The sequence below is a fragment of the Lagenorhynchus albirostris genome, chromosome 11 (assembly GCF_949774975.1).
Source record: "Lagenorhynchus albirostris chromosome 11, mLagAlb1.1, whole genome shotgun sequence".
Classification (NCBI taxonomy): domain Eukaryota; kingdom Metazoa; phylum Chordata; class Mammalia; order Artiodactyla; family Delphinidae; genus Lagenorhynchus; species Lagenorhynchus albirostris.
This window is the reverse complement of record NC_083105.1, coordinates 49,462,002-49,606,180: the sequence shown is the minus strand read 5'-3', so window position 1 is coordinate 49,606,180 and position 144,179 is coordinate 49,462,002. Positions and strand designations below refer to the sequence as shown.

The 144,179-nt window shown below is 37.7% G+C and overlaps 1 protein-coding gene across 3 annotated transcripts; it reads left to right on the top strand.

Moving 5' to 3' along the window:
* Positions 1–68,012: 68,012 nt before the first annotated feature.
* On the top strand, positions 68,013–120,329 carry CAND1 (cullin associated and neddylation dissociated 1). 3 transcript variants are annotated; one of them, XM_060165483.1, is made up of 16 exons: positions 68,013–68,376; positions 68,579–68,663; positions 90,843–90,986; positions 101,360–101,514; positions 103,326–103,449; positions 104,969–105,225; positions 105,306–105,411; positions 106,636–106,781; positions 110,001–110,293; positions 111,848–111,989; positions 112,342–113,835; positions 114,870–114,965; positions 117,348–117,517; positions 117,596–117,760; positions 118,887–118,994; positions 119,781–120,329. In XM_060165483.1, the coding sequence occupies exons 3-16, from the start codon at positions 90,847–90,849 to the stop codon at positions 120,003–120,005; spliced, it is 3,621 nt and encodes a 1,206-aa protein (XP_060021466.1). In that variant the 5' UTR covers positions 68,013–68,376; positions 68,579–68,663; positions 90,843–90,846; the 3' UTR covers positions 120,006–120,329. The 3 variants fall into 3 exon arrangements, with proteins under 3 accessions (XP_060021466.1, XP_060021465.1, XP_060021467.1); XM_060165482.1 differs by lacking the exon at positions 68,579–68,663; XM_060165484.1 differs by lacking the exons at positions 68,579–68,663; positions 101,360–101,514; positions 103,326–103,449 and having other exon boundaries at positions 68,014–68,376.
* Positions 120,330–144,179: the final 23,850 nt, after the last annotated feature.

The window sequence follows — 144,179 nt, the reverse complement described above, 5'->3', positions numbered from 1 at the left end:
GTGCCTTGATCTCATTTGGACATTCCTTGAAGAATGTGGTTCTTCTCTCAAGGAAGTAACAGTTTACTGCAGAACATAAGTCCACATCTTAAACAATTACAAGGCAAGGTAAGAAGGACATTATTCAGTGCTGAATAGTCTGGTGTAGTTAATCGATAGAGGAGTTCAGGTATGGAAGGATCTGTGAGCAGCATTGATGGAGTATGGTTACCATAGACTGGAAACCAGATGAATTTGAAGAATGAACAGGAACTGGGAAGGCAGTTGGGCAGGGACTTTCTGTGTGTGGAAAGCAACAGGGGAAAATGGACAGCGTAAAGAGTGAGCCCACAGCCTGATCAGAACAGAGAGGGCAGTAAATGGAATTAAGTACAGTGACTCTACGTACCGAACCATAAATGCCAAAAAAAAAAAAAAAAACAGGAGCAGTTTAAAAGTAGAAGTGAAGAGCTTGCAATTATTCATGTATGTATATGTGAAGTAATAATATTTTAAGATTTGGGCCTCACATGCAGGCCCCAAAAGCCCCTAAAATGACTGTTTTAATCAAAATTGAGGTCCTAAACATTATTAACTCCAAAATTAAGTCTTTTAGGAATTGTATAAAGAAAAAACTATATATCTTTATATATATAGTGCCATTTAATTTATATATCAATTCTGTGAAGTAGGAATTGCATTTGGTTACTGGGAAAAGAGACAAGAAAAATAGCAACCGAAACAAGAAAGAGGGTTATTTCTCTCTCACATTAAAAACCTCTAATCGTCCTGGTCCACCTCCGTGGCCATCAGAGACCTAGGCTTCTTTCATCTCCCTCTTCATCAGATTTAGTGAATGGCTTCTAGTCTCACAATTGCCTCGTGATTGCAAAGATGGGCAATATTGCTCCCACCATCACATCCATGTTCCAGGTGGGAGGAGGAAGAAAGGAAGCCGAAATGCAGATAGACATACCTCCCAGCTCTCTTTAAAGAAGATTCCAAGTTTTCTTTAAAGGAATTTCCAAAAAACCCAGTTCAGTGATTTCTGAACCAAGATATCACCCCTATCTGCAAAGATGGATGGGAAATGTACTTTTTTAGCTGAGCATATTCTGGCCCCAATAATATAGATTTCCTACTAGTAAGAAGAGGGAGGAGCATGTCTATTAGCTAAGTTGATAGCAGTCTCTGTCACAGTAATGTTACATTTTACAGCTGAGGGAACTGAACCTCCAAAGTGTTAAGTTTGTGACCTCAGTCACACAACCAGGTCCTAAGCTCTTTCCACCCTCTGTGCAGTGCATGTGCTTGAAAGTCTAGGCTTGGTTTCCCTAACACTGGTCTCACACTTTCTCATGTACATATTGAACTATTATTCTCGGGATTTATCACTTTCCAGCTGCAAAGAGATGCTTCAGCATCGTTAGGAGGATGGGGAAATTGGACTGAACAATTTCCTATGTGTATATATCAGGGTCAATCTTGTTAGACTTGAAGTTTGTGGGTCTTTGTACGACACTTCTACACGGACACCATGTCTGCTGTCTTATGTATTTCATTTCAGCTGACCCAGTCTCTCCCTTCAACCCCTCGCATTTAACATTTGTCATTCCTTCCCAAACATCCGCAATTCTACCTCTTCCAAAGTTGACACCCAGTTACCAACTCCCTTGTCAAGAGAGATTGTGAGTAAAAACACTCACAGGGAAGCATTTTACTCAGCCTCGATCCTCAATCTACCAATTATTATTATTACTAACTATTATTATTTTTAATGTTAAGCACTAAGGCATCTTCTCTAAAGGAATAGGCAGGGATTGTAAAGTTATTTACTTTTTAGTATTGTTGTTTTTTCCACAAGTCAGAAAAACAAAAGACGCTACCTGTTCAGATGACCTCTTGAGCTTCTCTAAATTACAAATAGCCTAGAAATAGTCCTAATTTGTATTACAATCCTAATGATCAGTTGAAGCTTAATTCTATTTATAAGATTCCCTACTTTCCCCTTAATGATTTTATATCTTCTTACTTCTTCAAAATTTCTAGTCCATGGCATATTAACTTAATTTGCTTGAGTATTTTGGAAGAGACTACTAGATGCTCCCTAGTATCTATCATTCCCCCTCTCTCTCTCTTTCTCTCTCTCTCTCTTTTAAGAAACAGAACTTCATGAATTTCACATGGGCTAATGGCCTGTATTAGCAAAGGACTGTATTCCCAAGCTCCCTTGCAGCAAGGTACGGTTATGTGACTATTTTTAGGCCATTGGGAAATGGGTAACAATGATGATTACAACTTCCAGATCACATTCTTATTAGGAATTCCCACTTCTCTGTTTCCCACTCCTATAGCCTTAAATGCAGCTACGGTGCTGATAAGATAGCTTTGTCCATAAAGACAAGGGGAACATCCTGAAAAATGGTGGAATAATAAAACAAAAGGAGAAAAATCCGTGAACACCCTCTTGGATCATAACCATGTAATGCCTTGGATGGTTTCTTGGCTGTTATATGAGAGAGAAATAAGTTTCTACCTTGTTTGAGTCACTCTTCTGGCTTTCTTAGATATAGCAACTCAGCTTATGCCCTATTATTGCAATTGTTTTTTTTTCTAAAATGCTTGTGTTTTACTATTCTTTTTCTTAATTGAAGTGTAGCTGACTTGCAATATTATATTAGTTTTGAGGGTACAACATAGTAATTTGATATTTTTATAGATTATACTCCATACAAAGTTATTATGAAATATTGACTGTATTCCCTGTAACATATTATTTTTTTGAACACTTACTGTGTACAATCAGTATGCCAGGTACTACTGGGCTTACTATGAAACATAAGATACAATCATGATTGACCTCAAGGAGTGAACAACCTAGTTGGGGAAATGAAATGCATACACATTAAATGACAACTCATAGAGCCTGGCAGTATATAAGTGAAGGTCAGATGAGAGAAGATGAAAGCTCTAACTGTTGAGAGGAAAGAAAAATCTCTTTTGGCTGAAGAGGTCAGGGAAAGCTTCATGAGACAAGAGGACATTGATTTGATCCCTATGGAAATTAGGACAGTTAAAAGGAGATGAGAGGTTTCTTTAGGTGGAGAGATAAAAGTCACAGCAATAGGAGACCACTGACATATTTAAGAGATGGGAATGTTTGGGTCTGGCTAAGATAGTTGGTTAGTATGGAAAAGGAGGGAGAAGAGAGGCTAGAGAACCAGTCTGGGGGCAGAATAGAGAGTCTTAAATGCTGGATAAGGAATGTGGATTAGATATACCTTTGGATTTTATCTAAATTACATATAGGATTTAGAGCAGCACTTAATGAAAGTCCTGATTTAAAAGGAGTAACTCTGGGAATGTCAACTGGGGTAGCCACTGTGGAAAACAGTATGGAGTTTCCTTTAAAAACTAAAAATAGAGTTATCATATGATCCAGCAATCCCACTCCTGGGTATGTAACCAGAAAAGATGAAAACTCTAATTAGAAAAGATACATGCACCCCAATGTTCCTAGCAACACTATTTACAACAGCCAAGACATGGAAGCAGCCCAAGTGCCCATCAACAGAGGATTAGTTTAAGAAGATGTGATATATATATATACAATGTAATATTACTCAGCCATAAAAAAAATGAGTCAAATATTGCCATTTGCAGCAACGTGGGTGGACTTAGAGAATATAATACTTAGAGAAGTAAGTCAGACAGAGAACAACAAATATTATATGATATCACTTATATGTGGAATCTAAAAAATTATACAAATGAATCTATGTATAAAACAGAAACAGACTCACAGACATAGAAAACAAACTTATGGTTACCAAAGGGGAAAGGGGGAAGGAGGGACAAATTAAGAGTATGGGATTATTAGTTACAAACTACTATACATAAAATGGATAAGCAACAAGGATTTACTGTATAACACGGGGAACTATATTCAATATCTTGTAATAACCTAAAATGGAAAATAATCTGAAAAAAATATATAAAACTGAATCACTTTGCTGTATGCCTGAAACTAACACAATATTGTAAATCAACTAAACTTCAATTTAAAAATTTAAAAAATAAAAGGAGTAACTCCAAGTCTATGTGAACTGTACTCTGTGTGAACCATTTCTCCCACACCTGTGTTCTTTTTCTCATTTGTACTGAGCTGGTGCAGGCCCTGTGGCTTCTCCTTCTCCTGCAGGCTGCTTTCATCTGCACTGGCCCCTTCATCAGTGCTTTTACCAAGATGAGAGAAAGTGGAACTGACGCCAATCCATTTTATGAGTTGAGTTTTACCAGTTTTACTAAAAGGTTTAGAGAAAAAAGAACTGAAAGAAATATGGCCTTTGATTATGAAATGGCCTTTGATTATGAAATGATCATGTCTAGGAAGACAAAGGAGTGATGACTCTAGGAGTGATGTAGTACAGGTTTTCCACACATTGGAACCAGGGGAGGTGCTGTGGCTTTTCTCTTCTGTGGCTCTTCAGAACCCCACCTGACTTCCTGACATTGATACTTGCAAATGAATCTTGCAAAATGATAGTGGTAGTCCTGGTTCTGTCCAGTCATAGGAAGAGAATTAGGTGAGAAAATTAGTAGTACTTTCTCTTCCCAGTAGGCAAATTGCTTCAAGCAGTCTATTAACTATTTTATTTGGAGTTATTGAGGATATTTTTGGGTCTCAGGTAACAGACAACCTAGCCTAAATAAGCTTAAGCAAGAAAGGACCTTATTAGTTCACAGGGGTTACAATGGACTGAATGTTTGTGTCCCTCCCAAAATTCATATGTTGAAATCCTAACCCCCAAAGTGATGGTATTAGGAGGTGGGACCTTTGGGAGGGAAGTAATTAGGTCATAAGGATGGAGCCCCCATGATGGGATTAGTGCCCTCATAAAAGAGACCCCAGAGAGCTCTCTCACCCTCTTTCTGCCATGTGAGGATACAATGAGAAGTCTGTTATAAGCAAGAATCCTTGTCAGAACCTTACCATGCTGGCACTCTGATCTCAAACTTCTAGCCTACAGTACTGTAAGAAACAAATTTATGTTGTTTATAAGCTACTCAGTCTGTGGTACTTTGTTCTAGCAGCCTGAATTAAGACAGGGGTCATACATAGCTTCAGAGTGGCTGGATCCATGGACTAAAGTGATGCCATCAAGGCACTGTGTGTCTCCATCTCTCAGCTCTGTCCTCAACTGCATTGTGTTATTTCTTACACTACCATGCTAGCAGCTTCAAGTTTCAAGGTTCAAGTCCAGTGGAAAAGAGCACATGCTTTCTCTCAATAGTTGTGGAAAAATTTTCCAGATCATATCTCTTCAGATCTGATAAGACATTTGATTTTCCAAGCCTGAGTCTCATGCTTCTCCATGGATTTAGGAGTTCAGTCAACTCCATTCATAGCACATGGATTGGGGGACTTCCCTGGTGGTCCAGTGGTTAAGACTCCACGCTCCCAATGCAGGAGGCCCGGCTTGGGTTTGATCCCTGGTCAGGGGACTAGATCCCGCATGCTACAACTGAAAGATCCACATGCCACAACTAAAGTTCCTGAATGCCAAAACTAAGACCCAGCACAGCCAAAATAGATAAATAAATATATATTTTTAAAAAGCACATGGATTGAGAATGGAAAAGAGAGTTGTTCCCATGGCATTATCACCAGAAGAAGGGGAAACAGATACTCTGGGTGGGATAGAATAACAAATGTCTACAACTGTTATTTTTCAAAATATCTGTCTTCTAGTAATACACTACACAGTTTCCTCCATACTTTTCAACTTTCCAGTACCATTGTCCTATGACATTTGTAAGAAGAGAATACATATAGCCCCAAAATAGCCTGTGACAGAGCCTAGACTATACTTTTATTTTAGACAACTTTTTTGAGAGTATTGGGAACTAAACTTTTTGGAGTAAATGTCCCATGTCAAGGGATTAACTTTCACTATAATAGTTCATCTTCACAACAGCCCTTTGAAGCAGGCATATTCTTATATTTTAGATGAAGAAACTTCAGTTCAGAGAGGTTAAGCATCTCGCCCTGTGTCACGTAGCTAAAGGAGAACTTGCATTGGTACTAGAAGTCAGGTCTTCCTGGTACAAAAGCCGTTGCTGCTTCCACTATGCTATGCTGCCCCAAAGTCTGATTTCTTTCCAAGGACATATTCTCATTTCCATGGTCATGAAATTATGCTGTGCATGGTCATTTTTTTCTCTCATTAAATTCCAAACCACTGCTTGTTTGTAAAGATAAAGATCCAGGATGTGAGAGCTGAACAGGATCTTAGAAATAATCTAGTTCAAAACTAAAAATCTTGCTTCAAAGGAGGCTGTTTGATCAGAAGAGGTGTTGATCATTCAAGATCACATAAATAGTGGTCCTGCTCGAGGCACCTGACGTCCAGATTCATACCCTGGCTCCTCCACTTTCTTTCCTTGCTTGAATATGACCTTGGGAAACTTACCTTAACTTCTCTGGCTTTAGTTTGTTCTTTTGTAAAACAAAGACCAGAGTATTGAATTTCATTGATTCTCAAGTGCACATTATTTCGCATTTTTAAATCTAAATGTGGCTTAAATGGAAAGCAAATCATAGTTTGTTTTCACTCTCTTAACAGTGCGCATATAAAACAATGGCATGTCTCACAGTCAATGATGTCTTAGATTCTATGAATGTGGAAATACAACCTTCATGGTGTTGTTGCAGAGATGTAATAAAATAATAAAGATGTGTCATTTAGAATAGTGCCTGATGCATAGTACATAAATGCTGAGAATATGTTAGTTGGTATGGTGGTGGTAGTGATGGTTACACTGCATATAAATAAGAATGTGTCTATGCCTTAGCTCATGTACTGTTATTGGGAGATAAGATTGTCCCTGGACTTTGTCACCATTTATAGTTTTGTCTCTTTGGTTTGTGGGCCACATACTGGTTTTCCTTTCTTATTCCTCATTCCTGAGTGTTGTACCCAAATCCATTTGGATTGAATTATCCAGATTAATTTTTTCCTTTGTTCAAATCATGTAGCAAGGTGACAAATTGTCACTCATGTTTGTGTTATATTGATACAGGGTATAGCTTGTACTATATTTCCTTGTTTTTTACAGTCAACTGATTAAAGCGGTTTTTACAAATAGTTTCACTTAACACTCTCAGCCTCATCTTTTTATGACACAAAAATGCATCACAGCAGGTAAATTGGCATGAGATTTTTTGAGGTAGAGATTTATCTTTGCTTAGACTAGTAACCATGGCTTTCTCTACTAAGAAGGGAAGTCTGATAGAATTCAGATGTAAGTTTAAATTGGTGCAATATCAAACCAAGTCAACTTTTATTGATTTCCTAGACAAATTTCTGTGTATTTTGTTCATTGTATTTCAAGGCATAACTTTGAAAGGCAGGCTATTCTTTAAAAGATAGGGCATACACAAAAATACATTGTATTTCTTTCCTCTAGTTCCCAAAATTTTACTGCCTATAGATTTGAGGTCAAATAGGTGATATCTTTACTGATCTTGTTATTTAAAATTCACAGCCCTTCATCTTATTCTTCTATTCATCATTTTCCCTGTTGTTTTTCAGAATGTCTATAAAATGATGGGTTATCATTTCTGCTACTTCAGTTAGTGTTTATGCCAGCAGGGGAAACATTATTTTATTATTTTTAGAGAATAAGAGTTATTTTTTGAACCAGGAAATTGAGCTTGCTATTTTAAAGAAATAAAGCAAAGACATCTTTCTCATCAATCTCTACTTGATTTTCTCTCAGGAGCCTTCCCCATTCCCTAACACTACCCCCCACATGAGTGAGAAGCCTTTCCCATCATATAAAGTGCAAACCTCTATTTATTGACATGCTACACTATAGTATCTATTTCTGTTACTATCTTCTCTCTAGACAGGGCACCCCTCAAGGACAGGGACTGTGGCCATTTCCTTGCTGTATGCACATATCCTAGAGCACTAAATTAAAAAGTATGTTAGGACTTCCCTGGCGGTCCAGTGGTTGAGATTTCTTGCTCCCAATGCAGGGGCACGGGTTCCATCTCTGGTCGGGGAACTAGGATCCCACATGCCGTGTGGTGTGGCCCAAAAAAAAAAAAAGTATGTTAAATGAAGAAATGTCTAACTTGGAATCATTCTTAGAGCTCTGAGGGTAACTGTGTATTGTTTCAATATTAACGTTTATCCATTGGGTAGTACGACTCATCACCAAAGTAGATTTTAGTTTCTCAGAGCTGCACCTGCAAAGTTGCATGCACCACTTTAGGTAATAATCTGCTAGAGACACTTAGAGACATATATTTACTTAATATTAGGCTGGGCTAGAAAAGAAACCAGTTTGAAATTGCTTCCTCAACTGAAAGCCCTGTGCTAACAATAAAGTTTAATTTCAGCAGCTGTAGTTCTCAAATCAATAGTCTGCAAAGAGGGTGGCAGAATTTCAGTTTTTGGTTTTGAATACTAAGCAGGTCAGAAGTTGCATTATTTAAGAATAAATTTACTGGATTTTAAAAGCAGCTTTAGGAAAATTAGCCATGTGGATTTATATTATTTTCAGTAATGATCTAAATCTCCAGAGTAAAAGAAAATAGTGTCCAACCATAAACTACATATTAATTACATGAATATGAGGGGTTTTAAACATTTATGACTTCAAGAGAAAGACTTATAAATTTGTAAATGATAAATATTAAATCACATTAAACAATTGGATATTCTTAACTGACAAAGTTTCAGGACATTTTCTTTGGTCTCTCCTATCCTTTCTTTAGGCAGAAAATACTGCAGTAATACCTTCTGGTAACTAGACTGTGTTATGCTAATATCTGACTTTTTCCCCTTAGCAGTATTTGCTCTAGCATGGGAACATATGTGTGATGAATAGTGACCATGGTTATATTGGCCTTTTAATCTTGACCTTGTTTACATGAGTGTGTTGTCTTACTTTATCTCTTAATAACTAATTATGCTGGTAGCCCCTGGGACCCAAGAATATCAAATCATGGATATTTTCATAACTAAGAAGTCCAACATGGGAAATAACTTTTAAATATAAATAAATTACTTTGTCCTTAGAAATAAATGAATGGTCTTAAGTCTCTCCAGGGTCATCAAAGCATGCACTTAATCCAGAGGGTTCCATGCTCCCTATCCTAGATGTCCACAGGTTGAGGGGAAGAGAAAGCCACATCTACTAAGATTTTCTACAGTCAGGTTGTACAGAAAGGTACCGAAGTGTTCTGGAGTAGTAGGTAAGAGCTGTCAGCATTTCTGAAGGAACATTGAAGGTCAAGATGATTAGTGTTTAAAACACAGAGACAGGGAAGGAGACAAAGGGCCACAGATGGTGCTGAATGGGGGTCAGGACCCTGGACAGCTCTACTAATCTGGATTTACTGCTGGATTTTTCTTGTCAGCTTTTGGAAACATGGAGGCATATCCTTCATAGGCTTTTCTTGGACTGAGCTGTGGAATTTTAATGTCTTGGTCTTAATATTTTAGGGTATTCCCTTATTTGAGGTGGGGGAATAGAAAATGAATTTCATCTACCTTTCATATCCACTGTGGGTTTCTGGCTTGAGGCTTCAGCAACAAGGAGTCATATTGGGTTAACTATGGTATGGAATGGTGATGGGGTTGTAGGCTGTCCTTATACACTATTGTATTTTCCCACCATGCATTTTCTCTCCTCAAAGGTAGAGACTGATATGAGTAGAGCCCAAGACTATAAAAGAAAAGATGTTCCCAATTCAGTTTGTGAAAGAGCCTGAAGGTATCCAGTTAAGCACTTAACTGTTTTGCTCTCTCACTGAAAGAAAGAGAAACACAAGTTTTCTCTTTTTAATAATTTTGTATAATTAAACTTCAGTCTTTTAGATGTGATGCATACTAATAAATTGTCCATGAAATCTTTTAGAAGTAAAGCACAGCTGTTCAATTCATGAATTTATTTTGCAGTGTCTTAATAGAAAGTTTTCCTCAAAAAGAATTTTATTCTTTAGATGACCTTCTGTAGTTTATCTTCTCTCTCATCTCTCTTAGTTTTGGCCTTATTCTTGATTGAAAATACTTGTTCGCCTTAATACGTTATACTTCTGGTGCCAGGTCAGTTTGTATTCCTGTGAGCTGCATGCCCATGTTCAAGAGTCACCATTTCATTTCACCCTCCTCTCTGCCAGATGTTGTACCTGCTGCATGAGATTTTAAATTCAATTGGGATTTTATTAAAGTATGATCTCTGATTCCTTTCTTAACTTAGATGTTTAATGGGTTAAGTTATAATCTGGGTTCATAAAGTATTCAACACAATGATTTCTGATTTAAAAATATGGCTGAAAACAGAGAAAGAAAAAAATCAGGTATTATATTTACTCTGAATCCACAAGGAGAAATTTTCACACCCTCATTCAATATTTGACTGACTTAAACTAGGTCATATTGACAATAAGTTGGCCATTGAAAAATTGTTAGAGACTCCCTCCTCCTCTAGGATGTACCAAACAACATTGGGTTGAGTTGAAATCCTTAAGGGTTTGAAGACTTTCTCTCACATCTCACTTACACAGCCTTAAACTGTTCACTCATCTTATTCTCCATCAAGTGTTCCTCCTGACCACTTTCAATACTGGATTTCCTGTACCAACTTGAGAGAGGACATAGGAAAGGAAAATGGGAGGAGTGAAAGGATGGTGAGGAATGGAAATGGAAAAGGGAGACTGCCAGTATGCTTTAAAACAGGACCACCATGTGGTCTTCATTATACTCTATGTATTCTGTGTGAAATTCCTTTGGCAGTCCTATTTGGGATCATTACCAAAAAATGTGCTTGGGCAAATTTAGAGCATAAAAAAAAATTACTAACAAGACAGCATCTTGCTTTATTGCTCTTTCAAATAAATCTCTTCTTTCCTATGGCTGATCAACAGTGGTAGTTGAGTTCATCTGACCAAGACACATAGAGATAGATCCAATACTTTGTCGGAAACCTAAGAATGTTCTATCAAGGTGTTCCTAGGCTTTAAAAAATATAAAAGAAAATAGTGTCCAACCATAAACCTTTTATATTTTTCTTTTGATATGTTCTGATCAAAAATCCTTCCTTGCAATATTCAGGTGACTTTCATTCAGGGGTATTTCAAATGAAATTTTTGAGTTAATCGCTAAGAAAGGGAATGTCCAAAGGATAAATAAAAGTGTTCATTATTCAGAAGGTACTATGCAAAAGTGTGAACATCAAAGATTCAAGAAATTAAAAAATATTTAAATAGACAAAGTCTACACCTTTGTCAATTCGAGAGATTAAAATTAAAAAAAAATTGTATCACCTTCTTAGGAACAATTTGGGTCACAACAGCACTTGTCTCAACCATCTGGGCTCTTCCCTGACCTATTCACTCTTTTGTTCGTTTCACTTTTCCTTAGGTTTAGATGGTGCCCTTTGCAGAAGCCTAAAATGGTACAATACATTCCCCACCTATGAAGCATCTAATCAAAGGACAAATACTCCTAATTTTCACATACCAAACCTAGTGATATTTGCTATTTGTTTAGCAGACATGTACCAATAGTATTCTGCTATGGTAAACAAGGTAGTTAGATCCTGGCCCCAAGGCATTTATAATTTAAAACTATCAATAAGGATAAACATACCTAAGCACATGTCAACAAGCCAAGAACTGCATAATAAATCTAGAGGTAGAAAGCAGAGACAAGATTCTAAAGAAAGCCGTATCTATAGTTCAGAACTTAAAAGAAACATTTTGCAACTTTTTTACAAAATGTGGGGAGAAGGAATTAAAGGCATGTTAGCCTTCTAGGGATGCTTTTAAGCAAAAACATCATGCTGCACATTTTGGTCATCTCAGCCTGTCATTCCTCCCTCCCCCCTTTGTGGCACCCTCTAACTTCTGACACTTCGGTCATAAAGTGACTTCTGTACGCCACCTATTCTCTACCATTCAGATCTAATTAGAACAGTAATTTACATCTTGGAGTCCATTCTATTCATCCAGTTTCCGTCTTTCAAAAGGTATGTTTCTTTAAGTCTCATTTCCCTTGTGCAATGAAAGTCTTTACTCCCTGTTCATAGAGTTTTAAACATTAAAGTTAATAGAAATTTAAACATCAGCAAATATACATGTGGGTGAGGGGGTGATATTTGAGAAATAAACATGCCTTCTTGGACCACTGAGATTACAACACATTAACTGTAAGCCTCTTAAATCCTTTGTGATTTTTAAGCCACCTTGTAAGGTCTTTTTAAAAGTTTTATTGGTGTCTGAGTAAACGGCCAGTGCAATAGTAACAATGACGATGGTGGAGGTAACAATTATAATTCTCCTAATTGCTTAGAGTGTTATCAGGTAAAGAGCTCTGAAGTTCATTTTCTTTCAGAGCAGTATTTACCTGCAAAGATTTCTAATCTAGGCATATAAGACAGCATTTGAATGAAGAAATATTGTCAGAAACCTATTAGGAGGAGAGGATGGGAATCTTGCCATTATTTTAGTGACAGCTTTTCAAAATATGAAGAATGACAAGGGAAGAGGGAGCATAATAACATTGGTTAGAAAGAATTCTGCTTCACTGTAAGCAAGTTACTGAACCCCTCTAAGGCTCAACTTCTTCACCTGTAAAATGGGAATAATGAAGCCTACCATGCTGGGACTTAGCCTTCTAGTCAGTAAATCTTATTTCTTTATTCTTCCTTGTGAAAAAAAAAAAAGGGAAAAACCTTAAGCCTGAAAACAATATATGAAATGAAACCCGACAGTGACCATAGGGAGAAAACTCTTACACTATATGTCAGTGAATCCAAGTGTCACAAATATGATATATTGCTGCTGTAAAACAGTCACAGTTTTGAAATTTACCTTGAACACATGAAATATGAGAAGAGAATTCAGAGCAATCCCATGAAACTTTATAGAAATGGAATCAATTTTCCATTTCTCCTATGGGAGGTCCTCTATCAAACCAAATTTCTCCCTCTTATAGAACTTCATTTAAATTCTATTTTTAAGCCTTTCTATAATAATTGTATGGAATGTGACTCAGACCATTTAAATTCTTATGTTTATACATGCTTACAACATAATTTACATGTTCTTATGATCCCATTGTGTTTTCCCATGTATTTGTTATGCCAGTTCCCTGCCAATCCCATGTAAATTGTAAGAAACTTGAGGGCCAGGTCATTGCTGTATTTTAATGGTTGCTAGAGACAATGTACTACTTTTAGCCCTTATCTTACTTGACCGCTCAGACGTGTCTATCATCGGTTCCCACATCTTCCTTCTTGAACATCGTCCTTGGTTTCTATGATCCTGTACTCATCTAGTTCTCCTATCTCAGGCTGCACCTTCTCATACTCCTTCATGGGTTCCTTTTTCTAACAATCTCTTAGAAGCTGATGTTCCTCAGGGATCAATCCTCTTACTTTCTTCTCTCTTCATTCTATAGATGCTTCCAATATGATTCCATCTGCTCCGCTGGCTCCAACTAACATTCATATATACCGATAACTCCCATATCTGGAGCTCCAGCATGTTCTCCCCTCAGACCTCCAGATTCATGCATTCAAGTGCTACTAGACATTTCCACTTACCTGTCTCATAGGCACTTCAAACTCAGCATCTCCAAAATGAAACATAATATCTTTGTCTTTCCCTCCCGAGGCTTGCCCTCCCTTCCTGTGTTCTCCTCTCCCTGAAGGCACCTCCATCTGCATCACAAGACAGACCTCTCCTCTCCCTGAAGGCACCTCCATCTGCATCACAAGACAGACCCCAGGGAGTCATCCTTAACCTGTCTTAACCCCCAAATCAAACTAGACTAATTCCTGTGAGTTCTGCCTCCCAAAGATCTCCTTGATTCTCTTTACTTCTTTGTGTCCTCACTACTACCAACTTGGTCAGCATCCACCAAATTCTTGTTGAATTATTGGAACAACTTTCTATTCTTTCCTGGTCTCCTTACAAGATGCTGGGTTTGCCTAGTACTGCCCCATATTGTAGTGAAAGTGGTCTTTCTAAATTGTATATATGATTCAAGACACTTACACCTGCTTAAACCACACAAATAGTCTTCATAACCCTCAGGATAAAAAATCACTTTCTTTAGTGACGCCAACAAGCTCTTCATGGCAGCCCCTTTCCTGCCCAGCCTCATCTCTTGTCACTTACTTTCTCATCACTCCCATTCTGAACTATCTGAAATTCTCCAAATGTGACATTTACTCTTATATCTTCAGCCTCTGTGACTCCATTTTCTCTGCTTAAACCTCCCTCTTGAGATTGGAATTGACATATATACACTACTACATATAAAATGGATAACTAACGAGAACCTACTGTATAGCACAGTAGGTTCTCAATGATCTGTGGTGACCTAAATGGGAAGGAAATCCAAAAAAGAAGGGATATATGTGCATGTATAGCTGATTCACTTTACTGTACAGCAGAAACTAACACAACATTGTAAAGCAACTATACTCCAAAAAAAAAAAAAGTATTCCTATATTCAGCAAGCATTTCTTTACTTCTGAAACTCCCAAAGAAATGATTCTGCTTTCTATTAACAATTTTGGCTGCTTCAGCCTTTCAAAAGCAGTTGGAAATCTCTCAGTAAATATGTAAATTAATATTGTCCAATAATATTGTCTGGATTTGGAGTAATGACAATCACTCATAACGGGGGATTTTTTTTTTTTTTTTTAGATGTTGCCAGTAGGAGTTTATTAATTAATTAATTTATTTTTGGCTGTGTTGGGTCTTCATTTCTGTGCGAGGGCTTTCTCTAGTTGTGGCAAGCGGGGACCACTCTTCATTGCGGTGCGCGGGCCTCTCACTATCGCGGCCTCTCTTGTTGCGGAGCACAAGCTCCAGACGCGCAGGCTCAGTAGTTGTGGCTCACGGGCCTAGTTGCTCCGCGGCATGTGGGATCCTCCCAGACCAGGGCTCGAGCCCGTGTCCCCTGCATTAGCAGGCAGATTCTCAACCACTGCGCCACCAGGGAAGCCCAACGGGGGATATTTTGAAATATATTTAATATATTGTTTCCTTGTGATCTAATCATGTTACTCTGGTAGAAGTTAACTCTGTAGAAGGCTATTAACTGAGTTTATTTAGATCACTGGCTCTGGATACAGATACCATCTATTTATTTATTTCCTTTTCAGCTTAATTGAGGTAATGTGATAATTTGATATATGTATACATTGGGAAAGGATTGCCTGCAGCAAGTTAATCAACACAACCGCTATCTCACATATATTACCCCTCTTTCTGGGTGAGAACATTTAAATTCTACTCTCTCAGCAATTTAAGTTGTACAATAACTGTGGTATCAACTATAGCCACCATATTACACATTAGATCCTCAGGCCTTATTCGTCTTATACCTGAGTTTGTACCTTTAACCAATCTCTCTATTTCCTCCACCCCAAACCCTGTTCCTGGCAACCACTTTTCTACTATCTGTTTCTTTGAGTTCCACTTTTTTTTTTTGATTCTACATAGAAATGATACCATGCAGTATTTGTCTTTCTCTGTCTGGTTCATTTCACTTAGCATAATGCCCTCCTGGTTCCTCCACATTTCCCAGGTCTCCAGGGAGAATGGCAGGCAGCTTCCAGATGTGTGTTAGAGTACAAGCCTGACCCTCAGGCAGCAGCTTTCAAAATGTGCAGATGGACCCCTTTCCAGGAAAGATTGGGAGACTGGTGATTTCACTTGCCTCCTTTGTGCTGAGCCCTGGGGGGATAATCGTGCACCATTAACAACTGCTCCTTTGTTTGCTATGGTCTGTGGGAGTTGTACTGCTACTGGTAGTGGCCAAGTCGGCTTGTCCTTCTACACCTACTCAAAAGATGGTGATGTAACCCTGAATCCCTTTCCTGACGCTGCCAAGTCACCTTAACTTATTCTCAGTTTTCTTCCTGGAGGACCTCGATCATACAAAGCAAGCAACAGGCACACATGAGGCAAATAACTCTTAACCACTGCCGTGGGATGACTTAACCTCTCTCCCAAGCTAAATGTTCAGGTCTAGCAATGATTAATCAAGCTTATCACCTTTTAATAGAACAAATGCGGTGGTTTTGACAAACATTTGGATATAACAATTCATTTAGCACAATACAAACGTGGTCGGAATTCCCACAAACACAGAAAGAAATCAGTTTTCTAGTCAATAGGTTCTGCATCTGTGATACATTGCTTTGATACTCCCATTGGGTTCCCATCATAATAAGCAAATGAATATTGCTTATTTTGCATCCATGAGATCTGAAGTTCTAAGCAGAACACTGAAGGATAACTTCATCCCCATCAGAATCTTACTTAATGTTACTTGAAGAAGGTATTTGACTGTGAGGCAATAGTCCCTGTGTAATTCGCAACTGGGTATTCATAGGCCCACTCTCTGTCACTAGATTCTTCTTCGTATGTTATTTGACATTTTTCCCATGAGTGTTTAGTACTACTAATTCTCAGTAGATGGGTTCAAGACACAGACACACATGATGAAAATTAAATGTGACATGGAAGTGACCAAAAACACCAGGCAGAAACATGAAAATCTGGCTACCGGAACTATAGGTGATGATCCAGGTGTCATAGGATTATTGCAAGGTGGAATTAAATCTTTTGCACACATCTCTTGGACACTATACTTCTCATAAAGCAGCAAAAGTTTGCAACACTGCTTCTCTGTCTCCTACCGTACTTTCAGTCAATAAAATCTCACAGCCTTTCTTTCATGATGGTTGTTAAATCAGTTCCACATCCTGCACTTTTACCATTGATTTTTTTAAACATATACCTTACAGTTTTTCCCAAATACGTTATGTCTTACTAGTTTTAAGCACTTTTTCTGGCCCACTTGTCTTTGACGGCTTCACTAAGAAAAAGAATCACCACTCATGGATTCAGCTGTCCTGAATATTTCACCTCAGGATGTTTACATCAGGCTAAATTAGGGCATCCTAAACTGATGTTATACTAAATGCTTTTAACTACTTTGCAATCAATTCCTGGAATGGAGTGGGCATGGGGGAAAGGGAAGAGGTGGAGGGTAGGAGGTAAGAATAAAATTTGGAAGATGAGTGAATTTTTTTTAAGATTGGAATCAAGAAATTCATTATAAATATGAAAAACACAGCTGTAACTGGCATAGGGAGTGATTCAGCTTTCCATCCTGACAATCTTTTAACTCTGGCAGCATGAATTGGACCTGAAAGACTTCTACTGCTTTGGGTTCTGATTTTCGTTTAGTCTTACCAGCGAGAAAAATCACCCTGGAGTCATGTGCCTGCTGATTTTGTTAATTTCCTCAAATATGTCCCTTGTTTAAATCACTGCTGGTTAAACATTCTTGACATCTTTCCTTCCTCAACGTGCCATGACTCATCAGGTGATCCCAGTGGAAGGTAAAAGTTAAATCTGTTTCTTTAAAAGGTTTACTGCAAGTGAGCAGCGGAAAAAGCAATAGTAGCTGAGATGATAAATGCCTCTGATGGGCTATGTGTCTTTTAACTGTTGATAGTCTTCAAAAAATTGCGTATTAGCCGTCAGGAAACATCACCAGGAGCTGAGTTAGAGCAAAGGCTTGAACTGCAGCAAGGCTGAGCTGCTGCTGCCAACAAGCATTTCCCAAGCGGGGCCGATTGCCCTACTGCTATGGAAGGTCACTTAGAGGCAGCAATTTTGGCAGTGATCATGGATTTTCTCTTTGCCTTATCAGAAACGGTGTTCAAATTTACTCTAATATTTGATCCTCTATCTCCCGAACAGTTTGAATTTTAAGGTAGTAAAATTGTTTGCCACAAAGAAACCAGGCATGTGTAGCATGTTAACTGAAAGTTCGTTTATACTGTGCAATGCTACTTGTAGCACAACAAAAGTTAGACTTTCTGTTCCACCTGTGACAGTAACAGGAAAAGGATGACTACCACAGCAAATTACTCACTCCCACCTGCCTAATCGTCCGTCAGACTCTGTCAGTTGTGTGAAGGGAGGAACTCATCATACTCAGTATAATACAATAGAAAAAGCACCACTCTGGAAGTTAAGAAAACAAGTTTTCTCTTCTTGGTTCTGCCCACAAACTGTGCAATCTCCGATAAGCTGTTTACACTCTCAGATCTTTAATTTCTCATCTGTGTAGGCATTAGGATAGAATAGGATCTTGCATTTTATATTTCATTCCATGACTCCCCCAACCCTAACAAGAATTATCTTTCTGGAATGTTCCTAGGATTTTATATGTGTACCTCACCCAGTGCAGTCTGGGATGTTAATTTAATTTAATTATCACTTGGAAGATAATCTGAAGAAAAGATCAGATAAAAAATCATATATTTTTCTTCTGCCAAGAAAGATCCTATTTTAGGGATTTGGTTTTACTGACTTCAGTAAAAATAAATAAATATATATATATATAAAAAAAATATTTATATATATATAAATAAGTGTATATGTATTTTTTAAGGTAGAGGATACATTAGTGTCATGTATCAGAACTGCTATCTTGGGATCTGGGGATGGGGAAGACTTGAGTGCTATGAGCCATAGAGTCAATACATTCATGCATCTGAGGTCTGTCACTGACTCTTCTCTGGGAATCAGGCCAGTCATCTCTGATCTTTGTTTCTGAACATCTTTGTTTCTATCTGGGAATTGTTCATTTATTTAAGTTTGCTTCAGGAAACTGTGGAGCATAATCATTTGGGAGTATGTGCTTATGGGACAATGTCAGAAGAATGTTAAAAATTTAAAAGTAAGTAAAAAAACTAAAAGTTGCTTCCTTTAGGCTTTGTTGTTGACAATATAAGTGCCTCGTGAATTGGAGAACTCTAACATCATCTGTAGGTTGTCATGGTAACAGCTACTGCTATTACCAGCCTACCTGGAAGGATCCAAATGTAATAATTCAAAAGTCTGTCTCCTGACTCTTACTTATAAAGTGGCAAATGTTTTCCTCCTCTGGTCTATGTATCTTTCCCATTTCTCACTTTCTGCTGCATCAGAGGCCATTTCTTGCTCTGGGTTTCTTTTCTGCAGAGCTACATGGCTCCATCGGCCAATTGTTTAGGATAACGGTCTTTCTCTTCCTTGGAGATCTAGAAGGGATATGAACTGCAGTGGAAATAGGCTTTGAGTCATGGCAACTATTTGCTTGCGGAGAATTAGAAAGTTATCTTTTTCTTCAATTAGGAGTAGATAACAGAGGCCTATGGAATTACGTTCATGTAACTCAATCATAACTGCTAGAGTGACTCAGCTAAAACTTAGTCTTATTTTATGGCAGAGAAAGAAATATCGATTGGGGTTAAGTAAGTGGTTACATAAGTTTAGCATCCTGCATTTACATGTATCCACAGTATACTGTTTATTTGCTTTTCTCTTTTTAACAAGTTCTGGTGATTTCCATCTTCAGCTAAAAATAGAATAGCTTGGTAAACTAGATCTTGCAAACTGAAAAGCACATGGCCAGACTTAAAAGCAAGAAGGGGAAATATGTGATCCAGAAACCAAGATATTACCATCAGAAATGGCAAAACAAAACAAAATCAGACAGAAGCATATAGCTGCAGGCAGTTGAAGCTGAGGGCCTGACGTAATCTAACAGGAGCTGCAAAAGGAAGAACAGAAAATGGGCTCAAAGCAATATGACAAGAGAGAATGCTCAGAATTTCTCAGAGTGAAAGAAACACAAGGGTCATCGGACTGATGAATTCCACCATGTGTCAAACGGGTAAATATGCTTTGAAAATTAACATCTAGAGGTCCCAGAGGCTGGGCTACGCCAAGCCCTGAGCATGAACAGCTGCGGCAGTGGCAGCATCCAGTGGCAGTTCCAGCCCGTTGCTTTACTTTTTAGCTGCACATAGTCATTATGCCGAGGAGAAAGTCTCCAGAGAATCCAGAGGGCAAGGATGGATCCAAAGTAAGTAGACAGGAGCCCACCAGAAGGTCTGCCAGGTTGTCAGCGGGACCAGCAATATAATACCTTTCACTGACATCATTGCCCGTGGTGCTGACGCAGAGCCTCCTTGGAAGCCAGTGGGATTACAGACTCCAAAACCTCATCGATTTTTTATCAAGCCTCCTGTGATTGCTCATCACAAGTTTTTATGCATTTTAACCACTATAATCGAAGCTGTGACCCAGAATTGCATCTTTCATTTGCGCCGTGGGCGTGTTCCTAAAGAGAGTGCTTGAGGTCAGGATGCAACTTCTTCATCCTTGTATCCCCTAGGGCAGGATATGCTGTCTCTCCAGGTGAGAGGACTGGAGAATCTGTAGAGAAAGGAGACTTTGCAGGACTAGTGCTGAAGAACCATTCACCAGCCGTGTGGCTGACAGGGTCTTAGTGCTCCGGCCGGCTGTCAGGCCTGAGACTCGGAGGTGGGGGAGCTGAGTTCAGGACACTGGTCCACCAGTGACCTCCCGGCCCCACGTAATATCAGTGAGAGCTCTCCCAGAGATCTCTGTCTCAACGCTAAGACCCAGCTCCACTCAACAACCAGCAAGCTCCAGTACTTGACACCCCATGCCAGACAACTAGCAAGACAGGGACACAACCCCACCCATTCGCAGAGAGGCTGCCTAAAATCATACTTAGGTCACAGACACCCCAAAACACACCACTGGACGCATTCCTCCCACCAGAAAGACAAGATCCAGCCTCATCCACCAGAACACAGGCACTAGTCCCCTCCACCAGGAAGCCTGCACAACCCACTGAACCAACTTACCCACTGGGGGCAGACACCAAAAACAACGGGAACTACGAACCTGCAGCCTGCAAAAAGGAGACCCCAAACACAGTAAGATAAGCAAAATGAGAGGACAGACAAATATGCAGCAGATGAAGGAACAAAGTAAAAACACACCAGGCCAAACAAATGAAGAGGAAATAGGCAGTCTACCTGAAAAAGAATTCAGAATGATAGTAAAGATGATCCAAAATCTTGGAAACAGAATAGAGAAAACACAAGAAACGTTTAACAAGGACATAGAATAACTAAAGAGCAAACAAACAATGATGAACAACACAATAAATGAAAATATAAGTTCTTTAGAAGGAATCAGGAGGAGAATAACTGAGGCAGAAGAACAGATAAGTGACCTGGAAGATAAAATAGTGAAAATAACTATCGCAGAGCAGAATAAAGAAAAAAGAAAGAAAAGAATTGAAGACAGTCTCAGAGACCTCTGGGACAACATTAAACACACTGACATTCGAATTATAGGGGTCCCAGAAGAAGAAGAGAAAAAGAAAGGGACAGAGAAAATATTTGAAGAGATTATAGTTGAAAACTTCCCTAATATGGGAAAGAAAATAGTCAATCAAGTCCAGGAAGCACAGAGAGTCCCATACAGGATAAATCCAAGGAGAAATACGCCAAGACACATATTAATCAAACTGTCAAAAATTAAATACAAAGAAAACATATTAAAAGCAGCAAGGGAAAAACAACAAATAACACACCAGGGAATCCCCATAAGGTTAACAGCTGATCTTTTAGCAGAAACTCTGCAAGTCAGAGGGAGTGGCCAGACATAATTAAAGTGATGAAAGGGAAAAACCTACAACCAAAATTACTCTACCCAGCAAGGATCTCATTCAGATTCGATCGAGAAGTTAAAACCCTTACAGAGAAGCAAAAGCTAAGAGAATTCAGCACCACCAAACCAGCTTTACAACAAATGCTAAAGGAACTTCTCTAGGCAGGAAGCACAAGAGAAGGAAAAGACCTACAATAACAAACCCAAAACAATTAAGAAAATGGTAATAGGAACATACATATCGATAATTACCTTAAGTGTAAATGGATTAAATGCTCGAACCAAAAGACATAGACTGGCTGAATGGATACAAGACCAAGACTCATACATATGCTGTCTACAAGAGACCAACTTCAGACCTAGGGACACATACAGACTGAAAGTGAGGGGATAGAAAAAGATATTCCATGCAAACGGAAATCAAAAGAAACCTGGAGTAGCAGTTCTCATATCAGACAAATAGATTTTAAAATAAAGACTATTACAAGAGAAAAAGGAAGACACTACATAATGATCAAGGGATCGATCCAGGAAGAAGATATAACAATTATAAATATTTATACACCCAACATAGGAGCACCTCAAAACATAAGGCAAATGCTAACAGCCATAAAAGGGGAAAACAACAGTAACACAACCGTAGTAGGGGACTTTAATACCTCACCTTCACCAATGGACAGATCATCCAAAACGAAAACAAATAAGGAAACACAAGCTTTAAATGACACATTGAACAAGATGGACTTAATTGATATTTATAGGGCATTCCATCCAAAAACAACAGAATACACTTTCTTCTCAGGTGCTCAGGGAACATTCTCCAGGATAGATCATATCTTGGGTCACAAATCAAGCCTTGGTAAATTTAAGAAAATTGAAATCATATCAAGTATCTTTTCCAACCACAATGCTGTGAGACTAGATATAATTACAGGAAAAAATCTGTAAAAAATACAAACACATGGAGGCTAAACAATACACTACTAAATAACAAAGAGATCATTGAAGAAATCAAAGTGGAAATCAGAAAATACCTAGCAACAAATGACAATGAAAACACAACGACCCAAAACCAACGGGATGCAGCAAAAACAGTTCTAAAAGGGAAGTTTATAGCAATACACTCCTACCACAAGAAACAAGAAACATCTCAAATAAACAACCTAACCTTACACCTAAAGCAATAAGAGAAAGAAGAACAAAATTAACCCAAAGTTAGCAGAAGGAAAGAAATCATAAAAATCAGATGAGAAATGATGGAAACAATAGCAAAGCTCAATAAAACTAAAAGCTAGTTCTTTGAGAAGATAAACCATTAGCCAGACTCATTAAGAAAAAAAGGGAAAAGACTCAAATCAACAGAATTAGAAATGAAAAAGGAGAAGTAACAACTGACACTGCAGAAATACAAAGGATCATGAGAGATTACTACAAGCAACTCTATGCCAATAAAATGGACAACCTGGAGGAAATGGACAAATTCTTAGAAAAACACAAACTTCTGAGACAGAACCAGGAAGAAATAGAAAATATAAACAGACCAATCACAAGCACTGAAATTGAAACTCTGATTAAAAATCTTCCAACAAACAAAAGCCCAGGACCAGGCAGCTTCACAGGTGAATTCTACCAAACATTTAGAGAAGAGCTAACACATATCCTTCTCAAACTCTTCCAAAATATCTATAGAGAAGAACTCTCCCAAACACATTCTACGAGGCCACCATCACCCTGATACCAAAACCAGACAAAGATGTCACAAAAAAAGAAAACTACAGGCCAATATCACTGATGAACATAGATGCAAAAATCCTCAACAAAATACTAGCAAACAGAATCCAACAGCATGTTAAAAGGATCATACACGTTGATCAAGTGGGATTTATCCCAGGAATGCAAAGATTCTTCAATATACGCAAATCAATCAATGTAATACACCATATTAACAAATTGAACGATAAAAGCCATCTGATCATCTCAATAGATGCAGCAAAAGCTTTCAACAAAATTCAACACCCATTTATGATAGAAAGTCTCCAGAAAGTAGGCATAGAGGGAACCTAATTCAACATAATAAAGACCATATATGACAAACCCACAGCCAACATCATTCTCAATGGTGAAAAACTGAAGCCATTCCCTCTAAGATCAGGAACAAGACAAGGTTGCCCACTCTCACCACTCTTATTCAACATAGTTTGGGAAGTTTTAGCCACAGCAATCAGAGAAGAGAAAGAAATAAAGGAATCCAAACAGGAAAAGAAGAAGTAAAATTGTCACTGTTTGCAGATGACATGATACTATACATAGAGAATCCTAAAGATGCTACCAGAAAACTACTAGAGCTAATCAATGACTTTGGTAGAGTAGCAGAATACAAAATTAATGCACAGAAATCTCTAGCATTCCTATACACTAATGATGAAAAATCTCAAAGAGAAATTAAGGAAATACTCCCATTTACCACTGCAACAGAAAGAATAAAATACCTAGGAATAAACCTACCTAAGGAGGAAAAAGACCTGTATGCAGAAAACTGTAAGACACTGATGAAAGAAATTAAAGATGATACAAACAGATGGAGAGATATACCATGTTCTTGAATTGGAAGAATCGATATTGTGAAAATGACTATACTACCCAAAGCCATCTACAGATTCAATGCAATCCCTATCAAACTACCAGTGGCATTTTTCACAGAACTAGAACAAAAACTTTCACAATTTGAATGGAAACACAAAAGATCCCAAATAGCCAAAGCAATCTTGAGAAAGAAAAATGGAGCTGGAGGAATCAGGCTCCCTGACTTCAGGCTGTACTACAAAGCTACAGTAATCAAGACAGTATGGTACTTGCACAGAGACAGAAATGTAGGTCAATGGAACAGGATAGAAAGCCCAAAGATAAACCCACACACATATGGTCACCTTATCTTTCATAAGGCAGGCAAGAATATACAATGGAGAAAGGACAGCCTCTTCAATAAGTGGTGCTGGGAAAACTGGACAGCTACATGTAAAAGAATGAAATTAGAACACTCCCTAATACCATACACAAAAATAAACTCAAAATGGATTAAAGACCGAAATGTAAGGCCAGACACTATAAAACTCTTAGAGGAAAACTTAGGCAGAACACTCTATGACATAAATCACAGCAAGATCCTTTTTGACCCACCACCTAGAGAAATGGAAATAAAAATAAACAAATGGGACCTAATGAAACTTAAAATCTTTTGCACAGCAAAGGAAACCATAAACAAGACGAAAAGACAACACTCAGAATGGGAGAAAATATTTGCAAATGAAGCAACTGACAAAGGATTCATCTTCAAAATATACAAGAAGCTCATGCAGCTCAATATCAAAAAACAAACAACCCAATCCCAAAATGGGCAAAGGCCTAAATAGACATTTCTCCAAGGAAGATATACAGGCTGCCAACAAACACATGAAAGGATGCTGAACATCACTAATCATTAGAGAAATGCAAATCAAAACTACCATGAAGTATCACCTCACACCAGTCAGAATGGCCATCAACCAAAAATCTACAGATAATAAATGCTGGAGAGGGTGTGGAGCAAACGGAACCCTCTTGCACTATTGATGGGAATGTAAATTGATACAGCCACTCTGGAGAACAGTATGGAGGTTCCTTAAAAAACTACAAATAGAACTCCCATATAACCCAGCAATCCCACTACAGGGCATATACCCAGAGAAAACCATAATTCAAAAAGAGTCATGTGCCACAATGTTCGTTGCAGCTCTATTTACAATAGCCAGGACATGGAAGCAACCTAAGTGTCCATCGACAGATGAGTGGATAAAGAAGATGTGGCACATATATACAGTGGAATGTTACTCAGCCATAAAAAGAAACGAAATTGAGTTATTTGTCGTGAGGTGGATGGACCTAGAGTCTGTCATACATAGTGGAGTAAGTCAGAAAGAGAAAAATAAATACCGTATGCTAACACATATATATGGAATCTTTAAAAAAAAAACTGGTCTGAAGAACCTAGGGGCAGGACAGGAGTAAAGGTGTAGACATAGAGAATGGACTTGAGGACACGGGGAGGGGGAAGGGTAAGCTGGGATGAAGTGAGAGGGTGGCACGGACATATATACACTACCAAATGTAAAGTAGATAGCTAGTGGGAAGCAGCCGCATAGCACAGCAAGATCAGCTCAGTGCTTTGTGACCACCTAGAGGAGTGGGATAGGTGGGGTGGGAGGGAGATGCAAGAGGGAGGGGATATGGGGATATATGTATACATATAGCTGATTCACTTTTTTTTTTTTTTTGGGGGGGGGGGGTTTTGGCTGCGTTGGGTCTTTGTTGCTGCACACGGGCTTTCTCTAGTTGCGGCAAGCTGGGGCTACTCTTCGTTGCAGTGCACGGGCTTCTCCTTGCGGTGGCTTCTGTTGTTGTGGAGCACAAGGTCCAGGCACATTGGCTTCAGTAGTTGTGGCTCATGGGCTCTATAGTGCACGCTCAGTAGTTGTGGCTCATAGGCTCTAGAGAGCAGGCTCAGTAGTTCTGGTGCACAGGTTTAGTTTCTCTGCAGCATGTGGTATCTTCCCAGACCAGGGCTTGAACCCGTTTCCCCTGCATTGGCAGGCGTATTCTTAACCACTGCGCCACCAGGGAAGCCCTATTCATTTTGTTATACAGCAGAAAGTAACACAACATTGTAAATCACTTATACTCCAATAAAGATGTTAAAAAAAAATTAATGTCTATTGTTTTCCTTTTTTTCATAGCTGAGCATTTTGGGCTTCCGGTTCTTGAAAATTACTTATATTGCAAGTGAAAGTTCTAATTGATGTACTTATTAAAGAGGCACACCAACTGAGTGTTACCTAGAAATATATCAATTTTAACACATTAAAAAAAAAAAGTAACCTAATGGCGTTTCTTTTGCCTTCAAGTTCCTAAAGGTTTTAAATATGCAAATTTTTAAATACTAAAAACATGAGCAAAATATTCTATTAAAATATACATTCCCAATCAAAAACAGAAAAAAATTAACACCTAGACACGATTGTAGAATATTAAGAGAAAACCCTACGAAAGAAGAATAAAAATCAGATTAACTCTATAGACTTTTCTTAGTAAAAATAGTTGCCTAAGGAAATAGATTATCTGTAAGCTTTCTGAAGAAAAAATAACTGTACTATAATTCTACAGCCAATCAAGCTATAGTTTATGAACATATTGTAAAGCATACGTATACCTCTTAGACAAAGACCATCATTAGAAAAACTTTGAAGGTCTGTTTTTCAGGTAACTAAATTTTAGGGATATACAAGAATCAGAAATGGGCAAAGAATCAGGAAAGCATAATGACAAAAGAAAATGAATGTTGTTTGTAAACAAAAACATATTTTCATTTTTAGTAAAAATATGTATCTGATATTTTAGGTAAAAATCATATGGTAGTTGGAGAAAAGTGAAGTGTGCTAAGATTATTGTCTTCTTCAGAAGGAGGAGAAAGATGCTGATTAACTTTGGATTTTAAGAAAATGTAAACATATGTATGAATGTTAAAAAAAATTTTTGTTTTTTCTTTTGGCCACGCCACTCAGCATGTGGGATCTTAGTTCCCTGACCAGGGATTGAACCCATGCCCCCTGCAGTGGAAGTGTGGCGTCTTAACCACTGGACTGCCAGGGAAGTTCCTGAATGTTAAAAAAGTTTAATGGTCAACAGTAAAAAAGAAAGGAAGGAAGACAAAAAGGAAAGAAGGGAGGAAGAGAGGAAGGGAAAGAATATGTAATATGCGAATAAGTAGATGGGAAAGTGGAGCAAAATCTTAATCAGTTGAAGAGACAGAAAAAAATAAGAAAAAGCAAGCAAAGGAAAAGTATCATAGATAAAAACACAAAATAGTATGGCAGACACAAGAACAAATATATCAGGAATCATACAATATGTAAGGCATCCAACTTCTAAAAGATACTCACAGAGTTAATAAATCCACCTGTGTGCTGTTCCCAGAATTACTCAGAAATAGATAAAATGGATAAAAATGGATAAGAGTGGGCTTCCCTTGTGGTGCAGTGGTTGAGAGTCCGCCTGCCGATGCAGGGGACACGGGTTCGTGCCCCGGTCCGGGAAGATCTCGCATGCCGCGGAGCGGCTGGGCCCGTGAGCCATGGCCGCTGAGCCTGCGCATCCGGAGCCTGTGCTCTGCAATGGGAGAGGCCACAACAGTGAGAGGCCTGCGGACCACAAAAAAAAAAAAAAAAAAAGGATAAGAAAAAGTATATTTTGATAAATATCAACATCAAGAAGCTGACATACCAATAGCCAAATCATAAAAATAGAATAGCTTGGTGAACAACTTTGAAAGGGCCAAGGAAAAAATAGTAATACTAGTAAAAGGAATAATTCCCCCAGACAACAAAAAAATATTGGGTTGGCCAAAAAGTTTTTCCGTAAGAAATAATACGAAAACCTGAACGAATTTTTTGGCCAACCCAATATGTTCCAGAATGTATTCTCCAAACTCTCTACCCTGTAATCTCAAACTTAATTGTATGATTTAATTTGTTAGATCTTTGGTGTTCCATTTTTAAAACCATTTTAAGAATGATATAGTTTTTTTTAATGGTGACAATGAAAATATATAACTCATTTCTTAACACAATGCCAATACTTTTCAATGAAATCAAACAGAAACAGTATTACCTGAGAAACCCTTCACACTTTGATCACATTCTCTTGAGTTCATATTCCTGATTCTCTATTATCCCATTGAGTTATATGTGTTGTAAATAAATTTTAAGAATATTCTTGCCTGCATAATTCTGAAATATAAGTATTTAAATAATATTTCAGTGCATTTGTTCAAAAGTACTCTATAGGTAGATTTCTCCTGCCCTTTCATCTGTTTCCTCCCCACAGTAGGACGACATTAGAGTCAGCTTTAATTATGATTTTGTTGAAATTTTATATTTTGTTTATTAATGCTTACATGTAATTAACAAATTATTTCTCAATTCTTATGTTTAAAAACTAGATAAAACATTCAAGGTAGTTCTCCCAGTACTTATCTGTAATTAAAATACAGAGGGACTTCCCTGGCAGTCCAGTGGATAAGACTCTGCGCTTCCAACGCAGGGGGTGTGGGTTCGATCCTTGGTCAGGGAATTAAGATCCCACATACTTTGTGGCATGGCCAAAAAAAAAAAAAAAAAAGAGTGAACATTTAAAAAAATAAAATACAGAAAAAAAAATCAAGATGATATATAATTACATATAGAAGGAAATCCAAAAATGAAGACAAATTAAACTGTTTACATAATTTGAATAATTTAAAAAGGACACCTGATGTAAGAGGAATTATTGATTGAAATGTTAATTTTTGTGTTATTTGTCTTTTTTGACTAAAATGACATAGGAATCCTAGCTGGGATTGGAAAGAAAAATATATATGTATCTTCCGAGGAACATATCTGTAATAACAGGTCTGTAATTGCTTGGAGTCAGCATATGGTTTTGGATCAAATATTGTTTTTTGACTATTATGGTTCTAGGTAGTTTACTGGGCTAAGAGAATGATTTTCTCTTGATCTTATGTCCTCCGGTATTTTTAAAAATTTATTTTATTGAAGTATATTTGATTTACAATGTTATGTTATTTTCTGCTTACGGCAAAGTGATTCAGTTATACATATACATACATTTTTCATATTCTCTTCCATTATGGTTTCTCACAAGGTATTGAATATAGTTCCCTGTGCTATACAGTAGGACCCTGTTGTTTATCCATTCTCTATATAATAGTTGGCATCTAATCCCAAATTCCCAGTCTATCCCTCCCCCATCTTCCCTCCCCCTTGGCAACCATGAGTTTGTTCTCTGTGTCTGTGAGTCTTTCTGTTTTGTAGATAGGTTCATTTGTGTCATATTTTAGATTCCACATATAAGTCACATCATATGGTATTTGTCTTCTCTGACTTCCTTCACTTAGTATGATAATCTGTAGGTCCATTCATGTTGCTGCCAACGGTTATGCCCTCCTGTATTAATCAAGGCAACCTGTCTCCTGAGATTAATGTTGTACAGCAAAACATTTACTCTATAGCGTAATACAAAGCAGGAGAATGCTGATTTATTGTCATTCCCTTAACATCTCATGTAAAGAAAACATGCCTTTTTAACAACAAATATGTTTCCCCAATGGCTATTTCTTGTTAACAGCTACAATTTAATCTTTGAGAGGCAGATGGACACATCTTTTGACTGAAGATACAGAGAGCAATTTTACACCAAACACATGAAGAGGGAAATTGGGAATGGTTGCAAAGACTCTAGCACTTAATTTCAGAAACGCTTTTATAGCACTGGATAAAAACTGGCCTCATGCCGGCTCCCAAAATGCCTCCTTTGCAGTGTAATCTCTTGAGAGATTTTTCATTATCGTCTTTACTGCTTAGATCAACACCAGGCAGATTGAGTGAAAACAGCCCATTTTTAATCTTTCAAACAAGCAAATAAGTTGTGAAATATTTATCAAGAACATCCAGGTGGGGACTAATACACTGAAACCAGCTTTCTGCATTCCTTTAACCTAGAGGTTTGTTGTTTTTTTTGTTTTTTTTTTTGCGGTACGCGGGCCTCTCACTGTTGTGGCCTCTCCCGTTGCAGAGCACAGGCTCCGGACGCGCAGGCTCAGCGGCCATGGCTCACGGGCCCAGTCGCTCCGCGGCATGTGGGATCTTCCCCGACCAGGGCACGAACCCGTGTCCCCTGCATCGGCAGGCGGACTCTCAACCACTGTGCCACCAGGGAAGTCCCAACAAAGACAACTTTTAAAAGATAGACATACACTTCAAGTTTTTAAAATGAGTTCCATGAGTTTTAAAGAGTGGCAAATGTTAACTTATTTTCCGTTTAAAAAAAATTATTTTATTGAAGTATAGTTGATTTACAATGTTGTGTTAATTTCTGGCATACAGCAAAGTGATTCAGTTATATATTCTTTTTCATATTCTTTTCCATTATGGTTTATCACAGGATATTGAATATAGTTCCCTGCGCGACACAGTAGGACCGTGTTGTTTATCCATTCTATACATAATAGTTTGCATCTGCTAACCCCAAACTCCCAATCCATCCCTCCCCTACCCCTCCTCCCTGTTGGCAACCACAAGTCTTTATGTCTGTGAGTCTGTTTCTGTTTCATAGGTAAGGTCATTTGTGTCATATTTTAGATTCCACATATAAGTGATATCATATGGTATTTGTTATTCTCTTTCTGACTTACTCCACTTAGTATGATAATCTCTAGGTCCATTCATGTTGCTGCAAATGGCAATATTTCTTTCCTTGTATAGCTGAGTAGTATTCCATTGTATATATGTACCACATCTTCTTTATCCATTCATCTGTTGATGGACATTTACATTGTTTCCTTGTCTTGGCTATTGTAAATAGTGCTGTTATGAACATAGGGGTGCATGTATCTCTTTGAATTACAGTTTTGTCTGGGTATATGCCCAGGAGTTTGATGGATCATATGGCAACTCTATTTTTATTTTATTTTTAAAATTTTTATGTATTTATTTATTTTTTGGTTGTGTTGGGTCTTCGTTGCTGTGCCTTCCTCTAGTTGAGGCAAGCAGGGGCTACTCTTCGTTGCCATGCGCAGTCTTCTCATTGCGGTGGCTTCTCTTGTGGAGCACGGGCTCCAGGCATGCAACTTCAGTAGTTGCAGCACGTGGGCTCAGTAGTTGCGGCACAGGGGCTTAGTTGCTCCATGGCATGTGGGATCTTCCCGGACTAGGGATCGAACCTGTGTCCCCTGCATTGGCAGGCGGATCCTTAACCACTGTGCCACCAGGGAAGTCTGGCAACTCTATTTTTAGTTTTTTGAAGAATCCCCATACTGTTCTCCATAGTGGCTGCACCAATTTACATTCCCAACAACAGTGTAGGAGGGTTCCCTTTTCTCCACGCCCTCTCTAGCATTTATTATTTGTAGACTTTTTGATGATGGCCATTCTGACCAGTGTGAGGTGATACCTCGTTGTGGTTTTGACTTGCATTTCTCTAATAATTAGTGATGTTGTGCATCTTTTCATGTGCCTATTGGCCATCTTCTTGTATGGCCATCTTCTTGTATATCTTCTTTGGAGAAATGTCTATTTAGGTTGCAAAAACTAATTGTTAATGAGCACTTATTATATACTACAATTAATTCTCTTAAAAATCAAAAGGGTTAAGAGCTAGTAATATCTCTACTAATTGAGGAGGAAACCAAAATACAGAGAGACTGAGTAGCTTGTTCAAAGTTCCATAGCTAACAAGAAGGGCCAGGGAAGGACTTGACCACAGACCTTCTGCTTTCAGAACCCACCCTTTTAACTACCAGACATTTGGCCTCTCTTCCCTTCACTATAACTAATATCACTAAAGCTATTATTATAAAGCATTGGGATGACCCTTTATCAAAATAACAAAAATGTCTTTATAATGTCTTGTATAAAATTGACACAAAACACCTGAACTATTGGCAACTCCGATGGAAATAGCAAAACTGATGACTGTGTTCTTCTTATAGTATTCCTTTTTGCCATGTGCACTGTCTGCTCAAGTTGGTGTTAAGTAATATTATTTTGGGGTAGGGAGGATGCCAAAAAGTAGAAGAGAATAAGTCAAGGATACACATCAAAACTATAGTACATTTTTTAGTCTATTAGAGAAAAACAACCTTAAACTTAAAATAGATAAAAGAGTTTAAAAAAAAAGTTTAGCACTAATGATGTGTTGCATAATTTCTTATGTAAAATTCAGTTCTCCTAATAACTCTGTGATATAAGTATTTTTACCCTTTTTAAATGTGAGGGACCTGAAGTGGACTAATGCAGAAATAGAATTCAAACCCAAGTCTCCTCTTGCCAAGGCCTTTGCTCTATCTTCTACTCTTCAGCTGCTCTATGGCTATGAAATGCAGAGGTAAATACCAGTTCTGGAGTCAATCCAAATCCTTGATTTCCAAATTTTGAAATTTTGAAATTTCACCCCTGCTTATTCGCTGTGTAATCTTGAGCAAATGAGTGAACCTCTCTGCAGCCTGATTTCTTTATTTGTAAGATGGGAATGATCATGACACATAAGGAGTTGTCGTGAGAACTAATTACAAAAGTGCACAGAAGAATGTCTGCTGGGCACATTGTAAAGGCTCAATAAAATGTTAAAAAAATATCATTGCACGTGTTTTTATTATTATGAGCCTTTGCGATAGTAGTGCCTTTGGAACTAGGCAAGTATGTTCACTTTCCACATTTGTATTCAACATTGCACTGGAGGTCTTAGTCAGAGCCAAAAAGCAAGAGGAAGAAAAAAGCAAGTTGTGCAGTTTGGAAAGGAAGAAGTATAGTGATGTTTACTCACAGATGATATGATAGTGAATGTTTAAGATCCTAGGGAATTGACAGAAACATAACTAGAGGTAATAAATGAATATAGCATAATCACAGATGCAAGGTCAATATGTAAAACTCCATTGTATTTTTTTATACTAGCAGCAAAACTAGAAAATATCAGTTATAAGAGCTTCAAAAAACATGAAATAGTTGAATAAACTGAGCGGTATCTGGGAAGACCTTGTGCACTGAAAACTACAAAACGTTGGAAGGAAAAATTGAATAGAACAAAATAAATGGAGAGGTAGACTATATACTTGAATAAGAAGACTCAATATTGTTAAGAAATCAATTCCCCTCAATTGATCAATGCAATCTCAATAAAAATCCAAGGAGACTTTGATATAGAAGTTGACAAGCTGATGTTAAAATTTATATGGAAATGCAAAGAACCTGAGAGAGCCAAAACAATTTTGAAAAAAGAAAAAGAAGGAAAGAATGGCTTACATTACATGATCTCAAGACTTGTAAAGCTATATTATTCAAGACAGTGTGATACAGGCATGAGAATAGATTCATAGATCTATACAAAAGGATTAAGAATGCAGAAATAGGCTGACACATATATGGTCAATTGATTTTCAGCTATTATGTTCAGGTAACTCGCTGAGGAAAAGGGTAGTTTTTTCCCAAGAAATGTTGGTAGAATAATTAGATATCCTTGCAAAAAAAATAAACTTTGATCCTTACTTCACACCATACTGAAAAGTTAACTCAAAATGAACCATATGAGAAAACTTTTGTGATTTTAGGGCAGAAAAGATTTCTTAGAAAAAGTCATAACCATTTAAAAATTGATAAATTGGACTTTCTAAAAATGTAAAACTTGTGTGTTTCAAAGCCAGCATTTAAAAAATGAAAAGATAAGCTATATACTGGGAGAAACTATTCACAATCAATGTATCTGATAAAGAACTTGTATAGAGAACATATAAAGAACTCTGAAAACACAGTAATAAGAAGACAAAGAACTTAGTGAAAATAAGGTAAAAAATTTTTTTGAGCACTTCACCAAAGAATATATAGAAAAGGCTATGAAACACATGACAAGATTTTCAGCATAATTAGTTATCAAAGAACTGAAAATTAAGATGACAATAAGATACTCCTACAAATTAAAAATGACAATTTGATGACTATAATTAAAAAGACTGACTACTTCAAGTGTTGGCAAGGAGGTAGAACAACTAGGACTCTCACATATTCATGGTGGAAATGGAAAATGGTACGACCATCTGGAAAAATGCTTTGCAGTTTGTTATAGAGTTAAACATACACTTATCATATGACTCAGCAATTCTACTCTTAGATATTTTCCCAAGATAAATGAATACATATGTTCAAAAAAATGTGTTCACAAGTGTTCATAGCAACTATTCACAATAGTTCCATATTGGAAGCAATACAAATGTGCATCAATTGATGAATGGATTAACAAGATCATGTATTATACAATATAGTCTTTCTCAACAATTAAAAGGAATTAATTACTGTTATTCTCAATGACATGGAAGAATCTCTTAGATGAAGCTAGGCATGAAAGTATGCATAATTTATTATTTCATTTATATGAAATTCTAGAAAAAGTAAATCTAGTCTATAGTGATAGAAAGCAGTTCAGGAATTGTCTAGGATCAGGGGTGCAGGCTGGAAATTGACTGGGAAGGGGCACAAGAGTCTTTTAGGATGATAGAATGTTATATATCTTGATTGTGGTAGTGGGTACATGAGTGTATACATGTGTCAAAATTCTTTGATCTGTACATTCCAAATGGTTACATTTTGTTGTATGTAAATTATACCACAATACAGTTAATTTAGAAATAAAACATATAAAGCTTCATTGATTCTCATCAAAGTACTGTTTCTCATTTGTAATATTAGTTACAAGTGTGTGTACAAACTTATTCTATTACAAAACAAGGCAACACAAATTAGTAGGGAGGAAAGATGATGCAACAAAAATGCCATGGACAATTGGCGGGCTATCTGGAAGAATATCAAAATTTATCCTGATCTTATACAATACACCAAAATTCCAGAAGTATCAGAGTGAGATGTATATATAACATAATTTTTAAAAACAGAAGAAGATACAGATAAATACCTATCTGATCCTCTAGATGCAGAGGAATTTTAAGCTTAAAATAAATGGAAAAATCATAAACAAGAAGATCAAAATACTTAAGTATCTTAAAATTGAAAATTGTCTTTCAAAAATATCATAAACCAAATTAAGTGTTATGTAACAAATTTTTAAAAACCAGCAGTATATGACAGAATGTTTAACATATAACATAGAAAGAATTTAACACATAAAGTACTCTTTGAAATAGCTGAGGAAAACACAAGATTCCTTTATACCCATAGACAAAGGACATTAATATGCAAAGCAAGTGAATTAACAAAAATGTGAAAGTGAACAAAAATGAGACACTTTTTGTCTATCAAATTGGCAAACATTTTAAAGATTATAATAATAATATTTAGAGAGGTTGCAGCAAAATCTGTAATTTTATACACCACAGTTAATATAGCAAGTTGTTATAAACTCTTGCAATAGAGCAAGAATTGAAAACACCTAAATATCTAATATTAATGGACTAGTTATATCAATTATTTTATAATCACAGTATGGAATATTATATAGTTATAATGTACGTTATGTGTTATTAAATATATATTATATATAAAAATATAGTTATTAAAATAATTTACATGAAGATTTTTTTAAATTACAGAAGAAGAATGTTAGGCCAAAATTATATTACACGATATTGGATATATGTGATCTCATCTATGGAAAGGGAAAATTACAGAGCTAAATGAAGTGAAAGAAATGTGTCAATCTGTTAAAATGATGGTTAGCCCGAGAGTTAACCAGGTAGGATTACAGATTTTTATTTTATTATTATTATTTTTCTGCTTCTGTACCTTTCAAATTTTCTATTACGGGCAGACAAACAAGAAAACACACTTCCTTCAAATATTTACCATATGGATTGAGTTGGGTCAGGGGTTGTCAATTTAGGGCAATATTGCTCCCAGGGGACATTTGGCAATATCTGGAGAGATTTTTAGTTGCTACAACTCAGGGGAGGGGTGCTATAGGCATCTAGTGTGTAGAAGCCATGAATGCCGCCAAACATCTAACAATGCACAGGGCAGCCCCCTGTAACAAAGAGTTATCTGGTCCAAAGTGTCAGTGGGACTAAGGTTGAGAAACCTTGAGTTAGGTGATCCATCTATATGCTCTCAAAACATCCTGAATGTACCCCAAACTTATCATATTGTTGATATTTACTATTTACAAGCCTGTTTTACCTATAAGACTGTGTAAATCAAGGGCATTTGGCTAGGTGAAGCTTGGCACATAGTAGGAAGCTCACTCTATGTTTCATTCCTACAACTTATCGAACTATATTTTACTGAGACCATCCCAGTTTCCAGACTCTATGCTATACTACAGATTAAGAGATGAACAAGATTTTAAAAAATTTCCTATCCTCATAAAGCTCAATTGTTCTCAGGAAGACAGACATTAAATAAGTAAAAATGTAAATAAATAAGATCATTATAGAGTGTGATACATTTTAGTTGGAAATAAAACAAATAAGGAGATAAAGAGTAACCAGGGGAGGCAACTTGAGATAGGATGGCAACTTTCTAAGTAGGTGGACTGCAAGCTGACAACTGAAGGATGAGAATGAATTAGGCATACAAAGAGCTTGGAGAAGAGTATTCTGGGCAGAAAGAAGAGCAAGTGCCCTTGACAAATGCATGAGTTATAGATGAGTTAATAGTATACATTGGTTAACAGTATTTCAATGATAATTTGCTTTGCAATCTATATTACAATTACAATTTTTGGGGTATTTCCCTTTCAGATGCTTTTCCCCACTTACCAAGCAAATAAAAATATAAAATTCAAAGTGCATTTTCCTTCTTCAAAAAACTATGTCATGCACCTATCATTTGTACATATAAATTCATAACCAGGCAAGCAGTCCTTGGCAGTCCTATTAAATTGTATACATATGTTATGAATGAGTTTGTGTACTAGGTCCAAGAATTACACGTATCCCCAGGGCTAAGAAATTCTCAGGGTGTCTGCCAAGTCCACAAAATTATAGTCTTATATAAATCCCACAAGGAGGGGAAAGGGATTATCTTATCATCCCTCTACTTTCCCCCTAGCATATAGTAAGCAATTGCTGCTAGAGCAGAGAAGAAAATTGATCAAAATAATATCCACACCTCACAGATCTTTTTTTTCTCCCTCAAAAGCTCAGAGGCTATATTCAAAATGAAAATGTTTAGCTCATATTGAGAATTTGAATAAATTAAAAAATTGAGTGACTTGTAAATGTGAGACATACTAGGTAACACCAGGCTCTATCTCTACCTGCTGTGATTGGTCACATGTAAATTGTTCAACTGGACGTGGATGTCAACTGAGTCTAGAGTCTATTCTGTATAACATAGCAGCTTCCCAGAGCAGACTAGAGAGAAAGAGAAACACTATGGTCACGATATATGCCAAAATTATATAGTATAGTTTCAAAGAAAAGCTTGAAGGAAAAATTGGAGTCATAGGATCTCCCCTAGACATTACCCTCTGGTTTGGAATTCAAGCTGCAGGCAGGTTTATGAGTTATATATTTGCATATTGACTATCTAAAGCATATCTTTAAAAATCTACTCATTAAGTGAATCCATCTTTCCCACTTGAGTGCAGGATCCTATACAGACAATTTCAGGAGGGTCTCCCACCCCCACCCCCAAAAATCTAGTAATTTTTAAAGTTACCCTGCTTATTGTAAAATCTACTATTAGAATGTAATTTCTTTAGATGAAAGCACTGATCCTTGTTAACGTGAAAATAACCTTAGTAAATGAGTTTTGGATCTTGAAAGCAATTTTTGATGACAGGGAGATAGTATGAAAGCACTGAGCATATAAGATAGTAGAAAAGTGGAGACAAACACCAAATGATGAATTTTAATCACCACAAATAAATTTACCTCAAAATTTTCTTTGTGGCAAGTTTTGTCTCAAGGTGTTTGTTAGGTTTTGGGCAATTTGGCAAACTCGATGTATGGGATACAATGATTCAGAGCAAACACAGAAAACTTCCAAGTGATAGTGGCTTAAAAAAGAAAGAAGGTAACTGTCTCTTACACAAAAAGAGTTTCAAACTCAAGCTACAATCATGAAGAAGCAACCATTTATAGTTTTCTGATCAGTCATTAAAGGCATACACATTTTCTTTATGAACCAAGATGGTTACAAGAGCTCCAGTCATTCCATTTGCCTCCTAAGCAGAAGGATGGGGGAAAGGAATCCCAGAAGTCCAACACATCACTGTTGACAACTTTATGAGCAGCACTTGGCCCACTGTGCACACCTAGAATCCAGGGAGAATGAGAGCTGTGTGTTTTAGCTAGGTGCATCTTTAATCAGTGTTGTGTTACTGGGAAGAAAAGGGAATTTGGATATTGGAAAAGGCTACTGGCAGATGTCGTCACTTTAGAGAACAAGAAAATCCTTAAGCTACAAAATACCTATGAATTTCAGATAAAACATAATACATTTACTCAGAGTTTACTTCTGAGACTTCCATTTCCATCGAAGATGGAGGAATAGAAACCAGATTTATCCTCCCACCCAAATCAACCAAAAATATAATACAGACAAAATATATGAACCGATGTTTTTTTTGTGGGGTTTTTTTTTTTTTTTTTTTTGCGGTACGCGGGCCTCTCACTGTTGTGGCCTCTCCCGTTGCGGAGCACAGGCTCCGGACGCGCAGGCCCAGCGGCCATGGCTCACGGGCCCAGCCGCTCTGCAGCATGTGGGATCTTCCCGGACTGGGGCACGAACCCATGTACCCTGCATTGGCAGGCGGACTCTCAACCACTGCACCACCAGGGAAGCCCAGAACCGATGTTTTTTGAGGACATTAAACGGTGGGAGACAGCAAAGCCTGAGACAGAAAACAACTGACAAGAGCCCTATTGTTGCCCCAACTTAGCACCCTGAGTTTCCAGGCCACAGCACTGGGGCGGGGGGAACCCAGGAAAATCCTGGTGGACAGCCTGAGTTGAGAAGATACAGCTGAGAGTCTGAGGAGACCAAGACCAGAAATATTAGAAACTAGAAACGAGAGAGCTTCACAGAGAGAGAACTCTGAACATCTGCTGAAGCATTCAGCAGAGTACTCATTAGTTCATCAATGTGAAGAAGTCATCCCAGGTTAGTATAAAAATCAAATCAAAGCGTTAGAAAACTGTGCCTGATGCTCAAAAAGGCTGGCAGTTGTGCCTGTTCCCACCAGACAGACTAGACCAAAAAAACCATAATTCACAGGGCAATGGGTAATAAGCTCAGGAAGTTGCCTCAGTCATTGAGAATAATTCCGTGGAGAACTACTCTGGACCTGGGAAATAAATCATAAAAGGATCAAATTGTTTGTATCCTTGTATCTAAATTCACTGGATCCCGGAACAAATCTCAAAACTATTTACAGGAATAAAAAAACATATACCTAACAAGGTAAAGTTTCAATATCTGGCGTCCAGTCAGCTAATGAGTGAGTTTAGCAAGGTTGCAGAGCATAATATAATATGTGAAAATAAATTATATTTTTATGCACCATCAGTGTACAACCAGAAATTGAAATAAAAACATTTTAAATAGCATCAGAAATATGAAATATTTAGGGATAAATCTATAAAGAGTTGTGAAAGACTTGCACACTGAAAACTGTAAATGACTGGATTGCCTGGCCTGAGTGGCAGAGAAGCTTCTGGCATCTTATCCTGGACCTATTGCAGAGCCCCTCTTGCTCTGGGTGTCTTAGGAAATGGAAACTTTCTGTGTCATCCAATAAATAGTTCAAAGCAGTATTCTGTATTACAGTATGTCCTTCCTCCAGACTCCAGGGGCCCACAAAGCACAGTGCTTATTTTCTTGTGGCACGAGGTGTGAGGTGCAAATATATATTCATCTTGGAAAGAGATATCCCGGTAAGGCCCAGTCCATTGGTATATAGAAAACTATACCAACATGGCAAGGTTTGGAATCCCCATAGGGCTTTTCTTCCACTTTCTAGTACTAGGCCATCATCCAGGGTACTTGCCACTTCTTGTTCACCAGATTCAATCCGCATGTCATCAGTATAGTGGACCAGTGATGTTCCGTGAAATATCAAGATGACTAATAGCATGCAGACACATTATGACAGAGAGCAAGAAACTTAACATAGGTCTGGGTCAAGACAATAAGCATACTATACAAAAGCAAACTGCTCTTGATCCTTTCTACTGATTGAAATTGAGCAAATCAATAGCTGGATATTGAATACCATTGGCTATGTTGATGTGCTCCAATAAAGTTACCATATTTGACATGGCTTTTGCAGTAGGGGCTACCACCTGTTTATATTTATGATATTCCAATAATATCTCCCATTATCCATGTGGTTTTTTTTTTTTTTTTTTTTTTTTTTTTTGCGGTACATGGGCCTCTCACTGCTGTGGCCTCTCGCGTTGCGGAGCACAGGCTCCGGACGTGCAGGCTCAGCGGCCATGGCTCACGGGCCCAGCCGCTCCGCGGCATGTGGGATCTTCCCGGACCGGGGCACGAACCTGTGTCCCCTGCATCGGCAGGCGGACTCTCAACCATTGCACCACCAGGGAAGCCCTATCCATGTGTTTTTCACAGGAGCAAGAATTAAACCTTGAGATGATAGGGAGCACCATTCCTGCATCCTTTCAGTCTTGTAGTGGTACTCATCTCTGCAATTCCTCTTGGATGGTATTGCTTCTGACTTACTATCTTTGCCAAGGAGGTCAGGGTGACAGTTTCAGGAACTCTCACTTGGCTCTTACTAGCATTATGGGCCTTACTTTGCAAGTCTATGGTCAAATGTAAAAGTTTCATTTGTGCCAAGGATATTTATTCCAATTATACATTCAGTACAGGGAAAATTACCACAAGATGGATCTGTGGACTCACGAGATAAACTATAAGATGCACTTGGGCCAGTTGGCTCTGGGTCTGTGAACTGTCTTAGCTCTGGAAAGTGAATGAGAAATTGCAATTTCCTATTATAATAGCTGACATTAACTCACTAGTCACCAACTCTCACTTTCAAAAATTGTTTTGTTGTTGTTTTACAAATCAGGTGGATTTTTAGTCCACTGTCCTTGTATTTTGACCCTAGAAACATCATGGTCTAATAGCCGTCACCCTAGATTGCTGTGGATCAAGGCATCCTGATTGCCATTCCATTCTTTCTGTCCATTACTAGGATGACCAAAGACTTATTGTCTAAACCAAGGTGTCGAGGGTGAAAGCTGGCACTCAATAATTATACTGGGACAACACGCAGAAACTGTCCTGAGCAAACCATGACGTGTGTTGTTCTTATTCATTTTTGTAATTGGATCCATCTTGCCTCTGATGATTCAATGCTGCCACCTGGCTTATGACATTTCTTAATGCCTTCATTCTCCTGAATTTCAAGGATTACAATTCCCACGCAGCATCTCACACTGTCAGCTACAGTCTATATAAGACAGAAGCCATCAAACTTCTCAAAGATATTGGTAACTCCTGCACAGGTACATTTTTTTACCTTTAGAAAAGGAGCATCCTTTAGGACCTCTCATGAACTGTTAGATGGTGGGTCCTTCAAACATTCCCATATTCTTGAGCCCTCTGAATGCTTCCTGAATCTCATGCCAAGGAAATTCTGGCATCTCCTCTTCACTTATTAGAAGATATTGCTGTATCCAAACTTCAGAGAGCCATCTCAGCAGACTGGGAGAACTAGGTCCTGGTGTCTTTGCCAAAACATTGAATCCCACGTCATATTTGAGTGTCCTCATATCAGTAAATTACCCCCATCTATCCTTATATTTCAAATTCCTCCCCAGTCCAATGCTCTAAAGATCTGTTCCCTCACATGTTCCGCTAGTTAATGCCTGTACATATGATCCACATTACTCAATTCCCTTGACATGTAAGCTATTTCTTCCTGGAGCAGACTACTTCTTCATTCAACTTGTGCTAAAATCTGACCCTACTTTTCTGCCTGGGGTACTGGGGTGCAGGTGTGTTTGCTAATAATTAGCACTATCTTATGAGATACCTGCTACAGCTGAGGTCATTGCTTGGTCTTCAGGTACAAGAAGCTGTCTCTCCCTAGCAAGTGGAAAGGTCTGCTTTTGTCAGCTTAGAGGGTTTGGAGGAATTTAGGCATCACGGACTCTCAAGCTCACCTATCTAAATGTCCCAATTCCAGATCTCAGGACCCCATCCTTTTTCTATCAAGGCCCTGTCATTTACATAGGAAATCTGTCAAGTTTGCACAGTCTCCTTTGCAGCATCTCCACCCTTAAAATCAGATCCAGGGCCTGATTTTCAGCACAGTCTACCTTGCGGCTGCAGGAGTTGAGCATTTTCTTGTAACCTATTCTCGAAGCTGAATCAGCCAAGTTCTGAGTATTTCCTCTCCCTTAGCAAACAGTCATGATAGTAATTGACTGCTGTATCTCTGAGAAAAGCTTGGAGGAAGAGTTACAGTATATACTTGTGGGTACTTTCTCAAGGGACCCACCCTCCTCTTCAATCAAAGGGCTTTGAGTTTGTGAACTGGCTTAGGTCCACAAGCTAGATGAAAGGTCTTGACTCTCCATTGTGGTGACTCAAGTCAACTTTCTGGGCACAAGACCTGGATTTTTTTTTTTTTTTTTCTGTTATAAGGATCAAGTAACACTTCAGTAGAATGTCTATCTATTTCTGTGGCTGGTGGCCAAACATTCTGGTTAGCCCTTCATCTGTGATGTTCATCACCAGACATGTGTCCCCATTATCCGTAGTAGGTGAGTGCTCTGAGGGCACCCCAACATTCTCATTGAAATCGGGGACCTCTTGCAATGGCAGCATCTCTCAACATCCTGTCTGGCTTACAGAGGACAAGGACCGTAGGGCTTTTCTACGATACTCGTGTTCCCCTCATCTTCACTAGTGCTTAGTGCCCTAGTGAAGGAAGCATCCTGTGAGTCATTCAAGATGATGTAATGAGGGTGGGTCAAGGCTGTTAGTGTACAGGTCACTGATGATAAATCCACTCCAACATCCCCATCCTCTGAAACCTTTAAATTTCATCTTCTGCATTACATGAAAGTTCTGCATCCCCATCCCAGTGAATGCAGGCCACCATTGAACCCAAGTTCTGTCAACCAACCAAGTAAACTATTAGAACCAATTTCAGATGTACCAGATAATACATTACTTCCATAATCTCTGGAAAGCTTACCCCTTTCAATTTATTTGACTTAATCCAGTTGTATAAGAAACAATGTGTCATAAAGAATTGGTTAAATGGATACTGAAAGACTGAAAAGGCAAAAGGAAAACATTGAGAAAACACAGAAATAATGGCATAGAAAGAAGCTAGCATTCCAGGGACTGGGGAACAAAGGAAACAGGTTGGATTTATTAAAGCCTAGAGGCTTGAAGAGCCTCCATGGAGCAGGAACTCAGGCCTCTGAGGAAAGGTGCTGAACCTGGTATCTCTGACGGGTGATGTTGACAGACACAGAGCACGAAACGGGAAGGGGCTGATGGTCTCTCCTCCAGGCTTTCAGTCTCCCTCTAGTGTTCCTTTGTGGAAAAACCTAACAGGGAGCTCGCTGCTAAAGCAGACATGGCAGAAATGGCTCATAGAGCATCACAAAGCACACAGCACAGTATAGAAAAGCACATCACAAAGCACAGTATAGAAAAGTGGGATTGGAGCTGAGAAACAACAGCTTTGTAATCAGCACGGTGTTCCTCAGACTATCACAGTGGCAACTGGCTCAATGTGGCCTTATTTGGGGTGCCCAGTGCTATGAACAGGATCCAATCTCCTTCATAATCCTCATGCTTATGATTGTTCCCTATACCTGAGACATGAGATGTGCTATAGCCCCAGCACATGCCAGAGCCTCACTTTCCCTTGTACCTCATCCCAATTAACCCTAGATGAAAGTCTTAGTGATTCTGATGCTATTGCAAGCGGGAGTTATTGCCACGTCCACTTACCATCAGCAATAGAGTCCCTACTGACATCACACTGGAGAGAAACAACTCCAAAATCCTATGCTGAGGGGTCTGCTTTCAAGGGTTATGCCTGGTTCCAGCAGTCTTAGCTGGAGTTCTCCAGAGCATAGAACCTGAGGCAAACACCTATGTGTTGCTACTTTACCCGAGGATGCAAGACCAGGAGTGAAGGAAAGGGGGGAAAAGGCAGGGAAGTAGGGGGAGGCAACACAAGGTATATTACTGTGCAGGCTTCCATCTGATTTCAAACAAGATCTGGGGGATCTTGTGGGATCCTAAGACCCTATGAACTACTGCATTTCAGGACAGTCGCAGGATGGAGGGAGGTAGGGTTGATCATTTTTCTGCTGGTTTCCATCTCCCTTTGTTCTAAGATTCACTCTCTCATTCTCTTTAAGGTTCCTTTTCCTGCAATTCTGGTTTGAATGCAAGGGTGCTGAGCCTGTCCTGGGACATCTCATACCTCAGGAGCAACAGGGGGACCCTAAGTTAGGACAGAAAGTCACATGTCTTGGGCATTGGACAAGGCACTGTCTGGTTGGAGTAAAGCATAGCTCGTGCTAGATGGGTCATCACAGGAGTGCGAGAGGAAAAATTAGTGAAAAAGGATTCTGATGAGGATGAAAAGATCCAAGTGATGTCTGTTACAAACATCATTTATAACAACAAAAAATGAAAAACAACCCAAAGGCTATCAATAGGAGAATGATTGAACAAAATATATATAATATTATGTAGCTATAAAAAATTAGAAAATATCATATGTAGTGTTATAGAAAATCTATAAAATATATTATTAAGTGAAACAGGAGGGTCAGGATGAGTATTTATAATATGTAACCTTTTACTAAAAAGTAGGAAAATGAGCGGGTTTCCTTGGTGGCGCAGTGGTTGAGAGTCCGCCTGCCGATGCGGGGGACACGGGTTCGTGCCCCAGTCCGGGAGGATCCCACATGCCGCGGAGTGGCTGGGCCCGTGAGCCATGGCCGCTGAGCCTGCGCGTCCGCAGCCTGTGCTCCGCAATGGGAGAGGCCACAGCAGTGAGAGGCCCGTGTATCGCAAAAAAAAAAAAAAAAAGTAGGAAAATGAGACTATATGTATTAGTATATGCATGAAGACCATCTATAATGACGCATGGGAAACTAAGAACAGTACTCGCCTGTGTGTACCATGATAAGAAATGAGCATATGGGGACAAGTATGGAAGGTTGGGTTTCCACTGCAAAATGTTTTGTACTTTCAGGCCTTTGAGCCATGAGAATGAGCTAAGCATTCAGTGAAGAAGCTGGGGTGGGGGGAATCATTAGAGAACATCTAGAAAAACAACAGGTAAGGAAATACTACTTATCTTCTCACAGGCATAACACTTTGAAACAGATAAAAATGACAATGATAGTAAAAATTAGTGAAGATTTTTTAAAACCCAGATTTTGTTCTTCGAAAAGTTTAATTAGACAGCCATGCAAGACTAATACATAAAAAGAGAAAATATGAAAATAAATAAAATACAGAATGAAAAGCAGGGATGAAAATGCAAACACAATAATACAAACAAGCGTATGCTAACCAATTTGAAAACTTTGATGAAATGGAAAAATTCAAAGAAAAATAGGATGCTGTAATTAAAAAGTGAAAATTTGAAGAAAACACTAAGAATTAAAAAAATCAAAATGGTAGTCAGTGGCCTCCACTCCACCCCATCCCACTCCCAAATTATCCCAGGCCTGAATGGCTTTACAGTGAGTTCTATCAGTATTTTATGGAAAGGTTAGTTCCTATTTGATCCAAGTTTTCCTAAAGGTGGAACAAAAGTTGCCCAGATCACTTTACGAAGCCAAGGAAATCTTGGTTCCCACAACACAAGGACAAATCAAGGATAAAGATTACACGCCACTGATTTTATAAATATAAATGCTACTTTCAAAATACAAGCAAAATCTGACCACTTATTGCCTCCTCAAAAATCTAAGCCACATTATCTCTCATCTGGACTTTCTGAAACTTGTCTCCCTGGTTCCATTCCTGGCCCACTGTCATCTATTCTCCACACTGGCAAGAGTGGTTTTTGTTTTTAAGTGTAAGACATCACTCTGTCATTTGTTTCAGATATCTGCCCAAATACCTCTTGATAAAAGAGGGTTTCATTTTCTTCCACAGCCCCATCATCCCTTAACACGTATTACTTTGTTTTACTTATTACCACCAGATATATTATGTATTGCTTTGTTTATGCTTTATGGTCTGTCTTCCCAGTCCAGAATTAAATTTCATGAGAGCAGGGGTTTTGTTCTGTCACTATGTTTGCTCTGTACTTAAAAGAGTGGTTGGCACAGAGTACATATTCAAGTATTTACTGAGGAATGTCATTTATATAACTACATGGAAATAATACTGTATATTGCACAGTATTTTTATATATATGAGAAACCTAAAGATATGCATATGAATGATAGCCACCAAATTCAGGACAATGTAATCTGTACATGGGGTAATGTTTTATTTCTTATGTAGAGTGATAGGTACATAGGTATTTATCATATTATTTTCCTTACCTTTTTAAGGTACCTGGACAGTCAGTACACTAATAGTCAAGTATAGACTCGAGAGCCTGACCAACTGGATTTGAATTCTGTCTCCGCCATTTAGAAGTTGTATGACTTGAGAAGTTCCACGTAACCTCTCTGGGTTTCAGTTCCTTTCTCTGTAACATGATGATAGTAAGACCCACCTTATCAGTGAATATATGAAAAATGGTGGCACATAATCAGTGCTATGTAAGACTCTTCCCCTATTTCCTGCTATTGAGTTCAAATTCAACAGAGGATTCTACTCTAAGCAACAAAATAACAACAGGCCCTCTTGGCAGGACCCATCTATGTATCTTAATGAGCACAGAATAGAGGAAAGAGACACACCTATGTTTAAATTTTGACCATGTCACTTCCTAGTTATGTGACCTTCAGCAGCTTATTTTCCTTTTAGGATCCTCACTTACTTCTCCTGAAAAATGGGAATAATAACTTACTCTTTTATCAACAAACATTGACCAAGTGTCCACTATATTCAAACACATGAGACAATGTCTAACATAGAATAGGTTAGCTATCATTGTTGTTGCCTAGAACAGTGATAGCACTGTAGAATATAGATAACAAACACATTGACCCTATTCCTAAGGAGCTTATACCCTAGTGGAAACAGTCTGACACCTAGACAAATTGTAATGCAATGTGAAAAGTTCAACACTAGAAATAACATAGATAAGGGACTGGTTAAAATATGACAGAGTCCAGTAAGGTTCACTGGGAAGCCTCCCTCTAAGTGCCAGAGGAAGCTGTCCATGGGGGATTCTACATACTTTTGACCTCTGCACTCTCCTTCTTTGTGCTTCCAGTGGGCTCCACTGATGAAGCTTAACACTATGCCAGCTGTCAAGGGAGAAATGCTCCAATATCACAAGCTTGGCAATGAAGGGTGAATGTGGAGCAGAGAGGCAATAGATTGATAATGGTATAAACCATTGAATCCATAATTATGTTAAATGTAAGTAAACCAAATGATTCAATGAAAAGGCAAATTTTTTGAGACAATTACAACTAGGTGCTGTATAAGAAACACATTTAGAAAATAAAAAACCTGTAAGTTTAAGGGCTTCCCTGGTGGCGCAGTGGTTGAGAGTCCACCTGCCGATGCAGGGGACACAGGTTCGTGCCCTGGTCTGGGAAGATCCCACATGCCGCGGAGTGGCTAGGCCTATGAGCCATGACTGCTGAGCCTGCGCGTCCAGAGCCTGTGCTCCACAATGGGAGAGGCCACAGCAGTGAGAGGCCCGCGTACCGCAAAACAAAAACAAAACAAAAAAAAACCCACAAAACAAAAAAACATGGAAGTTTTAAAAAAAGTTTCTATTTCAATTACCAGAAATAAAGAAGGATGATAAGAAGTTCAATTTGCAAGAAATTTATAACAAGTGAAAAATTGTATGCATCTAATAACTTAGCCTTAAAATGTCAGAAGTAAAAATTGATAGTTACAAAGTGAAATATACAAATCCACAATCATATTGAGAAATCATAACATACAGTTTTCAGTAATTGATTAAATAAGTAGATAAAAATCACTGAGGATAGAGAAGATTTGTGGGATTGTTACAATGATAGACACATAGATCAATGGAACCATAAAGAGAACCTGCAAACAGACCTATACATACATGGATGCTTGATTTATAACAGAAGTAGCGCTGGAGTGCAGTGAGGGAAAAGATCTTTTCAAAAAGCATTGTTAGGACAAAGCAAAGCCCTTAAAGGAAAAAATTGATATGGTAGACTAATATTAAAATTATGAACTTCTGTACCTCAAAAGACACTAGGAAGATATTGAAAGACAAGGTATAGAGTGGGAAAAGTCATTTGCATAACATTTATATTACATATACTAACAAAGAGATTACATACAGAGCATAATGAAAAAGACAGCTCAATTAATAAGGGGGGACAAAACCTTAAACAGGCATTTTGCATAAGAGGAAATGCAAACGTGCTCAATCTTATTAGTAATCAGGGATGTGAGATTTAATCTAAAATAAGATCTATACCCACTGGAATAGCTAAAATTAAAAGTCTGACAATACCAAGATTTCATGAGAAGGTGGTACAAAAGCAACTCTTATCCACTGCTGGTTAGAGGGTAAATTGGTGCAAATACTTTGGAAAACAGTTAGACATTATGTAGCAGGAACAAAGATACACATGTTCTATGACCCAGCAATTCTTCTCCTAAGTATATACTCTACAGAAATGCAGGCTTAGATGTACCAAAACACAACGGACAAGAGTTTTAATCACAGCACTTTGCGTAATAGTCAAACAGTGGAAACAAACAAAATGTTCATGGATGATAGAGTGAATTAAAATAGAAAATGTGGTATGTTTATTCAAATGAAAATTATACAGCAACAGAAATGAATTAACTACAACTCACATTTACAATAAGGGTAATTTTAAAAATAATGTGATTCATTCAACCTCCAGCCCCTCTCCCTCCCTGGAGGTTAAGGTGGTGGGACTGAAAGTTCCAATTCTGCAATCACACAGTAGGCTCCACTGGCAACCAACCCCCATCCTTGAGCTTTACAAGAGTCAGCTCATTAACATGACAAGAGGCACGTTGACTGCACTCAGCACTTCGGAAATACCAAGGGTTTTAGGAGCTCTGTGCCAGAAATGGGATGAAGACCACATATATGTATATTTCTTATATAAATCACAGTATCACACATGCATATGTGTGTATATACACAGTCGTATTTATCAAATATATCAAATATACTGTATATATCAAAATTTTGATCCATCGTTGGCTGATGTGAGGATGCAAAACTCTTGGATATGGGCCAACTGTATCTATAAATTTGCATGTCCTGAGTTGTGATATACAATGTTTTTCTTAATGTGTGACGTGGTAAAAAATATGTTTGAAAATCCCTGCTTTGGATGATATTTTTCTTCCATACTCCGTAAGTTTCATGTTAAAAGCCCATCGTTTTAAGTGTTCACTTTTGTGCTAATTCAGATTGTATAAAAAGAAATATTGGAGGTGAATGGTCGCTCATAGCACACGACCTAATTTATCTGAATCAGTAACTTGATAGTGGCCCAGAAGCAAAGCTAGAAAATTCTGAGATGTCATTAAACTCAAGCAAGGAACAACTATTCTTTTCTTTTTTCCACACACATACACTGTATTTTATTTTTACAAGAGATAAATAAACTGACACCAAGCATTGTAAATGGATGACCGCAACAAAAGCAACAATGATTGCAATTACCAAACACGAAACACACTCATGCTGTGTCATAATATTGACATTCAGTCCAGTAATCCTCCACTGTAACAGCTCCTTTACTTTGCAGTGAAAATTGATTTGTATATTTTTTGCCTCTGAGTCCTTGTGGGATTTTTTTTTTAATTCAAACAGAGAGTCACAAAAATTATAATCATCCAACTATTCTTAACTGTTATTTTAACGTTGTCCAAAAGCCACAAAGTGACACACAGCTGAGAGCAAGGTCTGTGCCAAGGCACACTGAAGACTAATCCTCTAACTGATCCTGACGCCACCAGACTCTAGAACCACTCAGGTCACCGACCTTCAGTTAGATGTTGACCAAAAAACCTGATGAGGAAGCAAAAACTTTTTCACCATGTCTTCTAAATATTTCTCCTTACTTAATTTAGCAACTCCTTTTATTTTAGTGTTTTCTGTTCACCGTTGTCCCTATGAATGAAGAAGGTTACCAGCCATATAAGCAAACTAAGGATGCTGCAGCCATCAAGCCATCAGCCACTACAGCTGTCCCCAACAGTGTACCCTGAGGCGACTCAGGATGGGAAAGAATGGGATACTGGCCCTAGATAGCTAAGGTGCATATGAAAGGAATGATTTCAATGAACCCTGATTCTTGCATCTTCCCATACATAGAAAAGTGCTAAATTCATTAACTTGAGATGTCTGGTTTTCTTTAATTAAACAGTAATCTTTTGAAGTTGCAACTACCTGGTCTTCACTCCTATATATCCTGGCTTCTCCCCTACCACTTTGGAGCAGTGCCTCCTAGCTGAGAGGCTGCCTCCTGGGCTTGAAGTCCTCAGAATGTGTACCAAATAAGACATAATTCTCAACTTTAAGCTTGTGCATTTTTTTTTAGTTGACATCCCTAATGGCACAGGGGTTAGTTTCATTTCATATATGAAAGAGATTTTAAAGTTACCTTGACTCTGAATATTTCTCTTTCTAGCATAATGATCTTATTTATATACTGAATTATTTGGGGTCTATGAAAAAAACCCTTTAACATTATTAAAACAAATTTAAAAAGAGATCCAGGAGTATCCAGAGGTAAATCTGCCCTTACAAACTATATGTAAATAACAGTTTTGTAAATTGATTATTTTTCCATTGCTTCATTGCTTAAGAGCACCTGACATTTTAACTTCACGCTTCTCAACCAGCCCTTTGTCTTCTTCAAGAAGCTAATGATAAAGGAATTCTGATGTGAATAACCACTCCCTAAGCAATCTATTTGACACACTTGAACTTTTTTTTGTGATTGCTAAAAATGAAGACAAAACTATATTCAGTTATTACATTTGTGGTAAGAACTGCTTGTCTATTGGCCCAAAGCTTTACACAAGTGCAGAAGCCTATGTGTATGTTATGAAGATTTGTGATTTGGTAGAGATAAATAGAAATAAAGACAAAATTCTGCTTGTGAACATAAATAGCCTAGGTATCTTTTGAATTTCTTATGAGCACAAGCAATGGTCTGGCTGAATCCTGGATGGATGTAAAAGAGGCAGACATAGATTGGAAAGCAGGGAGAGCTGAATTTTGTATCTGATTCTACACGGAATCGATTGCCCTTGATCAGCATGACTTCTTTTCCTCAGAAGTTTCCATGGGAATGACATTCATAAAACGTTTTAACTTCTGAGAATAGTTTGCTCCATTTCTGAACTATGGAGCTGAATACTGCCGATGAAAAGAGAGGAAACATTTGGAGGGGAGATTAACTGTTTTTGTTTTCCCCCAAAATACAAACACTACTGCTAATTTCTTACAAACTTTCAGTCTCCAGGAAGAGGCTATAGTCCTGTTTTAAGACTTTAACAGGTACTTCCCTGGTGGTCCAGTGGTTAATACTCCGCACTTCCACTGCAGAGGGCTCAGGTTCGATCTGTGGTCGGGGAACTGAGATCTCACATGCCAATGGGCACCGCCAAACTAAGATTAAAAAAGAGAAGAAGACCTTTGACAGGTTAGCACAGCATCACTGTCAGCTGCCTCCTCACAGAAGGCTTACCCGTGTGCCAGATGCTGAGTGAGTCTTGTATCTGTGTGTTTCCATTTTGTCTTCACAAGAAACTTCTGAACTAGAAGTTGTTATTCTTATAAGGCTAGTTAAGCTCTGGATCTTCTTTTCTAACTCATGCATTTCTATCCAACTCCAAAGCCTTACGCTGTCATTTGACAGCATTTTGCTTCTATCCCTTATGATGCTCTGTGCTACCAAAAAACAATTCAGAAACTTCAAGTAACTTAAAGGCAAGATGATATTTATATCTAAAAATCATAAACTGCCTCTATATAATTATGTATTTGTTGGAAGGCCATCCTGTACACATAGCTATTATTTATAAGCTGTACAAATTGATGTAACATTTCACATTATTATTCAAAAATTTTATTTGGCACCTCATATTCTAACAAACTGTTAGAAAAAAATTATTGAAAAAAAATTATTAGGTGATTTTTTTCATGCTGAACTTTTTGCTTACTCTTCAAGCACTAATTTTAGGAGAGACTGCTGTTCAACAATACTCAGTGTCATGACCGGTACAGAAATTATATCCTTTGAGTTCACCTTTTTTTTTTTTTTTAAAGAAGATGTTGGGGGTGGGAGTTTAGTAATTTATTTATTTATTTTTGCTGTGTTGGGTCTTCGTTTCTGTGCGAGGGCTTTCTCTAGTTGTGGCATGTGGGGGCCAGTCTTCCTTGCGTGGCGCGGGCCTCTCACTGTCGCGGCTTCTCTTGTTGCGGAGCACAGGCTCCAGACGCGCAGGCTCAGTAGTTGTGGCTCATGGGCCTTGTTGCTCCGCGGCATGTGGGATCCTCCCAGACCAGGGCTCGAACCCATGTCCCCTGCATTAGCAGGCAGATTCTCAACCACTGTGCCACCAGGGAAGCCCTGAGTTCACCTTTTAAGGTGAAAATGTTTCTTTCTGAAAAGACTAGAAGCAAGTGTAGGCTCACCACTAGAGAGGACCCAGCATAAACAAGTACTGCGTGTCTTATTTCTTGTAGGGTGGATGATAAACCCTTTCATCTCTGAGATTATGTGTACTCAGCAATGAGCTCATTATGTAAAACAAACTTGATAGCATGTGTTGGCAGAAACTGAAAACCAAGAAGAAAAGCAGTTACCTTTATACCTAAAAATTCCAAATGCACGTGGTTGTAGGATCTTTCTCTATTTTTTTATATTAGAGAATTCTTATCCTTCCTGATGAAAAAAAAATAACACGAGAAATACTCTCAAAGTATACTCTCAAGTATACTTTCAAAAGTCAAGTATTTGAAAAGTCAGAAAACAGGATCAGAAAGAGTGTTAAATGTTTCATTAGGCTACATGAGTATTCTCCTAAGATTTATTTTTTAAGGTACTGGTCACTCAAAAGAATGCTTAAAGTAAAACTAGACATAACAGATCCCCATCCCAATTGACCAGAGTCTCAATTTAACCATAACAGTCTGACAGTGACATATTTTCAGAGAAAGGGGTAGATGATAAGAACAGGATGTCAATTTAAGTATTTTGTGAAAAAAAGCCCTAAATGTCAGGTGTTTCCTTGAGGTCAGTACACACTGTTTATTCTCCTACTGCTATACTTCTAGGGATTGAAACTTGGTATCAAGAATGGTAATCCTGAATCCTTACAAAATACTTTATCAGGAATAAAGAGAGAGAGAGAGATTTAGTCATCTTTACTGTTATGTAGTATGCTATAACATCTTGAAATCATTTTTTTATTGAAGTATAGTTGATTTACAATGTTGTGTTAGTTCTGCTGTACAGCAAAGTGATTCAGTTATATGTATATATAGTCTTTTACATATTCTTTTCCATTATGGTTTATCACAGGTTATTGAATATAGTTCCCTGTAGGACCTTGTTGTTTATATATTATCTATATATAATAGCTTGCATCTGCTAACCCCAAGCTCCCAATCCATCCCTCTTCCACCCCCCTTCCGGGTTGGCAACCACGAGTCTGTTCTCTGTGTCTGTGAGTCTGTTTCTGTTTCCTAGATAGGTTCATTTAAGTCATATTTTATATTCCAAATATTAGTGATATCATATGGTATTTGTCTTTCTCTTTCTGGCTTACTTAGTATGATAATCTCCAGGTCTAATCATGTTCCTGCAAATTACATTATTTCATTCCTTTTAATGGCTGAGTAATATTCCGTGTGTGTGTGTGTGTGTGTGTGTGTGTGTGTGTGTGTGTGTGTACACACACATATCTTCTTTATCCATTCATCTGTCAATGGACATTTAGGTTGTTTCCATGTCTTGGCTATTGTAAACAGTGCTGCTATGGACATAGGGGTGCATGTAACTCTCTGAATTGTAGTTTTGTTCAGATATATGCCCAGGAGTGGGATTGCTGGATCACATGGCAACTCTGTTTTAGTTTTTTGAGGAACCTCCATACTGTTTTCCATAATGACTTCACCAACTTACATTCCCACCAACAGTGTAGGAGGGTTCCCTTTTCTCCACACCCTCTCTAGCATTTGTTATTTGTAGACTTTTTAATTCTGGCCATTCTGACCAGTGTGAGGTGGTACCTCATTGTAATTCTGACTTGCATTTCTCTAATAATTAGTGATGCTGAGCATCTTTTCATGGGCCTATTGGCCATCTGTGTATCTTCTTTGGAGAAATGTCTATTTATATCCAATGTACATTTTTTGATTGGGTTATTTTTTTGTGTTATTGAGTTGTATAAGCTGTTTGTATATTTTGGAAATTAAGCCCTTATTGGTTGCATCATTTGCAAATATTTTCTCCCAGTCCACAGGTTGTCTTTTTGGTTTGTGGTTTCTGTTGCTTTACAAAAACTTATAAGTTTGACTGGGTCCCATTTATTTTTGCTTTTATTTCTATTGCCTTGGGAGACTGACCTAAGAACACATTGGTACAATTTATGTCAGAGAATGTTTTGCCTATGTTCTCTTCTAAGAGTTTTATGGTGTCATGTCTTATATTTAAGTCTTTAAGCCATTTTGAGTTTATTTTTGTGTGTGGTGTGAGGGTGTGTTCTCACCTCATTGATTTACATGTGGCTATCCAGCTTTCCCAACACAACTTGCTGAAGAGACTTTTTCTCATTGTACATTCTTGACTCTTTTGTTGAAGTCCACAGGTGTGTGGGTTTATTTCTGGGCTCTCTATTCTATTCCATTGATCCATATGTCTGTTTTTATGCCAATAACATGCTGTTTTGATTACTGTAGCTTTGTAGTATTGTCTGAAGTCTGGGAGGGTTATGCCTCCTGCTTTGTCTTTTTTCCTCAGGATTGCTTTGGCAATTCTGGGTCTTTTAAGGTTCCATACAAATTTTAGAATTATTTGTTCTAGTTCTGTGAAAAAATGTCATGGGTAATTTGATAGGGATTGCATTAAATCTGTAGATTGCTTTGGGTAGTATGGCCATTTTAACAATATTCTTCCAATCCAAGAGCATGGGATATTTTTCCATTTCTTTAAATCATCTTCAACTTCCTTTATTAATGTTTTATAGTTCTCAGTGCATAAATCTTTCACCTCCTTGGTCAGGTTTATTGAAGTTATTTTTAATACAAGCATTGGTTAAAAAGCATTTTTTTTAGATTAACCAAAATTTATGCTGGGAAAAAAATCAACCAGAGCATCCTTCATTCCCCCAGTTGAGAGGATCTCTCATTAACAGCCTTCTTTTTTTCTTGGGGGGGGTGGGTGTCGGGGCAAGGGTGGTGGGTGGGGGAGGGGTGGTGTTGGTGGTCTGGGGCTTCCCACAGGAAGAGTTAACAAATGGTTTCTACATTCGAGATTAAAGTCCTCCTCTTCTGGAGCCAAGGCAGGTAAAAGAAGCCTATCACTGTGATCCATTATATTTTCCATGAGATCCAAAATTATTCAATAAGCAACAACAGTGTACTTTGTTTCACTATGAAGCTACTATTAATTACTTGTTATTGACAATCTCAAGCTGATAATCAAAACAGTACAAGGATATTTACTAAAACCAAGGCCATGGGATATAGAGTACTTTTGTGGTTTAAAACAAAACAAAGCAAAACAAAACAGCAAAACACCTACACCCGTGAAGCAAGTACAAAAGTCCAAATCTCACAAGTGTATCTAGTCTCTGACAGAAGATATGTTGAATGACATCGTGGGTCTGGCTTCTTCCTGCTGTGTAACCAACCCTGGCATAGTCCCCAGAGCACAAGATTCAAAAGGCACTAATTCTCCTTGTGCAGTGTTTCAGGACCGCAGCAGCTTCTGACAGGAGCACAGGGGTGGTGCCCACAGCCCACAGAATGAGGCAATCCAGGCTCTCTTGGACCTGATGCTGCATCTGCAAAATGGGAAGAAGGGGGTGTGATGTTTCTCCATTTCACCCCCCATCCAGTGTTTTTAATTGCATATCCCTAACATGTAAAAATGATTGAGCACATCCCCCCAATATAGGTAGATGTATTTATTTACAAATTGTATACATACATTACTATACTAATAAAGGATGCACATAATAAAACTTATACAAATATAATTTTTTAATAAAAATACGTAAACCAAATTTCTCCTATTTTCCGGCTGTATCTCAACGGGTTGTTTTCAGCAATCCCTGGAGTGCACACACCCACCCTCCTCCCACTGTGTGCACCGCTGACCTGGATGGGACAAGTACAGGCTGGTCTGTCCTTTCTTTCAAATCTACGAGTTCCCCGATTAGCAACTATCTTGATGGCTTTAATTGTTAAGAACAATATGAAGCAACATTTGAAAAAATTACCACACTTATTTATTCAGGAACAACATTTCTAGAGACTGTGTGCCATGGTGAAAAAGAATTTTCCTGGTATCTAAGCTATTGGTCACATTGTGAAACATTCTGCTCAAAACAGAGTTAAAGCCAGTTTGAGGGCAGCCAGTAAAACACATTCAGGGCTATACAAGATTTTAATACAAGTTTAGTAAAAAGAATCTACTGGATAGAGATGGGACTAATGTGTGGAAATCCTCAGTTTTTACTTTAAAAGTAATTTTTGGCTAATTATATATTATAGTGAGTTTAAAATGTATGTATTTTGGGTTATATCAGATCATAACTTTTTCACAGCATATTCATTCGGATATTTCACAAAATATAAACAGTAAAAAAGCAGATTTATATATATATATGTAGTCATAAAATAACATTTATATTATTTAAATGTTTAAGGCAAATAATAAGGCATAAATATTTTTAAACTTTGAGTGTTTTATTCATAAACCAAACAATATTGTTTTTCTCCTGGCCCTGCTGCAGTTCCACCTTCTGTAGTCGTAGCCATGTTTCAAAGTTCCCCTCTAATTTTATTTCTTTATCAAGTACTTTGAAATCACTCCTATAGTCAGAACTAGTCACTTCCCTCTAGTCCACATGGTGCATATTGTGGTGCTTTTCATCATCAGCCTGAATAATATCAGCTATTTTGCTCAAGATCATAGTTTGTAAATGACAGATCTAAGAAGAGCTCAAGTCTATGTAACTGCAGAGGCCAAACCCCTCTGCATACAGCATCTTATGAAGTATAGCGACTATACTGGGATCCTCAAAGGCCTGGCATGGTAGTATTGCAGCATCTGACCATCTAACCACTAATGTATCATTAACCATCTACTGTGAATTGGGAAGAGTCAAAGAAGAACAAAAATTTTAGACATAGATTGTAAAATGAGCCCATTCTCTCAAGTAATGAATTTATTTTCTTTTCAGTATCTCCCCATCTAAATTGTATTCCCTTGTTTCCTGATCTTTTCCTTTAGAATAGTACATTATTGTAATCCACTGATTTTCTCCTCATATTCCTTTCCACATTCTTTCCCTTAAAAAACTAAAAAGGGTGTCCCTGGTGGCACAGTGGTTAAGAAACTGCCTGCCAATGCAGGGGACACGGGTTTGATCTCTGGTCTGGGAACATCCCATGCTGCAGAGCAACTAAGCCCGTGCGCTGCAACTACTGAGCCTGCGCTCTAGAGCCCGTGAGCCACAACTACTGAGCCCATGTGCCGCAACTATTGAAGCCCGCGCGCCCTAGAGCCTGTGCTCTGCAACAAGAGAAACCACCGCAATGAGAAGCCGTGCACTGCAACGAAGAGTAGCCCCTGCGCACCGCAACTAGAGAAAGCCCGTGCAGAGCAACGAAGACCCAATGCAGGCAAAAGAAAAAACTAACACAAGTATATTTAAGGAACAATATGAGTTTTAAGTGCCAGTGCAACGACTTATTAAATTATACATTAATACATATAATTTGAATATATATATTCAAAGTATTTTTTTTTTTTTGCATTTATCATTTCAAATTACCAAACATTTGTGATTCCTCATTTTGTACAAGGTCCTATGCTAGAAGCTGCAATACCATGCCAGGCCTTTGGGGACCCAAATCTAGTCATTATATTTCATAAGTACTAGATATTAGTACTTGAACATATCTTTTGGGGGGATATAATTCAACCCACAAGAGTTACCAACAGAAATGTGAGTTTAAGAGATGTTGAGTTTATTTATTTACATGATTATTTTTATTATTATCATTTTTCCCTACTGACTGTAATGTGTATTATATATTTTGACCCCTCTCTGGCAGGGGCTGACAAATTACAGCCTACACGTGAATTCCACCCAACCACTTGTTTTGATAAGACTCATCAGCTGAAAATAGATTTTTAAATGATTTTAAACAAATCAAAAGAAGAATATTTTATAACATGTGAAATGAATATAAAATCCCAAGATAGGTGCCCACAAATACTGTTCTATTGGAACACAGTCACTCATTTATTTGTGTATTTTCTATGGCTGCTTTTGTTCTGCCATGACAGAATTAATGCAAGAGACTGCAGGCCCACAAAGCCTAAAATATTTACTGTGTCTTTACAGAAAAGGTTTGCCAATCTCTGATTGACAGTGATGAAGAAGAAAAGGGGAGGAATATAAAGTGATGAATATGAATGCATAGAGAATTCTCCAGTGAGTTCATGAATTCATATTTAAGACTTGGAAAAATGTGAAAAGAAATATGAGGGAAAGGTTCATAAGGAGAAGGAAACGAAGAAATAATTTGGAGAAGTAGCAGGAAGTGTATGGAAATGTCAGTGAGGCTAAAAGCTCAGAAGATTCTGAAGCTTGTGACAACTATAAACAGCAAGAAAAATGACTCTTGTTTATAAGTTAAGGAAACAAGAATGGTGTATAAGGCTACCACTTGGGGTGAATGGCACAATGCTACTGAATAGAGAAAATTAAGCTGATTACTCAACTCTCTAACTCTACTACCTCCCTAAGTATGTTTCTATCTTTTATATGAAGATTTATCATCATCTGAGAAGAACAAAATTAATAGTAATAAGAAGAAATGGAGATTAACAGAGTAAAATAGTGAAAAATACCCATCTACTCTAGTTTACCTCGGGCTTGGGTGAACAATATCTCAAGCTTCCAAAAAGATATCATCATCTCAATCTACCAAAAAGCTATTGGTAATCTTCAGGAATTTGGAGAGAACTGAAAACGTGCTTAAAATATAGAGTTAGATTAAAAGTCTCATTAAAAAAAAAAAAGAGCTGCAAACTATGGGACTGAGAGTTTGCTATGACTCCCAGTAAAACTGTACAATAAATTGTTGAGTCTTTAAGAACTGAGGAAGGAAACTTGCGATTAGGAAGAGAATAGGTTTATTAAGAAAATCATACCAGATAAAACCTCATAGCAGTTTTAGATAGCATTATAATATATATCTTGATTTTAGAAAATCCTTTGATAGGTTCTCTCAAAATATCCTTTGTAGAAGATTTAGAAGGGATGATGTTTGCAGATTAGGAAGTATCATCAGTGCAGTTATGTGGATTTGTAATTAAAGTACTTGATTAACGATATTCTCCAAAGTGCTGACTAATGAATTAATGCCAAGCTACGGAGAATTCTCCAGGAGTATGTTACTATTTCCCTCTCTCTCTCTCTCTCTCTCTCTCACACACACACACAAATGATTCGGTTAAGGATATTGCTGCACAATACCTAAAGTTGCAGAAACTCAGTAGCAGCAAGGGGTACCTAGCATGTCTCATGGTAAAATCAAGATCCAAATAAGATCTTCAGAACCTGACGCAAATCCTACAATTAGATCCCAAACAAAACTAAGCAAAACATGAACAAACAAAACCAAAAGCAAACAAGCAAAACAAAATTGTGGTTCTCAATGCCAGTTGCACATGAGAATTAGAGATTATTATTTAATTGGTCTCGGGTGCAGCCTGAGCATCAATAATTTTCAGAGGCATTCCAGTTGATTCTAAGTTCAGCCAGAGCTAAGAATCACTTGGAATACACTGACTATGAAAGATGAGGAGGGCGTGGTAAGTGGAATAACCACAGTCCAGTGCAAGTATGGAAATCTTTAGAGCATTCTGTGGACCGTAAAATCAATGAAGCAATGGCGAGATGCGGCAACTTAAAAAGCTAAAATGGGGCTTCCCTGGTGGCGCAGGGGTTGAGAGTCCGCCTGCCGATGCAGGGGACACGGGTTCGTGCCCCGGTCCGGGAGGATCCCACATGCCGCGGAGCGGCTGGGCCCGTGAGCCATGGCCGCTGGACCTGCGCGTCCGGAGCCTGTGCTGCGCAACGGGAGGGGCCACAGCAGTGAGAGGCCCGCGTACCGCAAAAAAAAAAAAAAAAAAAAGCTAAAATGACCGTAAGTTATAAATATTGAACAGAATTAGGAAATCGTAAAAGTAGCACCCACTTGTCAGGCAATTACTCTTGTATCAGGCACAGTAAAAAGAACTTTTAGTGCATTATACAGTCATCCCCAATTTACAGTGGAGAAAACTAAAGTTTAATAAGGTTAACTAACTTGCCTAAATCACCCAGCTAGCATCTAGTGTGGCTAGAGTTTACTGAATTACTATACAGTAATGAATTGACGGCCTGAAGAGACTAATTGCACTGGGCATTTATTAGAAAGGGAAAACCTAAGTGACATTTTAAGGAAGAATTGGTATTAAAGTGAATATAGATAATGAATATAGAATGTAGATAAATACAAAAGTCAAATATTTCCCAAGATTTTCAGTCTAGGAGATTTGTAGGACCTATGAAAAGAAATGTGGTGGTAGGCAAGAGGGCTCAGTATTTGTAGAAAAATAATTTTGGTTTTTAATAATAGGTATTATTTATAAAGTACGTGTGCCAAGCATTTTACATTCATCTCATTGAAACCTCGTACAATCCTAGGTTCTATTAGCATTATTCTATTTTAGAGAAGTTGTCCAGATGGAATAAGTGGTATAGCCAGGATCTGAACCTAGGTCTTTGTGAGTTAGAGCCTGCACTCTGAATCACCTGGCTATACAGTATCACACAGTGAGTGTAAGGTGACTTTGTAATATCTAAGCAGAAAAATGCCAGAACAGTTGGAAATATGGGAGTAGAACACAGGCAAAATGATTGGATTATATGTTCAGGTAGCTAATAGTTTATAAATATATCTACTAAGTCCTTTTATTTATTTATTTACTTATTTAATTGAAGTATAGCTGATTTACAATGTTGTGTTAATTTCTGCTGTACAGCAAAGTGATTCAGTTATACATATATATACATTCTTTTTTGTATTCTTTTGCATTATGGTTTATCACAGGGCAGTGAATACAGTTCCCTGTGCTATACAGTAGGACCTTGTTATTTATCCATTCCATATATAATAGCTTACATCTACTAACCCCAGCCTCCCAATCCATCCCTCCCCCACCCCCCCCTTGGCAACCACAAGCCTGTTCTCTATGTCTATGAGTCTGTTTCTGTTTCATAAAGGTTCATTTGTGTCATATTTTAGATTCCACATACAAGTGACATCATATGGTGTTTGTCTTTCTCTTTCTGACTTAATGTGGCGGTAGGCAAACTTCACTTAGTATGATAATCTCTAGGTCCATTCATTTTGCTGAAAATGGCATTATTTCAATTTTTTATGGCTGAGTAGTATTCCATTGTATATATGTACCACATCTTCTTTATTCATTCATCTGTTGATGGACATTTAAGTTGTTGCCATGTCTTGCCTATTGTGAATAGTGCTGCTATGAACACAGGGGTGCATGTATACCAACACTTGGTATGATCACCCTTTTTGATTTTAACTATTATGATGTAGTAGTGTCTCATGTAGCTTTAAATTATCTTTCCCTGATACTAATGATATTGAGTACCTTTTCATTTGTCATCCTGTAGCTTCTTCTGTGAAGTGTCTGGTCAAATCTTGCTCATTTTTAAGCAGGGATTTCTGTCTTCTTATTACGGAGTTATATAAGTTCTGAATAAAAGTCCTTTGTCAAATATATGTTCTACAAATATATTTTTCCTGTGTTAAGCCTTGGTTGTTCTGTTAAAAGAAATAGTTTGCCCCTATCAATAAACATTTTCTTCTAAACCAATTCTAGGCTGCAACATATCTTAAGTGTTAATAACTACATCCATTATAACAAAACTCTCACATTTAGAAATTGACGGAAAAATATTATTGCATTCTCCATGAAGTAAAAAGAGTTTACCTGATCATATAGAAAATTCTGTATTTTCCAAAATGATATAAATAGAGCAAGAACACATTTTACATAATTGGCAACTTTTTTCTAGAGTGTGATATTTTTACCACTTTATCTAATAGTATAAATAATAATGATGGACTTATTTCATTGTATAAATATCCATTGCTGAGGGAATCTCAGTACCACTTCATTAAATTTCTTTTCACTAAAGTTAGTATTTTTCCCCCGCCTCATTTTTTTTCAATTTTTTCCAATCCATGATCCTGTGGGCTAATAATTTCCTTTAATTAGTCTTTCACACCTTTTTTTCCCCCAAATCAAAACTTTCATCTTGGTGGTAAGCAGAATACCTTTTTAAGCAGTGCTTCAAGTCATCAGCAAACATCTGTATTTAAAGCAAAATGCAGCATTTGCTGAATTCTAGCCTTTTCTTCTGCCTCCTTCTGCCAAAACTGATAACCAGCTTTACATATGTAAAGTTATATTTTTAGTTGTTTGGAAATCCTGGACAGTGCTTTTATAAATTCATATTGGAAAATGTTACGATTTTAAAATGCCAGATGATGGTTAACACTACTATAAAAGTCAAAAGTGAGAATGAAATGGAAGATATTCTAAATGAAGCAACTTTGTGACTTAGTCTTTGTAATTTTCACTAATATGATGCAAATGTATTTCTAATTCTAAAAAAATAATTCCTTCATAGAGTAACAATTAAATTTGATTTAGAGTGCCACTAAAAATTAACCAAGAGCTTCTAGCAGTTGTTTAGAAGAGAGTAAATCATAGAAAAACTCTAGTTGCTGGGCTGTTTTCAATCAAATGGAAATCTTCTTAAGATTAGTGTTATATAGCATTTACTTCCTTTTGCATCTAAGTTGAATTCAGTGTTGACAAATGGTCTGTAACAGGAAGCATTTTGTGTCTGTTTATTTGTGTGCAAAGCTGTCTACACTGAAATGCAAATCAGAGCTGCCCTTTTCCTCTCTCGATAACATATCAGCTTTGACATTCAACAAAGAACTATGTTTCAGAAACTAATAACTAGTTGAATAAATAGCTCTATTTTCTTTATTTCCTTTAACTCAATTTATAGCAAATGTATGAAGTAAGCACAGTCCACATTTACTTGGCATAAGCTTGTGCTAAAATGAACGTCAAATAAACTTATTTTCTACCAAGACTCTCCTCCTCCACACCACCCATTCATCATTCAGTTCAGAAAAAAAAAAAATATTACCAATGGAACAGTGATTTCCAAATTATGTTTTATGGTACTCTCATCCCTTGAGATGGTAATAGGTAGGACCTTAAAAAATTCTACACTTGAATATGTCAGGTAGCTGCACACTTGTATTAGTCAGCTTGGGCTGCCATAACAAAATACCATAGAGTTCTCTTCCTGGCTTTCAGATGGTTGCCTTCTTTCTGTGTCTTCATATGGCAGAGGGAAGGGGGGGTGGGGGTGGACACTCAAACCGAACTTACTTTGGAGGGAGTTGTCTACTTTGCCCGCTGGAGACTCATGCATCCTTGCCACACTAAATGGAGGGAGTTGGTAGTATGATGGTAACAAGTCATTTCTAAATGGGGTGATTGGCACCCCCCTTGGTGTGTGTCTTTAAAAGTAGGAGGGAGTGCAGCTGCTACAATGCAGTACCCCTCTCTATCCTCCATTTCTCTTCTTCCCTCCTCAAATGGGCACAAATCAGTAGGTGGCCAGCCAAGGGATGAATAATCTGAAGTTTTGAGGGTACCAACGTGAAATATTTGTTGTTTTGTTTTCCAATTACTGCTTTCTAACACACTCTGTCAAATATTTTCCTTCACCCAGAATAACATCTTGGGCAAACCTCAAAGCTTTCCAGGTCCTTCTCTTCCTATAGGGATTCTCATTTCCTCTGAGTGGTGGGGTTTTTTGTTTGTTTTGGTTTTTTTTTTTTTTTTTTGAGTGGGAAGGGAAGGAAAGACCCAGCACCCAGCACTCTGCCAACTAATAACCATATTTCTCTTAGAATCCTCTCTTCCCATGGTGGTCCTGATATAGACAGGAGGGTGTGCTTGGCACAGTGTAGACACTCAATAAATGAGAAACAAGCTAAACTACTGGTTGATATTTGAAGAACCTCCCAACAGCTTGAAAGACTCCATTTTTATTTTTTTTACTTTTATCAAATTTCTTATCTCAGTTTTGCATTATAACCACTAAACAGAAAGAAAATTCTTAGAGGATAACCTTATCTAGACTTATTTCCTTTTGCACTTAACATTAATTTAGCATTTACAGATCCTTAAAGGAAAACATTTTCCCACTGTTTAGCAACAAGCTATATTCAGTGATATACAAATCAAATTTCTAAGTGGTCAAGAATACAAAATAAGATTAAGTACTATTGAGTGCCTATTACGAATTTGGCAAGGGCTAAGTACTTGAAAGAAGCAGAAGTGATTTCAAGTTGGTATAAGCTCTTAAGGAACTTACACTGTAGTTGGAGGCTAGCATATAAACACTATGATTGGTCAAGATCTTAGAAAGTGAGATGGGGAGGTGAGAGGCATTCCAGGTAGGGAGAGGCATTCCAGTACAGAGGTTTGGAGTATGGGCTCTGAAGCAACACTGCCTGGGTTTTCATCGTGACTGCTCTTTATTGCTGATCTTTGGCAAGTTACATAACCAGTCTGTGCCTCTCATACTTAAAAAGCAGATTAAATTAGTTAATGCAGCACCTCACCTATAAGTAAGTGCTTATTATTATGATGACGGTAATGATGTACAAAAACTTGGAGCTGGGTCTTTGAGGTACTCAAAAAAATTGACCCGAGCAATTCCTATACTGTATTAGAATAGTGGGAGAAAGATCAGAAAGGGTTAGGGACAGATGAAGAAGGTCACTGATTGCAAACATTTGGACTTTATTTAGTAGCAGAAACCTGCTGAACTTTTAAAACTGGTGAGTAGCCCTATAAAAACAATGTTTTGGGAAACTCTAAACTGGCTATGTAGGATGGTTTGGGATAGGGACAAGACTGAGAATGTAGTAATAATAACAATAGCCAACTTTTATTAGATGTGTTCCATGACCTTTGTAAGTATGCAAAAAAATTAGTTATAAATATTATTATTATGTTCTGGACAATGTGCTGAGCACTTTATATGGGATAGCTGTTATGTACTGAATTGTGTCATTCCCGCCCCCCCATTCATATATTGAAGCCCTAACCTCCAGTATGACACTATTTGGAGATAGGGCCTTTAAAGAGGTAATTAAGGTTACATGAGGACACAATAAAGGCTAAATGAGGTTAAAAAGGTGGGGTCCTAATCCAGTATGATTGGTGTCCTTATAAGAAGAGAAAGAGATACCAGGCTGTGGGTGCATAGAGAAAAGGCTTTGTGAGAACAAAGGAAAAGGTGGCTGTCTGCAAGCCAAGGCCTCAGGAGAAACCCACCTTGCTAGCTCACTGACCTTGGACCACCAGCCTCAAGTGAGGAAATAAATTTCTGTTGTTTAAGCCACCCAATCCGTGGTATTTTGTTATGGCAACCCTGGCGGACTAAGACAATAGCTAATTTGACTCTTAAAACAGCTCTATGGGGAAATACTCTGATGATCATTGTGTTACCCATGAAGAAAGAGAGGTTCAGAGAGCTTAACATGAATTGCCTACGACAGCTAATAAGTGGCAGTAAACAGGATTTATATTTAAGCTAACTACAAATATTATAGTTCAGTTGGAAATTGATAAATGAAAGATTTGTACATACAAAAGGAAAAAACATGACTTGGTTCTCATTAGATTCAGGCTAAAAAAAGGGTTATCACTAGATGATTGAGATTTTAGGCCTTGGGGTTCACACAAGATAAATGACTGGCTTGTTTGTGTGTGATGTGTCTGGGGTGGTGTGTGTATAGTTTATATTAAATACTGTGAAAAGGTTGTTCAGAACAGAATGGAATTGTGGCTGAAGCACTCATGGAACCTAATAATAGCTAACTTGGGTAAAGTACAGGATACATGTTGGGTAAACGAGTAATGAGGGGAAATTTAAATATGAATTATTAGGTCAGAAAGTGTTTCATCTATTTTGTTATTGCCTATAACTATGCCTGTCTTTTCTAAGACACTAAATAACATTTGGTGAATATAGGAAAGAACGGTAAAGAAATGTTGAGATTTAATACCTGGAAGAAAGGAGCTATTTAAATTCTTTTTTCCCCCAACTAGAGCAATAACAGATTTAGACTGAATTTTCCTCGTCTCTTAACTGGGCTTTCTCTCTCTCTCTTTTTTTAAATTTTATTTTTAGGAAGGCCAGCTCCAAGTCGAATGAAGGAGATAAAAACATGGATACTGAAACACATGATTCGGTATCTCCGATTGCTGTCTGTGTATGTTTTAGGGAACAATAAAATAGCTGCAGGATTATTAATTCCACAAATGCTGAATACAGAGAGTAATCATTTAGCTATTCCAGATAAAAGGAATAAGCCCTGAATACAATCATCGGTCATCGGCGCTTGGTCTTACTATGGTCCTTATTGCTTTAGGAGGCTGGCTCTTCAATGCACGTTGGGAGTGCCCAGAAGAGGCTCAGCTGCCTTCAGAGGATGAGGCGACCATCACTCTCATGGATTAGTGCTAGGAAGCCGCTACTAGGCCTCTGCCAATAACATCAACTCATCCGCAATGCGCCTGCCCAGACCGCAGCAGCCTAGCTCTGCAGACACCCCACAACAGCCAAAAACAACTGTAAGTGAAAATTCGAATCTGCTGCAGAAATCTAATCCACCGTACTCCGAAGGATTTACTCAACACAGCTGCCTCGCCAGACTACAAATCCCAGCATTCAGGCCTCCCATGGAGCCAATGAGGAAGCTACAAGTTCCTTCAGCCAATCATATCTTGACGCAGTGTAACATGCGGACTGAATTCTGGGATTTGTGGTTTTCACGTGGCAACTTGCACCATCGTGGTTAAGGCAATGCAGGCCACGCGTCCGATTCAGAACGAAAGCTCCTTCTAATAACTCTTCTGTTCGCCCCAAGTCTAACCTGTTAATTAACTTTACTCCTAGGCCTTATGCGCCTTAAAAATCGTAAGCTTTTTCTCTTACTGTCGTACAGGAAAAACAAGTTATTTTCGGATGAAGGTCTCCTCCTCCTACTGGCCCCCAATCCTTTAACCGCCGCTTTCAAGTCTCGCGAGAACAGCCCCTTTTGGCCGTTGTCATGCCTCCTGAAGGGCGGGTACGCGAAGATTGACACAGGCTTCAGCCAACAGGATTGTCCTTTACCTAGCGTCTCCGCAGCGTGCGTGGGGAGACTTCCTTGAACCCTGACCTCAGCTTTCTGTAGCGTCCCGCGTCTGCCGCGCCCTCCCCCGGAGCGAAGGAGGCGGGTTTTGGCCTCTTGCCTTAGGGAGCGAGTGCGGAGGGAGTGGGAGTGGGACTGCCCCGAGTGGAAGTGGCTGCCTCTCCGGAGAGAGCCTGCTGTACTCCTCGCTGCTCATGAACTCGTTTTCCGGCGAGCAGCGCCGTCGTTAGGCCGGCCCCGTAGCCTCTGCTTCCCCCGGGACAGGCCCACGCCTCGCCGGGGAGGGGGCAGCCAGTCCAGGCGCCTCCCTTGTCAGCGTCTGCGTCGCGCTGCGACCCTGGAAGCGGGAGCCGCGGCGAGCGAGAGGAGGAGCCCCAGCGGCGGCGGCGGCGGCGGGCAGCAGCACGAGCAGCGCCGGCGGGCGGGATCGAGGCCGGCAACATGGCGAGCGCCTCGTACCACATTTCCAATTTGCTGGAAAAAATGACATCCAGCGACAAGGACTTCAGGTGAGGCCGAAATCCGACCCTCAGCTCCCCTCGGGGTCCCCCATCCGCGGCCCTGGCCCTCACACAGGCCTTGCCCCACCCCTTTGGCCTTAACTGGTTGCTCGGCTTTGCGGAGGTCTCCAGGCCACCCTCCGCTCCCCGATCCCGGCAGGTCCCTTTCCTCGCCCACCTTCTAACCCCCTTCCCCCATTCTTTCCTCTAGGCCGTTGCCCGTCTCTGGTCCTAGGCCTCTTCTGCGTCCCCCACCGCATGCTCTGCCCTCCCAGGACGTGACTTTCGCGTCCCAGGTAGCGTGAAGGAGCGAGATCACGCACCATTGTGAGCAAGGGAGTCGCTCTACGCTTGGAGACCCGGAGGCCAGGCCTACCCGCCGGCCTGCCCGAGGCGCTAGGCCGCCCTGCTCCCGGGGCCAGAGCTGCTGCTGCTGCCCACTCGGGGTCCCAGCTGCCGCCTCCTTTCTCGCAGATGTGAGCGGGCCTAGGTGCATTCAGCTCGAACGATTTGCTTTCTTTTCCAGCCCTTCGGGGATTGGGCTATAAACTTTTTTTGGATTATCCCTTTCGTCAAGGTGGGAAGAAGGTGGAGGGGGAGCCAGGAGGGTGGAAACTTGACTCGTAGGGTTTTCCCGCCAGCATTTCTTGTCATTTTCCCTCGTCAGGCAAAAACCCAAGCAGGATCTCGGGATTTCAGTCTCATTTCCTTAGATCCAAAATTACTGCCAGAAAGGTGAATTACTGAACCTGAAACAAAAAGGTGCAACAAGCAGATGGGTCTTATTGAAAGGAGTTTTTTAATATGGGGATGGTGAATGTGAAGGTTTGTTATAAAGTTCTGTTCCAGGAGACTTGTACGGTTGGTTCCAAACCTTGGTCACATGCATATTGAAGAATTGTTATATTTTCACGGGTAATCTTGGTTTCTCTCCCTCTTTTTTTTTTGCGCTACAGAAATTGTTACATTCTTTCCTTCCCGCCTTCCATCCCATCACAAAATCAATCAACTCCCGATCTAATTAGCTTTTATAGCTTGGATACTTGTTTTGTTCTCTAGTGGTTTTATTTTCTGTGCATTTTAAAGGGAAGAAAAAATAGTCTTCAATTTAAATTGTGGCTGACGGGCTTATTTGTTTTTTTTGTATGAACGGTACGTTTTAACACCTGAAAACACGCCCAAACCTTATGTACTGGGGAAATATTTTTTGATTTGTGAAAGGAGAACCAAGAAAAATGTAATAATCTGTTCCTAATTAAGTTAATATGCTGGCATATTAAAATAGCCAATGACATTTTGGTTCTGTGACTTCATAGCCAGAAATGATTCTCAAAAAGTTTTGCTATCTAGGGAGTTTTTAAGTATTGTATTCAAAAGTTTTAAAATTAGTTTGCTAATAATAAAGGTTCGAGTGTTCGTTTTTGGAAGAGACGTGTTTATTTTGGGCATTAATATTTTTAGATTTGTGAGTTCTAGGGTCAAAATCAAGATTAAAATAAATAAAAGGTTTTGTTTGTTTTTTAAAGGATTAGAATGCTGTTTACTTCCCTTTGGAGCTTTGCTTGCTCCCAATGCAAGCCATTAAAATTTAAATAAACATTTGAATGGAACATACATAAAAAACTTTAAGTAGGTAGAATGTGTGGTGTGATTTTTACCCCCTCCCATTTCTGTCAGTTTGGCTTATTCTGTAAAAGTACTGACTTTCATTCTGATTGTGTTCAGTTTTAGTCTAAAGATAGGACTTTCCCTATAATAGTACAGTTTTGTTCCACTAGTCAGACTTGTGTGTGGATAATATGTTTAGAATAAAGAAGTCAAGTCATGTGATAATACTGCATATGTGATTATTGACTGAAGCTTTCTTTCTTACATTTCCTCTAAAGGAAAGGTAATACGTACATGCCTGAGGAGTTTTTTGTTTTTTCTAATTATATGGAAGAGTAATGCTCTGATGTTAAGATATACTAGTGTTGAACTTGATAAGGATTATCTACCAATTTGGGCTTGAATAAGTTAAAACATTGCTTGGAGGATTACTCCTAAAAATGTGATACTGATAATATTTTTAATAGTTGGTGAATATTATAGAAGATATGCCTAAGAACAGTAAATGACTTCCAGTAATTTGTCATTAAGATATTTTTAACAACTAAGTTTTTAAGACTTAATACGCTCAGACTATTCAGTAATAGACAAGTCTTGGGAACCAAAGCACTATATATATTAGATTACTGACACTTAAGAGATTAATTAAAATAACGATTGCGGTCAAGTGTTTTGAAGATTTTTCCGTATTTGAATACATGTGTTCTATTTTTAAATGATGCTTTCTAATTTCTCATTAGAAATTTATTTACTTGTTTATTTTGCTGTAAATATCATAGTTATTGTTACATGTTTTAAAATACCTAGTGCTAGAAGGATCTTGAGGACAAGATTAACATTATAGAAAATCTAACATGTGCAGACCACTCTACCTTGTGCTAAGGGGAGAAGAAGATATTACATCCAAAAGGAAGAAAAAACCATTTTTCTCATGGTGGAATCCAAAGGGAATATGACCTACCAGTTACAAATATGGGTTCTAGTCCTGTAGGATTCTTTGCTGTGTCCTATCTGATATCTTGGACAGGCTACTTAGTTTGGGATTAAATTCACTTTTGAGAGACTTGTACATGGGTAATTACAAAAGGTCCCTTATAGGCCCAAATTTTCAGGTCTCTGAATAACTAAATAGTTTTTTTAATGTAAAGAAGGTAAAGAAATGGATGCAGACTTCAAAATTTTGGAATGTCAGCGTTTTTAAAGATATTTTTTTTTGGTAGGACTTAAATTATAGGCGCAATTTATTGGGGGGGAAAAAAACCCTAGTGTCCTTTTTTCTTTCATGTTTTAGTGTTCTTCGAAGGTAGGATACTAATGGTTTAGTGGCAGTAAGTAGTGATTCTGTAGATAACAGAATGAAAATTTTAATGTGTATAAACAAAGTGAATGCTGCACCTATAAATATTAATACTGAATATTCAGTGGGTTGAGGTAACTAATAAGGTTCTGCTTTTATTTTCATAGGCTTCATCACCAGCTTTTATTTTCATATGCTTCATCACCAGCTGAATTCCAGTATTCCAAGGAATCAAGAGCTAAAAAATTTTTTTACCGTTCTTTTATTTCTCTGTACATAATTGTTAATGCTTACTGTGGACTTTATACACTTGATCCTTACAACTTTAGTAAAGTGGATACTAGTAGCAATCTCTGTTTCAGCTGAGGAAACTTCAATCTGGTGATGCTGAGTGCTTGCCCAAGGCCAGTTAAACAGTAGTAGATCAGGGATTTCCAGATACCCCCAGAGCATGAACTCTAAACTACCATATTCTACTTCTGCAAGATTTTGACTAGGGGACATTAAGAGTAAGACCTTAAATTTCAGTTCCCTCTAAGTTAGGCTTAGGGAGTATTTTGTGCTAGAAGAGTAAATAATTCCCTGAGAGGGACGACAAAAAGTTGAAGATAGTGCTTGCCTTCAGTATTCTCTGCATGCTTGTTGAGTGGTTAAGGCATTTGTAAAAACATAAATAACCCAGGGCAGTATGTAGTGTTCAGGCTTAAGTGGCAGAGAAGATGAAAGCAAGGAGATTTATTCATGTTCAAGGAGTGATCTGAGCTAGGTCTTGAAGTTCTAGGTAGGTGTGAAAGCACACAATACAAACAGCACTCTTGGGGTGGGGATAGGAACGGGTAGGGACCTTGTCTTACTGAACTGGATCCTCCACTTCATTTAGTGCCTTGGCCATGTGAGTTCTCAATAGATAACTTGTTTTAGTTGAATTTGATTTTAATTCCAGAGTAAAAAAAGCATGTAAGGATTGGGGAAGTTTAAGAAGTCATTGTAAAATCTACCAATCTATTATTTTTAAATACCATTTGATACAATCTTAAAATAATTCACTGCATTGTAGAATTTCCTAGCTTGATTATGGTTTATGTCACCAAATATATTTATGTGTTTTGACTATTGGAAGGCATTTGCCCTTGGAAACTGTTTAAAATGCTAATAAAAATCTCGGGCCTGTTACAGAATCATCAGTTTTCAGAGTTGGAAGGGAGCTTAGAGATCCCATAACTTAGCTGAAAGTACTGTGTGGGCATTTACAATAATGTAACAGGAAAGACTACATTATCTGGACTGCTTGTGCTTGAAGAAAAGTAAGTTTAATCCGAAGAAATAGATTTGCAGAGATTAAGAAGGTGATTTCTGAGCATTTTCTAAGTTCTTTGTACATTGATGGCATTAAGTTACACGATTTCACTTGTGATTTGGTGGGGAGGGATACAGGTATAGTACTGCTAACGCTTATTATCAGCAATGATTAGGGCTCACTACTGAAAAAGAGGAGAAAGGGACCTCATTGAGGAAACTGAAGAAGAAAGATGACTAATAATTAGTTTTATTTACGTGAACGATATTAAGACTGTCCCAAGTTAATTCATAACTCTAAGAGAATAAATGAGAAAAAATGAGACAGCAGTGTGGTGTGTACAAGATATATGAAAGCTAATTGGTTCACTGGGTGATGCAGTTGGCCCATAGCATTTAGATTTGTGGAAACAAGGGTAAAATTGTGTTTATATATTAAGGGAAGGGTTTTGGAAACCACTCATTGTGCAGTACAAAGGATCTATTTCTACCATTATTTTTTTTTTAACATCTTGATTGAAGTATAATTGCTTTACAATGGTGTGTTAGTTTCTGCTTTACAACAAAATGAATCAGTTATATATATACATAAGTTCCCGTGTCTCTTCCTTCTTGCGTCTCCCTCCCTCCCACCCTCCCTATCCCACCCCTCCAGGTGGTCACAAAGCACCCAGCTGATCACCCTGTGCTATGCGGCTGCTTCCCACTAGCTATCTACCTTACGTTTGGTAGTGGATATATGTCCATGCCTCTCCCTCGCTTTGTCACAGCTTACCCTTCCCCCTCCCCATATCCTCAAGTCCATTCTTTAGTAGGTCTATGTTTTTATTCCTGTCCTACCCCTAGGTTCTTCATGACATTTTTTTTCTTAAATTCCATATATATGTGTTAGCATACAGTATTTGTCTCTCTCTTTCTGACTTACTTCGCTCTGTATGACAGACTCTAGGTCTATCCACCTCATTACAAATAGTTCAATTTCGTTTCTTTCTATGGCTGAGTAATATTCCATTGTATATATGTGCCACATCTTCTTTATCCGTTCATCTGATGATGGACACTTAGGTTGTTTCCATCTCCGGGCTATTGTAAATAGAGCTGCAATGAACATTTTGGTACATGACTCTTTTTGAATTATGGTTTTCTCAGGGTATATGCCCAGTAGTGGGATTGCTGGGTCATATGGTAGTTCTATTTGTAGTTTTTTAAGGAACCTCCATACTCTTCTCCACAGTGACTGTATCAATTTACATTCCCACCAACAGTGCAAGAGGGTTCCCTTTTCTCCACACCCTCTCCAGCATTTATTGTTTCTAGATTTTATGATGATGGCCATTCTGACTGGTGTGAGATGATATCTCATTGTAGTTTTGATTTACATTTCTCTAATGATTAGTGATGTTGAACATTCTTTCATGTGTTTGTTGGCAGTCTGTATATCTTCTTTGGAGAAATGTCTATTTAGGTCTTCTGCCCATTTTTGGATTGGGTTGTTTGTTTTTTTGTTATTAAGCTGCATGAGCTGCTTATAAATTTTGGAGATTAATCCTTTGTCAGTTGCTTCATTTGCAAATATTTTCTCCCATTCTGAGGGTTGTCTTTTGGTCTTGTTTATGGTTTCCTTTGCTGTGCAAAAGCTTTGAAGTTTCATTAGGTCCCATTTGTTTAGTTTTGTTTTTATTTCCATTTCTCTAGGAGATGGGTCAAAAAGGATCTTGCTGTGATTTATGTCATAGAGTGTCCTGCCTATATTTTCCTATAAGAGTTTGATAATTTCTGGCCTTACATTTAGGTCTTTACTCCATTTTGAGCTTATTTTTGTGTATGGTGTTAGGGAGTGATCAAATCTCATACTTTTACGTGTACCTGTCCAGTTTTCCCAGCACCACTTATTGAAGAGGCTGTCCTTTCTCCACTGTACATTCCTGCCTCCTTTATCAAAGATAAGGTGACCATATGTGCGTGGGTTTATCTCTGGGCTTTCTATCCTGTTCCATTGAACTATCTTTCTGTTTTTGTGCCAGAACCATACTGTCTTGGTTACTGTAGCTTTGTAGTATAGTCTGAAGTCAGGGAGCCTGATTCCTCCAGCTCCGTTTTTCATTCTCAAGATTGCTTTGGCTATTCGGGGTCTTTTGTGTTTCCATACAAATTGTGAAATTTTTTGTCCTAGTTCTGTGAAAAATGCCAGTGGTAGTTTGATAGGGATTGCATTGAATCTGTAGATTGCTTTGGGTAGTAGAGTCATTTTCACAATGTTGATTCTTCCAATCCAAGAACATGGTATATCTCTCCATCTATTTGTATCATCTTTAATTTCTTTCATCAGTGTCATAATTTTCTGCATACAGGTCTTTTGTCTCCTTAGGTAGGTTTATTCCTAGATATTTTTTTATTTTTGTTGCAGTGGTAAATGGGAGTGTTTTCTTGATTTCACTTTCAGAGTTTTCATCCTTAGTGTATAGGAATGCCAGAGATTTCTGTGCATTAATTTTGTATCCTACTACTTTCCCAAATTCATTGATTAGCTCTAGTAGTTTTCTGGTAGCATCTTTAGGATTCTCTATGTATAGTGTCATGTCATCTGCAAACAGTGACACTTTTACTTCTTTTCTGATTTGGATTCCTTTTATTTCCTTTTCTTCTTTGATTGCTGTGGCTAAAACTTCCAAGACTATGTTGAATAAGAGTGGTGAGAGTGGGCAATCTTGTCTTGTTCCTGATCTTAGTAGAAATGGTTTCAGTTTTTCACCATTGAGGACGATGTTGGCTGTGGGTTTGTCATATATGGCCTTTATTATGTTGAGGAAAGTTCCCTCTATTCCTACTTTCTGTAGGGTTTTTAATCATAAATCGGTGTTGAATTTTGTCGAAAGCTTTCTCTGCATCTATTGAGATGATCATATGGTTTTTCTCCTTCGGTTTGTTAATATGGTGTATCACGTTGATTGATTTGCATATATTGAAGAATCCTTGCATTCCTGGAATAAACCCCATTTGATCATGGTGTATGATCCGTTTAATGTGCTGTTGGATTCTGTTTGCTAGTATTTTGTTGAGGATTTTTGCATCTGTGTTCATCAGTGATATTGGCCTGTAGTTTTCTTTGTTTGTGACATCCTTGTCTGGTTTTGGTATCAGGGTGATGGTGGCCTCGTAGAATGAGTTTGGGAGTGTTCCTCCTTCTTCTATATTTTGGAAGAGTTTGAGAAGGATAGGTGTTAGCTCTTCTCTAAATGTTTGATAGAATTCCCCTGTGAAGCCGTCTGGTCCTGGGCTTTTGTTTGTTGGAAGATTTTTAATCACAGTTTCAATTTCAGTGCTTGTGATTGGTCTGTTCATATTTTCTGTTTCTTCCTGGTTCAGTCTTGGCAGGTTGTGCATTTCTAAGAATTTTTTCATTTCTTCCAGGTTGTCCATTTTATTGGCATAGAGTTGCTTGTAGTAATCTCTCATGATCTTTTGTATTTCTGCAGTGTCAGTTGTTACTTCTCCTTTTTCATTTCTAATTCTATTGATTTGAGTCTTCTCCCTTATTTTCTTGATGAGTCTGGCTAATGGTTTATCAATTTTGTTTATCTTCTCAAAGAACCAGCTTTTAGTTTTATTGATCTTTGCTATCGTTTTCTTCATTTCTTTTTCATTTATTTCTGATCTGACTTTTATGATTTCTTTCCTTCTGCTAACTTTGGGGTTTTTTTGTTCTTCTTTCTCCAGTTGCTTTAGGTGCAAGGTTAGGTTGTTTATTCGAGATGTTTCCTGTTTCTTAAGGTAGGATTGTATTGCTATAAACTTCCCTCTTAGAACTGCTTTTGCTGCATCCCATAGATTTTGGGTCGTCGTGTCTCCATTGTCATTTGTTTCTAGGTATTTTTTTATTTCCTCTTTGAATTCTTCAGTGATCACTTCGTTATTAAGTAGTGTATTGTTTAGCCTCCATGTGTTTGTAGTTTTTACAGATCTTTCCTTGTACTTGATATCTAGTCTCATGGCGTTGCGGTCGGAAAAGATACTTGATACAATTTCAGTTTTCTTAAATATACCAAAGCTTGATTTGTGACCCAAGATATTATCTCTCCTGGAGAATGTTCCATGAGCACTAGAGAAAAATGTTTATTCTGTTGTTTTTGGATGGAATGTCCTATAAATATCAATTAAGTTCATCTTGTTCAATGTATTATTTAAAGCTTGTGTTTCCTTATTTATTTTCATTTTGGCTGATCTGTCTATTGGTGAAAGTGGGGTGTTAAAGTCCCCTACTATGAATGTGTTACTGTCGATTTCCCCTTTTATGGCTGTTAGTATTTGCCTTATGTATCGAGGTGCTCCTATGTTGGGTGCATAAATATTTACAATTGTTATATCTTCTTCCTGGATCCATCCCTTGATCATTATGTAGTGTCCTTCTTTGTCTCTTCTAATAGTCTTTATTTTAAAGTCTATTTTGTCTGATATGAGAATTGCTACTCCAGCTTTCTTTTGGTTTCCATTTGCATGAAATATCTTTTTCTATCCCCTTACTTTCAGTCTGTATGTGTCTCTAGGTCTGAAGTGGGTCTCTTGTAGACAGCAAATATATGGGTCTTGTTTTTGTATCCATTCAGCCAATCTGTGTCTTTTGGTGGGAGCATTTAGTCCATTTACATTTAAGGTAATTATTAATATGTATGTTCCTATTCCCATTTTCTTAATTGTTTTAGGCTCGTTATTGTAGGTCTTTTTCTTCTCTTGTGTTTCTTGCCTAGAGAAGTTCCTTTAACAGTTGTTGTAGAGCTGGTTTGGTGGTGCTGAACTCTCTCAGCTTTTGCTTGTCTGTAAAGGTTTTAATTTCTCCATCAAATCTGAATGAGATCCTTGCTGGGTAGAGTAATTTTGGTTGCAAGTTTTCCTCCTTCATCACTTTCAATATGTCCTGCCACTCCCTTCTGGCTTGCAGAGTTTCTGCTGAAAGATCAGCTGTTAACCTTATGGGGATTCCCTTGTGTGTTATTTTTCCCTTGCTGCTTTTAATATGTTTTCTTTGTATTTAATTTTTGACAGTTTAATTAATATGTGTCTTGGCGTATTTCTCCTTGGATTTATCCTGTATGGGACTCTCTGTGCTTCCTGGACTTGATTAACATTTCCTTTCCCATATTAGGGAAGTTTTCAATTATAATCTCTTCAAATATTTTCTCAGTCCCTTTCTTTTTCTCTTCTTCTTCTGGAACCCCTATAATTCGAATGTTGGTGCGTTAAATGTTGTCCTAGAGGTCTCTGAGACTGTCCTCAGTTCTTTTCATTCTTTTTTCTTTATTCTGCTCTGCAGTAGTTGTTTCTGCTATTTTATCTTCCAGGTCACTTATCCGTTCTTCTGCCTCAGTTATTCTGCTATTGATCCCATCTAGAGTCTTTTTATTTTATTTATTGTGTTGTTCATCGTTGTTTGTTTCATCTTTAGTTCTTCTAGGTCCTTATTAAATGTTTTTTGCATTTTGTCTATTCTATTTCCAAGATTTTGGATCATCTTTACTATCATTATTCTGAATTCTTTTTCAGGTAGACTGCCTATTTCCTCTTCATTTGTTAGGTCTGGCGGGTTTTTATCTTGCTCCTTCATCTGCTGTGTGTTTTTCTGTGTTCTCATTTTGCTTATCTTACTGTGTTTGGGGGTCTCCTTTTTGCAGGCTGCAGGTTCGTAGTTCCCGTTGTTTTTGGTGTCTGTCCCCAGTGGCTAAGGTTGGTTCAGTGGGTTGTGTAGGCTTCCTGGTGCAGGAGTCTAGTGCCTGTGTTTTGGTGGATGAAGCTGGATGTTGTCCTTCTGGTGGGCAGGTCCACCTCTGGTGGTGTGTTTTGGGGTGTCTGTGGACTTATTATGATTTTAGCCAGCCTCTCTGCTAATGGGTGGGGTTGTGTTCCTGTCTTGCTAGTTGTTTGGCATAGGATGTCCAGCACTGTAGCTTGCTGGTCGTTGAGTGAAGCTGTGTGCTGGTGTTGAGATGGAGATCTCTGGGAGATTTTCGCCGTTTGATATTATGTGGAGCTGGGAGATCTCTTGTGGACCCTTGTCCTGAAGTTGGCTCTCCCACCTCAGAGGCACAGCATTGACTCCTGACTGCAGCACCAAGAGCCTTTCATCCACACGGCTTAGAATACAAGGGAGAAAAAGTAGAAAGAAAGAATTAGTAGAAGAAAGAAAGAAAGGAAAGAAAAAAAGAAAGGAAGGAAGGAAGGAGGGAGGGAGGGAGGAGGGAAGAAGGGAAGGAAGGAAAAAAAGAAGGAAGATAAAGTAATATAAAATAAAGTAAGATAAAATATGAAGTTATTAAAATAAAAAAATAATTATTAAGAGAAAAAACAAAACAAAACAAAAAAGGACGGATAGAGCCCTAGGACAAATGGTGGAAGCAAAGCTATACAGACAAAATCTCACATAGAAGCATACACATACACTCACAAAAAGAGGGAAAGGGGAAAAAAATCATAAATCTTGCTCTCAAAGTCCACCTCCTCAATTTGTGATGATTCGTTGTCTAAAGGAGGGAAGGAAGGAAAGAAAGAACGAAGATAAAGTAAAATAAAATAAAATTATTAAAAAGTAATTATTAAGAAAAAAATTTTTCAAAAAACAAAATATGGACGGATAGAACCCTAGGACTAATGGTGGAATCAAAGCTATACAGACAAAATCTCACATAGAAGCATATACACTCACAAAAAAAAGAAAAGGGGAAAAAATCATAAATCTTGCTCTCAAAGTCCACCTCCTTAATTTGGTATGATTCGTTGTCTATTCATGTATTCCACAGATGCAGGGTACATCAAATTGATTGTGGAGCTCTAATCCGCTGCTTCTGAGGCTGCTAGGAGAGATTTCTCTTTCTCTTCTTTGTTCTCACAGCTCCCAGGGGCTCAGCTTTGGATTTGGCCCCGCCTCTGTGTGTAGGTCGCCGGAGGGCGTCTGTTTTTCCGCTCAGACAGGATGGGGTTAAAGGAGCAGCTGATTCCAGGGCTCTGGCTCACTCAGGCCGGGGGGTGGGGGGGGTGGGGGGGTGGGGGGGGGGAGGGAGGGAGGGGCATGGAGTGCGGGGCAGGCCTGCGGCGGCAGAGGCCCGCATGAAGTTTCACCAGCCCGAGGCGCGCCGTGCGTTCTCCCGGGGAAGTTGTCCCTGGATCCCAGGACCCTGCACAGGCGGGCTGCACAGGCTCCCCGGAAGGGGGTGTGGATAGTGACCTGTGCTCACACACAGGCTTCCTGGTGGCGGCAGCAGCAGTCTTAGCATCTCATGCCCGTCTCTGGGGTCCATGCTTTTAGCCGCGGCTCACGCTGTCTCTGGAGCTCCTTTAAGCAGCGCTTTTAATCCCCTCTCCTCGCGCACCAGGAAACAAAGAGGTAAGAAAAAGTCTCTTGCCTCTTCGGCAGGTACAGACTTTTCCCCGGACTCCCTCCCGGCCAGCCGTGGCGCACTAACCCCCTGCAGGATGTGTTCACGCCGCCAACCCCAGCCGTCTCCTGCGCTCCGACCAAAGCCCGAGTCTTAGGTCCCAGCCCCGCCCGCCCCGATGGGGGAGCAGACAAGCCTCTCGGGCTGGTGAGTGCCGGTCGGCACCGATCCTCTGTGCGGGAATCTCTCCGCTTTGTCCCCCGCACCCCTGTTGCTGTGCTCTCCTCCGCGGCTCTGAAGCTTTCCCCCTGTGCCACCCGCAGTCCCCGCCCGTGAAGGGGCTTCCTAGTGTGTGGAAACCTTTCCTCCTTCACAGCTCCCTCCCACTGGTGCAGGTCCTGTCCCTATCCTTTTGTCTCTGTTTATTCTTTTTTCTTTTGCCCTACCCAGGTATGTGGGGGGTTTCTTGCCTTTTGGGAGGTCTGAGGTCTTCTGCCAGCGTTCAGTAGGTGTTCTGTAGGAGTTGTTCCATGTGTAGATGTATTTCTGGTGTATCTGTGGGGAGGAAGGTGATCTCCGCGACTTACTCTTCCGCCATCTTCGCTCATTTTACCATTATTTTTGCTTCTCTAATTGGATTTACTAAAGATGAATAAGTTCTGTCCTCAGTGAACTTTCAGTCGCCAAGTGTGTGTGTTGCAGTCTGACTGTCTTGCTCATAAGTTTTTGCAGAGCCTGGCACAGTTTCTAATGATGGTACCCCCCAAATACTTGAACAAATCAATGAGATGGCACTGCCTGTAGGTTAATCCACCTGGGACTCCCATAAAAGTCTGAAAGTTAACATCTTAACTTCCTCCTCTCCCACCTTAAACCTTTTTTATTCTTATTTTGTTGTGTTATATTACCATCCACCAAATGTCCCAGTTGGAAAGCTTGATGTCACCCTTTCCTCTTTACCTTAGTTCCCTGATGAGTATTTCTCAAATTAGTCTCTCTCAGGCCTCTTTTTAATCCAATCTTTTGGTAATTCTTCCATTAGAATTTTCTTTCTAAATATCACAGCTGATCGTTGCCTTCTGCACTAATTCCCATAGACTACGAGATAAACTCTAAACTTAGAGGTTGCCCTCCTAGGCTTACTGAAATTACTCTCCCTCAAATCCCTCACAATCTCCAGGTAACTAATTTAGTGGGTGTTTTCTTTGCTCTTCTATTTGATATGTAATGTAAGCACTGTTTACCACTTTTTTCTTCTTGATATTCTCTTATATGTATCGATGTCCCTCACAGGTTTGGTTTGTTACCATGTAGTGAGGGAGAACATACTATGGGATATCTCAGTAAGAAGGGTGTTAGGACCTATTTGGGTAATTTTTGGAAGGAAGCAGAGGTTTGCTTTAGATTGGATGTTGTCAGAAAGGGGCAATTCTTTTTATTTTTTTTAATTATTACTTTTTATACAGCAGATTCTTATTAGTCATCAGTTTTATACACATCAGTGTATACATGTCAATCCCAATCGCCCCATTCAGTACACCACCATCCCCACCCCGCCAGGGTTTCCCCCCCTTGGTGTCCATATGTTTGTGCTCTACATCTGTGTCTCAACTTCTGCCCTGCAAACCGGTTCATCTGTACCATTTTTCTAGGTTCCAGGTACATGCGTTAATATATGATATTTGTTTTTCTCTTTCTGACTTACTTCACTCTGTATGACAGTCTCTAGGTCCATCCATTTCACAACAAATGACTCAATTTCGTTCCTTTTTATGGCTGAGTAATATTCCATTGTATATATGCACCACATCTTTTTTATCCATTCATCTGTCGATGGGCATTTAGGTTGCTTCCATGACCTGGCTATTGTAAATAGTGCTGCAGTGAACATTGGGGTGCGTGTGTCTTTTTGAATTATGGTTTTCTCTGAGTATATGCCCACTAGTGAGATTGCTGGATCATATGGTAATTCTATTTTTAGTTTTTTAAAGAACCTCCATACTGTTCTCCATAGTGGCTCTATGAATTTACATACCCACCAACAGTGCAAGAGGGTTCTCTTTTCTCCACACCCTCTCCAGCATTTATTGTTTATAGATTTTGAAATGATGGCCATTCTTACTGGTGTGAGGTGATACCTCATTGTAGTTTTGATTTGCATTTCTCTAATAATTAGTGATGTTGAGCAGCTAGCTTTTCATGTGCTTCTTGGCCATCTGTATGTCTTCTTTGGAGAAATGTCTATTTAGGTCTTCTGCCCATTTTTGGATTGGGTTGTTTGTTTCTTTAATATTGAGCTGCATGAGCTGCTTATAAATTTTGGAGATTAATCCTTTGTCAGTTGCTTCATTTGCAAATATTTTCTCCCATTCTAAGGGTTGTCTTTTTGTCTTGTTTATGGTTTCCTTTGCTGTGCAAAAGCTTTGAAGTTTCATTTAGGTCCCATTTGTTTATTTTTGTTTTCATTTCCATTACTCTAGGAGGTGGATCAAAAAAGATCTTGCTGTGATTTATGTCAGAGTGTTCTTCCTATGTTTTCCTCTAAGGGTTTTATAGTGTTCGGTCTTACATTGAGGTCTGGAATCCATTTTGAGTTTATTTTGTGTATGGTGTTAGGGAGTGTTCTAATTTCATTCATTTACATGTAGCTATCCAGTTTTCCCAGCACTACTTATTGAAGAGACTGTCTTTTCTCCATTGTATATCCTTGCCTCCTTTGTCATACATTAGTTGACCATAGGTGTGTGGGTTTATATTTGGGCTTTCTATCTTGTTCCACTGATCTATGTTTCTCTTTTTGTGCCAGTATCATATTGTCTTGATTACTGTAGCTTTGTAATATAGTCTGAAGTCAGGGAGTCTGATTCCTCCAGGTCCGTTTTATTCCCTCAAGACTGCTTTGGCTATTTGGGGTCTTTTGTGTTTCCATACAAATTGTGAAATTTTTTGTTCTAGTTCTGTGAAAATTGCCAGTGGTAGTTTGATAGGGATTGCATTGAATCTGTAGATTGCTTTGGGTAGTAGAGTCATTTTCACAATGTTGATTCTTCCAATCCAAGAACATGGTATATCTCTCCATCTATTTGTATCATCTTTAATTTCTTTCATCACTGTCTTATAGTTTTCTGCATACATGTCTTTTGTCTCCTAGGTACATTTATTCCTAGATATTTTATTCTTTTTGTTGCAATGGTAAATGGGAGTGTTTGCTTAATTTCTCTTTCAGATTTTTCATCCTTAGTGTATAGGAATGCCAGAGATTTCTGTGCATTAATTTTGTATCCTGCAACTTTACCAAATTCATTGATTAGCTGTAGTAGTTTTCTGGTGGCAGTTTTAGGATTCTCTGTTTATAGTATCATGTCATCTGCAAACGGTGACAGTTTTACTTTTTCTTTTCCCTTTTGTATTCCTTTTATTTCTTTTTCTTCTTTGTTTGCCGTGGCTAGGACTTCCAAGACTATGTTGAATAATAGTGGTGAGAGTGGACATCCTTGTCTTGTTCCTGATCTTAGAGGAAATGCTTTCAGTTTTTCTCCATTGAGAATGTTTGCTGTGGGTTTGTTGTATATGGCTTTTGCTATGTTGAGGTAGGTTCCCTCTATGCCCACTTTCTGGAGAGTTTTTATCATAAATGGGTGTTGAATTTTGTTAAAAGCTTTTTCTGCATCTTTTGAGATGATCATATGGTTTTTATTCTTCAAAATGTTAATATGGTGTATCACATTGATTGATTTGTGTATATTGAAGAATCCTTGCATCCCTGGTATAAATCCCACATGATCATGATGTATGATCCTTTTAATGTGTTGTTGGATTCTGTTTGCTAGTATTTTGTTGAGGATTTTGTTGTTTTTTTTTTTGTTTTGTTTTTTGCAATGCGCGGGCCTCTCACTGTTGTGGCCTCTCCCGTTGCGGAGCACAGCCTCCGGATGCGCAGGCTCAGCGGCCATGGCTCACGGGCTCAGCCACTCTGCGGCATGTGGGATCTTCCCAGACCGGGGCATGAACCCGTGTCCCTTGTATCGGCAAGCGGACTCTCAACCACTGCGCCACTAGAGAAGCCCTTGTTGAGGATTTTTGCATCTATATTCATCAGTGATATTGGTCTGTAATTTTCTTTTTTTGTAGTATCTTTGTCTGGTTTTGGTGTTAGGGTGATGGTGGCCTCATAGAATGAGTTTGGGAGTATTTCTTCCTCTGCAATTTTTTGGAAGAGTTTGAGAAGGATAGGTGTTAGCTCTTCTCTAAATGTTTGATAGAATTCCCCTGTGAAGCCATCTGGTCCTGGACTTTTGTTTGTTGGAAGACTTTTAATCACAGTTTCAATTTCATTACCTGTGATTGATCTGTTCATATTCTCTATTTCTTCCTGGTTCAGTCTTGGAATGTTATACCTTTCTAAGAATTTGTCCATTTCTTCCAGGTTGTCCATTTTATTGGCATGGAGTTGCTTGTAGTAGTCTCTTAGGATGCTTTGTATTTCTGCGGTGTCTGTTGTAACTTCTCCTTTTTCATTTCTAATTTTATTGATTTGAGTCTTCTCCCTTATTTTCTTGATGAGTCTGGCTAATGGTTTATCAATTTTGTTTTATCTTCTCAAAGAACCAGCTTTTAGTTTTTTTGATCTTTGCTATTGTTTTCTTTGTATTTCATTTATTTCTGCTCTGATCTTTATGATTTCTTTCCTTCTGCTAACTTTTGGTTTTGTTTGTTCTTCTTTCTCTAGTTCCTTTAGGTGTAAGGTTAGATTTTTTATTTGAGATATTTCTTGTTTCTTGAGGTAGGCTTGTATAGCTATAAACTTCCCTCTTAGAACTCCTTTTGCTGCATCCCAATTGGATCGTCATGTTTTCATCGTCATTTGTCTCTAGGTATTTTTTGACTTCCTCTTTGATTTCTTCAGTGATTTGATTTCTTGGTTATTTAGTAATGTATTGTTTAGCCTCCATGTGTTTGTGTTTTTAATGTTTTTTTCCCTGTAGTTCATTTCTAATCTCATAGTGTTGTGGTCAGAAAAGATGCTTGATATGATTTCAATATTCTTAAACTTACTGAGGCTTGATTTGTGACCCAAGATGTGATCTATCCTGGAGAATGTTCCGTGTGCACTTGAGAAGAAAGTGTAATCTGCTGTTTTTGGATGGAATGTCCTATAAATATCAATTAAATCCATCTTGTTCAATGTGTTATTTAAAGCTTGTATTTCCTTATTTATTTTCATTTTAGATGATCTGTCCATTGGTGTAAGTGAGGTGTTAAAGTCTCCCACTATTATTGTGTTACTGTCAATTTCCTCTTTTATAGCTGTTAGCAGTTGCCTTATATATTGAGGTGCTCCTATGTTGGGTGCATATATATTTATAATTGTTATGTCTTCTTCTTGGATTGATACCTTGATCATTATGTAGTGTCCTTCTTTGTCTCTTGTAACAGTCTTTATTTTAAAGTATTTTTTCTGATGTGAGTATAGCTACTCCAGCTTTCTTTTGATTTCCATTTGCATGGAATATCTTTTTCCATCCCCTCACTTTCAGTCTGTGTGTGTCCCTAGGTCTGAAGTGGGTCTCTTTTAGACAGCATATATATGGGTCTTGTTTTTGTATCCATTCAGCAAGCCTGTGTATTTTGGTTGGAGTATTTAATCCATTCACGTTTAAGGTAATTATCAATATGTATGTTCCTATGACCATTTTCCTAATTGTTTTGGGTTTGTTTTTGTAGGTCCTTTTCTTCTCTTGTATTTCCCACTTAGAGAAGTTCCTTTAGTATTTGTTGTAGAGCTGGTTTGGTGGTGCTGAATTCTCTTAGCTTTTGCTTGTCTGTAAAACTTTTGATTTCTTCATCAAATCTGAATGAAATCCTTGCTGCGTAGAGTAATCTTGGTTGTAGGTTCTTCCCTTTCATCACTTTAAGTATATCATGCCAGTCCCTCTGGCTTGTAGAGTTTCTGCTGAGAAATCAGCTGTTAACCTTTTGGGAGTTCCCTTGTATGTTGTTTGTCGTTTTCCCCTTGCTGCTTTAAGTAATTTTTCTTTGTCTTTAATTTTTGCCAGTTTGATTACTATGTGTCTCTGCGTGTTTCTCCTGTATGGGACTCACTGTGCTTCCTGGAGTTGGGTGGCTATTTCCTTTCCCATGTTAGGGAAGTTTTCGACTGTAATCTCTTTAAATATTTTCTCAGGTCCTTTCTCTCTCTCTTCTCCTTCTGGGACCCCTATAATGTGAATGTTGTTGCATTTACTGTTGTCCCAGAGGTCTCTTAGGCTGTCTTCATTTCTTTTCATTCTTTTTTCTTTATTCTGTTCTGCAGCAGTGAATTCCACCATTCTGTCTTCCAGGTCACTTATCCGTTCTTCTGCCTCAGTTATTCTGCTATTGATTCCTTCTAGTGTAGTTTTCACTTCAGTTATTGTGTTGTTCATCTCTGTTTGTTCGTTCTTTAATTCTTCTAGGTCTTTGTTAAATATTTCTTGCATCTTCTCGACCTTTGCCTCCATTGTTTTTCCGAAGTCCTGGATCATCTTCACTATCATTCTGAATTCTTTTTCTTTCTATCTCCACTTCATTTAGTTGTTTTTCTGGGGTTTTTATCTTGTTCCTTCATCTGGTACATAGCCCTCTGCCTTTTCATCTTGTCTATCTTTCTGTGAATGTCAGAAAGGGGTAATTCTGTCATTTGACATCTTAATAAATGTTATAAGGAGGGCATAGTAAAGCAGAGGGAAAGCTATAATTGGTAAAGAAGTAGCAGTCACTCATTTAGTTAGGAGGATGTTTGGTATTTTATGTTGCTAAGTGAACTTACCGGAAATGGATGTTCTGTGTGTTTATGCCCAGGAAAAAAATATGCTTTCCCTGAAAGCATCAGATCTGTTTGGGTTATTCATTTGGATGTTATCATTGAAGTTTAGGTATGAGCCTTAGAACAGTTCCTGGACTGTAGGGGCTGCTGGGTCACCCCCACCCCCCCCCCACCCCCGGCAGTCCTTACTTTTGGCCAAGGGCAGACAAAGTTGGTCTGCAGGGCAGTAAGTCATGTTGTTGATGTCTTCAATTTGGTTGGGATTTTGCTGATTAGGATCAGAGGAGTGGCCAGGCTTGTTAAATCTCTGTTCCTGTGTTGTAAGATGAATGGTTGAACCGTCTAATGTGTGACAGTGGTTATTCAATAACACTAAGACTGGACAGAACGTATACTGACTATAACACCCAAGTCCTGTGGTTTCCCTTCTACTTCGTTGTCCTTTTCCTAACTCATCCTTTACCATCCCCATATCTAATCCATTTCAAAGACCTATAAACTTTAACCTTGTAAATCTCAAATAGGGTTTGTTCTCATTATATTATTCACAGTAGTTACTTATCTAACATGTACTTTTTCTGGAAGACACATCATGGCCTTCTTGTATTTAGGAACACTAGATAGCACTTCAACACCATGCTTGGGGGTCATTTTAAACAGCAAAATTACCAACAGAAAGCACAAACATGCAAAAAAAAAAAAAAACCGAAAAAAAACACATGGCTCCAGATAGACTGAGAAGAGGATGCTTGTTTACAGTATGAGAGCTGAGATAGGCAGAGTGTCACCTGGTGCAGTGTCAGCTGGGAGTGTGTGCAGAATGTGTGCTTCGGGTGATTCAAATATTTCCTGGTTCTTCGCATGTCTGCAAATGTCATGAAAGCGCTGGAGAATTGATTTGGGGGTTACAACAAATTTTACTCTGCTAATAATGAGAACTGACTGTGTGTACATTTTTTCCGTCTCCATTTATTGTCATAACCCTAATTCTGGCTACCATCATTTCTCACTTAGACTGCTGCATAGCTCTCGTAACTGTTCTCTATCCAGTCTGCTAAATGAAGTTTGGTTCTCTCAAACTGTTTTCCACAGTGTAGATGGAGTAATACTTCTGAAATGTAAATCTGATCATTCCATTTACTCCCCATCTCTACCTCAGATGAGTAGCTTTCCATCACTTTTATTTTATCATTATTATTTTTTAATTTTAAAAAATTGGCCACGCTGTGCAGCGTGTGGGATCTTAGATCCCAGACCAGGGATCGAACCTGCTCCCTCTGCATTGGAAGCGTGGAGTGTTAACCACTGGACTGCCAGGGAAGTTCCTCCCATCACTTTTATTTATTTATTTATTTTAAAACATCTTTATTGGAGTATAATGGCTTTACAGTGATGTGTTAGTTTCTGCTTTATAACAAAGTGAATCAGCTATACATATACATATATCCCCATATCCCCTCCCTCTTGCGTCTCCCTCCCGCCCTTCCTATCCCACCCCTCTCGGTGGTCACAAAGCACCAAGCTGATCTCCCTGTGCTATGTGGCTGCTTCCCACTAGCTATCTATTTTGCATTTGGTAGTGTATATATGTCAATGCTACTCTCTCACTTCGTCCCACCTTACCCTTCCCCCTCCCTGTGTCCTCAAGTCCATTCTCTGCGGCTGCGTCTTTATTCTTGTCCTGTCCCTAGGTTCTTCAGAACCATCCTCCCATCACTTTTAGAATAAAGACTAGAATCCTAGTAAGATCTTCAAATCTCTTTAATCTTTTGGCCCCTGCCTACTTGGCCATAACCTCCCCACCCCCCACACACAGTTTCCTTTTCCTGCTTAGGATCTCAGTCTTCCCTGATACACAACTTTCATTCCAGTCTAGGTCATGTTACTTTGTTATCCCATTATCTTTTCTTTATGCCATATTCCTTTCCTTCATAGCATTTATCTCAGTTCATAACTACATATGTAAGTACTCATGTATGTAGTTTTAAAAAATCAGTATGCCTCTAGTCAGCTGTTATGTAAGTTCCAAGATAGCAGGAAACAACTGTGTTTGCTTTTGCCAGCCCTTGTATCCATAGTACCTAGCACAGTAACTGACAGATAAAAGGTTCTCAGTACATAGTGAATGAGTATATACAACATTTCCCATCTTGACCTCAGCCTACATTTCCATCTTCCTGTTAGGTTTCTATTTCCCTGTGCCTCAGACACACTGAATTGCTTCACTCTGAGGTATTATGCCCCTCACCACCACCACCACCATGCACACAAATACATTTAAAATCCCGAACCAGCTTTCCCCATGCAAGCCCTGGTAATCCTTTGAGATCCAAACTATCGGTTCTTTGGTGTGATCCTTGCCAAACACCCTTGAGTGTTTTCGAAAATTTGTGTGAGATTCTTCTGTTTACCTGTCTGCTGTGTTAGATGAATAAGTTAAGAGGGGACTGAGTATAAATTTATCATCTCAGCCCTTAGCCCCATACCTAAAGCAGTAAATGCCTAAGAGACGTTTTACAAATTGACTTTTGAATCTTCCATAGACAGCTTTCAAACTGGTCAAACAATTTCCTTATAAAATTTATAGTGCAAACCTTTTAACACATGAACAGAAGGAACTTTCTGGTTTCAGGGTCACAATTAAAAAGTAGTTCTTATAACCTCATACTATCTCAATCCAGGTTTTCTGAGTTTAAAAAATATTATCTATTGCTAATTTTGCCGGTGCTCATTTCAACTTTTAAAAAATGTTTAACCGTTAATTATTGATTTTTGAAAATCAGTAGACTTGTTTTTTAGAGTATAAGCTCTCTGAGGCTAGGAGTCAAGACTTACATCTTATCTGTTCTTTGCTCATAGTCCAGCCTTTGTAGCATCATAACAGGCAGTGAACAAATAAATGGTAAATAAAGGAAGGAATCTGTGTACCAGTATAATTTCTTCAGAACTATAAAGTAACCTTTTTTTTAATTGGGATTACATGCTTTTTTACTTAAATTGATGATCACTATGTTTTCTCTTCAACCAGATGATTAACATTTCAGGGGTTCTTAGAGGTCCTAACTGGTATGGTTGTTTAATGGATTTTATCTAAGTAAAATAGTTAAGGTGCTTTTCATGCTTTGTGTGTAGAAGTGCCTGCGTTAGTGTTCTATTCAGTTGTTCTTTTAACTTTCTGGAATATTGTGTGGTTTTAATTTCATTTTGTCATCATATAAAATGGGGAGGGGCTTCCAATTAGAAGAACGATGTTAATTTTTAAAAGGCCCATGCTTAATTTACCTTGTATTATCCCAATTTGAACATATGCTTTTCTTTATAAGCAGTTTAATAAGACTTGATAAGAATTGTGCTTGCGCATAGTTTAAAACTTTGTCCTTTGGTAGTGGTTCTTAAGGAAAGGGGGCTGGATGTCGGTTGGAATAACTTTTGGAATCACCTCTTCATCGTTTTGAAAATACATTTGATCCTGGTTGTGGGAGTTGGGGTGGAGGTGAGAATTTGCATTTTGGAATTTTCCCAGTGATTTGTAATATGTAACTCCCAATCCAACACAACAGTATTACACAGGAAGGTATTCTTAATGTTAGTTAAAGACTTCCTAGATAAAATTCAAATCACATGCAACGAAAAAGTAAAGAGGAGCTTTTCTTCCCCTAAAAGCAGTGATGCAATTACAGCTGACCCCTGAACAATGGGTTTGATCTGCACGGGTTCACTTATATGGGAAATTTTTTCAATAAATATGTATTACATGTACTACACGATCTGTGGTCAGTTGAATCTGCAGATGCGGAAGTGCAGATGTGGACGGTGACTGTAAAGTTATACATGGATTTTTAGCGAGGTGGGGGGAGGGTGACCCCCTTGACCGCCACGTTGTTCAGTGGTCAACTTTATTAGAATGAAAGCATTCATTGAAGGTCTGGTCAGTAAATTTGAAATCAACACTAACCCGGGGAAAATAATTTTAGCCAATGATACCTTGTTTAGAAGACTAGATCAGGACTTAGATATGAATGATAGCATTGGATTTGAAAACTGTGATTTTTTTTATTAGTGCTTAAAAAATTTTAATTATGAACAAATTTTAATTTTTTGACAGGTTTATGGCTACAAATGATTTGATGACAGAACTGCAGAAAGATTCCATCAAGTTGGATGATGATAGTGAAAGGAAGGTAGTGAAAATGATTTTGAAGTTACTGGAAGATAAAAATGGAGAGGTACAGAATTTAGCTGTCAAATGGTAAGTTGTTTTTTACTTGCTTCCTACCGCCTTCACTTTCCTTTAAAAAATTCAGTGTAATAACTGGTAGATTATCTTAGTCTTGTACTATGTCTTTCTGGAGTTTTTCTTTAGAATTTGTAGGTGATTTGGTTTAGTATTTGTACTTGGTACATGAGACACATTTCCTTATATGTAGTTTCTGTATTGGCTGGACATGTTATTTTAATTTTTATGAAATACATGTAGGAAACTCCAGAAAGAGTAATTCTCTTACTTGTTTGGCCAGGTTTTTTAGCTAGGTTAAAAGGCCTATCCATCTCTGTATTCCGGGGAGGAGGGGTGGTTTTAAGAACCAATGACAAGGAAGTAAAAAATAAGACTTGATAAAGGATAACAACAGTTAAAACCATAGTTTAATTGACACTGATGATACAGTAGTTACAAAGAATCTCCTAAAAATTGAGAATTCCAGTTACCTTTGTGTGTATGGTGCATTGACAGCATCTTGTTAGGTGTGATATTGACCACTGGACTCTTATTCTTAGTTAAATGTACAGAATTTGAGTTCTTGGTAAATTGTATTAGTGCATCTATTTAATTTATGCATACCAAATATTAGAAACCCTTAAAAATTTATAAGTAAGTTATTAGTAAGTATAACTTCTGGTTTTATATAAAAATTAAATTATAGAATTTTATGTCATTTTGTATGGCATATAATATCTGGTATCAATTTAAATAAAGTATTGTCTCATTACCTTTGTTGGATTTTCTTATAAAGGTTTTACATTTATTTTAGGCTAAGCTTTTACATATCCTCTGTAAAAAGAGGCAAAAGTATGAGAAATCATTGGTCAGCATAGAATTTCTAGACATGTAGTACAACTTTCTTTAACTTGGAACATTAGCAAGTTTAAAATCAAATGGGTCTTCAAAAAATGGTAAGTTGCAGAATAATGCGAATGAGTCTAGTTTTACATAAATAATTATTTTTCATCTTTTGTTTCTTTTGCCATGTGCTTATTAATAAACAAAATTGTTTGGTTCAAATTATGTGCTGAGCAATAAGCAGCCTTTAAAAATGATAATAAAATGTAGGCTTTGTCCCAGATTGAGAGGTGAGAGGTACACAGGTCTTTATTCACTTGAGTATGAATCTTGTTAGAAACCTGATCGTTTGAGCTTTTGATGATCTTTTATACTTAAAATTTAACAGGTTGGGGGGAAAATGATGTATATTCAGGAAAATAAGAAAGGAATTAAGATATTAACAAAAGTAATATATTAGGTGATAAAACCCAAGAACTGATTCTTGGAGGAGAAAAAATCCTAATAGATAGAAATTGGAAAATTTATCAAAGAACTCATCACCCAAAAGAAACTCATGCCCAGAAATCTTTCACACAACTCTTTGAAACCTCGAAGAGCAGATAATTCCAGTATAGATAGTTTTTGAACTATTTCAGAACATAAAGTATGAAAACCTTCCAGTCTTATTTTTAAACCAAATACTGATGATAAATTCTGACTAAATACAACACTAAAAAAGAAACTACACACCAGTTTCATTTAAATGTTCAAAATAAAATCCAACAATACATTAAGTATAATATACTTTGACCAAGTGAGGTTCATTCATCCCAAGAGTATAAGGACAGTTTAATATTATGTGCTTTATTAATATTTTTATTCCATCATGTTAATAGATCAGAGGAAGAAAAGAATAATGTAAACAGTAAGAATTCAATGAAGGAACTGGATGTAAAATTAATGAACAAAAATAAGTAGCCTTCACATAAGCAAATAACCAGTTAGAAGATATGGAAACAAATGTCCATTTATTATAGTAACAGAAAGACAAAATGCCTAGCAATAAATGTGACAAGAAATGTTACAGTGGTGACCTTGGGTGAGGGTGTTGCATGGTTTAAGGTAAGGTTACAATTTTCTTTTTAAAAACTTTCTTTTATAGAAGAAAAACTTTACTCTTGACCAATAACAAAAACATACTCGCAGAAAAATGGAACCAATGGAAAGACATCTCAGGTCCTTGGATAGGATAACTCAACAGGGTTGTCAGTTCTCTCCGGGTTATTTTAATACTAAATTAATTCTAAAAATCAGTAAGTTTTTCCCACAAGCTAGACAAGTTGATTCTAAAGTATATTTTCGTGGAAGGGAGAAGAGGGACAGGGTATTTGCTCAAGATAGACAAAAAATTCCCTGAAAATTTCTGGAGTTGGAGGTGTGTTGGCTAGCCCTACTAGATACGAAAACATACTATTACGTTTATCTAATGAAAGCAGTGAGGTAGTGAGGCATTAATAGACCAGTAGTGTAAAACAGAATGGAAAATATTCAATACATGATGCAGTTGGTGGCATCATGAGAAAAGCTGGACCTTTTTTCAGAACACTGGATAACCATTTGAAAAAGATAAAATTGTGTCCTTACCTCACAACTTCCCTACTTAAGGTCAACATTGTTCACCTTTAATTGGTTTTATGTTGGATGTATTAGTGTTTTGTGACTTTTTATTACTGATTAGTAGTTCACTGATAGCACAATGATATCTTCCTAGGTTTGGCTATTGTGAATAAAGAGACAGTGAACATTCTTGTGTGAGTCCTTTTCAGGACATGTGTCTTTATTTCTTAGGAAGAATGAAATTGCTTTTGTCCATTTAGATTTTTAAGAAACTGTGGAATTGTTTGCCAAAGTATTTTTACCATTTTACGTGAAAGTACCAGTTGTTTCCACATTATCATCAGCAGTGGTTGTGTCACTCTTCTTTTTTTTTTTGGGCTGCGGCATGCGGGATCTTAGTTACCTTACCAGGCGTGGAAGCCTGTAGTCTTAACCACTGGACCACCAAGGAAATCCCAGTTGTGTCACTCCTTAATTTTAGCTATTCCAGTTGGTGTATAGGTGTAGTTTTAATTTACATTACCCTGATGACTAATGATGTCTAATGTCATTTTGTCTATTGGCCATTTATTTATTTTTTTGTGGACTTTTCCCTGTTTTTAAAATTGAGGCTGTCTTTTTACTATTAACTTATAGGAGTTCATATATTCTGGATATAGGTCCTTTGGCACATATATGTCTTATAGTATTTTCTCCCAATTTGATGATCTTAAGTTTTTAATTTATTTTAAAATTTAGTTTAGTTTGATTTAATTTATAAATTAATTTCAACTTTCATGGTTATTGCTTTCTGTGCTGAAGAAATCTTTATGTTGCAAAGATTTTTCTCTTGTGTTTTCATCTAAAAGCTTTGTAGTTTCAGCTTTTATTTTTAGTCCTGTGATCTAGAATTAATTTTTGTTAAGTAGGAATTGAGCTGTTTTTTTTTTCTATATGGAAATACAGTTGTTGAAGTACCAATTTATTGAAAACATCTTCGTTTCGGTACTGAATTGCTTTGACATCTCTGTCAAAGTCAGTTGACTATAAAAGTGTAAGTCTATTTCTAGACTATTCTGTTCCACCGATCTATTTGTCTGTTCTAATGCCAGTACCATACAGTTTTATTAGCATAGCTCAGGCTTTTTCAGGCTTGGCACTGTTGAGTTTTGGGGCCAGATAATTCTTTGTTATGGCGAGGTATCTTGTGTATTGCGTGCGTTGTTGGATGTTTAGCAGTATCTGAGCCTTTACCCACTATTTTTGCCAGTAGTATTCCTTCATCCTCCAGTAGGAACAACCAAAAATGTCTCTAGACTTTGCCAAATGTCTGTGGAAGGGCAGAAGTCACCCCTGGTTGAGAAACACTGGTGTAGATCTATAGAAGTCTGAAGTAAGGTAGTGTAAGTTCTCTAGCTTCATTCTTTTCTCAAGAGTATTTTGATTTTTTAAGTTCTCTGTATTTCCATGTAAATTTTAGAATGTTAATTTCTGTTTTAAAAGTAAGCTTGCTCAAATTTTGATTGAGATTGTGTTGAAGCTATAGAAATATTAGGAGAGAATCAACAATTAACAATACTGAATCTTGTAACTGCAAACCGTACTATCTCTTAATTATTACAGTAATTTTTGTTGATTCCTGGGGATAGTCTGTCTAAACAATCGTCATCAGTGAATATCCCCCTTTCGATCCTGATTTTGGTAATTTGTGATTTCTCTTTTTTTCCCCCCTCAATTCATTTAATCAGGGATTTACCAACTTTACTAATCTTATCAAAGAACTGACTTTAGGGTTTGTTATTTTCCCTATTGTCTGTTGCCTTATTTAACTGATTGCTTCTCTTTCATTATTCCTTTCTTTCCACTCATTTTTTTCCTTTCTAATTCTTAAACATTTAAAGGTATATATTCTCCTCTAAGTAAATTGTGGTATTTTTATTATTCAGTTTGAAATATTTTTAATCTCCATTGTGATTATTTAGAAGCAATTTTCAAATATTTGGAGACTATCTAGATCTTTATCTTTAATGGTTTCTAATTTAATTGCATATGGTCAGAGAACCATACTCTTTAAGGTTTCAGGGAGGTTTATTTGTTTTGGTTTCTTTTGTCTCCTCATTGAGATTGGTTTTATGGTTCAGCATATGATAGGTCTTGGTGGATGAGGATGTTCCCTGTCCACTTGAAAGCGTATTCTACAGTAGTTGGGTATGGTATATTATAAATGTTAGGTCAGGGTAGCTGATAGTGTTGTTCAGATTTATATCCTTTGATTGTTTTTTCTTTTCTTGATATTAAATACTGAGAAAGGAGTGTTAAAATTTCCAACTATAATTGTCAATTTATCTGTTTTTCTCTTTAATGCCAATTTTTGCTTCATGTATTTTAAAGTATGATTAGGGCATACGCATTTATAATTATGTCTTCCTAATGTTTGATGTTTTTATGAGTATAAAATGTTTCTTTGTAAATACATTTGGAATATATTTTTTCTTGGAATATATTTTTTCTTATGTTCATATAGCTGCTCCAGTTCTTTTTTTTGATTAGTGTATCTTTCTCTATTTCAGTTTTTAATCTGTTTTTATTTGTATTTGTTTATTTTTTGGCTGCATTGGGTCTTTGTTGCTGCTCGCGCGGGCTTTCTCTAGTTGAGGCGAGTGGGGGCTACTCTTCGTTGTGGTGCACCGGCTTCTTATTGCGGTGGCTTCCCTTGTTGTGGAGCACCGGCTCTAGGTGTGCGGGCCAGTAGTTGTGGCACGCGGGCTCAGTAGCTGTGGCTCACGGGCTGTAGAGTGCAGGCTCGGTGGTTGTGGCGCATGGGTTTAGTTGCTCCGCGGCATGTGGGATCTTCCCGGACCAGGGATCGAACCCGTGTCCCCTGCATTGGCAGGAGGATTCTTAACCTTTGTGCCACCAGGGAAGTCCTGTGTTTTAAAATTATGCATCTTGTAGACAGCAGATGGTTAGGTCTTGCTTTTTTTTCTTCTATTCAGTTTCATAATTTCTTCCCTTTGATATGAGTGTTTTAGTCCATTGTTGTTTATTGTTAAGTATTGATATAGTTAGATTTAGGTGTGCCATTTTACTTTTTTTTTTTCCATTTGTTTCTTTTGTTGTGTGTTTTTTTGGGGGGAGTTTGTTTTTAATTGTTTTTTTTCATGCCTTCTTTTGGGTTAATCAAATATTTTATAGCAGCAGTTCTCAAAGTTTGATTTGGGGGTCCCTGGGACATCTGTGACCACGAAAGTTCAAAACTGTAATATGAATAATACTAAGGTGTTATTCACCCTTTGATGCTCATTTTCCCATAAGTATATGGTATAATTTGCTCATTTTCCCATAAGTATACGGTATAATTTCCACAGGCTACATGACACATTATATCACAAAAAATTGAATGCAAAAGCAGATGTGAGAATCCAGTTATTTTAAGCCCAAACATTAATTTGCAAAAATGTGAAACAGCTATTTTTCTCATTTTTTGTTTTTTGGAAAATATAGTTATTCCTTTAAAATGTTAAATTTATGTTAACATGTGCCTTTATTATTGTTACTTTTAATTTTTAATGTGGTAAGCATTGACAGATACATACAGCCCACATAAAGAAAAATTCTTTGGGGTCTTCATTGATTTTCAAACTGTTAAAAGGGTTCCTGAAACCAAAAGTTGGAAAGTGTCTTGTTTTATAATATTTAATTTTGATTTCGTCTGTTGACTTTTCAGATACATCATCTTTGTGTTATTTTAAAATTGTCACTCTAGGCTATGGATTATAAATTGCATCTTAAATTTACCACAGTCTTAAAAGTTAATATTGTACCACTTGATATAAATTATATAAACCTTGAAATAACATTTTTCCATTTACTTTCCTCCTGGCTATCTGCTACTATTGTTTTTTAAATTTGTGTGTGTGTGTCCATAATACAGTATTATTGATAGTTGTGAGAAAAAATATATAGTCTCTTAAATGTAGCCTTTTAGGTATACACACATTTACCATTTCTGGTGATCTTTATTCCTTTCTGTAAATCTGAGTTATCATTTGGTTTAATTTACCTTTAGCCTAAAGAACTTCCCTTGGCAATTTCTGTAGTATAGGTCTGGTTGCCATGTAGTCTCAGCTTTTATCTGAAGTTGTTTTTAATATAAATTTTTATTATTCTACATTTTTAAAGGGTGATTTCACGGAATATGGAATTCTAGATAGACAGTTTTTTCCATCTGTTTTTAGTTCCATCATTATGCATTCAAATTGTTTTCTAAAATAGAGTTTTAGAGATTTTGTAATTGTTATCTGCAGGAGGTTTAGTCCAACAAAGCTATTTTGCCATTTTAGAAACTAAAAGTCTTTAAATTCATTTTCGGAATTCCTTTTATTTCAAATCCCAATTTGTATTGTTTCACATTAGGTCTCTGCATATATGCCATGTCTCTTATTATCATTTCCATCCATTTGGATTGTGCTGTTCTTGGATTTCTCCAACATTTCTGTTTATTTTTCTTCTTTCTTTTTTTAAATTTATTTTTTATTTACATTTTTATTTACATCTTTATTAGAGTATAATTGCTTTACAATTGTGTGTTAGTTTCTGCTTTATAACAAAGTGAATCAGTTATACATATACATATGTTCCCATATCTCTTCCCTCTTGCGTCGCCCTCCCTCCCACCCTCCCTATCCCACCCCTCTAGGCGGTCACAAAGCACCGAGCTGATCTCCCTGTGGTATGCGGCTGCTTCCCACTAGCTATCTACCTTACATTTGGTAGTGTATATATGTCCATGCCTCTCTCTCACTTTGTCACAGCTTACCCTTCCCCCTCCCCATATCCTCAAGTCCATTCTCTAGTAGGTCTGTGTCTTTATTCCTGTCTTAACTCTAGGTTCTTCATGACATTTTTTTCCCCTTAAATTCCATATATATGTGTTAGCATACGGTATTTGTCTTTCTCTTTCTGACTTACTTCACTCTGTATGACAGACTCTAGGTCTATCCACCTCATTACAAATAGCTCAATTTCGTTTCTTTTTATGGCTGAGTAATATTCCATTGTATATATGTGCCACATCTTTATCCATTCATCCGATGATGGACACTTAGGTTGTTTCCATCTCCGGGCTATTGTAAATAGAGCTGCAATGACCATTTTGGTACATGACTCTTTTTGAATTATGGTTTTCTCAGGGTATATGACCAGTAGTGGGATTGCTGGGTCATATGGGAGTTCTATTTGTAGTTTTTTAAGGAACCTCCATACTGTTCTCCATAGTGGCTGTACCAATTCACATTCCCACCAGCAGTGCAAGAGGGTTCCCTTTTCTCCACACCCTCTCCAGCATTTATTGTTTGTAGATTTTTTGATGATGGCCATTCTGACTGGTGTGAGATGATATCTCATTGTAGTTTTGATTTGCATTTCTCTAACGATTAATGATGTTGAGCATTCTTTCATGTGTTTGTTGGCAATCTGTATGTCTTCTTTGGAGAAATGTCTATTTAGGTCTTCTGCCCATTTTTGGATTGGGTTGTTTGTTTTTTCGTTACTGAGCTGCGTGAGCTGCTTATAAATTTTGGAAATAAATCCTTCGTCAGTTGCTTCATTTGCAAATATTTTCCCCATTCTGAGGGTTGTCTTTTGGTCTTGTTTATGGTTTCCTTTGCTGTGCAAAAGCTTTGAAGTTTCATTAGGTCCCATTTGTTTATTTTTGTTTTTATTACCATTTCTCTAGGAGGTGGGTCAAAAAGGGTCTTGCTGTGATTTATGTCATAGAGTGTTCTGCCTGTGTTTTCCTCTAAGAGTTTGATAGTTTCTGGCCTTACATTTAGGTCTTTACTCCATTTTGAGCTTATTTTTGTGTATGGTGTTAGGGAGTGATCTAATTTCATACTTTTACATGTACATGTCCAGTTTTCCCAGCACCACTTATTGAAGAGGCTGTCCTTTCTCCACTGTACATTCCTGCCTCCTTTATCAAAGATAAGGTGACCATATGTGTGTGGGTTTATCTCTGGGCTTTCTATCCTGTTCCATTGAACTATCTTTCTGTTTTTGTGCCAGAACCATACTGTCTTGGTTACTGTAGCTTTGTAGTATAGTCTGAAGTCAGGGAGCCTGATTCCTCCAGCTCCGTTTTTCTTTCTCAAGATTGCTTTGGCTATTCGGGGTCTTTCGTGTTTCCCTACAAATTGTGAAATTTTTTGTCCTAGTTCTGTGAAAAATGCCAGTGGTAGTTTGATAGGGATTGCATTGAATCTGTAGATTGCTTTGGGTAGTAGAGTCATTTTCACAATGTTGATTCTTCCAATCCAAGAACATGGTATATCTCTCCATCTATTTGTATCATCTTTAATTTCTTTCATCAGTGTCTTATAATTTTCTGCATACAGGTCTTTTGTCTCCTTAGGTAGGTTTATTCCTACATATTTTATTCTTTTTGTGGCATTAATTTTCTTGATTTCACTTTCAGATTTTTCATCCTTAGTGTATAGGAATGCCAGAGATTTCTGTGCATTAATTTTGTATCCTGCTACTTTCTCAAATTCATTGATTAGCTCTAGTAGTTTTCTGGTAGCATCTTTAGGATTCTCTATGTATAGTATCATGTCATCTGCAAACAGTGACACCTTTACTTCTTCTTTTCTGATTTGGATTCCTTTTATTTCCTTTTCTTCTCTGATTGCTGTGGCTAAAACTTCCAAAACTTTGTTGAATGAGAGTGGTGAGAGTGGGCAATCTTGTCTTGTTCCTGATCTTAGTGGAAATGGTTTCAGTTTTTCACCATCGAGGACGATGTTGGCTGTGGGTTTGTCATATATGGCCTTTATTATGTTGAGGAAAGTTCCCTCTAATTCCCCAGATCATACTGCCTACTACTTTTCTAGTCAGGCAGTCAGTCAGCTGTTATTTATTGAGAATCTGTATGTGAAACAATGCTCTGAGCATTTATCAAATTAAATTATTTTCATCATGTCACTAATGCTTGAGAAAATGCATTGGCTCCCAACTTTACCACATCACATTTAAATTCATTGGCCTAACTTTAAAGATTCTCCTTAATATCCCAGGTGTTTGCCTTTCCTATTTTGTGTTTCATCTGCCTTTTGCATCAAGCAATTCTTTTGACTTCTGATTTCTTTCAGCATGTATTCTATTCATTCTAGTCTCTCATTTGAAGTGCTCTTTTTTCTAACTATACCCCATAAATACAAGTACCTAAAAATCTGTCTCCAAGGTGCAGTCTCCCGTCTGTAAATACTAACATTGAAATTAAAAGTTGTTTTCTTTTTTTTAATTGTGCAGAGTAGTGAATGCCTGCATCATTTCTAAAGTAGTTATGTGAGTTCCTTACCTCACCAACCAGATGGTAAAGTTTTGAAGATAGGGGCCATACTTTTGTTATTCAATACAGTCTTGAATACAATGGCTCCTCAATGAATAGTCATGCAATAAACATTATCTCCGATGTGCTAAATTCTGTGGCAAGGACACGGTGGAAGAGCTTTTCCCAGTTACTTGATACTTTCAAAATTTAAACAAGAAAATAAAAAGAATATAAATTTTTTGGTTCATGAGTTGGAGTTGGTGATAGATGGTAGGAAGGAAGGGTCACAGTTGGGAAAATGTGATACACTGGATGGAATTTCTATTGCAGGTAAATCATAGGATCCTTGTTAGGAGCAGACTTCTAATTAGCCTTCTTATTATTAAAGGATGTTGTGTGTATTTGAAGGGTTTGCCGGGAGAGGGTCAAAGCATCTTCGAGTTTCATGATACTGTGATGAAAATAAGTGGGAAAAAATTGGAAACTGCAAAGAGCTTATTAAGAATTTTTTAACACTCTTATTCATATACTATCTATGTTACAGGCATAGCATTTATTTCGTGTTGACAGTTGCTAGGCAGAAAAGTTAATGTTTTCACTCATCTGTTTTTGTTTATCTAGATTAAAAAAATGTTTTTTCTTCCTTATGTTACAGTCTTGGCCCTTTAGTGAGTAAAGTGAAAGAATACCAAGTAGAGACAATTGTAGATACCCTCTGCACTAACATGCTTTCTGATAAGGAGCAACTTCGAGATATTTCGAGTATTGGCCTTAAAACAGTAATTGGAGAACTCCCTCCAGCTTCCAGTGGTAAGCAAGAATGCTTTTTTCTCCTATTTCCCTTTTATAAATGGAGGTATTTCTCCTCCACCGTTTTTTTTTTTTTTTCCCTCCTGACCAGGGAGGGAGAGAGGTATCTATCCCTAAAAGATCTTTGTAAAAAAAAGTCCGGAGTCTTATTTTTGCTTAAAAATATTATTTTGATTGAATTTAAGTATCTCTTTGGAATACCAGTTCTGAAGGATTTTTATGTTGGAATAAGATTTTATATTGTATTAAATGTGACTTGCAGAATAGAGTTAAGCCAGCCTATGCAATGAGAGAAAAGATAACCAAAATCATGAGTTATTTCTGATTAGCTTTCTATTTTCAGTGTTAATTTTGCTTTGCTTTAGAATTTATGATGTAAAACTTAGCACCATTAAGACAGCTGTGAAAGAGTTCAGTTTACTAGTATCTTTAATTAAGGCTGAGCCTTTTATAGCTACTTATAATTTTTTTAAAATTTAAAACTACAATTAACGAAGTTATCAAGTAATTAGCTTTTGACCTCTGACAGATGTTTATGTAATGTAAGTTTTAGAATTTGTCTTGACTGCTAAGCTACAGGCTAAAATTTCAGGCTAAAGTTACTGTCTCATCTGCAAATGGGGTGAAATTACTCTCTTTCATGGAAAGAGGTATATTGGTAATAATGTAGTCTTAGTATGTAGTTTTCACTCATTTACTTAATAAATATTATTCTCTGTGCTAGGTATCATGCTAGATAGTGCGTGTATATTATTTCACTGTCTAAAAATGTCAGTCATATGGGAGGTCTTAAATGTAGATTGTTGATAAGGGAACTGAAATTCAGAGATTAAGTTAATTCATCCAAAGTTTTGATTACCTGGTTGGATGAAGATTCATACCCATTATCTTTTAATCCAAAGGTGATGGTTTTTTTTCACTGTATCATGCCAATGTTACTTTATTTCACCAACTCTGAAGTATGTTATTTATAGTTGTATTAGCTACATTGATATTTTCCTTATTTTTTTCCCTCTCATTGAAACATGTTTGTTTTTAGCTGATTTCTGGCTCTAACAAGAATTCTATTAACCATTCAGATTTTTACTTTCACAGTTTCTTGTTTCCTTTTTTTTTCTCCCTGGTCAGTAACAACACAGATCTACTTTAAAATAGTCATAATCTTTATTGATGAGTCTCCTGGAACAACATTTCTACTTTGTTTGGATTGGAAAGGATCTTATTAGGTTACTAGTACAGAGGACTTAAATAGAGAAAAATGTCATCACTGCTTTCCAATCTAGAGGTGTAAGCACTACAGTTACTATTAGCTCCATAGCTGGCATTCGTGCCAGTGCACAGAAATAGTTGTCCAGTAGACTTTACTGAATCGATACTGTTTTCCCTGTATTGTGTACTCCTGCAGCGGGGTCTAATTCTTACTTATGTCTAATAAATTATTTGATTGAAAAACCTGTTTTGAAACATATTTTTCTTCTTTAAGATTTTCTTTGATGTGGACCATTTTTAAAGTTTTTATTGAATTTTTTACAATATTGCTTCTGTTTTATGTTTTGGTTTTTTGGCCTCGAGGCATGTGGGATCTTAGCTCTCCAACCAGGAATCGAACCCGCGCCACCTGCGTTGGAAGGCGAAGTCTTAACCACTGGACCGCCAGGGAAGTCCCTTGAAACATATTTTTCTGACATGGATCTCTTGAGTCAGTTTTAAAATCAAGTTTAGAGTTGCTGAGTATTTGCTAACTAGCATGAATATAAGGTGGAATTCAACATACTTGCCTTGAAATCATAATCGGTTTCTTATTCATGCAGGCTCTGCATTAGCTGCTAATGTATGTAAAAAGATTACTGGGCGTCTTACCAGTGCAATAGCAAAGCAGGAAGATGTCTCTGTTCAGCTAGAAGCCTTGGATATTATGGCTGATATGTTGAGCAGGTAAACATGACTTGTTTGTATTACTTATAATACAAATATTTGTGCATTTATTAAGAACCCTTTTGGATAAACATAATAAAACTTGGTCTAAAATTATTCATGTTTAAATTGTGTCTGTTTTATAAATGTGTGTGGTTAGGAGTGAGGGAAGAAAAAAGCTAATTATATTATGTAATACTGCATAGCAAGCATATTTCTTGTAGTTTTGAAAAATAATAAAATTTGTGACTTAAACATTTCAGCAGAGTTTTTATATTTTGTTTTACTCTTTGATGTTCTTGAATACAATGATCTACTTGGATAAGGAAATGTGCTGGTAGGAGTGGCAAGTTTTCCAGTTAAAATAATGCTGGTATTCTTCAGCAGCCATGTTTTTTTAGAGCATGTGTTGTGAGGGTGGAAGGAACTTGGCTTTATATATTTGTTGCTTTTCTACTTTTCCTCTGGAAGTCAAACTTGGGAATATAGAAAGAGATCTAAGCAACTCCAAGGGGGAAGTAACCTAAAAAGACCTGTCAGTTTCAGTTTGTCCCTGATTCTTATAATCATTATACATCATCATTATTTGTCTGTTATTTGTGGCTAATTCACTTGAACTTGAAAATAATCAAGTGCCTTCATGTGGTACACATATATAGTAAAAGTGAAGAGCTATCATCCTAGCCCACAAAGAGCTTATACTTTGCTATAGGAGGTAAGAATACAAATGGCTATAATGTAAGGCAGAATTGGACTAAATATTAACGGAGAGTATAGTGTATTTGGGGGTTTAAAATGGAAGGATCCAAGAAAGTTTGTTATGGAAACAGTGGCATTTGAATTTAGTTTTGAAAAGTGGGTAGGGCACAGGTGTCTATGCTTAAACATAGAATATATCAGAATATGTAAGTAGTCTTGAGTTGGGAAACATTGTATTCTAATTTTCCAGAATATAGAATGAATAGAAAAGTGGTAGGAGATCATTTTGATACATTGGAGTCTTGTTGAGGAGGGTGAGGAATTTATGCTTAATTTGATAAGTAGTGAAAATTCAGTTAGACCTTTTTTTTTTTTTTGCGATACATGGGCCTCTCACCGTTGTGGCCTCTCCCATTGCGGAGCACAGGCTCCGGACGCGCAGGCTCAGCGGCCATGGCTCACGGGCCCAGCCGCTTCGCGGCATGTGGGATCTTCCTGGACCGGGGCACGAACCCGTGTCCCCTGCCTTGGCAGGCAGACCCTCAACCACTGCGTCACCAGGGAAGCCCCTCAGTTAGACCTTTTGTCCTGCGTGTGACTTGATCACTAGCACTGTCCTGGCAGGACACAGACGTTTGACTGCTATTGAGTCATTGAACTGCACATGTGAAATGATTTGAAAGAGAGGGTTGGACCAACAAGATCGTTGAAACTTAGTGTGTAGATTTGTAGAGGAAAGACAATAGGGAGAAGGGGTAATCAAGAGATGGTCAGAGGGCAGACATTTCAGTAGTACTTGGACATTTTGTATTTATTTGTTTTCTTTTTATTTTATTTTAAGGCAAGGAGGACTTCTTGTTAATTTCCATCCTTCAATTCTGACCTGTCTGCTCCCCCAGTTGACCAGCCCTAGACTTGCAGTGAGGAAAAGAACCATTATTGCTCTTGGCCATCTGGTTATGAGCTGTGGAAATATAGTTTTTGTTGATCTTATTGAACATCTGTTGTCAGAGTTGTCCAAAAATGATTCCATGTCAACAACAAGAACCTACATACAATGTATTGCTGCTATTAGTAGGCAAGCTGGTCATAGAATAGGTAAGAAGTATTTATGTATTGAAAAGTTTTCTTTAAAAAATATTAACGAATGTTTATAAGAACTAATATGCTTTTCTTAGGTGAATACCTTGAGAAGATAATTCCTTTGGTGGTAAAATTTTGTAATGTAGATGACGATGAATTAAGAGAGTACTGCATTCAAGCCTTTGAATCATTTGTGAGAAGGCAAGTTTTTAAGATCTATATTTTTCAAATAAAAATTTTTCTTAAGAATAGAGTAATAATTAAGATGTAGATTAGGTGGGTGAGGAGAAATGGGTTTTAATGACAGCTGGGATTGAGTTTTGGATTTCAAATGTGTTTTAATTAAGTTTTTATTAAATAATAACTGATAACCAATACAGTATTTGAAGTGAGTATCATCTTTATTTTAAAATACAATCCTTACATTTATTTTGAAATGTTTCCTTCTTATTGTTAGGACTTTTCTTAAAGAACTTGGGAAAGGTATTTATAATTGTCTTTCAGTTTACTTTAATGATGTAGTCTTTATCCTGAGAGAGTACCAGGATAAATTAATTATCTGGTCAGAAATGTATACTAGTGAATTTCATCTCTCTTCAACAGTTTTTGAGATGTGTTACAGCCATTTTGCTAGGGCAGTGATTCTCAGTTTTGGAACCTTGGTTCTAATAATAAAAACTGTATTTATGTACAAGAAGGCCATACTGGCTACGTAGTGAGATTTGGGGTGTTTTTTTTTGCTTTTGGCTAGAATTGACAGTGTAGTAGCACAGTGTCTTGAGACTTCACTGTTGTTATTTGCAGTAATTATAAGTAGTTATTTGCCACTCATGGTTTTTGATAAGGAGCTTTTATAGTCATATCAAATTGTTAAAATCAGAAATTGTGGGATGCATTTCTGTCCTTTTAATTGAGAAATACAAATTATTTCTTTATTGTTGGGCATTTATTATATGTTCTGTCTTTTCTCAACATAAAGTTAGAAGACCAAGCCTAGATGAATGTACACTGGCATTTTCACCAATAATCCTAGTTACTGAAGATACATTTATCTGGGCTTGGTGTTTTAGCCGTGTGTTGAGAAGATAGAGCGTATACAGATTTCTCTGTGTGACCCCACACTAACTACGTCATACCATTTATTATAAGAATCATCTGACTTCAGAGATGTTAAAGTGTGTGTGGGGGTGTGGAGTTCATCTTAAAATTGATTTAATAAGAGTAATTTGAAAAGTAAATCTTCTTTAAAACATGAAGTCAGTGGGAGGGAAAGATGAAGGATCATTGGTGTTGAGGGCTGGAAACCACTTTCCTATACTATGTTAAAGGGAAGGGAAAAATATCTGGTAATAAAGCAAAATTGGCAGATACTGAATCAAGGAAAAAAGTATAATTATTCAAGGCAGCTTTTGTTTTTTTCTTCAGATGTCCTAAGGAAGTATATCCTCATGTTTCTACCATTATAAATATATGTCTTAAGTATCTTACTTATGATCCAAATTATAATTATGATGATGAAGATGAAGATGAAAATGCCATGGATGCAGATGGTGGTGATGATGATGACCAAGGTATTTTGAATTAAGTAGAAGGAATTTGTTACATTTTCATGAAAGACCCAGTGTTATAGATGGAGGTGATTCTTACCCAGATTGTACTGTGTTTGTTTGTTTGCTTATGATAGTGAAAGCGGAAATAACCACAATATTCAACAAGAGCAAATTGATTTAAAAAATTATGGGGCATCCATGTATTGAACTGCTATGCAACATGTTCAAAATCATGTTCTTGTTAAAGCAGTTAATAAGTTGAATGAAAAGTGGGTAGCAAAAATTACTGTCCCAGTTTTATTTTTTTAAATATGGTGAAAAAAATGTTACTAGTGTTTTTCTCTTGGCAAGCAATTATAAGTGACTTTTGTTCTTTATTTTTCAAATTTTCTACAAAGTGTTTTTGTAAGGAGGGAAATGAATGTTATTTTAAAAATTGTACCTATAGATAACATATTCATAGCAGTTTGGTTGGTTTCATACATAGTTACTTTAATGAGAAATCCTAAATATTGTTTGAGGCTCCATTTAACTTTCATGAATAATTTAAGCATTTCTGAGGCTCGTATGATTGATGTCATTGTGCTGTGATTTGTGGTATTTACTCTGGAAAGGAGTAGTAGCACTTCAAGAACACAGGGTTGCTCATGTTTAGTTGTTTCTGCTAGTATTAAAAGAATCATAATAGAAATGTTTAAGTTATTGGGTATATGCATCAGTGGATTTCCTGTTAGTTATACTTTTAAGTTTGATTCTTTGAATGAATTTAGGTAATGACTTTGCTCTAAAGTCTGTAATTTCATCCATCTTTTTTTTTAAAAAAAGGGTGGAAAAAACCTCTCTTAATCCCATTTTAGAGTCAAGCAGATACTGCCCAGTTTCTCTACCCTACAACAGAACTCTTCAAAAGAATGAATGCTCTCCAACTCCTTCTTTCCTCTTTTCTCTTAAATCCAGTCTTCTGGTGATTGCCAGTGACCTCAGATGTTTGAGTCTGCCTATTCCTCAGTTCTCAGCAGCATTTCTGTATTTAACTTCCAGGATACCACACCCTCCTATCTTTTTGATTACTCCTTTTCAGTCTCTGTGCTGGTTCCTCTTCATCACCCTGACCACTATACTTTGGAGTATTTCCGGGCTTAGTCCTTGCCTTCTCTGTTACGTTCTTATGATCTTGTTGATTTCATCTAGTGTCTTAGCTTTAATATCAATATGCTGAAAAGCCGAATTTTACCTTTATACCAGACCTTTCCTGTGGATTCCAGGTTCATATATGCAACTGCTTAACTGATTTACTGCTTAGATGTCTAAAATATCTTCTCTCCACCCTTCCCCCACTGCCTGCCCGACCCTGTTTCTTCTTTAGACTTCTCCATCCCAGAATGGCACCTCCATTCTTCTTAGTTTTTCAGGCCAAAAACTTTGGGGTTATACCTGATCGCTTCTTTTACACACCCTCCTCATCCAGTCTCCCATCTCAGGGCTTTCCCCTTACTTCATACTCATATCTATCTCCCTTTGCAGCATTTTTATTTTCTTCATTACACCTAATCATTTTCTGATACACTCAAATTATTTTCTACCGTACCAGGATGTAAGCTTCATGAAGGAAGAGATTTTATTTTAGTCTTTCTTTATCAATTGCTTTATCCCAGTGCCTAGGACAGTGCTTGACACACATTAGACACTCAGTAAATGTGTTATATTAACGAAGGGAAACCTTAGCTTATAATAGGAATATCCTTTGAAAAAAGGAGTAGCATTTTATGTTCCAGGTTTTTTGATTGTTGGCTTTTTTAGTGTGGTAAGTACTGATGTTGAATAACAAACCAGGTCCTTCGGCTGCTTTATCAGGTACATGGATTATACCTAATAAATATCTTTTTATCATAGTGTTATTGTAACTTATAAAACCAACATAATTTTCGTGATTAAGCTGTTTAATTTTTTATAACCTTTAAGTATATTTCTGTAAAGTAATTCCTATAGTTGGGTTGCCATTGGAAATTTTTCATTTATTTATGTGCTTTAAAATAATCTATTTGGTAGTACCCTATAATTTTTCTTCAAATAGGTATTGGTGAATAAATCAAATGCCTTAGTTTAGCAGTATTTGGTTGGGTTTTACTATAAACTGCTAAGATGAAATTAAGTAAGCCTTCTGGAGATTGGAAAATTTTCCAAGGCATAGTTGGCTACATTTAGCTGTCACTAAGCTAATTGGAATATAAGCCAAAGAAGTGATGGTATCTTTTTTCTCCCACTGAGGAATCATTTCAGGACTATAGTTCTTATATCTAAGAATAACAAAATTATTGTTAGTAATTTTAGACTGTCCTGAGAACTGCTAATATGTAGGCCATCCTCCTGACTTCATGTTACCCAACTGATTCGGCTTGCTGTTGTTAGAAGGAAATAATTTTCAGAGATTTCACACACACAAAAGTTAGCAAGAATAGTAAGTGAGAGAGAATTGTTAATGCTTATGCTTGGAATATTGCTTTAATGTTTAACAGGAGTTTGGAGAAGCTGGTGCTCTGTTATGTGGGCAGAATTTTCTTGTTATAATTGAGAAAGTATAGTTTATTTAAGCTGTATTAAGATAATATCTTGAAAGGTTGAGAATATATATGCATATTCGTTCCTAATAGCCCATCAACAAATTTAATGAAAAGCCTTGTAGTCACAAAGAAAGCTGCTGTCAGGATTCTTTTTCTCCCCTGAAAAATTAGTTTCACAGCATGACCTGGGATTGGTGATCATTCTTTTTATCACATCATCTATATCACAAATCTATTTTATAGTTTATCTTATAAACTCCCCAGTTGTTTGTTTGATTTTCCTGTAGTGTCAAGTGAATCTTTTGAATTGAACTTCCATTCACATTATTTTAAAAGGCTGGGACATTTATGATTTTACAAATATTTATAATCTGAAGAAGTTTAATGTATTAATAAATGATTTTAAAGAGTTAATAAGCAGCTCATTACCCATAAATGAGAAAATGTTTAACAAATTAAAAACACAATCAGATAATTTTTCTTTAGAGGTTTGTTTATGTGTAAAGTTTTATAAGTAAATTCTGCCTCCGATTTAAGTACTAGTTCTTTTTAAACCTATCTATTGCTGTATATCTTAGTGGAAAGTTAGAAAACTATCTTAGTTATGAATATCAGTTCACTTTCTATATTAAACTTTTCTTATGATTAATAGCCTGTTAACATTAAAACTTCTCTTTAGGGAGTGATGATGAATACAGTGACGATGATGACATGAGTTGGAAAGTGAGACGTGCAGCTGCTAAGTGCTTGGATGCTGTAGTTAGCACAAGGCATGAAATGCTTCCAGAATTCTACAAGACCGTCTCTCCTGCACTGATATCCAGATTTAAAGAGCGTGAAGAGAATGTAAAGGCAGATGTTTTTCATGCATACCTTTCTCTTTTGAAGCAAACTCGTCCTGTGCAAAGTTGGCTGTGTGACCCTGATGCAATGGAACAGGGAGAAACACCTTTAACAATGCTTCAGAGTCAGGTCAGTTTAAAAGTGTTTTAAAAGTCATGCTAATAAATGTGATCTTTTAAAGTGGTGTTTTTATATGGAAATATGAGTTCCAGAATAGCTTTAGAGAAACAGTTCTGGGATGTGTTTGTATAGTAGTTTATGGATGCTCATATTACATTACTTGTAAATAATTTATTCTGATTGAAGTTTTCTTGATTTTTCCTGGCTAAACAATATTAGCTTTAAGATTCAGTGAAGTAGTCTTTATCTTTGATCAATGGAGAAATCTTAGGGCGGTGGAATTAGACAACTTGTGTTCATAGCTTCCTTCCCTCCTAATTTAGCTGTGTGATCTTGGACAAGTTATTTAGACATTTTATTAAGCCTCACTTTTCTCATTTGTAGTAAGGGTTTACTTAGAACTGTCTACCCAAGGTAGAGATGATATGATCTATGTAAACATACAGTGAAGCCTGCTACATAGTATTTATATATACCAGCTATTGTTATTGATAAAATACATATTTTTTTCACTTGAGGACATCTTTTCTAAGATCCTAAATGTTAGCTCTATATAGCCCCCATTTGTTGAATATTTAGTACATGCTAGGTATTTTCCTATCTTATATGCAGTCTCTACAGCAGCCCTATGGGGTACATATTTGTCCATTTTTGTAGATTACAAAACAGATGTTGAGAGGGACTGAACAACTAAACCAGAGGAGGGGATGTACATGCCATATCTATCTTGTTTTCAAGTAGTAAAGATTTTAAAAGTTTGTGGTGAACTTAAAGGTGAACACTGAAGATTAATTGTAGAAGGAAAAGTAAAGTGTATGGAGGACATAAGCAATTGACTAAGTATATGGAAAGCAGATAAAAATCACAGGAAATTTTGATGATGCTGTGGTGAATTAATTAGATAGGTATTTTCTTTTGCCTCTAGTTCTCTCACATCATTGTTCGATATGGTATGTGTCTGTTTCCTGGCATCCATAAGATTTATTGGTAAATTCCCTGTTTACGATTTACTGACTGACATTAGGAAGTTTAGAAGCAGATGTCTTTGAATCTTATTCCTGCCGCTTGTAACTACATTTGAAGTGAGGTTGATTTCATTGTAACAGCCAGCGAAAAGCAAACACAAGGACCCATTTAATGGTTTCTTTTCTATAATTTGTCTTTTTTCTTTAATTGCTTGTATGTGCTATTTCAGTTTCAAAAACCATTTATAAATTATGCTCCTAAAGTTTTGGTTGAAAATTATTTTATTGTTTAGATCTCTATTTAGTCTTGTGCATTTCATAAGTAAAATTAATCAAGGAAGACTTTTGTTGCTCTGTAGAAAGCTAATGATAGCTTTTCTCTGCTCTCTTATTTATCAGTATCAAGCAAATATAGTTTCAAGAGAACATATATAGTAGATGCAACAAAGTTTGTATTGTACAAATTGATGACAGTTAGTGGAATTAGGAGTTTGACCAAAAAAATTCTTCCATTTGTCCCCAGCCCCTGTAATTTGTGTTAAGTGTATTGAGGAAGTACCAGTAGCTGAACCATCTAATGAGCACTTGATAATTACAGGTTCCCAACATTGTTAAAGCTCTGCACAAACAGATGAAAGAAAAAAGTGTGAAGACCCGACAGTGTTGTTTTAACATGTTAACTGAACTGGTAAATGTATTACCTGGGGCCCTAACACAACACATTCCTGTACTTGTACCAGGTATGAAAGAAATAGTAAATCACTTTTGGGACTTATTATAGACTTTATTAAGACTTAGATAAGCTTAAATAATTGTTTCCTTGAAAAGGATAATTTGGACAACTTTGCACATGTAACTAACTTTTTTACAGAACCATTGAATACCTAAAGTTAAAAGTTTAAAATCGTACCCTAAAATTTTTTACTTTAATATTTATCATAGCTTGTGGAATTTCGACTGCTTTAGAGGTAATATATAGTGGGAACTTTAGCAATCTTTTAGGGATTCGTTTTAAATTTTAAAACTAGCTTTAAATTCATAAAGGTGCCATGGATAAAAATACTGGATTTTTCTTTTTTGGTTGGGTTTTAGGAATCATTTTCTCACTGAATGATAAATCAAGCTCATCAAATTTGAAGATTGATGCTTTGTCCTGTCTATATGTAATCCTCTGTAACCACTCTCCTCAAGTCTTCCATCCTCATGTTCAAGCTTTGGTCCCTCCAGTGGTGGCTTGTGTTGGAGATCCATTTTACAAGATTACATCTGAAGCGCTTCTTGTTACTCAACAGCTTGTCAAAGTAATTCGTCCTTTAGATCAGCCTTCCTCGTTTGATGCGACTCCTTACATCAAAGATCTATTTACCTGTACCATTAAGAGGTTAAAAGCAGCTGACATTGATCAGGAAGTCAAGGAAAGGGCTATTTCCTGTATGGGACAAATTATTTGCAACCTTGGAGACAATTTGGGCTCTGACTTGCCTAATACCCTTCAGATTTTCTTGGAGAGACTGAAGAATGAGATTACGCGGTTAACTACAGTGAAGGCGTTGACACTGATTGCTGGGTCGCCTTTGAAGATAGATTTGAGGCCCGTCCTGGGAGAAGGGGTTCCTATCCTTGCTTCATTTCTCAGGAAAAACCAGAGAGCTTTGAAACTGGGTACCCTTTCTGCTCTAGATATTCTAATTAAAAACTATAGTGATAGCCTGACAGCTGCCATGATTGATGCAGTTCTAGATGAGCTCCCACCTCTTATCAGCGAAAGTGATATGCATGTTTCACAGATGGCTATCAGTTTTCTTACCACACTGGCAAAAGTGTATCCCTCCTCCCTTTCAAAGATAAGTGGATCCATTCTCAATGAACTTATTGGACTTGTTAGATCACCTTTATTGCAAGGGGGAGCTCTTAGCGCCATGCTAGACTTTTTCCAAGCTCTGGTTGTCACTGGAACAAATAATCTAGGATACATGGATTTGTTGCGCATGCTGACTGGTCCAGTTTATTCTCAGAGCACAGCTCTTACTCATAAGCAGTCTTATTATTCCATTGCCAAATGTGTAGCTGCTCTTACTCGAGCATGCCCTAAAGAAGGACCAGCTGTAGTGGGTCAGTTTATTCAAGATGTCAAGAACTCAAGGTCTACAGATTCTATTCGCCTCTTAGCTCTACTTTCTCTTGGAGAAGTTGGGCATCATATTGACTTAAGTGGGCAGCTGGAACTAAAATCTGTCATATTAGAAGCCTTCTCATCTCCTAGTGAAGAAGTCAAATCAGCTGCATCCTATGCATTAGGCAGCATTAGTGTGGGCAACCTTCCTGAATATCTACCATTTGTCTTACAAGAAATAACCAGTCAACCCAAAAGGCAGTATCTACTGCTTCATTCCTTGAAGGAAATTATTAGCTCTGCATCAGTGGTGGGCCTTAAACCATATGTTGAAAACATCTGGGCCTTATTGCTAAAGCACTGTGAGTGTGCAGAAGAAGGAACCAGAAATGTTGTTGCTGAATGTCTAGGCAAACTCACTCTAATTGATCCAGAAACTCTCCTTCCACGGCTTAAGGGGTATTTAATATCAGGTGGGTACCTAGATTTTCTTATCTAAAAAGTTTTTGTTTATTAGCAGTTGTTGCCTGGAAAGATGGCTAATGCCGAAGTTAAAACATTTCTGTATCTTGTTATATGTAGAACCTATTGCCTTATGTTATTGATATGGAGCCATATTCAAATGACACCTTGTTGTTTAAAAGGATAAAGAAGTGTAGTTAGATAATGATTAAATAAATCTGTTGTAGTTTCTAGTGTTTAATGTATTTTAATGTTACTCTTGTCTTAATGTGGGACAGATGTCTCTTCAGAATTAATTACCGTACTAAAACTGGTGAACTAACCTGGTTCAAATGAAAGATTCTAGAAGAGTTTTCAGATTACCAGTGTCAACCCCTGTTGTCCCAGGAGAAGATAATAAAGGCCATTCATTCTTAGAAATTGCTTTCATTTTTAATAAAAATCTTGACAGTCATATAGTGGTTTAACCAGTTCCCTTTTGTGAGGGATAGAGCCTCCACTGCTGGTCACGCAGGCTGCCTCCTTCCTGGTAGAGATTGTTCCTTTTGAAATCTAGTGGAATTATGTTCATAAGATGAGTAAACTTTGCTTCATTAGTATCCTGGAAGTAATAAGAAATACCCCTCTTGACCAAAGAGAGGTTTTTTTTGTTTTTTATTATTTTTGGCTGTGTTGGGTCTTCGTTGTGGTGTGTGGGCTTCTCACTGTGGCGGCTTGTCTTGTTGCGGAGCACGGGCTCTAGGCACGCGGGCACATGGGCTCAGTAGCTGTGGCTCACGGGCTCTAGAGCACAGGCTCAGTAGTTGTGGCACACGGGCTTGGTTGCTCTGTGGCATGTGGGATCTTCCCGGACCAGGGCTCGAACCCGTGTCCTCTGCGTTGGCAGGCAGGTTCTTAAGCACTGCGCCACCAGGGGAGCCCAACCAAAGAGAGTTTTAAGGAATTAAAGACCCTGGTGTTATTTGAAGTGGTTTGAAAATGATAAAGGTGTCCATGGATTTAGTTGACTTAAATACCAATAGACTTAAAATTTATTTTTAATTAGGCTCATCATATGCCCGAAGCTCAGTGGTTACAGCTGTGAAGTTTACTATTTCTGATCATCCACAGCCTATTGACCCACTATTAAAGAACTGCATAGGTAAGTGGAAATGAAGATGAATATACTGAATAACTAGTTAATAGTTAACTGTCAAAAAACGAATCATTTCAATAGCTAAATATATCACCAAGGAACTAAAATGCTTTTAAGGGTCTGGTAATTCTTTCATAAAAAAAATAATTTTGCAAATAGCTGAAATTTAGTAAATATGCTAGGATGTCTTTAAAGTCAACTACACATTTGATAATCATATTTTGGGAATGACCTAAAGTAAACTAATGGGTAAAGGAAAAAGATGTATGATCTATCTGACTAATCTGAAGTTCTTCCCAGTTGTAAGTGAATCACATTTGAGCTTGTGATGGCCCCAGTTCTTCGTTACTACTTGTATCTCTCCAGCTCCCAAGGGGATCTTTGGAGGCTTTTAAATTTGAGGTAGAAATTTAAGAATAAAAAAGATAATTCTTGTGGTAATTAGTTCTACCAACCTAAGAGGAGCTAGCCAAGAAAGAAAAGGGCCATCTCTTTCTATGAAGACAAGAATTAGCTTTTAGTGTTATTTTTCATGATTTTATAACTTCCCTGTGTTGTTTTCATCATCAGTTTTCCTAGAGCTTTTAGTAACTAAACTCTCTGGTGTTTTCTTGAAGACAAGAATGGGGATACCAGCAGAGAGGATAGAGGGATATGGCAAAGAAGCTTTGCAGTTTCATGCCATTTAAAAAACACAGTCTAAAAGAAAAGAACTACCGAAAGGGATTACCAATTCAGAGTAAGGGGGACATGGGGGATAAATGGGTGCCAACGCTGAGACCTAGAATTAATTCAAAGAAAGTCTCTATCAGAAGATTCTTGCCTTTGTTCCCCTCGCCTCCTTTTGCTTTGATATATTTACTCACATTTTTGTCATTGTACAAGATACAGCAAAGGAAGAGACCTGTGCCAGATCTTCAGAGACATCTTTCTAGGTTGACAACAGTCAACCAGTGTGCATCATTGGTATAGTTATTCAGTCAGATGATTATCATTCTGTTTGTTTAAAATTGAAATTCCTAGACCCAGTTGTTGGGGACCACTGATCCTAGACCACGTCACCATTTGTCTATCATAATAGCAATACTTTTTGTGCTTTACTGAAAGCAATTCACCATGATAGTAATTCTAAGCAAACAGAGGTGAGGAGGTTTAGTCTGGTACATTTAAATTCTTTTTGAACCCAAGCTACCTCTTAACCTTTTTTGTAGTCAGAACTTTCCTGGGTGGTCAACCTTGAGTTTACCAATCTATGGTGTCTGAAGTATTTTTTCCCCCTCCCATTTCTTCAAATTGCTGTTGTGATACATTTAAGTCTTCTCATACCTTTTTTCCCCTGTGTATTCTAAAAGATTGCTTATGGTAGGGTTGAGATGACATAATGATGAGTAGCTCTGTGTGAATATCACATGTGTACCAGACACTGTGTTCAGTAATGTACGTATAAAATTCTCATTTTATAAACTGGGAAACTGAAGCTCTTGCCTACAGTAACTTGCCAGAAGTCGGTCATACAGTTGACAAGTGAAGCAGTGCGGATCACCGTCTGTATGACTCCAAAGATCTTTGCACTATAATTTCTGTCCCCTGTGTGGAAGAAAAACCAGACACATATCTGTGTTTAAAGTGGCTAGGTGCTTTCTTTAGCTCTTTGTCCTGTGGTAGGTTTCAGTTTCTTCCTTTTTGTATTCTTAGACCTCTTATCTATTTCTTGTTAAAGATAAAAATAGGCTTTGGGAGGCACATTTCTCCGTCATCTGATAAATTATATACTTGTTAACAGTATTCCATCTTTATCAAGCATGGATCTGTCCCCACCTTGCTTATCTTTTGAACTCAGGTTTTTAAATTTCACTTTCGGAATTTAAAATTTAAAGTAAATACAAACTTCATCTGAGCATAAATTTATTTGACTTGTCCACAGCTGTATCCCCACTGCTTCATGCCATAAATGCTCAATAAATGTTTTTTGAATGAGTGAAAAAAAAATTCCATTTTTGTTGGTGCTTTTAGTGCGAGTACTAATTTTGAATTTTAAGGAGAATCATTCAAGTTACTAGTCCTTGTGGTTGCTGGCTCCATCACTTTTCTATGTCACCCACCTGTTAAATCAACTATCTGTAAAAGTAATGGGGAGCTTTTGGGGCTCTCACTTCTTACCTTTTGCATTTAAAGGTGCTGAGAATAGGTTTATCGATTAAGTCCACTCACATTCAGACATAATAGTTTACCTGTTGTCAAAAGAAATTATATAGCTCACTTAGGATTTCATCATATTCCATGACCCACATTGAAGAAGTAACAATAATAAACTATCAATTTAGGAAAATAATATAATGCATATTTTAAGCTTACCATAACTCTGTTGCTTCTCTTTCAATTTTTCAGGTGATTTCCTAAAAACTTTGGAAGACCCAGATTTGAATGTAAGAAGAGTGGCCTTGGTCACATTCAACTCAGCAGCACATAATAAGCCATCATTAATAAGGGATCTTCTAGATACTGTTCTTCCACATCTTTATAATGAAACAAAAGTTAGAAAGGAGCTTATAAGAGAGGTAAGTTAGATTGCACTGTTTACCTAAGCTTGTCTTTTACTTTCTAGTATATCTACGTATTCTGTTTTATTTCAACAGGTAGAAATGGGTCCATTTAAGCATACAGTTGATGACGGCCTGGATATTAGAAAGGCAGCTTTTGAGTGTATGTACACACTTCTAGACAGTTGTCTGGATAGACTTGATATCTTTGAATTTCTAAATCATGTTGAAGATGGTTTGAAGGACCATTATGATATTAAGGTAAGATGTTTGTGCCTGTTTATAGAATGTTTTAGAAGAAGACTTTGCTAGTGACTTTCACCTTTGTAATCTACTCGTTATTAAGTGAGAAAGATTGGTTTGCTTGTCATGATTTTAGTGTGTTATAAACTAATATGCAAAAGTAATAGCGATGCAATGTGACATCAGTTGACATACAGGAAAAATCCAGAAACCTTTTCATTGGAAGAGGAAGTCAATATCAAGAGGTTTGTTAAAGGATAAGAGGAAGAACTGTTTTCAGATACACAAAGCAATCTGTAGAAGCAACCATAGAGAAATTATACTTCATGCTACTTAGGTTTAGAGCATGAACTTTGCTCATAACTGCTTTTTGTTTTCCTGTTTGCTTAAGTCCGTTTAAAATGTGAACTATAAAAGGGTGATTTGAAAAATCTTCTTCTTCTAGTCAGGACCTTTGGTCAAGCAGGGCCAAAGTGGTAGTTGAGCAGTAACTCATCCATACTATCAGAACTCCAACTTTCACGTTTCCATAATGTAATATGGAATAACCTGACCCCTCCGGAACTCAGTGAAAAGAGCCCTGAAAGAATAGGATCCTTTTATTTCTACAGTTTATGGTCTAAGAGAAAAGATATGGGTTACTGGACTTTATATGGATTAATCTGAATAAGCAGGCTTTTTGTTTTGTTTTTTAGTGAAATTTGCAAAGACAGTAGAAACTTCTTATAAAGCTTTTCTTCTGGTTCAATTATTTTCTTATTCACTGATTGTTCCATCTGGTGCACATGAGCTTTTTAAAAAATACTGAGTCTGTGGCCCTATCCCGATGAGTGAAGTAAAAATAGGTATATCTGTTAAGCTCCCCAGCTGTAATGTGTGGTCAGGATTGAGAACCACTCTTTTAGTTCTGTACTCTAGGACCGTGACCATCTATCATGATAGATAAGGTAACTCTAGTACTTGTAGGTAAAATTCCTTAGACAAGATTTGAGGCAATTCTGTGTGATTCCAATGGCAGATTACATTAAAATGAAACTTAATGGTACAGGTTAGTCATTTTCCTTTCAAAAGCTTTGTCAGAATTTGGGATTTGTCTTTAGAAAATAATGCAAAATCTAAATTTTGTCTCTTTTATTCATAATAGATGCTAACATTTTTAATGTTGGTGAGACTCTCTACCCTTTGTCCAAGTGCAGTACTGCAGAGGTTGGACCGACTTGTTGAGCCATTACGTGCTACATGTACAACTAAGGTAATGTTGATGTCATTGATTTAGGCCAGACTTAGTATGTTCAGGATCCCTAGTTGATTCTATACTGTGGTTTTCCAAATTTAACTATGCTAGCACCCTTATGTAGCAGTTTGTTTCAAAAGTTAACTTATTATTCCTATTCCTCACTTCCTTCAAATGTGGATGTTTTAGAAAGCTTAGCACTGTTAAATGCTATTCTTAAAAGTTTGTTATAACAATCTGACACATATTTTTAAAGTACTGATATGGGTTAGAGTGTGATAGGGCCACAAAAGAGGAGGAAATGTTTAATTCTGGTGGAGGAGGGGGTGGGGGTCACAGAAGGCTTCATATGCATGTGACAGCGTTTAAAATGCACCTTGAGAAGTCAGGATTGTTTTAGGTACAGAAGGTGAAACAGGACTTTTCATACAAAAATAATTATATGAATTAAGGCACAGAGATGTCAGTACATGACATGTTTGAAGAATAATGAATAAACAAGGTAGCTAGAGGGGTAGTTTCTTGATAGAGGACAAAGTAGGACTTGCTAATAAGCAGATCCCACTCTTGGTTTTTATAATGGGCCTTGTATAGAATATTCCCTTAAAAGGAGATACATAGCTACTACTAAAAAGAAGTTTCAGAGCAACTCTGCTTGAAGAATAATGTGCCTTTTGGATCTATGAAAGAGTAGCTTTGCTTTATTTATATGTGCTTAAATTTCTTTATTTATATGTGCTTAAATTTTGTCTGTATAAGAACTGCCTTTTATAGCATGTAATATAAATTTACTCATTGTTACAGGTAAAAGCAAACTCAGTAAAGCAGGAGTTTGAAAAGCAAGATGAACTAAAGCGATCTGCCATGAGAGCAGTAGCAGCACTGCTAACCATTCCAGAAGCAGAGAAGAGTCCACTGATGAGTGAATTCCAGTCACAGATCAGTTCTAACCCTGAGCTGGCAGCCATCTTTGAAAGTATCCAAAAAGATTCATCATCCACTAACTTGGAATCAATGGACACTAGTTAGATGTTGGTTCAACCTGGGGACCATTACATTGACCATATGATGCACTGAATTGACAGGTTAATCATAAGACATGGAAAGAGAAGTAAAGCTTCAAAATGTTCCACTTTTTTTTTTCCTTCGTGGAGACAGTTTGACTTTCTTCCATTGTTGTTTTTGTAGCATTTATTTCAGAAATACGTATTTCCATAATCCAGAGGTTGTAAAACCACTAATGTTTTAGTGGTTAGGGCAACATTTAAAATGACATCTAAAAGTTAGGATTGATGGAGATAGGGTCCAGTATCTATTTACCCTGTAATGTTTAGGATTAAAATGTTAAAATTTTGTGACCATGAATTTTCTTTCTTTTATAAATTTTCTCTTATTTAAAAATCAAAAATTCTGCAAGACAAAAACCATGTTTCTTTTTCTTGTATAACTTTTTGTTTCAGCAACACAAATTGATTTTTAGCTGTGGCAGACAAGAATATCTGTGTAAGATTTGTTACATTTCGGAGGGGTTGGCAGTTTAAAAGAGATGATATCATTTTTTTAGGTATGAGGATTAACAGTATCCCTGTTGCGCACACTAATTTTGCATGAGCAAGTTTACAAATATGTATTGTCTGTAAAGCAGCATGTGCAGATTATTCATAATACAAAAGTAAAAATAAGTATTATTGTATTAGTGCAATTTTCAGATATTTATTTTTGCACAGAAAACATATCTGGAGAGAAAGAGAGAGGAGTAAATTTTTGAAACTTTGGTTTTCTTAATGCCAGTGTGAATTTGCAGATGTTTTCAGCAAATCAAGTCATGATAACAATTCGCCACTTCTTTTTCTATTATAAATTTTCGTATACATTTAAAATTTGAATATTTAAGTAAGTACTCAGTTTTTCTCAGTTACCCATTTGTGTGCGTGTGTTTCCACTTAGAAATTCTTAAAGCCAGATTTTTCTTTCATTTCCTTTGTATCTCTACATTCCTTATCGAAAGAGTCAAATAACTATATGCTTTTGAATTTTACTTTTAGGAAAATTCTGAAGCTGGCTATCACAGGTTTGTTAGCTAATAATAGTATTTTCTTTTAGTTGAGTTAGATTTTCCCCCTTTCTTGGAGAGCTAATTTACATATTGTATTCGGTAAGCGTTGACTACTTTTCCTGATTAAAGGGTCTGTGCTTGGGGGAAACAGTACCTTATATTGTAGTTAAGATTTTATTTAACATATCCTTCAGTGAGCTCATTTCACACTGTAGCCTCTTCCTTCAAATTTGTGGTGCTCCTGTAACAGTAAGAACTAATTTCTGAAATAAAAGACATCTCCTAATGCTGTGCAAACATAGTTTACATGTATTGAAGGAGGCAGTTGTTAAATTGAGTGACCAATTTTAAGCATTCAGATATTTGAAAACTGCACCCTTTATTTTTGAAACTGTGAATTAGAAGTATTTTTCCTGCTGTATACTTAACCTGCTTTAACATCCAAATATGCGGTGATTTTAATTGGTAACATACTGTGGTTATTAGATTAACAGCTTGACTTGAGATATTCAGATGATAATGCATAAGACATCATTACCAGTAAGGATTTTGATTAGGACATGGACCATTACATGAAGTTGGTGCCATTTCAGAATGTGGCAGGTGATAATCATACCATAATTTGCATAAAACTGTAATAGAAATTCATTTTGAGATGTTGGTATATTATGTACTATGCATTACCGTGATATAGATGTTGTGGATATATTTAAGTATTTGGTTACATGGTTTCACAATAAATTACAATACTGCAGGCTCTAGGACCATATAGGAGACTGACATGCATATGTTGTGTGAATGTCTTAGTTAAGTGTCTGAAGTTAAATCCATATACTTTTCATGTATTGGATTTCTCCATTCTTTAACTTCTAAAATGTTTAGTTTTTTTTTTGTTTTTTTTGAGTCTTGCAAAATGGCTAACTTTTCTAATATAGCTGAAATTCTATCTTCTAACAAAAGAAAGATTCTGCTCTTTTCTAGTAGTAGATATGGTTTTAGTGTTTATATATATATAATATATATTATATGTATATACTCACATATGTAACAAAATTAGTAAAAGTAGAATACTCAGATTTTAAATGCTGAGTCATACTAATTAACTTCATACTTCTAGTGGTAAAGTCCTGATATTGGAATGGAAGTTGCAAGGTGTGGTGTTCAGTCATAATCTGCCACTCATACTGCTTACTGGTCTTTTAAATATTAGGAAGTTCTGCTTAGCAATTCTGCATATGTAGGTTCCTCAGATCTACAATAGTAAGAGAACAGCTACTCTCTGATTTTCTTGAGAACGTTTAAATTGTTTAGATCTACCCAATTTCTTTTTATTTTTTTATTATTATTTTCTTTTGTGGTACGCGGGCCTCTCACTGCTGTGGCCTCTCCCGTCGCGGAGCACAGGCTCCGGACGAGCAGGCCCAGCGGCCATGGCCCACGGGCTCGGCCGCTCCGCGGCATGTGGGATCCTACTGGACCGGGGCACAAACCCGTGTCCCCTGCATCGGCAGGCGGACTCTCAACCACTGCGCCACCAGGGAAGCCCCCCAATTTCTTTTTAAAGAAAGCTCAGTATGGGGTTGTGTTTTTAGGTTAGGTTATTTTATGAAACTAAGGCAGAAAAGAAATTTGCTATGGCAAAGACTAAACTAAAAATTTTAAATCATTAGCACTGAATGATTTTTTAAATGTGGTCATGTATTCATTAATGATATCTAAATCTGCTTAACCCCTGGGAATTAGAATTCTTAAAATATTGGAGTATGGAGACTTCAACAAATGTTTGAATATTTATATAATTTTTATGTAACCATTAGTAACCAAATCATGTTTTTTGTTTTTTGTTTTTTTACACTTTTGTTGGGTAAATGGTAAAGAAATAACATATGGGCATATCTCATTTAACCAGTTTTAAGGGATATCTTTATATCTAGCTCAGTCTCAGATATATGAATATGATTATATAGGCATGATTGAAGTTTAAAATGATGAAATATAGAAAATCCTCAGTCACTGAAAAATTCAGTTAACTGGTTAACTAATAAACCTTGTAAGGTGTGTTTAGCCACATGTCAAATACTTGACAATTTTTTAGAAGTTGAAATAACATTTTCTGCCCAAATCAAAAATTTTACCAAAAATTTCAGTTGTTAAAATTAACTGCCAATCTCTAGATATATTATGCTTAGTAAATATTTTGATATTAAAGAACTTAAAAATTTCAGTAAATGTTAATTCTAGCTCTATCTTAAATATTGAATCCCAATTTTCAAACTACTGCCACCCCAGATTCACATCTGTTTTTGAAATCTTAATTAATTCTCTGTGAAATGGAAAATGGACAATAATGACAACAGTTCATTTTACTGTTTGGGAAAAGGATAGTCTGGTTTTAGCTGATTTTTTTCCAGTTAATTAAGTAAAACTCCTCTGATGCCTTTGGCTGCAAAATGCAACACATTGGAAGTATTACGTGGCAAGCTGCCAAAATCTCACCAGATATGGCCATTTTCTTAAGAAACATGTACAATGAAATTACATATTTTCCCTTTACAATACAGTAAGTTGCTTATTTTCCTATTAATACTAGAAAAATAGGACTTTGTGAACACCTACACTGTAATTTAGGACAAGAGTTACCAGCAACATGTTTTTGGCTCTTTGTAACAACTTTGAAAGTTAGCACTTTTCATAAAAACCAACTTCAATTAAAACTAAGGGGAGTATTGCAGATAATTTTACTTTGTTAGACTCTGTAATGTTAATGTGTCAGTATGCTTTTTTTAGTAGAGGGAGTCTTAATACCCTGACCGCTTTGTACTTTAGTTCTGATGTTAAGTGATTGTCAGTGATTTTGGCAAATTGAATTGTTTCACTTAAGTCTTAGATGAGAAAAAGCTATCTGTGAACTGAAATTCTTTCTAGATTAGGATGTATTGGAATTAGTGTATTTAGCCATTATCAGTAAATAATGGCTGATGCACACTGAGTGATTTTATTCTAGAATGCTCTCTCACAAGAAAAATCTGAAGAATTGTATTTTAGAACTGGTTAATGTATGATAACCACGATAACCTCATGATTTAGTAGCCCGTAATAATCCTGTTACTTTGAAAAACTATTTTACTTGTTTCATAGACATTTCACTTTTAATATAAACCCAACTGCTTACTTAGGTAAGAGCAGCTAAATGTGTGTGGTGGTATTTTACTGTAATCCTAATGTAGTATTTTTAAGACACCAAATGTGTACTTTACTTGGAATCCTTACCATCCATGAACTAAATTAGGCTTTCCTAAAAGGTCTGGAAATAAACACCTAGTTTCTTGTTCTAGAAATAAAACCCATGCTTTCCTCCAGACTTGATACTTAAGTAGAAAAATGCATGTTCTTTTTAGATCAGGATTTCTCAACCTAGCACTATGACATTTTGGACTGAGTAATTCTGTGTCATGGCAGCTGCCCTGTGCATTGTAAGATAACAACATCCCTCGCCTCTACCCACTTAGATACCAGTAGTACCATCACCACCCCCAGTTATGACAACCAAAATTGTCTCCAGATATTGCCAAATGTCCCCAGTGGAGTAGGGGAAGAGGGAGAGAGTGCAAAATTGCCCCAGTTAAGAACCACTACTCTAGAGAGCTTTTGTTTCTTGTTAGTAGGTAAAACCAACTGAGATTCTATACATGCAGAAGTTTTCAGACATTCTTAGTGTCAGTTCTTCATCTTCCTAACTAAATTTAAGTACTGTTTTTAACCTATTTTCTTCCACCAGTTAATTAGAACTATCATGATTTAGTGAAAATAGGTTTCTATTCTATATATTACCTCCTCTGATTTAAATGGATGGTCTGTATTAAATCCCTTAACATACTTTTTTTTTTTCTGGCTATAAAATGCTTTCTCTTACTTAAAGAAATATGAGTATAAAGGGGGCTTCTACTACGCAGGGGAATATGAGGCAATGTGAGTGCTTTGCAATTGGGGTACTGTATAAAAAGGCAACTAGTACATTTTACTTGAATTCTTGAAAAAGAATAAGTGGATTTTCAAAATTACTCATTTACATTCTCTTCAAGAGAACAGTTTGTTCACTACTTTCTTGAACTAAAGACTTGCTTTCAGTACAGGTAATTTCCTGTTTAGCTGTAATATTTAAAGACATGCCAAACAGTGATGGGCGGTATTAGGTATTATTTCAAAACTATATATTTGAGCTTTGAAAGTAAATTGTAAAAGTAAAGGTGACTCTAGCAGATTTTTGCTATTTTTCTAGGATTAGTTGATGTTTAGAGACAAGAAAATCCTTCTTATGAATCTTGATAACCACCCATGAGATTTTAAAGACTGAATGGTGGTAGGCAAGTGGCAGGAAAACTTATCACAAATCAAATTGCTTACTCTTTGAAATAAGACCATTGAATGAGTCATCTTTCAAGCTTCTGAACCATTTTAGTCCCACTTAGCAGAATTGGCATAAACAAAAATAAAAGTTAATTTCCTTTTACATGATGTTTTTTGAAGTATTAAATGAGGCTGATTGGTCAGCAGTTTTAGTAAGTTCAGAATGCTGAGTTTGGAAACCTTGGAAAATCTAGTCTTTAAAACCTGCATTTAAAAGACTTTTGAAATTTGTTTCAGCATCAGTTGCCCTCTGAAGCAGAGTCAAGCACTGTCAGATGACCATGTGTGTAAGAGAGGCCCCACTGCTGATCTGCATTGCTGTAGCCCCTGCTCGCCGTGCTCTACCTGTCAAGCTTTACGTAAAACTTACTGCCACGCCTCCATCCTTGTAAACGGATCGAAGGCAAAGCTAATTACCTTTCTCCCTCCTTCCTTTGGTGCCTCTCTACTCTTTAGTACTATGTGCTTAACCCTAGGGACAGTATGGGGGAAACACTACATAGTTACTGTTAAGTAGTGTTTCAACAGGGGAAATTCCGTTAGGGCTCTGTATGATTTGTGGCACAGATTCCTGGTCTGGGGATCGGGACAAGCCTAAGCCAAGGGTGCCGTGTACTCCATGTGGTGGGAATAGAATTAGCAAAAGCAGAGAGACAAGAGGCCATGCTGTATTCAGAAGCTGGAGATGGCTGTAGTCTGGAATATGAGGGAGAACAGTAAGAAGCTAGGAAGGGCAGATTATAGAGGGCCTTGTAAACGTTTTGGATTTAACTTCAGGGATGATGGCAAGCCTGGAAATATTTAAAAGCCAGTCATGTGATCAGATTTGTAATTTTGAAAGATTAGCTGCTGTATAGAGAATGGACTGGAAGGAAGGAAAGACACTTGGTGAGTTAGGATGTTAATGGAATAATATATGTGAAAGGGAATGTTGTGCTGAACCAGTGTAGATTTGGAGGGGAAGTCAGGGTGTTCGAGATAAAACTGACAGGACAACAACTGATTGGATGTTGGAAATATGGACAGTTAGGCTGCAATACATACAGTTCCCCAAACAGGTGGTTTAGAATACATTATCCTACATAGCTATGGTGGATAGCGTGGGGGTCTGCTTCCCACCTCACTGGGACCCTGGATAACGAAGCTGCCACTGGGAATGTGGTCAGTTGCTGTGGCAGAGGGAAAGTGAGAAGTGAGTCACATCTGTCACACAGTGCTTTTGCTTGACAATGACACACACCACTGCTGATCACATTTTGGTGGCCAAGAAGTCTTACGGTCATACCTAACAGCTGAACACTCATTCACCAGGCATTGGTAAGAACAGTCAGCTCTGTTGAGCTGTGGAGTGGTCCTTTTTTAAGAGGCGAAATGTGGGCAGAAGAGTTAGGTCACATTGCACACCCCACTGCAAACAACTCAAAATTAGACGTTCCCACCGATTCTTACAAGTTCTTTTCAACCACCCTGCCACTGAGTTTCTCCTAAGCTCCTTCTCCACTCACTGTCTGCCTCCTCTCCTTCTTTCATCTCTTCTTTCTTCCATGCGCTCCTACAACCATCCTCACACCTTCCACAGTAGCAATCAAACTGTTAGCGACTTTTTAAGCTGTGGCACCCAGGGCCATGGGAAGTGGCCCATCTACCTCAGGCATTTCCCCCCACCCAAGTTCAGCTGTACTTTTCCAAACAAAAACAGCAGTCTCCTAAAAGTGCCAGCAATTTTGATGTTTTCTGAAATGTACTTATGTAGGTATCACTCAGTATTCCAACCCTATAATTCTTGCTTTTATCAACCTTTATCTCTGCTATTTCGACCAACCACTCTGAAGGCTACAAGCTAAGATATTTTCATCCAGAGCTGTTTGAAACTCTAGTATCCTACTCTGACTATAACATCAAGCTCTGCCCTCACTTGCTGTAAACTGATTTTTGACCTCACAGAGTCCTGTGATCGATTTTTCCCACCACTTTCTCTCAGTTTCTTTTAGCCTTCTGTCATTACCTAATCTGGATCTCCTGGTTTTTGTAAATGATTTATTCATAAAATTACTTGTCCTTTTACTGCATCTAGGGATGCCCCCTCTCCCACTCCCTAAATCTTCCTTTAAGTGTTACGCTTAACCCTGCCTCCATACTCAATGGACTACCTACCATTAACATAATTTTGTCAATAAAATTAAGGCCATTATTCTTGTCCCTCCACCTAAGAATCTCATATCCATTCCCATCCTCAGAAGCTGAGTTGGTTGTTCTTTGCTCAAGTCCAACCTTTCTCCCAGAGCCCAGCTTCCACTAGCCTCTCCCAGGTTTCAGTTAAATTGGTCCTCCATCTCTTCCCTTTATCCTCAATACCACTTCCCCTAGTTCCATCTGCTGGACCCTCAGAAATACACTGAAGTCTCGTCTAAAAAGACAAAAAAATTTTCTTTTATTGCATCTTCCACAAGATATCATCTCTCTGTAGAGAATTAGATATGCTTTCCCAATTTCTTGCCTTCTTTTCACTTCTTAACCTGTTCTAATCTGGCTTTCATCCCTCTGTAGGTGGTCATAGCAAACCAATTTCAGTGAAGTCCTTTATGCCAGAATGGCCTTCAGTCTTTCTCTTACTTGAACTCATTGATACCAATACTGCTGATCACTCCCTCCATGAGACTACCTGTTCCCTTGGCTTCTAGGATGTTACCGTCTAGGGCTTTCATTATACCTGTGAGACCACTGCATCTTAGTTTCCCTTAAATATTGTTCACCAGGGCCTTCAGTTCACATGTCTTCTCATTTATAATCCTTCTCATGGTTTACATGTTGATTTCTAAATCTGTATACCCAGCTCAGTCGTGTATTTCAGACTATTATATCAAACCACTTGCTGGACACACCATAAATATATCCCAAACACAGCATAGCTAGAGCTGAACTCAGCATCTTCCCCTGGCTTTTCCCTGTCTCTATGTCTTTGCTGATGGCCGCCCATTTACCCAGTCACTCAAGCTGGAAATCTTAACACAAATTTGGAGGCAGAAAGTGTAAATAACAACATAGACACGTCTGCTGCCAGACATCGTCTGGGTTTGAATCTCGGCTCAATATTAGCTGTTTGACTTGGGTAAATTACTTAGCCTCAGTTTCTCCATCTAAAACATGGGGATAAACGTAGTAGCTACCTCAGGATAATTGTGAGGAGTAAATAGGAACACTTGTAAAGCACTTAAAACTGCCTGGTACATAGTTTGTGCTACATAATTGTTAGCTCTTGTTAACATTCTGCCCATTTTATTTCCTAAATATTTCTCACGTCCATCTCCAGTACTCTTCTGGTTCAAGACCTCATTTCCTTGCCTATTGATTGTACTACTACAAATGCCTCCTAACTAGCATTTAGGTTCATTCATCCAGGAAGCTAATTTATTAAGTACTTTGCTAGGTCCTGCCAGACCTGCAGAGCCAGGTGAGAGGCCATACCTGACATAAAGAAGTGTGCTGGTTACCAGGAGAGACCTGACATAGGAAGCACCATAGAGTCCTACTGTATGAGAAGTGTATTCAGGAGACAGAGTAGGTGACAGTGGAGTATATGACCCATTCTACATTGGTGGGGCAGGAAAGTTTCGTGGAAGAGATGAAATGTCTTGAGATAAGAGGTATTCTACCTTAGAAGAGTTGTTTTCAAATGCGTGTGCAGGGCCCAGTAATCGCTTTTTTGTTTTTTTGGTTTTTTTTTTTTAACGTTCCCAGGTCATGATGCCTTCCCAGACCACACTTTGGGACCCGCTGCCTTAGGATACCCAGAGAGCATGCATTCCCAGGTCCTCTCAACTGCCAAAACGATGGTCTTGACCATTTCATATTCTTGCACTACATCCTTCAATCGCTCCTTTTTGCCTTATAGGGCAAGTACAAGCTCTAGATCTGGCTACTGTTTCCTCCTCTAGCCTCAGCATCTGTCACACCTAAGACTGACCGTTATCCTCAGGCGAGAGTGAAATATTTCCCTCAGCCATCATGCTGCTCCTAACCTTTACACCTTTGCTCAGGTTATACCTTGTGTCTGGAATATCTTGCTTTTTCTTCCCTTTATGTAGCTGGCTGCTACTTTGTAAGCTGAGTCAAGGATTTCAAAAGCCTCCCATGATGCCAGGTGACAAGGAGGACATAATCTAGGGGCCAGCTCCCATCTTTAAAGCCTGTCCCCTTTTCATGCATGTAATGTAGTCCAATTTCTTTAAAAAGCACCTCTCTGTTAACATTGTACAGATATTGCTGAGTGGGGGAGGGTAGGCGGGAAGAGCTGACTGGTCCAACTGTTCACAGACAGCCCTTTAAGTAAAACTGAGTACTGCCAGCAACCCTGTCCCTCTCTGTACCTAATGTCTCACAGGTTGGAGTCCTTTCTGGGGCTTGGCTGGACTAAAAGGATCCCTGCTTTTCTGGTTTGTGACTTCTCTAATGCCTCCTGCTTCTTGTCTTCTAGGAATTTGTCAGAATTTTTGAACTACGTGGGCCTTCCCTTCTGCTCTCTATATTATTTTGGATTCATTTCCATTAATAGATGTTTACTGTCATTTCAGTAAAATTTGGAGACTGAATAAATAGCACACTAAATTTGTCTGCCATCTTGAAGCTTCTGTTATTTTTTGATCTTCTCTAATGCTTTAATGAGAAACATTATAATATGGTTGTTAAGAGTTCAGGCTCTAAACCTGGGTTCAATCCTACCACTTCTCAGTTGTGGGACTTTGGGCAAATTGTTAATGTCTTTAGATCTGTTCTCTCATCTGTAAAATGCAGTTATATGTACCAGCCTCAAAGAATTAAGAAGGTTAACACACATACATACACACAATAAAGAGGATGGTACATAGTAAGCACTCAAATATGTCTGGAAAAATATATTAATTCATGAATGACTGACTATAGGAGCTTAATAGTCCACTCAGATTTTTCTTATGTTATTCTCGATGATTAATTTGGCTTTTTCTAGAGGGGAGAGAGGGATGTTATGAAATGTACACTGAGAGAAACTTTTTACCCTATATTTTGAGAATGCTAGGATGACTCAATGTTAGAAACTATCAGCATAAACTTTTATTAGTAAACTAAAATAGTAAAATTATGAAGAAGGGTTATCAAAAACCAATAAATAGTATCCTAAATGGTGAAACATTAAGCCAATTTGATTTAAAGCCAGATGCTAGACTGCCAGCATTATTATATACCATGTCTTGGAAGTTTTCAAAAAACAAAACAAAAGGTAATGAATGACATGAATTAGAAGCGGTACAGGAGGGCAGTCCAAGATGACAACACAAGAAAATCATGGACTTAGCTCCTCCCACTGACACGCCAAGTCTACACCTACCTGTGGAACAATTTCCTCTGAAAAAGACCTGAAAACTAGCAGAGCAGCTCCTTCACATGGGCAAATGAGAAAAGGGTCATGTTGAGGTGGGTAGGAGAGGCTGAGACGTAGTCGAGCCGTCAACCCTAACCCTGGTATGGTGACCTACAGTGACCTGGAGCTCTTCACTGGGCCACCCCACATCAGGCACCCCAACTTTTAAAGACCTGCACCTGAGACAAGCCCCCAAAACACCTGGCTTTGAAAACCAAAGGGGCTTCACGAGAGACACAGGGCTATCGTGAACAGAATCACTCGCCCCGGGGCCCAGCGAAAAAGCAGCTGTTTGAAAGTGCCTAAACTTGATGTGAAAGAGAATCATTAGCTAATCTTAAAGCAACCACCAGAGGGACAGGGGCCTGCAGGGATACTTTTCCAGGGACAGAGGCCCTGGCAGGTGCCTTTTTTTTTCTTTTTCCTCAGTGGGTGCCACCCTCGCCTTCTCCCTCTGGCCCGCTGCACGGCACCAGTATCTCCCAGAAGGGAGCCTTTACACATGTCTGGTGCCCCAGTTTTTGTGGCTGGAACCCAGAGAATGCCCCTGATCACCTGGCTCTGGAGGCCAGGGTGGGGCTTGCATTCCTGAGTCCCATGAGACTATGACAATCGAAGAGACAGTTCTTGGAAAACTACCATCCCCAGGGCACTCTGCAGACTGAAAAACACCCTGTCTTTCTAAGAGGCCCAAGGGGCAGGCTTCTGGGCTGACACTTCTAGAGGCCAAAGAGGTGCTCTCAGGGAACAGGGGCTGGTAGACCCAATCTTTGTGCTTTACCTTGGCCTTGCTTCAGCTCCCAAAATTCAGCTTAGACCCTTATCTGGTGCCCTCATTTTTGCAGCTGCTGCCCTGGGACACCTCTGCATGGCCCGGCTCTGGTGGCCAGCAGGGCTTATGCTCGTAGGTCCCACGGGACGGTAACAAAGAGAATTCTTCAAAAGCTGCCATCCTCATGGCGCAGCATGAAGCAAAGGATCCAGGGGTTCAGTCTTTCTGTGAAGGAGGCCGATAAGCTAATCATCATGACTGCGGCCCGAGGGGCAGGCTTCTAATTAAACACAAATCAAAGGGCTGACTGTAAAGCTTTCCTGAGACTTTGGAAGGTGACGCTATCTTTGTACTCTCCCTCTGCCCGGCTCCAGAGCACAAGCATCTCTTGGAGGGGCGTTCTGACACGTGTCTGATGCCCTGGTTTTTATGGCAGGGGCCTGGTTCGTGTGGCTGCCGCCCAGGAGCTACCCTTTGAACAGCTGGATCTGGTGGGCAAGGGGGTTTGTATTCCTGGGTCTCATGTGGACTCTACAATCAGAGAGATAGTGCTTGTCAGAGCACTGCACAGATGGCAGACTGAAACACACCCCTAGGATTTCTGTGAAAGGCGCCTATTGGCTTGTCCTAGACTTTTGACCTGAGGGGCAGACTTCAGGTTTGACAGACATCTAGAGGTCTACAGAGGTGCTCTCAGGGAACGTAGGGCGGGGGATACCATCTTTGCACTCTCCCTCTGCCTTGCTACAGCTCACCAGTATCTCTCAGAAAGAAGCTTATCTGCTCACCTGGGGCCCCAATTTAGGCGACTGTAGCCCAGGGCACACTTCCAGATTGCCTGGTCTTGTGACCAGGAGGGCTTACACTTGTGGTCTCACAGGACTGTATTTATTTGCATACTTTAAAAGCTGCTGCCTGAGTGTCTGGCTTCCAGTCAGCCTGAATCTAGGTGCTGACTGAGAGCCCTACCCTTTTAGCACATCCACAAGTGGCAGTGACTAACAATAAAATAGACTGCTTGGACAATCACAAAGGTTCTAGAGACAACCAAGAGCTAAGGTGAGGTTGAATAAGTTCAACTAATACATATGACCACTCCTTCAAGATTGGGAGAGATGGCTGTTTCAGCTAATACATAGAAACCAACACAGAGACTCAAGAAAAATGAGGACATAGAGGAATATGTTCTAAATGAAATAAGATAAAACCTGGGGGGGGGGAACCCTTATGATACAGAGATAACTAATTTACCTGATAAAGAGTTTAAAGAATGGTCATAAATATGCTCACTGAACATGGGAGAAAAATGGATGAACACAGTGAGAAATTCAGCAAAAGACAGAAAATAAGTATCAAAGAGAAGTCACAGAGCTGAAGAATACAATAACTGAACTGAAAAATATGCTAGAGGGGTCCAATACAGGCTAGCTGAAGCAGAGGAAAGGATTAGTCAATTTGAAACCAGGGCATTGGAATTAACCTAATCACAGTACCAGAAGGAAAAAAGAGTGAAAAAGTGAAGATAGCTTAAGGAACTTATGGGACAACATTAAATGGACTAATATTCATATTATAACGGCCCCAGAATGAGAAGAGAGAAAAGGACAGAAAACTTATTTGAAAAAATAATGCTGAAAGCTTCCCTGACCTGGGGAAGGAAACAGACATCTAGATCCAGGAAGCCCAGAGAGTTCCAAATAAGATGAACCCAAAGAAACTCACATCAAGACACATTATAATTAAAATGTCAAGAGTTAACGACAAGGAGAAAATATTAAACTGCAAGGGAAAAACTACTTGTTACATACAAGGGACCCCTCATAACAATGAGCAGATTTTTCACCAGAAACTTTGTAGGCCATAAGGGATTGACATGAAAAAGTCAAAGTGCTTAAAGAAAAAAAATCCTTCTAAGCAAGAATACTCTATCCCACAAAGTTATAATTCAGAAGTGAAGGAGAGAGTTTTTCAGACAAGTAAGGGCAAAGGAATTCATCACCACTAAACCAACCTTATCATAAATGTTAAAGGGACTTTAGGCTGAAGAGCACTAATTAGTAACAAGCAAACATATGACAGTATAAATTTCACTGATAAAGGTAAATAAATATATAAAGCTAGCATGAAGGTTAAAAGACAAAAGTAGTAAAATAACTATAATTACAAAATCAGATAAGGAATACACAAGATAAAATAATGTAAAACGTAACATTGAAAACAAAATGTGGAGGGGGAATAAAAATGTAGAGCTTTAGAATGCATTCAAACTTAAAATAGACTGTTTTAAATACAGGTTATATGTAAGCCTCATGTAATCACAAAGCAAAAACCTATGGCAGATACGCAAAAGATTTTTTAAAAACCTGTCTACATGCTGCCTCCAATAGATTCACTTCAGATTTAACAACACACACAGACTGAAAGTGAAGAAATAGAAAAAGGTGTTCCATGCAAACGGAAACCAAAAGAAAGCTGAGGTAGCTATAATTATCAGACAAAATAGACTTTAAAACAAAGACTCTAATAAGAGACAAAGAAGGGCATTACATAATGATAAAGTGTCAATCCAGCAAGAGGATATAAAATTTGGAATATTTATGCACCCAACCTAGAAGCACCTAAATATATGAAGCAAATATTAACAGACCTAAAGAGAGAAAAAGACAATAATGGTAGGGAACTTTAATATTCCATTTATATCAATGGATAGATCATCGAGCTATAAAATCATAAGGAAACATCAGCCTGAAATGACATATTAGACCAGGTGACCAGGTTAGACCAGGTTTCTTTGTATGTATTTTCTTGCCATACATAGAAAATCCCACCCCAAAGCAGCAGAATACGCATTTTTCTCAAGTGCACATGGAATATTTTCCAAGATAGATTATATGTTAAGCCACAAAAAGTCTAAATAAATTTAAGAATATTGAAATAATATCAGACATCTTTTTCAACCACAACGGTATGAAAGTAGAAATTACACAAAGGAAACTAGAAAATTAACAAATAAGTAGAGATTAAACTACATGCTCTTGAACAACCAATGGGTCAAGGAAGAAATAAGAAATTTAAAAAATACTTTAAGGCAAATGAAAATGGAACTAAAACATACCAAAATTTATGGGTTACAGCAAAAGCAGTTCTAAGAGGGAAGTTCATAGCAATAAATGTCTACCTCAAGAAACAAGTCTCAAACAACATAGTTTTACACCTCAAGAAACTAGTCTCAAACAACATAGTTTTACACCTCAAGAAACTAGAAAAAGAAGAACAATGAAGCCCAAAGTTAGTAGAAGGAAGGAAATAAAGCTTAGAGCAGAAATAAATGACATAGAGACTAAAAAGACAATAGAAAGGCTCAGTGAAATTAAGAGCTGTTTCTTTGAAAATAGAAAAACAAAACCGACAAACCTTTAGCTAGACTAACCAAGAAAAAAAGAACTCAAAATCAGAATTGAAAGAGATGTTACAATGGATACCACAGAAATACAAAGAACCATAAGAGACTACTATGAACAATTATATGCCAATAAATTGGACAACCCAGGAGAAATAAATTTCCAGAAACATACAATGTCTAAAGACTAAATCATGATGAAATAGGAAATCTGAATCAACTGATAGTAAGGAGACTGAATGAGTAATCAAAAACCTACCAGTAAACACAAGTCCAGGACCAGATAGCTTCCCTGGTAAATTCTACAAAACATTCAAAGAATTAATACAAATTCTTCTCAAACTCTTCCCCCCCACCAAAAAAAGAAGAGGGAACTCTTCCAAACTCATTTTATGAGGCCAGAATTACCCTGGATCCAAAACCAGACAAGGATGCCTCAAGGAAAGAAAATTACAGGCCAATATTCCTGATGAACATAGATTTAAAAACTCTCAGCAAAATATTAGCAAACCAAATTTGACAGTACCTTAAAAGGATCATACACCATGATCAACTGAGATTTATCCCAGGGATACAACAATGGTTCTACATCAGCAAATCAGTCAATGTGATACGCCACATTAACAAAATGAAAGATAAAAGTCAGATGATCATCTCAATAGATGCAGAAAACGTATTTAACAAAATTCAACATCCATTTATGATAAAAACTCTCAACAAAACGGGTGTAGAGGGAATGTACCTCAACATAATAAAGGCCATATATAATAAGCCCATAGCTAACATCATATTCAGCAACAAAAAGCTGAAAGCTTTTCCTCTAAGATCAGGAACAAGACAAGGATGCTCACTCTCTCCACTTTTACTCAACACAGTATTAGAATTCCTATCCAGAGCAATTAGGCACAAAAAATAAAAAGCATCCAAATTGGAAAGGAAAAAGTAAAACTGCACTATTTGCAGATGACACGATATTATATGTAGAAACCATAAAGACTCCACCAAAAAACTGTTAGAATAAACATATTCAATAAAATTGCAGAATATAAAAATCAACACTTAAATAAGTTACATCTTTATATACTAATAACAAACTATCAGGAAGACAAATTAAGAAAACAATATCTTTTACAGTTGCATCGAAAACAATAAAATACCTAGGAATGAATTTAACCAAGGAGGTGAAAGACCTGTATATATCGAAAAGTACAAGACATTAAGGAAAGAAATTGAGGAAGACACAAATAAATGGGAAGATATTCTATGCTCATGGATTGGAAGAATTAATATTGTTAAAATGTCCATAATATCCAAAGCAAACTATAGATTCAATGTAATCCTTATCAAAATTCCAATGGTATTTTTCACATAAATCGAACAAATAATCCTAAAATTTGTCTGGAACCATAGCCAAAACTCTGAATAACCAAAACAATCTTGAGAAAGAAGAATAAAACTGGAGGCATTATGCCCCCTGATTTCAAACTATATTCAAACTATATTTAAAACTGTGAGGTACTGACATAAAAACAGACACATAGATCTTGAAACAGAATAGAGAACCCAGAAATAAACCCACACATATATATCAATTAATATTTGACAAAGTAGCCAAGAATATATAACGGAGAAAAGACAGTCTCTTCAACAAATGATGCTAGGAAAATTAGACAACCACATGCAAAAGAATGAAACTGGACCACTATTTTACACCATACACAAAAATTAACTCAAAATGGATTAAAGACGTGAATGCAAGACCTGAAACCATAAAACTCCTAGAACAAAACATAGGCAGTGGACTTCCTGGTGGTGCAGTGGTTAAGAATCTGCCTGCCAATGCAGGGGACACAGGTTCAAGCCCTGTTCCAGGAAAATCCCACATGCTGCAGAGAAACTAAGCCCTGGCGCACAACTACTGAGCCTGTGCTCTAGAGAGCCCATGTGCTGCAACTACTGAAGCCCACATGCCTTCTCCTGTGCTCCGCAACAAGAGAAGGCACTGCAATGAGAAGCCCGCGCACAGCAACGAAGAGTAGCCCCCGCTCACCGCAACTAGAGAAAGTCTGTGCATAACAGCAAAGATCCAATGCAGCCAAAAAAAAAAAAAAAAAAAACCATAGGCAGTAAGCTCCTTGACATAGGTCTTTGTGATGATTTTTTGAACCTAAAAAAGCAAAGGAAAGGCAACAAAAGAAAACAAAAAAACAAACAAGTGGTACCACATCAAATTAAAAGGCTTCTGCACAGCCAAGAATCCATCAACAAAATGAGAAAGTAACCCACAGAATGGGAGAAAATATTTGCAAATCATATATGACAAGGGGTTAATATCCAAAATGTATAAAGAACTCATATAAATCTACAGTTAAAAAAAATCTGATTAAAAATAGGCAGAAGAGGGCTTCCCTGGTGGTGCAGACGTTAAGAATCTGCCTGCCAGTGCAGGAGATGGGTTCAAGCCCTGGTCCAGGAAGATCCCACATGCCGCGGAGCAACTAAGCCTGTGTGCCACAACTACTGAGCCTGCACTCTAGAGCCTGCGAGCCACAACTACTGAAGCCCGTGTGCCTAGAGCCCATGCTCCGCAACAAGAGAAGCCTCCGCAATGAGAAACCTGCGCACCACAGTGAAGAGTAGCCCCTGCTCGCCACAACCAGAGAAAAGCCCGCGTTCAGCAATGAAGACCCAACGCAGCCAAAAATTTTAAAAAAATTAAAAAAAAAAAAGGCACAAGATGTGAATAGACATTTTTTCATAGAAGACATACAGATGGCCAACAGGCACATGAAGAGATGCTCAATGTCACTAATCATCAGGGAAATTCAAATCAAAACCACAATGAGATATCACCTCACACCTGTTAGAATGGCTATTATCAAAAAGATAAGAAATAAGTGTTGACAAGGATGTGGAGAAAACGGAATCCCTGTGCACTGTTGGTGGGAATGTAAATTGCTACAGCCACTATGGAAAGCAGTATGGAGGTTCCTCAAAAAATTAAAAATAGAACTACCATGTGATCCAGCAATACTATTTCTGGGTATTTCTCAGAAGAAAATGAAAACACTAAACAAAATATATGTACCCCCATGTTGAATGCAGCATTATTTATAACAGTCAAGATATGGAAACAACTTAAGTGTCCACTGATGGATGAAATATACACACAAATACACACACAGAGAGAAATATTATTCTGCCATTAAAAAGAATGAAGGACTTCCCTGGTGGCACAGTGGTTAAGAATCTGCCTGCCAATGCAGGGGACACAGGTTTAAGTCCTGGTCTGGGAAGATCCCATATGCCACGGAGCAACTAAGCCCGTGTGCCACAACTACTGAGCCCACATGCCACAACTACTGAAGCCTGCACGCCTAGAGCCCATGCTCTGCAACAAGAGAAGGCACTGCAATGAGAAGCCCGCGCACTGCAACGAAGAGTAGCCCCTGCTCGCTGCAACTAGAGAAAGCCCATGCAGCAATGAAGACCGAACGCAGCCAAACATACATACATACACACATACATACATACATACATAAATAAGAAGAATGAAATCTTGCCATTTGTAACAACATGGATGGACCTCAAGAGCATTATGCTAAGTGCAATAAGTCAGACAGAGAAAGACAAATGCTGTATACTATCTCTGATATATAAAATAAAATAAAACAAAACAAGATAAAATAAACCAGGCACGTAGATATAGAAAGCAGATTTGTGGTTGCCAGAGGTTGGGGAGTGGGAGAAATGGGTGAACTGTTTTTTTTTTTTTTTGTAATTTGTAAATGAGATGTTCTTTTCTTTCCTTTTTGGTTTGTTTTGACTACATTAAAATGTTCCCATGATAAGTACAAGATATTTAGCCTTAACTCCTCGTCAGCTACCATCTCTAGGGTTTGAATCAGGATCAGTATGGGTCAGATGGTCTCTGCGATTTCCCTGTTACTATTTAAACTCCTTCCTTACTATGGTCCATCTGCCCCCCAGTGCTCAAATGGTCTACTCTGCCTCACCAGGGAGCTATCCTTCAGGCGAGCTGTATAACCAGGTGGTTACTGCACTGTCATCCACCATTCTAGGCAAACTGTCTGCACATTCTTTTATCTTGAACTTTTTGCAAATTACCTTAGTTCTCTTTTAAACTAACTAGTGTGCATTTTTACTAATGCGTCACTGCTTAATGAAACATTCTGTTTATAATCTGAAAATCATGATGCTGGATTCTAGGTTCTAGGAGTCATGATTATATTATTGTTGAACTTCTTACACCCTGAGGGTGAGAAGTTGGGGGCTGGACCTCTGGAGCACAAATATGATCCCTTATTCTCAAGTCTGGGTGGCACAGGCAATCCTCAGATTTCTAAGAGATGCCTTGTTTCTCTAAGCTATAAACCTGCTTTATAGTTAAGATTCACAAACTCTTTTAAAACTGTGTTATGGGAAAGAACTGTGACATTCTTGGAGGCTAACTCAGCTTTAACAGACCTAAAATATAATATATACTTTATAACGGTAATGACACATACTGTAAAAAGTATCCAGACAATAAAGACTGAAGGAAAATAAAAGTCTCCTATAGTCAGGGTTGAGTTAATACATGCAGTAAAAAGTCAGCTATGCCTGTTTTGCATATTATTATTTTTGAAAACCCAGAGATTTATGTTTTTGATGGGGCTACTTTGAATCAGGTGTGGCAAAATGGACTGGTTTGTCAGCATTTTATTTTGGTGACTGCAATAACAGCTTTAGGTGTAGGGATATGAGAATAACTAAACAATTCTAATTAACTATGGAGGAACTGAAGTGATTAATGGGGATAGAAAGGAGTTTTCTCTAGAAATAAACATCAGAAATAGTTTATGCCACCCAATGTGATATTAAACTCTTGGAATTCATATGTTTAACATAGTAATGAAAAATGGGAAAAGAATATTGTTTATTATGTGATATTTAAAAGTTAAAATGAAGTATTTTTCTAGATTAAAGGAATTCTAGAACATGATAATTATATGATATTGGTATAATGTTTCAAAACCTGGAAAATCTTAAGGCTATTTCAGAATGCTTACAGACTTCTTAAAATTATTTTAGAGATCTTTAAGTTTTTGCTTATTGAGGTTAATTTTTCCTTTAAGGAAATGATAGTGAAAATGTATAAATATATATATGCATATTTTATACATTTATTTATTTTTGGCTGCATTGGGTCATTGTTGCTGCGAGTGGGCTTTCTCTAGTTGTGGCACATGGGCTCAGTACTTGTGGCTCATGGGCTCTAGAGTGCAGGCTCAGTAGTTGTGGCGCGCGGGCTTAGTTGCTCCGTGGCATGTGGGATCTTCCCGGACCAGGGCTCGAACCCACGTCCCCAGCAATTGGCAGGCAGATTCTTAACCACTGTGCCACCAGGGAAGCCCTGAAAATGTATATTTAATATTAGGCTTTAAAATACTTATAGGAAAAGAAATGACTTACAATGTTGCTTATATTTAAAATTCCATAGTTCCATAAGAGAAGTAGGGCTAAAAATATCTAACTGAAATGAAAGTATGCCAAGGAGGATGATATCCTATGTTATTTATTTCATTAAACCATTTAAATGACATTTGAAAATTATTTATCAACTTTTGATTAGAAGTTGCCATAAACATCTACATGTAAAAGAATGAAATTAGAACGTTTTCTCACCCCATATACAAAAATAAACTCAAAATGGGTTAAAGACCAATGTAAGACCAGAAACCATAAAACTCCTAGAAGAAAACATAGGCAGAACACTCTTTGACACAAATCGTAGCAATAATTTTTGGGGTCTCCTAAGGCAAAGGAAATTAAAGCAAAAATAAACAAATGGGACCTAATTAGATTTAAAGCTTTTGCACAAAAGAAACTGTCAACAAAACAAAAAGAACCTACTGAATGGGAGAAAATATCTGCAAATGACTGATAAGGATTAATATTCAAAATATATAAACAGCTCATACAACTAAATATCAAAAAAGAAAGCCAAAACCAAAACAAACAACCCAATTAAAAAATGGGCAGAAGGGCTTTCCTGGTGGTGCAGTGGTTAAGAATCCACCTGCCAGTGCAGGGGACACGATTTCGATCCCTGGCCAGGGAAGATCCCACATGCTGCAGAGCAACTAAGCCTGTGTGCCACAACTACTGTGGCTGCGCTCTAGAGCCCGTGTTCTGCAACAAGAGAAACCACGACAGTGATAAGCCCGTGCACCGCAACAAAGAGTAGCCCTTGCTTGCCTCAACTAGAGAAAGCCCATGCACAGCAACGAAGACCCAACACGGCCAAAAAAAAAAACCCCAAACAAAATAAATAAATTTATTTTTTTAAAAAAAGGCAGAAAACTGAACAGACATTTTTCCAAAGAAGACATACAGATGGCCATCAGGCACTTAAAAAGATACTGAACATCACTAATCAGAGAAATGCAAGTTAAAACCACAATGAGATGTCACCTCACACCTGTCAGAATGACTATCATCAAAAGGAGCACAAATAACAAATGATGTGGAAAAAAGGGAACCCTTGTACACTGTAGGTGAGAATGTAAGTTGGTACAGCCATTGTGGAAAACAGTAAGGAGGTTCATCAAAAAACTAAAAATAGAACTACCATACAACCCAGCAATTCCACCCCTGGGTATATATTCGAAGAAACAAAAACACTAATTCAAAAACATACATGCACCCCAATGTTCATAGCAGCATTATTTACAATAGCCAAGGTATGGAAACAACCTAAGTGTCCATGAACTGATGCATGGAGAAAGATGTGGTATAAATAACACATACATATATACACACACACACATGATAGAATACTACTCAACCATAAAAAAGAGCAAAATCTTGCCATTTGCAACAACACGCATTAACCTGGAGGGCATTAGGCTTAGTGAAATAGGTCAGACAGAGAAAGGCAAATACGTTATGTTATCACTTACATGTGGAATCTAAGAAATAAAACAAATGAATGAATATAACAAAGCAGAAACAGACTCACAGATACAGAGAACAAACTAGTGGTTGCCAGTGGGGAGAGAGAAGCAGGGATGGGCAAGACAGGGGTAGGGGATTAAGAAGCACAAACTACTATGCATAAAATAAGCTATAAGAATACACTGTACAGCACAGGGAATGTAGCCAATACTTTATAATAACTTTAAATGGAGTGTAATCTATAAAAATGTTGAATCACTATGTTGTACACCTGAAACTAATATTGTCAATGAACTATACCTTCGTTTAAAAAAGTTGCCGTGAAAGTTGTTTTTATTTGATAACACTATTAAATGTTTTAATATAACAAAACAGCTTCATTATCACAATGCTCAGCTTTTATTTAATGGTTCGAGGCAACTGTAGTCTAAAATAATGTTTTTATTCTAAATATACTAATGTCACTGAAATTTTAAAAATACAAACAAATAATTTTAATTTGATCCCTTAAAATAAGTTATTGTGGTGAATCTGTCCAGAATTTTCTATGAATAGGTTTCTTATACAATTGTCAACAGTGTAAACAATTTTAAACTGTACTTTTTACATTTACCATTATATAGTAATAATTTCCCCATTCATTAAAACCTAGTTTTTAATTTAATTTTAGTAGATCATGGAATGGATGTCCCACTGTTTACTTACTGATTCTCTTAGCTTGGTTAATTATATTGTTTCAATTTACTCTTGTATACATGAAAAAATCTGTCATCACTCTATCTAGTTATGGTTATAATGTGCATGTTTCAGGTTTTGCTGTTAGAATAAACTTCCATAAAATTACTGGGTCAAAATGGTTTAATAATTTATACCACCAGCAACCACACAATGATACCGACTATAGATCAAAATGCTTCTAAATTTGGCTTGTAGAGACCAAATTCATAAGCAAAGACTGTATCTTCAGTTTTATGATCCATATATCAATTTCAAATATTTGTCTTCATTTCAGTGCAAAGAATAAAGATGACTGTGTTATCCTACAAAAAAAACTGGTATTCGTTTGCTATTATTGCTTTCTTATGAATAAGGGAGATTTTGATATTTTACCCACTAAATCACTTTCATTGTTTCTAGAAAATTTTATACTTTCTAAATCTTGGAAGCTTTTCAAAGGGACCAGAGCTAATCCTGTAGCAGAGACCAAACATTTGTGCTCCTCCTTCGCATTGTGGAAGTGACATTGGGAAGCAGTTGCCATGTACTACATTTCAGTCCTGTCTTCATCCAGGTGTGGCTGTGGATGAGTTCCTGCCAGGAGAAAGTGAGCAGAGTGGATTATGCCCTTTGGGCCTCTTTGGCTTTATAAGAGGCAGATATGCCTTCCCTTGGCCCCTTTCTCCATCTTCCATGAGAAATCTGAGTAGTTGCAGCTGTGCACTCACCCCACACCTCTCTGCTTAGTGCTCCTTCATCCCGGGGGCAAGACCCTGGGCAGACCCACTAATTCTTTCCCTCCTCTCTCCTGGGGCTTGACAACGATACTCTCACATCAGTCCTTGAGTGCCACCCAGAGTGTTCCTGTAATGAGGGAAACGTGGGAGGAGGTTTTTTCCCTCTTGTGGCAAATGGTCCTTCCTTTGCCTTTGTGGGGCAGAACTGCGACACCGAGGACTGCCAAAATTCAGATGGGAAGATGGGCCCCATCACCCTACTCTCAGATCCCCCGATGTAAGAGAGAGTCTACCTGCAGCATTCAGCCCACGGAGGATGGGCAGCTGGCAGTGGAATCCACGTTCCCTCTTTCTTGAATCCTCTCTTCTTCCTTTCAGCCCGAAGGCTTTTCTTGAAGGGACACCTCATATCCATTTGCAAATCTTCACTTTCTCATTCCTAAAACTTTCCTATTTGAGCTTAGAATATTTTCTTGTCTTTTTAAATTTATTTGGGGGGGTGGTTTCTTTCTTAGTCTATTTCTAAAACTTCTTGTGTATTGATGGCCCAGCATTTTAGACTGAGTGGGAGATAGTCACAGGGGTGGGTAACTGATATTTCCAATCAGTATTCTACTTCACTTTTTATTCAAGAAAATAGCACTAGACTGTACCTCTGTTCCTTTTTTTTTTTTTTTGCGGTACGCGGGCCTCTCACTGCTGTGGCCTCTCCCACTGCGGAGCACAGGCTTCGGATGCACAGGCCCAGCGGCCATGGCT

What these genes read in the sequence shown, in the direction of transcription:
- CAND1 (XM_060165482.1), top strand. Translation starts at nt 68,309, where the DNA reads ATGGCGAGCGCCTCGTACCACATTTCCAATTTGCTGGAAAAAATGACA. An exon ending in CATTCCTGTACTTGTACCAG is followed by an intron (nt 111,990 to 112,341) that starts GTATGAAAGAAA and finishes GTTGGGTTTTAG; the next exon opens with GAATCATTTTCTCACTGAAT. An exon ending in TAAGGGGTATTTAATATCAG is followed by an intron (nt 113,836 to 114,869) that starts GTGGGTACCTAG and finishes ATTTTTAATTAG; the next exon opens with GCTCATCATATGCCCGAAGC.